The 144179-nt window shown below is 45.3% G+C and overlaps 1 protein-coding gene across 1 annotated transcript; it reads left to right on the top strand.

The window, feature by feature from the left end:
- The first annotated feature begins 30184 nt into the window (after nt 1-30184).
- Nucleotides 30185-112244, top strand: LOC115330116. The gene is made up of 2 exons (XM_040222076.1): nt 30185-31149; nt 111932-112244. Exons 1-2 carry the CDS (start codon nt 30185-30187, stop codon nt 112242-112244), a joined length of 1278 nt encoding a protein of 425 aa, XP_040078010.1.
- Nucleotides 112245-144179: the final 31935 nt, after the last annotated feature.

The following is a 144179-nucleotide window of genomic DNA, read 5'->3' as shown; positions in this document are numbered from 1 at the left end:
TCTCGCCCTAGCTAACTATCCGAACCTTCTAGGTCTAAGGTTATAGATGACGAGTGTAGTTGATAAGAAGTCGAGCGCGGTATTGCCGATTAATTCCCTCTCGCGACAGCCAGCTGTCACGACGACGCACCGTCGCTCGCTGCTGCCGGCGTCGACGCTCGCAGCTGCTCTTTGGACGTTTGTTCTTCGTTGTTCTTTTTTTATTTCTGGCACAAGTTAGCCGATTAAACCTTTATCTTCAGTTCAATATTCATCGTCTCGTCTCCTTCATTTGTGACATTTCAGGTGGAGGTTCCGGGTACAACCCCCACGGCGTACTCCTCTGAGGGCCCGTAGTACTAACGGGCTCCTCATCGAGAGAACACTTGAGGAGGAAGCCTACGCACGAGCAAGCCGCAGCAGTCAAGGGAAGTAAGGCACACCGACCCCAATGCCAAGGAAGTTAGATTTTATATTTTCAACCTTGTTGAGCAAGTGGAAAGTGTCGTTTCTACTCGCGAACCGAAGCCCGAGTAGCTGAGCATGATTTGTGATTTTTAGAGTGACCTGCAAAAGTCTTGCAGCGTACTTGGAACCTGAACTGACACAAGCTGTTGTGCTTCCAATAAAGAAAAACAAAATTCTACATGTGGTGGCCAACAAATGAAAATGTATGCTTTTTATACGCTTTATATGCCGTCTCATGCATTGGCTTCTACAGAGTATGCATCATTTATGTTGCCTTGCCCTTGCACACTCAAGTGTTACACTTTTTTTATAAAATCTAGCTCATAAACAAATTTTGTGTTAATATGATGTAAGCTTATATATAAAAACGGTTACCTCGTGTAATCGTTGTAATATAAAAAAAAATAAAAGAAAATTGTATTCTCGGTTTGGTGGTTACACCAATGACGCAAAAAAGAAATATATTTATCCGGGAACTCGAATTTACATCAAGAAATATCCGGAGGGTGTTCGGCGTAGTATATTTTGGAACGATAACCTGGGAAAAACAAACAATAGCTTTCTGGGAGCACAAAAATCCAGGTAAAACAAGCAAGAGATATTTAGAGGCGTTATTGTTTTGTGCTCGTCTTTTTTCCTTGGTTCCCATCAAAGCGGTTTACTTACGTATGAAGAGGATTCTATCAGATTTGGCACAGTCCCTGCATCATCCAGGCACGACCGTTGACAGCAGCTCGCCGTGTCGTGCCCTCGGTGATCACGCGTCCTGCAACGCTCGCTTAGCGATGCATGTGCCACGGCGCGACCCGTGTCGTAGATTTGCGGGGTTGCCTTTTTGTTTTGAAACGGAGAATATTCTAAACACAAAGAGAACTGTAAACAAGGAAAATGTTCGTACACAATTCGGCAGGCAAGTGTTCCAAAATGCGTCTTCGGCACTTCTGAACAAAACGAGGGGCACGCCAATCAACGGGTAACATAAAGAATGCTCAGGGAACGCGGGGTGACGATGCACCCGAGCGCCACGTTGGCGTTGCTGGAGGTTGGAAGGAAACAGAAGGAAGGTGGGCGCCTTCTGCGGGTAAACAAGCGCGCGAGGTGCTCAACGAACAGACGAACTTGCGAACTTGCATGTTGCATAACTTTGCCGACCGTGGCGGACGCGGACGTCGGGGCTGGCGTCCGCGTCCTCCACGGCCTTTTATTAATCGGCTTTTTGTGGGGTACCATATTTTTCAACAAGAGTGTGGAAGGCGGTTTGTGCCTGCGCAGTAGCTCTTTTTCGCGAAATCCAAAACGTCGCGCATGTGTCCACAGTTTAGTTACTCAACATCTTTCACCTGGGTGATAAGCGCTGGAAATGTCTATAAGAAAAATAATAGTGGATGAATTAACTAAAATGCTACGTCTACAAATATAAATATTGCTTTCTGCTCGCATATTTCAGTTGGATATTTGCAGTTCGTCATTCATATAAGCCAGATGAGTTGTAAAATTTTAGAACAAAAATAATCTTTGAGTTTTTAAGAGTAAAATTTCCAAAGATTCGGTAGTGGTAAAGCGAGTCTAAGACGGCGAAGGGTGCAGACGTCCGAAGAACACCGCCCTCAATGTAGAACCAGCATTCTATACTGCGCCGCCTTCAGAAACGGTGTTATTTTGGGGGTGTTTCCCTTTTCGCCCTCTGTCTCGCTTTGTCACTAACTCATCTCCCGAAATTTGCCACGAAACGTAAAGATACACTTTTTTTAAACAATTTTACATTTCAGCTGGTCGATATGAACGACGGGGTGTAAAAAATCTCCAATTGAAATATGTTAGCTGAAACAAAAAGGTAAAATGTAGGCAGTGACTTCTAGTTAATGAAATCACTAAATGTTTGGCTATTGGGCAGGGCATCGAATTATAGGGTGCGCTTTATCGAGCTTGTTTTCCCCAACAGCCAGGTGTTTATTAACACAGCACACAAAAAAATAGAACCTCGCCTAGCACAATTTGGGCACGAGCGCTTCGCTCTGATCAGTGCTTTCGTCACACGCGGAACGGTCTTTGAGTCGTCATCTTCAATTACCCTTATCAAAAACAAACAAAAAAATTAGGTGTGTTGTCCCCACAGCTGAAGCGTACCTCTAGGGGCATGACTGTTCAATCTACTCCCCAATACTGAAACCCTGACGTTCACCAAAGTCAAAACCTTTTTCTGGAGGAACAGTTTAAGTTTTCATTTCTAGTGTTGTTTTTTCTGAATATTTTTCGTCTTGAGAAACCACGCCCTATATAAGCAATATCGCTCGTTACATGGCCTTAGGAGGTTTGTGGCTAAGTGTGCTAACACTAAGAGGTCGAAATATGAAGAGCGAAAGCTTGCGCTGATATCCGAGGGACCCTGGTTAAAATCCCCACCTTTTCCAGTTCGGATCTGGATGAGAATTGTGCCGGAGTGCATTAGTGTATCACTACTGTTTGATTCACGTTAAAGCCCCTGGCTTGATACGGTACTGCCCTTAATCAATTTCTGATTTACAGAGAAGACATTCGACAGCACTTGGGGCTGACTTCAGAGTGGCCAAACATGCAGAAAACAAAATTTTACATGGGCTCCCCCCTCGCGAGAGAATTAGGTTGAAGACGCTGTTGGAGCTCTAGGTTGCAAAATATGGAGCCGAAAAAGGAACAACGTGACAGGTGTTTTGTCTTTTTCTGGTAAGCTTGGAGCGCTAATTGCGACAAAAGGTGGTTTCTTTATCTTTTCGGGTGATATGACGCCGGAGAGCAAGAGCTATGCTGGAATAAGCCGGTCGATGGCGGCGTTGCCTTGCCGATTCAGGTAGACCATAGGCAAGTGTCTGGCAGCTGTTGCGAGAACTTTGCACGAGCCATTGTAAGCAGGCAGAATTCAATGTCACACAGCGTCATGCCTCAGAAAGACATGCATAGTGCTGGCAAGATGTGGACTCATAGTCAGTTTATCTTTTTGGCGACATATATTATGGTGATTCGCGAACCTCAATCCTGTGGTAACGTAGACTTCTCACGTCATCGAAAGGGTCGGGCAGGAAGCTCGATGCCGAAGCACGGAAAAAGCACTGAGCAGGCGAAGTGGTCGGCCGTAATCAAACTCTGGCGAGCTTCAACCAAGGTCTAGTTTGAGTGCAGCTCTGATACCCTTCAGTGCAAGGGAAAGGCATTTGATTTATGGTGTTTTTCGATAATCAAAAGTGTATGTTATGGGCTGTGTATGAGAACGCTCGACGAGTCCTTTCGCGCTCATATGTTGTGATGTTGTTGAGATGTGCTGAAAGTCAAGCTGATTCAAGAGTGCTCCAAAAACTCTTGATTGAAATTGCCTACCCTTGCTCTTTTACTCCATATTATTTCAAGGCAACAAGCTTTTTTCTAGAAGCCTGCTTACCGATTTTAAACACTGTAAGTTATAGGTTGCTATACTTGATAGGCGAAACCGCTCTGTTCAGGAGACAAATTGGAGTGGACGCGAACTCCGTCTTACCTATATAAGAAGGGACCGCATGGATCGGCTTTTTCTGGAGGTATACTGGACATCCACCTATTTGTTCTGATCAGTGAGCCCCAATAAAGGACATATAGGGATTTTGAATCGCAAACCTGAGTTCCTAGCTAATGAGCTCACCCAAGTCAGATTAGGCCAAATGAAGCAGTGACAAGAGAACGTGCCTGCGCTGGCCCTTATTTCATTCAGTTTGGGTTCACCCCAGTTTTGTAAGAGCCTGTTCAGACCACTTCTACCGTGCCATGACAAAATGGCCGGGCTTTAGATGCACGACAGCGAACAGCAGTCTTTTATACGCATGCTGCCGAGACATTGCTCCAAGAATGATACAATGTGACAAACCCAATATTAGCTTCCTACGCGCTACCCGAATGAATGCGTCTGGAATAAAAAATAGACTTATTATATTCCTTCTAAACTCAAATGATATCCACGCGGGAAACGGAAAGGAAACTTGATCACCGTGAGAAGCAATCTGACTCCCAACTACCCTTACTTTTCCCATAAGGGAGTGCTCGCATTAACTGCCCGGATTCAGAACTGACTGTCCTCTCGAGTTTTAGAAAAGTTGCTTCTTCCATTGGCTGTCTAGGACTTATATCTCTAAGTATGCTGGCAAACTATATTTACATATACAGGATGTCCTTAAAGAATTACAGTATTTGCTTTTATTTCAAAAATAAACTACGCTTTACGGAACTCTTGTAATCTTCCCAAACGTAGTCCTACTTGTCCTTGCCAGATGAGAAAATATCAGAACTAACCGTTATCTTATTCAGAAGTTATAACCGATTTTCTTTTTAATTTTCAGTATCAAAATGGTGGCCCATGGACCTATTTTAATGCATGCTGCTTAATGACGCCAGTTACCGAGAACGGGCGACAACAAACCCGAATTTCCGATCTAAAATTTAAAAAAACGAAAGAAATCACTTCTAACTTTTGATTAAAACAACTGTTATTTTGCGATGCTTTGGCATCTTTTTCAGACGGCGTGTGCTACATTATGGCGGAGGATGACCTTTCGGTAATGCATAGTTTATTTTCGCAATAAAAAAACATTCCAGTTTTTGGGAATGCCCTGTATAGTAATAAGACATGCATTAGCAATAACATTCACTGTATAAATTTTTGAATCTTCAAGCTAGCGACAAGTGCCTTAAAACCGTTCCTTGAATAAAAAAGAACCACAAAATAACCCCACACGACAATCTGTGTTAATTCTTTCAAGAAATTTGAAACACTTTACGCACTGCTTTGTGGCCTGATTTGTCGGTGATTTTTTTGTCTTCTATTTATTACAATTCGCCATCTTGTTTTCGGTGCATTTTATGCGGAACCTTCAACTCTTCCAAAGGAAATGTACCTTAACGGTCAGTATGCTCTGAAACATTATTTTTTCTATTGGGTTTGACTCTGGTATCACATCCTTTTTTTCTAATATTAAAATACATTGATGTTTCAGTCGCAAATTACATACGTGAAAAGATACGCTTTATTGCAGAACTTCCCATTTTAGTACTGCACATTATTTTAATTGCAATGTTATTCATGAGCGGATTATAGTTTTCTTATGACGAGCAATTTTAATCAATTTTAAGTGCGAATACACTTGCACCTTATATCGGTAGCTTTTTGCACCTAAGCCTATCATACGCGTGGGCCTCGAGGGTCCAGTCCGCCAAAGACCCGACAGGACGATACCATTAAGAACAAGCCTGAGAGTTTCAACTGGACCCTCGTCTGCCTGTTCCCACGGTGGAGGCCCGATTTGTGCTAACCGAGAGTGCTTGATTATTTGTGTCCTTATCTTTCTCGATGTTCGTCGCTTACGTCATAGAACACCCATGCAACATATGTACTCACGTCAGACATGGAGGACAATATCTTCAACAAAAAAGCAGAGTCAAATTCTCTATGGAGAATCGTTCCGCACTTAAAGCCACACTGCTTAATATTTCAAGAATAAGGTACAAATCTCTGCGTTATCAATTGAAGTTCTATGATTGTTTAAGTTCATCGCCATGTTCGAACTTCCGGGGCGTTCAAAGTAGAATATTGTTACGGAGGTGCAGCTCAAGACGATGGCGGTCGCAGCCAAACATCAAAAATACAGTTTGGTTTTTGTAACCGTTTTGTTTTGTTTTGTTTTTTGTTTTGTTTTTTCTGCGGGCCGCAGATTACTGTAACATTTGGTAGAGGTAGGGCGAGCGCCGATACGGGCTGACTCAGTGGTGTTCAGACCTGGGCTCGGGAAGCCGCGTGAACGCTAAGCTGTTAAAAAAGATGCTGTAATGAACTGCGATATTTTCTATTATTGCAATATGGCATTGGGCTTCATATCTTAGCATGCCGGAGGCACCCTCTACGACATTTCACACCTTTCTGTCAGAACTAAACGCGACCAGGTCCTATTACCACTAACTGTACGTTACTGCTCTATTCAAGAAAAGTGATCTGGGTTACCAAATGCAGAATTAGCCCAAACTGTGCAAGGTGGTTCATAGTGTAATTGATATGAGTACTTATAACAAGTAAGGCGTAGTCCAACGTTAGGACTTGACACATAAATCGCTAGCTAGCAGCTGAGTTTCTGTAAATAGCGCCACGTATATAAAGATTGATGATGCTGTGACCCAACTCACAAACATAGGGGTAGCACAGCGAGTATCGTGGTATGAGCTTAACATCAAAATTCCAGAGCGCGGCAGCACCGATGTGAAGTGTTTCTTAGTTATAGTGGGACATTGCCAAGGCTTTAATGGCCAGTGTTTAAATGATCTTACTTGCACGCCATTGATTGGCATACTAGTTTTGGGTCACCTAGCAAGTGATATCATTTCAAACTTTCTAATTAAACGAGAAAAGCACGGATCCTTGGCACCCGTTCCGTCGAACTATACGTGTCACCATAGGATTCCCAATTAAATGGGAATGGACAGAATCCAAACCCAATAAACTGAGCGAAGAAAACGAATTGAGCGTTCGGTTGCTTTTGTGGCTGTAAGTGCTTTGATATGCACGTATTAAAGATTCAATGACGCGTTTTTCGATGCCAGCGTCAGAGGAACGCGCAATACAAGGCTAGCGTCTTTCATCCGAGCCACTTAATTTTTGTATGGAAGACCAAAATTTCGGGGAATCAGTCGCTAAAGTTCGAAAACAAAAAAAAAAGGAAAAGAAAACAGCCCATGTGTAGTGTCACGCAAACGAAAGTGAAGGACTTTCGTTCGCGAAAGTCCTTCACTTTCGTGAAGAACGAAAACGAACGTGTGAAGAACGAAAACGAAGTTCACGGGTGACCAAATAAGTCACCCGTGACCAAGCGACCGAGCAGGCCACGGAACGTCGGGAAATTTAAACCAGTTGGTAAGAGTACTTCCAGTTTCTTTTCTTAATACTCACCTAACCAGGCAGATTTTGCCGAAAAATTTTCAAAGTAAGGACGGGCACTAGACATGACACTCCCGATCACGGGCTGTGATAAAACGGATATTTCTCCGTCACGTTCAAACCTTATAAGTTGCTATATGAGCGTTCCTGTTTTATCTCCAACTTGCCTCTTTTGATGATCGAATTCCTCGTCACCTGCACCAGTGTGTACCTCAGCAGCAGAAAGAAAATGAGAAAACATCAGTACTACTGCAATCCAGGATACTATACTTTGTTTCAGCTTAAGTCCAGACGCAGCCAACTAATTAAGCAGCGTCAAAAGCGCAAGACACTAGGACTTTTCTGTTGATGATTTGTTCAGCGATGATAGAAGATGTACAAAAGCATGACGAACACCATGATGGTGCCCTTTTGACGCTGCTTGATCGGTCCCATCGGTTCGTAGCATCGGCGGCGTCTGAACTTAAGGTGACACGAAGTACAGCATGCATCCTAGGCTAGGTAAACTTTGGATGCTGTACATTCCGGCCCTATAGTCCAACTGGCAGGAAACAGAATTGCGCACATGATGTCAAAGTTCGCTTCCGAGGGATTCGCTTTTTCTCTTCGTACCGTGTTCAGCAGACGCGCGCAGACCCTTGTACCGATGGGAGTGGAATCCTTCTAAAGAAAGCGACGTTGTCGTGGCGTAAATCAGGCATGAACGAAAGGAGGGGAAGCGAAGAGAAATCACTCCGTATGTGACCTCTGTTTTGCCCTGGGCACGGCTTGGCGCGGTGCCGGCACGTTCTGTCTGCTTGCAAGACCGTCACGTGTGTCCCTTCTTATGCGACAACGCACAGACGTCGGCACACGCTCAACTTTCTGCTTACGAGGGCTACGCCATTAGAAGAAGCGCAGCGACGGCCGCCGAGTGTCGCCTGCGACTTCGTGCTCAAGCAGCGGAATTCCGGGTCATCGCTTCTGGGGGAAAGCATTCTCGTCCGCTTTCTCTGGCTTCGCATTGTTCTTGGTAGTAGTGGTGCGCGTCTATTTAGAGGCTCCTTTCGCGACGCCGCACACGGGACACAACGTACGGCTATAAGGGGAAATTACGGAGCGTCCTCCGGGCTTCATTTTCCGTCCATACTGCCCTCTTTTGTAGTTTATGATCATACGGCGAACTATGAGCCGTAGGTGCTGAGTGGCGCTTTCGTGCTGCACACAGTCCGGCACTGATTGGGAAACCAAAGCATGTTTAGTCTTCGAGAGCCAAGAACATACGCTGGATCCATAAATGGAGAGTCAACGAGAAATATCTGCTTCGATTGGCATGACGTGGCAGAACCACATAACAATGGTGCGCGCGAGATGTGGTTGAACAGACACTGTGAGCATTTTTTTGATTGGGATTGTAGCTTTCACTTCCGCGTTTATTCCGAATACAATAACTGTGGCAATCGGGGACTATCGCAACGGTTACCAGGCGATCTTCATCTCCCCCAGGCGATCTTCATCGCGGCTAAATCACCCGTGTCACGTTTCAAGCATCTCAGGCAGCACACCTATTTTAATTCTTCCTTCTTCCTTCGTACTATTGTAGGCTGGAACGATCTTTCCTCACTTACTGTAACCCAGACGGATCCCAACGCATTTCGCAACGCTCTTTGTTCTCATTTCTGTTAATCCCACTGTGCCGTTCTATTGTTTGTTTGTCTTGTGCTTTACTGGTTGCCATGTATCAATGTTTGCATCCCCTTATGCTCCCCATCTACACAGACTAATTTGTGTATTGCCGTTGCTCGTGGCGATGCCACGTTATTTTGCAGCACCCCATGTATTAGCATATCTCGTTGTTACTGTTTCATGCTCTCGTGTTATGTACCCCCTTCCTTATAAAATGCCCTCAACGAGGGCCTTTAAGGGAACTTGAATAAATAAATAATGATTTTGAGCTTTGAGGAATATTATGGCTGTACATGCCTGCACGCGCTCATTGAGAGTATTTTTTTGTCACTCAGTGCCTCCGATAACAAAGAAATATAACGTGAATAACTGCCGAATGGCAGTTACGCGAAGCCGCAGGCCTTTGTATTGTTGGATATTGACGCCTTCCTACGACACACCGCCTCACCTGGATCTACAGTATGTAATAAATACAAAGCTATTATTACTAAAGCTCCATTTGCACAAAAACAATCTAATTGAAAGACTAAATAAAATTGTAATTACACGCGAACAATCCATGATAACTTGCTCGCGCATGATCGGGTTTTAGTTCTTTGGTTAGCAGTTATATTTGCAGACGCTTCATGTGAAGATCGAATGTGGATGGGTTTGCTGTTTCTCGGAAATAAAAAAAAAATCTGCTCACCAAATTCGACCCTTTTTGAACGAGAGCCGATTAACGGCTCAATTGTTTGAAATATATGTGTGTACTTTTTTGGGTAATCATATATAATTTATGTATTAGCAAAACAAAACAAACAATCACCCAAAATTTACGTTTACCGTAAAGTACCGCGGAAGCGTCCACTTCATTTTACCGCCCAGTATTAACATTTCACAAACTTGGGAATTCTGAAAATTATACGTTAAGCGCCCGATATTATGGGACAAGCACCCATATCTAGATTGACCCAGTTTTCAATGAAAAAGGGGTGGGCGCTCCCCGGTATTTTACGGTAGCTCTTTTATTACAACCCGTCCTTGCACTTATATACAGAATAGATGGAATTCAATTTTGCTCCTACGGTCAAGTTAATTTACTTGTTTTGTGCAAACTTATAAGGAAACTGCGACCCAGAAAAATTTAATGTTATACAATTTTCGGCCGCACCCAAAGACGGGAATAAATATTTAGCTACTACACGATGTAAATTATGAGCTCGAGGAAATTTTGCAGGAACTGCTCGATATGGACATCAGAACCCATAGATGCAGACCCCTTAATTAAAATAACGCCCAGGACAACCACTTGGTCGGTCAATTGTATTTGCCCACAGAAATTATGAGATTCCCGTGAGGGAAATACAGTCCTGTATTTCCCTCAAGAATATTATAACTGAAGAATATTATGGATATAATCCTGATTATATCCATAATATTCTTCAGTGGTACTGTAAAAATCAGATCCTTGTAAACACCTCAAAAACTCAAATAATGTGCTTTAAAGACCCGAGAAAAAAATTATTAGCTGAATTATCCATTAAAATACACGAAACACATTTTTTATTAACTGTTCATGCACAGCAATAAAGTACGCCGAAAATGTCAAATGCCTTGGAATGCACGTAGCCAACCATCTTAAATGGAATATTCATGTTGAACAAGTGTGTAAAAAATTAATGGTACTGACGGCTCATATATTTCACATCCAAGATATAGTTCCGCATTCTGTACTTCGAATGATTTATAATTCTCTAGGAAAATCCGTAATATAGTATGGAATAACGGTTTATGGACACTGTGCTCAATATCTATAAACAAAAATAGAAACACTTCAAAAAATATTTAGAAAGATTTGTTACCGAAGTGGAGAAAGCAATTATAGAGGTATATATGGAAAGAATTGGGAGTACTATGCTTTAGTGATCAGATGAAATATGGTATAATAACAAGAAATCCTTTCAAAAGTTGTCATAAAAAGGAAATTATTAAGGAAAAAACGCTGCTTCCTAACAGGAAATATTCTGTACTATTGTTAAGCATGAAATATGGTGAGGCTGCAAGAGTGTATTATGTGCCGAAAATTTTTAAAGAATTACCCGAAGATCTGATTGGAAGCAAAAATCCGTGTCATTAAAAAAACTAACATAACGACTGATCAATGCGCAGTAAATTTACGCTCGCACCACCGCACGCGCCGCACGCGCACGCCTTCCCCTATAAAAAATTCGAAGTAAATAACTAAAATAAAGCGTTGACGAACGCGCGTGCAAAATGCCATTTGTTTTAAGCTTTCCCTTTAGAACAGTTACTGCTGCGGACGTCGGCACGTGCGGCGCGTGGAACACCATTCTCTGCATTCTCCTTGATGCTTGGGTAATTTTGCTATTGGCGACGTCTGTGATCGAAAGCGTCGCTTTGGTTGGCCTTCCACGTTTGGCCGAATGCTGGATATGACGTCAGCAAAGGGTTTCTCATCGACTGAAATAAGAGTAATGTAAGAACCTCAATTCTGACGGTGTTGGCAGTGTTGACTTCAGAGCTCAATGATTTCAAGCTTCCACCATACTAATTACAAACACCATCGAACTTGCTGTTCGCTAGGTAATGACGTCACGAGAGGGAACCATAAAAGGGCGCCACCAAAACATCTCGCCGCTATAGCTCTTTTTCATTTCTCTGGTCTAAATGCGGAGGCCGCGTATAGTCCGGACTCCCGAAGAGCAACGCGCCTGCGAAGAGCAACGACGGGAACGGCACCGAGAATGCAAGCGGCGGCGGCGGGTTCCGAACACGACCGATGAAGATCGTGCACAAAACGCAAAGAGCATGCGGCAAACCAGACAAGACGACGAACCTCGCGGGGCGGAGAACGCATAAAAAAGACGCAGGTACCATGCTGCTAAATTGGACAACTTTAATGGAGCAGACGCTGAATTCTGTGTCACGTCTGATTCGTGTGCTAAACAGCTTCGATGGTCATCCACTTACGCGGAGTGGAATGGCTAATGTTTGTTTTTGTCTCGTATTGATGTATCAATGTCACTTCAAATGGCGTTGATGCCTATGAAATGTTTTAAAGATTTCTAGCTGTCCTTAAAATTTGTTTTTGAAGCCATTTTTTAACTGACATTCAAGTAATCCCAACCGATATAGTTCTAAAATGACAATATAGAAATTGGAAAATAAAGAGGAACGAATTTCGGTTGAAATCCAAAGAAAGTTCAACCACTTTTTAGTGCACTCACAAAATTTTATTGCATCCGACAATGCTCCGGCGCTGCAAACGTGCAAATGTCAAGTACCATAAAGGCCAGCGGTAATGCATCTAATTTGCAGGGGCAGCTTCCATATCTGAAAGGAAAGGACAAAAAGGAGCCACCTCTCAGCCATACAGTTGATCAAATTTGAGGCGTCCTTTTACTTGAGTCGACTCCGGTTTTGATAGCGCAGAGAAATATATACCGGCTTTTGCCGATCTAACTTCGCCATCGTGTGACTCATGCCTCGCAGTTATTATGAAGCATGTTACAAATATTGTCATAAATTCGTCCTCAGACTCTAAATGGGCATTGTAATATATTTCTTTTGAGGAGCAACTATGTGCAATTTTCTTCCTAGCTGCGTATGATGTGCACATGCAAGGAGCAAAAGGTATGTAAAAAAAACAAGTAACTAGTTTCATAAGATCTAGCGCGAATCCTCAAAGGAAAGAAATCAGAAACTAGTTCAAGGAACTTCACTGCGAGTGATTGCCACTTTCTGTGGTCGTGTGAACCAATATATTTAAAATTAATATCAGCGTATTTCTAAGGCTCTAGAGGTTCTCGACTATGTGAACATTACTCGACACCCACTCGAGATTTCGAGCAGACGGCGTGTATTCATAATAGCATTGCAAAAAAAAAAAAAACGTAAAAAAAAGAACTTGAATAACATTTTATTTTACTTTGTCTTGGGATTCGTGCAATCCATGGCAACTACAATTTTTTATTTTTTTATTTTTTTTTTAATCTGCATTTGGCTTTTATAAAGAGCGCAGCAACAAACACGAGGTTTAGTAAATAGCCGGAGGACATAGGTTTCTAAACTTCTGTAGCCAAGTAAAATTGATTCTACGGTAAAAATTACTTGTGACAACTTACACCGGAGACGTGATTGTCGTCACCACCCAATAAAAAACTCCATGAATGATTCCACTAAGCTACATGAGACACTCATATTAAAATAGCGCAAGAGGACGGGACAAAAAGACGAAGAAGCACGCAGGACAAGCGCTAACTGGCAACTAAAGTTTCGTGAACTGCTTCGTCTTTTTGCCCCGTCTTTTTTGCGCTATTTTTAATAGGAATGTCCATTACCAACTTGCCCAGCAGACCAAGCTTCTACATGAGACTATCATCTTGTAAACGTAGCAGCCATGTATACACAAGCACTTAAAAAAACACAGCGGATGTAGCTACGGCGCAAGTAATCCCAGGGCTGGAGGCGACGCGGGTGAACCAAGAGGCGTGGGGACGCGCGAGGCAGAACTGAAGCCTTGTCAAGACCCCACGACACAGCTGTTTCTAAAGGGTTAAATTAACTTGGCGGCTGGCCAACACTGCACTTGCTACATTCTTCAAAAAGCTTCTTTCTTTTTTAATCGAATACTGAAGAGAGAGATACTTTATCAAAGGGATTATGTCAGCTTTGGTAATCTAGCAATGCAACTTGAAGATTGCACAAGAAGCGCTGGCCGTCCATCCATTCCAGCGCGAAATTGCATACAATTCAAATTTTAACTCGTGTCCCTTATCGCTTTGCGCAGCACTCAGTGCAGCAGACGATCCGCCTTTTTCGTCTGTGTTGGCAGTTGATGTGATGTCTTATTTTGTAATTTCCGCCTTCGGGAGGCACCTAAGAAGTAGATCCCGCTCTTTTCTAGCGTCAGTAAACGAATCACCGCCAAATATATTTTATCTGTCTTAGTAAGATTCAAATTAGAGTTTACTATGGCTTTCATAGTGACCAAAATTTAACCTCAGGAATCAAGCCGCATATGGCCGTGTGCTTCGTGCAGTTAGCAGCGTACGCGGCTGACACGCCGAGGTCCGGGGTTTTCTTTCGCCCAAGCCTGTTCTTGTTTCACCAAACGTTACTCTTCCTGAAGGTTGCAGTTTATGCTCGCCACTTATCGGGTGTTTCGCGGCAGGTCGCCCCGAAAAGCGGCCGCCGAAATGGAAATGGTGAAGCGGCAGACAACGAATGAAAGGAGGACCACATGACTGGCGCCCCGCTACGGCGAGACGCCGAAACACACTTCTCCCAAGCGAACCAGTGTGCTTCGGGTCCTCGCCGCTGAAAAAGCTGTGCGCTGACGTCCAGTTTCCCCGAGAAATGACTCTTTGAGACTCTGTGCTACCAGATCCTTGCGCTCCAAATCTGCGACCGGGCACTCTATGCCTCCGTCGTAGAACTTTTAGACTTTGTGAGTATAGAGGAGGCCATAAAAGAGCGCGATTTCTATTCCTGATTGACCAGACCCCCAACGGGATCCAAATCGAGCGTATCATGAACTGTTTGGCTGATTTTTCTCATGGTGGAGCTCAAGGAAGGCTATGGAAGGGAGATCATGATCTCGACAGGTGCTTATGTTTCTTTGCAGCGCGAGCTTCGAAAGCAGCAATCAAAGCCAGGAGCTTCTACCCATAGCCTTCGCTTCGGTCTAAAATAAACGAAAGATTCAACATCTAAGATGACCGCAATGTCGGTCTTTTCTGTCGTGAGGTTAAAATCGCGTATTACACATACTTTCTGGTCCGCGCGCCTCGTTTCACAGATTCGTCGGCAGTGTAAATACTCCAGTAGCCTGCTGCCTCCGGATATTCTCCCTTTTCTGGCAAACGCAGCATTCAGGATACTTGTCTTCTTTTATTTTAAAACAGATTTTCTCCCTATTAAGCATTTCTTTCCAGTTTTACATACATCTCTCATTTCAACATCTATTTGAACGCCAAAGCATTTCTCAAATGTAGGCACGGTAGTGCGCATCTCCGGTAACCAGCACATCTCTCTCTTCTGGAGCCCGAACAGTCCGTCATATTTTGGGGGTGAAATACGCGAGGCTGTAAATGAGGAGGGGTGGCGTCGGCGTCGCCCGCGGTTTCATCGCGTTCTGGCCCCGACGAGAAACGAAAAGTCGTGACTGGGAAGGCGGATACATCTTGGTGCCCAATTACGTCCCATTACCCAGAGGAGCGCCTGGGGAACCGTCGGCCGGCCCGAGGGAACCGGCGAGGCAGCAGCCGCGCACCGGGCCGCCCGACGGAAGCGCTGAATTCGGGGAGGCAACGAAGCAGATTAAAAGCACCCTTCCCGAGTCGCACTGCACACTCCGTATTTTCTCGACTACAGCCCACTATCGAGCGAGCCACCTGCCAATTCATGGCCGCATGGTGCGGTTATACCTAGCCCCGTTTATACCCGAACGGGATTACTGTATCCACCAAGCAACGACTGTCACCTTAGGAGTCTCTATCTCGTCCAGGTTTTAAAAAACATTCCAAGTGACTCAATTTATTGATTTCCTAAGCGCATTTAAACAATCGTCGCAATGACTAAGGCTAAAAGTAGCTCAGGTTACTTCAAGACCATTGGAATTGTTCGCTAGATCAGGTGACTGCTGCACCTCGTGGACTTCTCACGTAAGTACGTATGTTTTCAATAAAGATGATTCCCAGTTTTACTTGCAAAGTTCGCGTAACCCGTCGGAATCTTTTAAATTTCAATGTAGCTTCTGGACTAATCGAGAAATTTCTTAAAATGGGAAACAACTGCTTTGCAGCAAGCCATGGAAGATTGTTGTCGTCCTTAAAATAGTGAGCTTAATGATGTTATCGCATTAAAACATCATCGATCACACTATTTTCTTTAAATATCGTCCTGGGGGCAAAATAGCTCGATAGAGAACAGATAGTTATTTCTCAAGAAAATTATCGCATGGATTAGATTGAACCCTGGCCCGATTTGTCGTTGAAGTACCTTCAAGATCGCAAGACCTTTTGAATATACATAACTAACCCCCAAATATGATATGTTTATATCTTATTTTCATTAACTAAAAGAAAAGTATTATATTCTAATAAAATATAGTATTGTTATAATAATATGATGCAAACAAAACACAGGACTGCTCCATCTCCGATGTCACATTCCTCATAGTACTCCCCCGGACGAAAACGGCTGCCCCGGCCAGTGAACACGAAGACATAAAGAGCACACACTTAGGGAAACAGAGAGTAGAGAACAACGGACGGCTGCCAAAGACGAGGTTGAGGATGGGGATGGTGACGTTGAATTTCGGCCTCTTCCGCTGCATCCCAGATCTCTGCTCCAGCCACAGTCAAACGATGGCACGATTCGGGCTGGGGATTCATATCATGAAGCATGAGAATGCCGGGCCCGGGGACCGGGGCGAAGAAAAGTCGATCGGCTTCATCTGTATCGTCTCGTAAGTCATCTGAGCGAGGGTTGCGTGACAGTGGAAGCATGGGCTGGTGATCGGTCTGCTGCTGCGGATGACTTCAATAACAAGGATGAATGGCTGGATCATGACGGCGACGCTGTTCAATGGAGGATGTGAAAATGGTTCCGCCCCTCCACCATACTATTTCGATACTGTTGCTGTTATGTTTGGCCGCCCAGCCTTGTCTCTCGGGCAGCATGGCCATCTCGCTGGCGTCCAACCTTTCAAACGAACGACGTCCGAACCAGTCAGTCGGGGAAATAGAGCGGGAAAACTTAACAGGTTAATTCCGCAGCAAAATATCCGATTGAAGAAGACTGTCCCGTAATCGGACGGTCAGTTTGTAACCTTCTGAGGGAGAGGAGAATCGACCGTGGGCGGTGCAACTCCCGAAGGTGACCGGTGGCAGTCGAACCAGCGAAGCTCTCCCCAAAAGGATCTTAACGTCTGGGAAAGGCAAGATGACCATTATCCCACACATTCCTAATCCTATAATGAGGTGGAGAACAGTTCCAAGGTATGCAAATTGGCCGCTCGACGATCCCTGGACTGTTCCAGGCAGCCGGCGCCGTTTGATTCCCCTCCCGCCACCGTGACAGATTAGCACCGGAAGGACACCGAAACAGACATTGGCTACGTTTACATGGATGTGACTGCAGCGCATTGGATCCAGTTAACGAATTGAATCGGTCCATGTAAACGGCTCGGAACGGATGGGATCCGATCCGATCTGATCCGATTCACAGGGAACGGGTGGTTTGAGGTGGGCAATCGAATCGATATTCTCCATGTATACGCTAGCGGATTGAATCGAGTACTCAAGCGAGGGATCACGGGAACGTCGCGTTGCACGCCGCTAGGAAAACCGGAAACCTCGGAAACAATCGACAGGTCACAAGGTTTGCGTTGTGATCCTTGGACACGAGGAACCGCTACTGCTCGATCCGAATCCATGTAAACGCAGTGGTTAAAGTGGATACGATTCGCTAACTGGATCCGATGCGCTGCTGTCGCATCCATGAAACGTAGCCATTGTGGCACTCCTCCCCCTAGACGCCCGCCGCAGGTAGGTGTCAGAAGGGTTGACGGGTCAGAACTGCATCTCCACCGCCCGAAGTCGATCCTGAACTAGAGTCGGTCAGCAGCCACTTCGCTGAAGGTCGTCCAGTCGCTGACGCCCGGAGGGTGTCGCCGTCAACGATTCCTACGTTCGCCCTCGTCTTTGGTGGGCTCAGCAATGTGGGGCGATCGGGAATCGGTGCCAAAAACTTTAAACCACACAAGAGGTAAGTGCCGAGCTCGTCCCCCAGGACACACCAGCCATAATACCAAAACGTTCTTAACAAAAGCAAAACAAATATTCAAAATTGCTTTGGCTTGAAACTAAACGCAGAACAAAAGCAATAAACTCGGATTCCCGGGGAAAGAAACCCCAAAATACCTAGCATAAATACTGAACCAACACTCAAACAAACTAGGGTGCTCATTAAAACGTAATATCAGTACTTTACTGACATTCATGTCGATGCACAAACAGACTTTCCGCATAAGAGGGAAACCCATTACACCGATTTCATCAATCTAGGAGCAGCTGCTCATGCTGTCAGCGTTCGTATAAAGTTTAACCAGCTCGTACTTAATGTCACACGAATTTGTGGCAGCGCGCTTCCCCAGTGGAGGAGACGACCATTTTTGGGCGACATGTTCCTTTGCCAAGTGAGATGACATTAATATGGCAATTCGGGCCAGTTGGTACATGATCGTAGACAGGCGCCGAAAAATACAAGGAAAAGAAGAGACGTAAATAATGGCGCCATTCGTAAACACTCGCAACACTGGGCAAAGGACTGGGACTTGAAGTCAGACGGGGCCGCACCACCCCAGACATCACTTGGGGCAATAACCCTGACTTTGATGAGTCGCAGTTGGCGGCCAAAGGCCGATACATGTTGGAGCGATCACCTAGCCATTCGAATCGTCATCGAACATTCTGGAATGACTGCATCTCCTGACCGACGTCTGGTACATATCATAAACTGTGAAATTCTTCGAGCGCAACTTGCGTCCAGTACTGCCTCGACCCTTTACGGCGCCATTACTACGGCCTCAAGAGCCGCCACCACCAATAAGCGTATCCAGCTCGACGCCCCCACTCCAGATTTTCACGTTCGAAATCTTTTGACATGACGACTGCGAGCGGTGCACGATACCGAAGAGGACCGAGGAATACATTAACCCTGAGGGAACTCACCCACACCATGGTAGCTGCTCGCAATTATGCGATCAATCTCGACCAGCAGCGATGGCTTAGCTTCAGCGCGTCGCTTTCGGCAAAGACCTCGATCTAGCGGCTATGGGTGGTCAGTCGGTTCATGCTTGGACAAAAAAAAAGGGCTGCGTGGCCTCTCTCACGCTAGCTCTCCAGACGAACACTGCTGTCGAGGAGCTGGCCAGGGAGGTGGAGGAGACTTCCTTTCTCAACTTACTTTGTCCAACCCACCGCCGAACCGTGCCGACCCATAGGAACGGGTCATCATCAATCAGGCGATCCCTAATAATCTCCCCTTTACGAGCGGAAAATTCGAAGCGGCACTTCATCACGGCAAGCCTAACACAGCCCCAGGCCCCAATGTAATCAAAATTGCCATGCACAGTAACCTTCCCCAGAGAGCCAAAGTTCGGCTTCTCGAAGATATCAACAAAACGTAACACACCTGAAAATGCCGGACCGCTGGAAACGTTCCACTCTCATCCCGATCCTAAAACCGGGCAAAACCAAAACATCACTTACCAACTTCCGGCTCATCTCTCTCACCTCTTGTGTTCGCAACAGTGTGGGAACAGATGTTACTCTGTCGTCTCACCAGGTTCCTGGAAAAAACTGAGGCTTTGCAGTCTGCACAAGCGGGTTTCCAGACCGGCATGGGCACACAGGAACGCCTTCTCCTTCACTAAAGAGACGCGACGTTAAAGCCTACACCACGCAACAACACGGACCTCCAGACGGTGGTTGTTACCGACGACAAAAATGTGTTCTATAGCGTCTCCCACTGGGCGATCATCCAAGAGGCTCGAGCCCTGGGAAGCGACTGCAGGGATCTCAACTACATCAACACATTCCTCAAAAACCGCAAGTTTCCGGTCCGTATCGGGCACTACCTCGTGGAACCAGGCTAAACAAAGGAGGGTTCCCGCAAGGATCTGCCCTATCCCCCTCTTTTTCAATCAAGTCATGGCCCGCCTTCCCGACAACCAAGAGCAAGTTCCTGATATCAAATTCACAACTTACGCAGATGACATTTCCATCTGGACGGTGCGGGGCCACCTCCAACTCCAAAATCAAACTCTCCAGAGAGACCTGGACATCATTTCAACACATCTCCAAACCGTAGCCCTCACGGTCCCGCCGAAGAAAACAAGCTATGTGATTATTACCTCAAAGAGAGCACGAGAGGCGAGGTTTAAGAGCCAATCCCACCTGTCCTTCGCCAATCTTCGACCTAGACAGACGCTTCTAAAAAGTTTCGAACATTTACTAGTTTGCCTTTGTAATTGCCTGAAAGCCAATAGCCTACGCATATTCTGTATTTTGAAAGTGCTTGGCGCAAATGGTCGTGCTCCTTGTAAAAGCCTTAGAACGTGAACCCAGTCCCGATATCTACTGCTCAACATACCGTTGCGCGACCAGTTTTCCCCTACTTAGGGAAAAACTAGGCATTGTAGACCGTACCGTGCAGCTCTACACTACTAGCCGCAGAGTTTGCCGTCATGTTGAGCACAGATTGGGTTGGCGACCTCAATTCGCAGCGAATGTGATATACGAAAATTAGGCGCCTTACCGGATTTTTTACGGGTAGTTTATTTGCAGTAAAAATTATTTTACTGGATTATGGGACTATTTCACTTCCAGTAAAGGTGGAATTTACCGGAAATCACCGGATTTGCCGCGATTCACCGGAACTGTATGTATGTATTTCTGGCGGCAATTGGCTCTTTTTAACGAGCGTCTATAAAATAGGCATGCCAATAAAGAAGAAAAGAAAAAGATAAAGGTAATGGAAATAAAAGGAACTAGAAAGTCAGAGAAATGGATCGTAGTCACTCTGAAGTATCACGCGTTGACTTTCCACCATGCCTCGATCCTCCTCTTTGTGCACATCACATGTTTGTTCTCCTCCGTAAAACCGAGGGACTGCTCAATGCGGGTGCCGACATCTGTCGCTGGTACGATTCCCGGACATTCAAGGATCAAGTGTTAGGTAGTTTCTTCTACCTCACCACATGCACTGCACAGGTTTCGATCACGTTCCCATCGTACCGCTGCCTGTAGATGCGGGTGCGTAAGGCACCACTGCGGGCCTCGGCAAGGAGTCGGCTGCCCAGTGTGTTTCCACACCAGCGGACGGCAGCGATGTTGGTCTTGAAAGCCGCGTATAGGTGCGTGCTGGAATGTTCTTCCACGTCGGCTCTCCACCCATTTGTCTCGGCGGTGTTTATCTGTCCTCTCACCTCCGCAACCCAATCTTTCTTTTAGAGGGCTCGTCACTCATCGAGAAGGCGCCGTACTTTGTTCCGAGTCGATTGGTACGCCGCCTCCATGTCGTGTGTAGGTTCTTTAAATGAATGTGTATAAAAACCCTTCGTGCCCAGCGATCTCCGTCCATATGTCGCAGTCGGGCGCAATACTTCAGCTTGCTGCAGGCCTCCCATGCCTCAAACGAGGACCAGCCAAGGTCCCCTTGGACAAGTTGATTAGGCACTCTCCCGTGACATCCCAGCGCCTGGCGCCGATCCCTCTTTGCCGTCGCTCAAGGTATTCCCTAATCTCGCTTGGGGCGCATGTACCAGCATTGACGAAAGTGAGGCCTGGTACAGGGACAGCTTTCCACAGTTTTCGAATTATTAAATAACGGTCGCAGCTCCACAGGCTCTTTCGACGAAAAACACATTGCGCTTTCTCAGTGCCGATGTTTCGAGGTTCTGGTGGTGTTCTGCCAGATAATCTGCTGAAGTAGTTGGTGTCACCCTGAGGTATTTTTACTTGGTACTAACAGGGAGCGCAGCGTTCTGAATGAAAAGGGATTCAAGGCCCTCCATGTCTCCGGAGAAAAGAACAATTGCCGACTTTTTGGCATTGAACCGTGGTCGAAGTCGAGCCGCTACTGTTTCACAGGGGATCAGCAGCACATTCATGTCTGACAGGTTATCGGCCATAAGAACAATGTCATCTGCATAAGCAAGTCCAGGAAGCCGCCAACTGACAACGTCTCCATGTAGAGTGTGTTGCAGGGAAATGCCAACGCCCGTGCCTTCCAGGGCTCTCTCTATATCGGATGTGTAGCGCATGTAAACAACAGGTGACAGCGGGCAGCCCTGACGTAGTCCTCTCCACACCAGAACGTCATTAAAGGCGACACCGTTAAACGTTGTCATCACGTGATTGCCATCATATAGTTACTTTATTAAGCCTACCCAGGGTTCATGCATGTTGAGCTGTTGAAGTTGTCTTAGCATCAAAGAATGGGGGACACTGTCATATGCCTGAGTAACGTCTAGAAAGCAACATATGAGATTCCGCTTTTCCGCCCGCGAGATCTCTATGCACTTCGTCAGGATGAATACTTACCGGGGTATTGTTTTTTTCTTTCTCTTTTGACGTCAACGGAAGGCATTTAAGAAGAAGCCGGTGGACTGTGGGTGGTGTTTGTCTACCAGATGCTGGAGGATTCGGTAACAATTAAAACGCGGTTAGTCCATATAGGCCTGAAAGTTCCATGTCTTTATTTCACAGGGTCAATACCAGTGAAACAATTCGAACAGCTGTAGACAAAAGCAATCAGACCAAATAGGAACCGGCGAGTTCGTTGTCGCAAAAATATCTTTCAAGGTACTCAAAATGCAGCTGGGTAAATTCCTAGATGTACTGTGGTTCAACTAATAAAACTGAGCAGGTACAGACACACACTGTCAGTAGCACGTTTAGCGAAAACCACGAAAGCGCATCAACATCTGCCGCCGTTCAGAATAAATCATGGGCACAGTCACGGTCTCGTCACTGATGCCGTCGCCGCGGGTGCACCACGCGGACACATGCACACTGTCAGTAGCACGCTTACCGAAAACCACGAACGGGCGGAACGAACATCCGCCGTCGTTGAGAAATCACGGCCACAGTCACGGCGTCTCCGGCGTCTTTTTCGCTCACTGGATGCTTCTGAAGCCGGAGGGGCAAACAGGCGTAAGAAACAGGTCACTGAAAGATATTCTCTTTTTATCCGCACACCCAGCTGCTCTGGGAGATACAGGTCGCATACATGGAACGGGAAGCCTACATGAGCATCCGTTCGGGGCTGCTGCTCGTTGACGGACAAACAAACTGTTTTTTTTTTTTTCAAAACAGCAAAAATATTTTCTAACATTTTCTCCACGAACCCAATGCGAGGGAGAGAGCGTGAGTGGGACTCGTTCTTGGTGCGTTCTAGGCACCATAATTACACACCCAGTCCCCAGCTCGTCTCGGCTTCCCCCTCTCCTCGCGCCAGCTTCCAGTGAAGTTCGGTAAGCGAAGAAACGAGTCACTCGTTTTTGTTCACATTTCTAACAAAACTGGGTTGTCTGCGTAAGCGAAAGTGGCCGGTGACATTTCATCGCAATCTGGAAACCCGCTGCCGGTGAAGTTCCAGCGAAATTTGTTTGTCGGCAAATATTCCAGCAAATTCTGGTAAACTACGCTGGTTTCAGATGAAAACTGGTGAAACTTGACCAGTTTTCACCGGATGTCACTGCAAGTTTTTGCCGGATTTCTCAATAGGGGTATCATCTGGTAATAGCAGCACCAAGTCATCAAGGCCGACAGTTTCTGCCGCCGTCCCCGCTCCTCTGGTTCTTCGTTCGTCCGAGAGGGGGCGAACGTCTGGCCGGCGTTACGAATAAGAACACTAGGGGGGGGAGTGAGAGTTTCATAAAACGAGTTTAAACGCTGAATTATATCTGTCAAATTGTTACTGAAACTAATTAGAACCACATAAAATAATAACGAACAACCGTGTGTCGGCAGTGCTACCGCGCACAATAATTAAAAAGCGCAACAGGACAACGGACACAGAAGGAGACAGACACAGCGCTCCGTCCTTCTGTGTCCGTGGTCCTGTTGCGCTTTTTAATTATTAGGAATCACCAACTCGCCCAACTTTCTACCCTCTACCCGCGCACCTTCGCAAACTTTCCCCTAAAAGGATACTGCAACGATATTTCGGCGCTTATTTTTTTATCTATTTGTGTTCAAGGCAGCATTATCACATGAAACGCGCCAATTTATTGTTGAAAAAGACAAAAAAATGAATTTTAAACGAAAAAAATTAAAGCCGCTTACAACTCCCTGTAACGCCGAATTAGAGCGCAGCTCTTGAGGAGGAGGAGGGAAGGGCACTGGGGGGGGGTTAAACTAACCAGGGGGGGTCACGTTACCTTGGGGGTCACGTGACCCCCAATGCCGATGATGTCATCACTGACGTCACTGATGACGTCATCAGTGACGATGACGATGCGGGTACCAATGACGTCATTAGTGACGTCACTGATGACTTCACCAGTGATGATGACGATGACGATGCGAATGTCGGTGACGTCATCAGTGACGTCGCTGATGACGTCATCAGTGATGATGACGATGACGATGCGGATGCCGGTGACGACATCAGTGACGTCACTGATGACGTCATCAGTGATGATGACGATGACAATGCGGATGTCGGTGACGTCATCAGTGATGATGACGATGACGATGTGGATGCCGGTGACGTCATCAGTGATGATGACGATGACGATGTGGATGCCGGTGACGTCATCAGTGATGATGACGATGACGATGTGGATGCCGGTGACGTCATCAGTGATGATGACGATGACGATGCGGATGCCGGTGACGTCATCAGTGATGATGACGATGACGATGTGGATGCCGGTGACGTCATCAGTGATGATGACGATGACGATGTGGATGCCGGTGACGTCATCAGTGATGATGACGATGACGATGCGGATGCCGGTGACGTCATCAGTGATGATGACGATGACGATGCGGATGCCGGTGACGTCATCAGTGATGATGACGATGACGATGTGGATGCCGGTGACGTCATCAGTGATGATGACGATGACGATGTGGATGCCGGTGACGTCATCAGTGACGATGACGTCATCGGGGGGTCACGCGACATCGGCGGGGGTCACGTGACCTCGAGGAGGGGGCCACGTGACCTCAGGGGAGTCACGTGACTTCGGGGGGTCACGTGACCCCCCACGAGGTCACGTGACCTTGGTGGGGGGCTCGCGCGGTGCATTATGGGACATTTCCCATGATGCACCGCGCGGTTACGCCGACGGCGACGGCGACGGCGACGGCGACGCCGACGCCGACGGCGACGCCGCTCAAGCCGGAAACGGGCCCCTAAGAGCTGCGCTCTAATAAACGATTAGCAACGAGCACCTGGTGGATGTCGCTAACGCCTCGTTTGTTATGCCCATCCAGGAACCTTCACAGGCACTGTTGACAAAGCGCCGTTCACACGCTTGCAACCGAGTAGAACGCAGAGAGACAAGACCGGTTTTTAAGCCTCTTCAGACGCCTTAGGAACGGATGCGCTGCTGCTGAGCTATGTGTGTAGTGCTGGAGTGTGATATAAAAGAGAACACGTTCTGATAGGTACGTTTACAGCGGAGCTGATAGGACCTCGTTTCCCTTGTATCGTGTCCGTCAGAAAATAAATGATGACACCAAACTCTGGACATCTACCGCCATCTATAGGTGGCGGCGCAGGGTTGGGCAGTATTGCGATACAAATGTATCGCGATAGTATTTCAGAAATACAGTTCGTATCTGTATTTCTGTATCGCGATACATTTTTTATCAGTATCTGTATTCCTGTATCGAAATGCATTGGGAATGTTTCTTTTTATCGCGATACAATCAGGATGAAATGCATTTCATTACATTTCTTGAAAAATACTGCCCCCCCCCCCCCCCCCTCCAAAGAAAAAAAGTCCGAAAGCATTTTTTTTTTAGTTTTGAAAGTACCGGGGTCAAGGTGATACTGGGGCATTATTACTATGCTGACCAAGGTTCCTTTCGATTCTCCAAACTATTTTTCTATGCGTCCTCTTCTCTTTTCTAAGAAGTGTTGCGTAGTCGGAAACTCGAACCAGGTGGCGTGCCAGGAGTGGAGTCAGAGCATCGTCTGCCGCAGGTTCTTAGGTAGCGATTTCTTGACTCATCGTTTGCTGGCATCTAATACCCGCTGCTAACCGTCTTTCTTGCCTTAGCGTACACAGTACACCCAGCGGGAAAAGCGGAGTCACAGTCCGTTGCAGGGCAAGCCGGGCGGTTGTTGGGTTAAAATAGTAGGATGACTCACGCAGTGAAGTTCAACACATATTCGAATTCGTCTGCGGCTGCGCCCGTAATATTGGACGGCTCAATGGTACGTCATCAGCCGACGTGAACGTGACCCGCTGCTTTCGTGACCCAAGTCCCAGGAAGGAGGCCAGACGTGGCCTCGCGGTGCCGACCCAGACTTTGTACACCTGCGACTCGTCTCGAGCGCGCTGTTTCTCGGAGAGCTCGCACCTGTGCCGGCAATATCAGGTCGTAATCCACGAGGTCTCTGTTTAGCGGATGCTAGGCGGAACTTGAAGACTTCAATCCATGCGTCGGTAGCGGAGGGTCGGCAGGAAGGGCCTTCAGAAGAGGAATACCACCGTATCGTTTTTTCAACCGTAACAGAAGATGACATGTGTTCCAAGATGCCTCACGTGGTCCACTGTTCTCGAAAATTCCAAATTATACTGACAATGACACGTATTGTCCTTTCATACAGCAGCGTGGTAAACTTTCATATCTAAGGCCACACCTACAGATAAAGAATACCACTTCGTTCCACCGTGACGCCATGCGATCAATGTTGACAGGGGCATCCCTATTGGACAAGGGCGTTGTGACGTTTTGATGAGATTTAGGGTGACACCGAATTTCTTTAGAGGTCGAAGTCTTTTCGCATCCCTCATCAGACCGACAGGATGTCGGAGAAGGGACCGCGGTCGGTCCCAGATGGAACTTTTTTTGACTCATTGAAGACTCCTCGCCGTCCTAAACCACTACCTTCAAGGCATAGTGCCAAGCCTACGGGAATGTATTTCGGGATCAAAAACTTCCACTTCAAGTTTAATCTTAGTTGGCGTCTCAGACAAATTAAAAAAAAATGTACTGCAGTATCACTACTTCTGCATTTGTATTTCTGCCCTTCCTAAAATGTATTCCTCTATTTGTATTTCTAAATACTTTTTGCCGCTTTTTAAGATGTATTTCCGATACGTATCGCGATTCATTTTAACAGATCTATTTTAGTATCAGTATTTTAGCTACTATTTTAATGTATCCCAGTATTTGTATTTCCAAATACACTTTGAGTATTTCTGCCCAACCCTGGCGGCAGCAACCAGAGAACTGGCTTGCCAGTTGTCTGGTTGTCGCCGTTGCTCATACATAGCGGAAACCCTTCCAGACTTTATACTCTGGCTTGCCGACTTCCGGCCGGCCATTACTTCATTCCCACCATTGTACAGCTTCGGTGGTCTTCCTTCTTCACCAAAATAAAAAAAACAGCTAGTTTTTTCTGTTTTTGTTTTTTCACCGTACATTGAATCTGATGAGTTTAATTAGTGTCCTTGGAATTGAGGATTCAGCAGACAAGCTGGGTGAATGCAAACTATTAGTAATTGGTGACTTTAATGCACCAGGTGTGAGCTGGAAAACTCACAGTGTTGTTACAAGTAATTATTATCGTGCAAAGATGGGTGATCATCTTGTTGATTTTGCCTCTTTCATGGGCCTGAATCCGTTTAGCAGGGTAAAATATATTAAAGGCGCTATCCTTGACCTTTGTTTCTCAGACATTGATAACGTTTCTCTTACTAAGAGTGGATTTCCTTTGGTGCCGACAGACGAATATCGATCTGCACTTCAGGTGGCTATAACCTTGAATGTACCTGTCAGCCGTATGCCGGCTGCTAGTCTCACTTCTCTGGGCAAACTGCATTACTTCGATGCTGTTTGTGGGATTATATAACCACTTTTTTAAGTTCGACTTGTCCCCTATTCTGCAATCATCTGACGTCAATTATCAGGTTCTTCAATTCACCACAGCGGTGCAGGAGGGAATGGGTCACTACATTCTTCTAAAGAAACAAACTAATTCAAAATTTCAAAATTCAAAATCCTGCTTTTTAAAGTATTTAAACAAGTTGCTGAAGAAAAAAAACTTCTCTCACCGCAAATTTGAAGAAGACTGGTAGTCTCAGATGGGAGGCTGAGTTAATTCATTATAGACGCCTCTGCAAGCAACATCAGAGGATTGATCATAATTGGTATATGGGGAGTCCGGCTTGAGGATAAATGCAAGAAAACTCTACCGGCATGTTTGTCCTCGAGGCGGAAGATTGTTACATCCTGATATTAGGCTGAATAAGGAGCATGTGACCACATCCAGTGTATGCGATATATTCGCGCGTCATTTCAGTTCTGTATGTAAACGCAATGGAAGTGTGCACCAACAGCCGCCATTCCCTGCTGTCAACGCATCCATTTCCTCCCTGACTGGTGATGAGGGAATGGTTCAGGAAGGCATGTTCTCAGGCCACGACGGTGTTCCAGTAAGACTTGTAAAAGCATTTCACAAAATTTTCACACCCATCCTTTATAATATTCTCAACAACTCCTTAAGAGCAGAAGTGTTTTCTGACATGTGGAGGAAATCGGTCGTTGTCCCAGTCTACTAGTCTGGAAGTCGTGCCACTGCATCGAACTACAGGCCAGTTTCTCTGGTGACTACATTTTAAAAGCTTTTCAAAATGGTAGTCCACACAACATCGTCATTTCGTTTAAAAAAATGTATTAAGTTCCAACTAACACGGATATGTATCAGTACGCTTGACAACAACAAATTTTATTTCATTTATGTGCATTGCATCCAAAGCTGTATGCCACGGAGACCAGCTTAACGTAGTCTACTTTTATCTGAGTAAGGCTTTTGATGTGGTTGACCATGGCATTCTATCATCAGAACTTTGTGGTATCGGTGTCTGTGGATGGCTACACGACTAGTTTCAGAATTATTTGTCTATTAGAACATGTGTTGCTTGTGCGAACGGCGCGTGTTCCTTTACGTACGTGCATGACCACGTCTGGAATACCACAGGGATCACTTCTGGGCCCTCTTCTTTTTACTGTTTTTGTGAACGACGTGTGTACGCAGATTGTTAACTCTTCTTTTATGCAATATGCTGATGATAATAAGATATTCAAGGAGATTAAAACTACCTTATATCTACCACATATTGAAAGTTTCTACAAGAGAACATAAACTGATTTAGCGAATCGTGTTCACTGAACGGTCTTCTACTAAACAGCTCGAAAACCAAGGTCACTTCATTATGTCGCAAAACGCAGACTACGTGTTTTTCCTACAGTGTTCGCTCAGACATATTGTGCCGTGCTAGTGAAGTGCGGGACTTGGGAGTGCTTTTTGACTCCTCCTTGAGGTTTGGTAGCCATGTGGCTCGTATAAGTACCTGATCCTTGTGCGAGCTCTGTGTTCTCTGCCAAAGGACCAGAGTATTTAGAAACCTCGCAAGGTTTGTAACCCTGTACCCCTTTCTGAGAAGGTCCCAACTCTAACACGCATCTCCTGTGTGGAATGGTGGATGTAAAACTGCCCTCCTAAGTAAAACTGCCCTCCTAAGCGAGTGCAAAACGATTTTATATATAGAGTGTAACCCACTTATAACAATAATGAGAAGACCCGAAATTTTAATCGTTATAACCGATTATCGTTGTATCTGGACTAGAAACTGATCATTTCCAGTCAAGAAACTCTAGAAACTGATCGTTTTAAGCGGTAGAGCGTTATATGTGGGATCGCTGTAATTGGGTGGCGCTGTATTTATCGATATCGATATAAACATATCTATCCGAGTAACAGTGTATTGGACGTCCTATATATGAACAGCTTATATCACCGTCGAGAAAAGGCAGATCTGGCTTTCGTTTTCAAAGTCCTTCATTGCACGGCCGACTGTTCAGAGCTGCTCTCAGATATACCTTTACGAGTTCCTCGTACATCAACCCATTTGAGAACGTCTTTTTACTCTCCTCGGACGTTAAATACCCTGGACCCCATGTTTCGTATGTGTCGGACATATATTAGCATCGCAAGTCATCTTGATATTTTTTGTGTTTCTGAATTTGTCAGATATCTCAGAGTCTTGTACGAGTCGTGCTAAACCTGTCATCATTGTGCTTTTATTATATATTATTTAATAAGGTATATCCGTTTTCGTTGCAGTCTTCTACCCTGCGTTTGGACCCAGTGTTCCGTTCTTTGCTCGTTGTGTAAGTCGTATCTTTGTGTTAGCATGCGCGATATGTGTCATGTCTTTTACTCAATGCTTTGAGTTTTTTTTTTTTTTTCTGTCGTGTGTAAGTTTTGGTGTTACAGTACCAAGACTGCATAATCGTTCCTGGACACCTAATAAAAATTGGTTATGATTGATGATTCTTGTATATTATTATTATTATTATTATTATTATAGCTACTGTACTCAACATAATGAATTGTATCAAATGTGTTCGCGCTCTGCCGGCTGACGGAAGGTTTTTGACATGTGCATCTTGTCGGAATGGTTACCACCTTGGTAAACCCTGCTCCGGTGTAGCGGATGGCACTTTTGCGGGAATGGGTGCTGCTAGACGAGAAACATGGAAATGTCCCACTTGCCGGACCGGCGAGATCCGTACAGGCGAGATCCGAACAGTCTCAGGGACTGCTGGTAACTGCTCACTAGAGGATTCCGGCAACGCCGACGTGAGCAGACAGGAGCTTGTAGATTGCGCTTCTGTTACCAGTCAGCTGGCTTCGATCAGCGCTACGCTTAACCAGCTTCTTTCGTTGAAGGCTAGTGTTGATACCCTTCTGCCCCTTCCATCTAAAGTGGATCAGTTGCTGGCTCTAAGACCAGCCGTCGATGAACTGCGCAGCACGGTCGAAGGATTACAAATGACCGTTGGCTCTTTTAGCCTAAAATACGATTCCGTGCTCGCTATGGCAATGACCAATGAGGAAGCTGTGAAGGATTTACAACAGGAGGTGGACACAGTCAGGACAACAATGGAACATCAGGCTGACACAATTGAGCGACTGAGAGAAGAGCTCAATGATACGCACCAGTACAGTCGCCGTTGCAATATGGAGCTACACGGTCTTCCCTTTGTTCATGGCGAGGACCTGATGCAAATCATGAACGACCTATCTCAAAAGCTTGATGTTCCAACACCTCAGCCTTCGGACATCCTGGCAATTCATCGCCTTACAAAAAAACCTGACTCAGTTCCAACAGTTCTGATAAATTTCACCTCTGTCGCCATAAAGAACTCTTGGATGTCTGCACGAGGAAGGCTACGCAAACTGTGCCGGTCTGAAGATCAACCGAACTTATTCTTCAATGACAACCTTACACCAGCGAATAAAGAACTTTTTTGGCTGGCGAGAACTCAGGGCAAAAAACATGGATACCGGTTTGTTTGGACAAAGAATTCTAAGATTTACGCAAAGAAAGCCGAAGACTCGCCAGTCGTTCGCGTTAACACACAAAAGGATCTAGTGCAACTGGTCTAAAGTATGACCATTTGTGTGTCGGTTCCAAATTTTTATTCATTTAATCAACTGTTGGGACCTGTTTCTGATAACACTTTCACGATTATTCACGTAAATGTTAGAAGTTTGCGTAAGCACTGGGACGAGTTCCGTGCTCTAATAAGTAACTTAAACGGATCTATAGATGTTTTCGTTCTAACTGAAATTGGTATTTCATCTTTGCAAAGCAATCAATATATTTTAAATGGTTATAGGGAGTTCTTTCACACCCGTGACCATGGTAGAGGCGGGGGTATTGCAATATACATTAAAGATAAGTGGTTACCGGTGAGTCAGAACGTAAATTTGGCTCATGCTGAATCACTAGCTGTTCACATTTCTCTGCCTGGCTTCTCCATATTCTTGCTCGCGGTCTACAGGCCTCCTTCAGAAAACGTTACGCTTTTTCTTACTGAGCTAGATGTCGTGCTAGACAAGTTTCGCTCGGAAGGATAATTTTGCATGGTAGGCGATTTAAACATTGATACTCTTAAACCAAATAAATCGATAGTCTGCGATTATTTGACACTGCTGTCAGAATATGGCATTGAAAATACTATCACCCTACCCACTAGAGAAGAACTGCTGGCTGGACGGTTAGTAACTTCCTGCATTGATCACATAAATATTCGGGCCCCTGATATATCAGTAAAATCTGCCGTAATTACTCAAAAAATATCCGACCATTACTTCACAGGCTGTCGTCTAGATGTACCAGTAGGTGAAGAGCAGATATCAAGGCGCGATTCTTCGTATGTCTCAATTATAGATACAATTACATTTGATGCTTTGGTCTCTGCCTTTGACTGGAGTGAATTTCTAATGACCGTCGAACCCCACCAAGTTTACAGTGCCTTTGCTGCGATATTTCAATCATTTTATAGTACCTCAAGAAAAAATATCAAATTCAAGCAACGATCTGATAAGCCTTGGTTTAATACTGACATCATGACTGCAATCAAGGAAAAAGATGAGTCGTGGCTACGTTGCCGTCATGCCCCAAAAAACGTGGAACTAAGAACACAGTTTCGAAGCGCTCGAAACAAAGCCAATGCGATCATTAGGTCTGCTAAACGACGCTACTTTCAGAAAAAGTTTTATGAATTCCGATCGAATGCACGCGAAACATGGAAGCTGATTAACTCTTTTAGAGGACACGGAACGAAAAAATCTCTCCTTGACTTTCTTCAACAACACTTTGGTTCCGATCTTCAATCTGTTGTCAACGACTTCAACAAGCTTTTCGCTACTTCATCCGGCATTGCAAGAGATGATAACTTTATAGCTTTGAACTCGAGTTTTATTAATGGTATGTCTAAATCTGCGTTTCTTCCTCTTCTCACTATGGACACACTGCGATCAATTTTGTTTTCTTTAAAATGCAATAAGTCTCCTGGTATTGATGGCATTCGTATTATTGACCTCCGCCGCAACATTAGTCATATTCAATACGTGCTTCTCACCATAGTTAATGAGATTCTTGATTCTGGTGTAATTCCCAATGACTTAAAGACCGCTCTTGTTAAACCAATTTTTAAAGGAGGAGCTCCGGAAAAAAAAGAATGTTATCGCCCAATCTCCATCTTGCCTTGCATTGGCGAAATTTTAGAAAAGCATCTCTATATTGTGATGTCCGGCTTTATTGAAAAGTCAAACCTGCTCTCTCCAAACCAATATGGTTTTGTCACTGGGAAGGGCACCCAACCTCTGCTTGAAAATTTTTCTGACCTTTTACATCGAGCTTTTGAACAAAATTTATATTCATGTGCTATTTTTTTGGATATTGCAAAGGCCTTTGACACGGTTAGTCACAAAGTACTACTTTTTAAACTGCACAACTACGGCTTCCGTGGACCATTTTTTTCCTTACTTCAAAATTTCTTTCTTGATCGTACTCAAGTTGTATCTATGGGAAACTTTAAAAGTGATCGGGTCAGGCTAAAAGCTGGTGTGCCACAAGGGTCAATTTTGTCACCTTTGTTATTTAATCTTTTCGTTAATGACATCTCAACCAAGCTTACTAGTTGCAAAATTTACCAATATGCGGATGATACCTTACTTGTTTCTAGTCACGTCAATTACCACCAAGCTGTACGCGCGCTGCAACACGACGCCACGCGAGTAATGGATTGGTTCTTTGAGAATTTTATCACTGTTAACGCATCTAAAACTAGACTTGTGTGCTTCAGGAATCCGTTAAAGCAAGTGAATTTGGACGAATCTCTTGTTTTGCACAGATCCAACTGCCAAGATTGTACGTGTGCACCCCTAAAATACGTTGAGACCGTTAAGTACTTAGGCATATTTTTTTATTCAGATTTATCATGGACAACGCATTTATCGTATGTATCTGGAAAGCTTCGATCCGTCAGCTGCTTACTTTATAACAATAAGATATTTATGACATTTGCCGTAAGAAAATCAATTACATATGCTCTTGCTTATAGCATACTCAGATATGGAATCACATTATTTGGTAACTGCGCAGAAACTTGGAAAACAAAAATTGACAGAATTCTTAAAAGTTTGTTAAAAAGCGTTGGGTATCATTTCGATCTTCCATTAGATGCAGACATCTTCCAGGCTTTACAGTTGCCGAACTTTCGTTCACTCCATCTTCAATCTGTTGTGATCTCTCATTTTTGGTGTAATGATTTCAAGAATCCCCTTGTGTCTAGCAGGAATTTGCGTAGCTCAGAGCGTTTCATAACCCCCCGATGTTATACGAGATATGGTAAACGAGTCCGTTCCTACTATGTGCCATATATATTTAATAGACTCCCTGATTCCTTTTTTAAAGCTACCACTAAGAGAAAATTGAAAAAATTGTTGAACAATTTCTCAGTGTAATTCTGTTGTAGAGTTCTGTTCATTACTGCTCGTTGTGTGTGTGTGTGTGTTTTTAATTTTTCCACTGTTATTTTGACTGATTATTTGACTGAAATTACTGTCAGCTTTTTGCTCCCTATGTGTTCCTAGGACTTCTTTGCAATTTGTGTCATTTGACTTGTTGGGTTTTGTCCCTCAAGCCTCCACTGGCTTCGACAGACCCGTTACTTTATTCTGTATTGAAGATATGCGAAATAAAATTATTATTATTATTATTATTATTATTATTATTATTATAGAAACATCATTGCCGCATGTCAGGACGGCTTTATGCCGGGTCGGTCCACAGTAACCAACTTAACGTGTCTTATTAATATCGCTGTGCCCATTGGGAATAATAGTAATCAGCTTGATTTAGTTTATTTTGAAATTAGTAAAGCATTCGATTTAGTACACCATAATCTCCTCCTGAACAAATTACAACGGATGGGAGTGAAAGGATCAATGCTTGTTTGGTTTTCTTGTTGTCTACGAGGCCGCCAGAATAGAGTAAGAATTGAGGGTGTGTACTCTTCTTCATATCGCACCCCTTCTGGTGTCCCCCAAAGCTCGGCTCTCGGACCCCTTCTCCTCACACTGTTTGTCAATGATGTGCAGTAATGCCTATCCTACTTATTCATTCTTCAGCTTGCGGATGACATGAAGATATTTCGATAATGCCAGTCAGAGGAGGACAGCGACGTGCTGCTGGGAGATATAAACAGAATTGGAAACTGGTGCTCGGTCAATAATTTCATGCTCAATAGAACAAAACTGAAAGTTGTCACCTACAGTCGGAAAACTGGACAAATTATGTTCCCCTACGGAAATGAGTCTGAGAAAATCACGCGTACTGAATCAATTGGAGATCTAGGTGTTTACTTCAACTCAAATCTAAAGTTTCGTTCTCATGTCGAGAGAACATTTGTTACTGCTATGAGAACGCTAGGCGTCATCCACCGGATAACGAGTGAAGACTTGCAGCCTTTTGTATTTATCACACTCTTTAAATGTCTTTGCCGATCCCACTTGGAATATGCATCTGTAGCCTGGAACGGGTTGGCGATATCCATTGAAGCTTTAGTTGACCGCGTTCAGAAGAAATTCGCCTACATTCTTATCTACCGCTACTTGCAAAACGAGCCATACAATTATTCCAGTGTCTGTAGTTACTACAAGGTCGAACCTTTGTATAACAACAGGCTCTCGGCTGATATTTTGTTTCTCTTGAAATGTTTACACGTCAAGATTGATACTCCTGAGATTGTATCCTCTATTTCGTTGCGTGTGCACCACTACAGCACTGTGTCTAGTAGCGCATTTTATCCCCATGCGGCAAATATGTTGAACCCTGTCACCCGCACGCCACTGAAATATTGTCGCGAAGTGTTGCACGCGCGAGTGTTTAGTCTAGCTTTACCTTGTTTTTACCTTCTTCGGGGGTTCGTTCGTCTTTACGGCACGGCTCATGGCCTCTGCGGGGTCGGGGGACCCCAGATGGAGGCGAACGTGAACGCACGCTCTAACGCTACACTTTATTTACAGAACCCTGCGTTGGAAATGTTTTGTCTTGTGTATGTTCGCATTTGGGATCTCTACTTCGGGGGTGGTTTTGCTCTGGGTATGTATAACTTCTCTGTCTACGGATGTTATTTCTATTGTTTATGGTTCCTCTCTTGAGCTTCGCTGGAATGTGTTCGGTCTCATGTATGCGATGGTTTTTGGAATGTTCGTATTTGCTTTGGGCTTCGAGCCTTTTGATTTGAGCTAATAAAGCCCTCTTGATTGGTCATTAAAAAACTTTCCGATTGGTGGACTGAAGGACCCCAGAATGCTGCTGAACTCAATATAAGCGGCCACCGAAGGGCTGTAAGCGACCGGATGCCCGGATACCAAGCCTTGGACATCTCCCTTCCTTTGGAGGCCAACCTGCACGTCCGACCCCCTTCGGCTGTGGAGTCTTCCGCCCGCTAACGGGCAAACTTGGGACCCCTTACGGCTGTGGAGGAGTTGGGCTCGCCCGCCTTTGTGTGGATCTTTGTTTGGCGGGTTTGGCTGTGGTCGGGGCACTCACTGAAGGTGTGATCGAGGAGGACGGCAGGGGAAGTCGCCAGAGGTTGGGAGTATTTCCCCCAGCATTCATCGACGAAAGGTTCATAATTGTTACAAAAGAGTCTTTGTCTACATTCCATAAATAAACAGTTATTTGTTAAAACCAGTATCGTTCATTAACAGAGAAAAAAACCACATATATTCCCTTCGTTTCAATACAATGACTTCTAGACATATCCAACGACAGCATTTCAGGTCTTCGAGCGCCATTAACGTAATTGTAATGCAATTGATGGTGGTCTCGATATTACCTTTTTTTTTGCCACGGTTGTTCCTGGAGCGAATTGGTGAATGTTCCTGTGGACCCATTGGATGTGTATTTATCTGCATTATTGTCTGTCTTCACTTATTTTGTCTTATTGTCTTCGTGTCGCTTTTTATGCCTCTTCACGCCTTGATTTCCCTATCTTGTTTATTCTTTGTCTCAGTGTTTTACTCGTGTTTCAACAGAAAAACTGGTGGTAGCATCAAGTAACATTTTACCTGGATAAGAAAACATCAGACACGTAGCCAGCAGGGGGGGGGGGGGGGGGGCATTGGGTGTGGCTCCTTCCCGCCCCCCCCCCCCCCCCCTGAAATGTTCCTTTTTGCTGGGGCCCTCCTCTCCCCCTCCCTCTCATACAGTATTTTGTCATGGAAGGCCCCTCCTCCCCTCCCCCCCCCCCCCCCCCCCCCCCCCCCCCCCCCCGAAACAAAATCCTGGCTACGTGCCTCAATAGCATATATCTAATTTAGAATGCCCATACATAAATCTGAATTCTCCACATAAAGGGGGAAACTTATAGTTATACTCCGCGAGGAGTGTGACTTTTGTTACAACGGTTCTTTAGGTAAAACGGGTATAGTAAGTCGATCTGAATACATTGCCAACTTTAGAACACCAAATTTAAGAACAGAAGACGATATTCCAACAATCTTGTTTAGAATTCAACCTCCAATTCAATGTCACTCCACGTAAAACTGCCTTTTCGACATACACGGTGAGTAGTAAGTTAGTAATAAAGTTTTGCAAACCCAAAATTTCACTCTTAAGTCTTGAGTTACAATCCTCGGTGACGGAATCACATTAAACCAATCTCGTATGTTAAAATTTCCAGAACACGCACAAAATATTGTGAATATCAGCGGAACATGTCGTATTGAAAAAGACACGGGGAGCCCAAGCTGGCCTTGCCACTACGGTGCCCTTGTAGAGCACACCTCTACGCAAACTCTGCCACAGAATTCGGCATTTCTCGCGTTAGTTAAAAACAAATAGGGGGGCGCCAGTGTACAAATCTCCCTCAAAACACTCCCGGTTCCGAATTAGACGGCAGGTGTCGCAGTAGTTGCGAGATCAAATCTACGCGCTATTTTCGGGAAAGCGTCGCTTATGCCAGTCTTACACATAAATCACTTTTATGGTGTAAGAAAATAACGCTACGTAAAAATGAAAGAGATTGCCTTACCCGAAGTGTGCAAGGGCCACTCAATAGATGGCGCCACTGAGCTTGTTGTCAAACCAATAAGAAAGCGAATAGCCGAAGTGGGACTCTCAGGCGCATTGCGTAAGGGATACCGAGATGGGCATATTCACGCGGTGTTTTCATGGACCCAGTGTTGTAGCCGTTACCGAGAAATAGTAACGAAATACGTTACTTGTGTACTTGCAAAACAAAGGAACGCTCAATCGACTAACGTCAATTCAAAATAATAAAAAAATGAGTTACCGTAACCGTCACCGATAAAAAGTAACGCGCGTTAATTTTTCGTTACTTTTTGTTTATAAATTGACGGTAACGGCGTTTTATTGGCGACAGCGTTTTTCAACACTGGGGCAAAAGGCGTGGGTGTTGGGTTTTTTCTACAAAATGGGGAAACGACGGGCAACATTTTGGAGGTACGTGGAATGAGTGCAAAAATAATTACTTGGCGCCTATACTTCGTTTGAGCTTAAGTCCAGATGCAGGCGGTACTACGAGCTAATGGACCAACCGAAAAGCGTCAAAAGCGCTAGTAACTGGGCTTTCTGCTTTGTTTATGATCGATTCAGCGATGATAGAACACGCACAGAAACACGACGAACACCATGTCGCTGCCCCTTTGACGCTCTCGGATTGGTCCCATCAGCTCTGTAGCGTCGTCTGCACCTGGGCTGAAGCCAAAACGAAGTATAGAAACACAACAAAAATGTATGTGCACTACTTTTTTTTTCAGGTGGTGAAAAGAAGATGTAACGTGTAATCGGTAACGTAGTTACCCATTACACGGAACAAGTACCGTAAGTATGTTACTCCTCACTGTTTTGTAAACAGGGAGTTATAGGGAACCGTTTTTGCACGTCCGAAACGGTACGATAGGCCCTTGGGTATGAACTGCGCATGCGCTACAACAGAAGACTGTTGTAGCGCTTGCGGATGTGCAAAAACGGTTCCCTAAAACTTCCTAATGTAACGAGTTCGTTACTACGTTACCGAAAAAACGTTACGCCTTAGCGCTAACGCCGTGACGTTTAACGCGTTACCGCCAACACTGCGTGGACGCCACTTATGTGTTCACTCTGTCCCCGTATAGCCAAGATGGGACCCACGGGGTCGTTGCGCGTACACTCCAAGTTGGGCATGCCCACTCGGCGCCCCCCATAGAACCGACCTCCGCGCTACGTCTGCCCGTACTCGCAACTTCCGTGCCCTATACAGATGGCAGGCGCTAGTTCCAAGATGGCGGAAGAGGTGGGGATAGATTCCCTAGAATTTCCCGCCCTCCTTCTCACTGACGCTGGTCGGCCCGCTAATTTCTTTTTTTTTTTTTATTCGGCTACAAATACGAAGCCGTCGATGCAGGAGTATAGCACGGGTGACGGAGATGTGACGTGCGTTAAGAAAACGGACATGTCAACATTTCAAAGTTCCAAACTCGCAAAACAATACCAATTTTAACTCACTCGCTTTTTCCGTGAAAACTGAGCGGTGCGCGGACATGGTGATCAGAAGAACGCGATAACAGCATGCGGCCCCATAGCCCACAGTCCCTGTCACCGTCCCCGCCGCCGTACTCGCTCCTCTGGTTCTTCGTTCGTCCGCAAGAGGGCGAGCGACGTGCTGGAGTTCTCAATAGCCGCTTTGTGAATAGCCCACGCGGGGCCATTGGGGGGGGGCAGCCCAAGTTGGGCTTTGCCTACATGGGGAACCCGTGGAGCTTAATTCATGGGCACCCGTATAGTCGACATGGAATCCACGGGGGCATTGCCGGAGTAGCCCAAGTTAGACATGCCCAAGTGTAACCGAACTGGTACCTACCATGTAGTTTAATTGGGAGTGCATGCGTCGGCAGCCCGATTGGGCATGCCCTCGCTTCGCACGCATCTATGCTAACTTTGCCCTCGCCAAACAGAGGTGGGACCCACGGGGATTTTGCTATAGGGCAGCACGATTCGGGTATGCTTGCGTCGAGCCAACGTGGGACCCACACGGGTATAATGCAGGGGCTGTCCGAGCTCATTTTGCTCATGCAGGGCAAAATTGGGCCACACTTCATAAACTACATGGGCTGGTCATTCCTAGCCGCGCGTTTTTTTTTTTTTCTATGTTTCGAATATTTGTTTTTCCTACTGTCTTTTGTTTTTAGACTTTGCTGATTGCTCTCTAACTGTCAGAAAATTGTGTCTTCGTTCTCCGCAGTCTCATAGACACGTGAAAGCCTGAAATAATAATTGTTATTATCAATATTGGCCAATTAACTGCGCACACAGCTGCTTCGGTACGCTCGCGCCTGTTGGTATATCAATACAACCGGCCGTTCTTTTTTTCTTGGCTCGGCATGAGAAGGTGGAGGTTCGATGGTACAATAGCTAGAGCAAAATACACAAATATAGCATTAAAAGCTTCTTGCTATTTAAGATCCGGCGCTGCTAAGTTTGTTATACGTTTTCGTAACTTTTCAATCTTGGCGTGGTCATTATTACATCGTACACTTTTACGGGACGTTGTTTAAATGCGTTTCATGCGACTGATTATGTTATTTAAGAAGCGGGGCTGTTAAGTTTGTTATACGTTTTCGTAACTTTTCAATCTTGGCGGGGTCATTATTACATCGTGCACTTTTACGGGACGTTGCTCAAATGCGTTTCATGCGACAAATTATGCGACTCTTACTTCGCGTCGTCCCGGTCCCAGCCATAACCCCGACGGGAGCGCGTCCCTTCTCATCGAGGTTCCGGCGTATTTCCAGGCCCGCCGCGCATGTCGGAAATCAACGAAGACAGCTGGTTTCGATGCACCGCGAGATCCTGTGGCGCTGAGACGGATAATAAGTTAATAACATCCATTCGCAAACACAGGCGCACAGTTATCCGCCTAAATATATACAACGCACTAATGGACGTCCGCGATGGGCTTTGGAAACGACACGTTTGTTTTGTTTTCATTACCGCCGCGGCTCTTGTCGTGTTTTGTTTCCTCTCGAGTGGCTTCCCGATACCTGGCCGGCAGGGCTCAATTCTCGGGCACTCTTGGCGGCTGAAACGAATTCCCCCAACTCTTCTCTCGATACGTTTTCATTCTCGCCACTCGATGAGATGGCGGCGGAGAAAACCGCCAGCATCTAAGAACCTACCCCCCCCCCCCCCCCCCCCCTCCGCACACTAAACTTTTTTTTTCTTTCTTAGTGGGGAGAGAGGAAGGATGGTTGGTTGGCTCACTCTGCGCATGTGCGAGCGTGCAGTAGGCGGAGTCTCCTCGCGTCCTCATTGGAGGAGATGGTGCCGTCGATCTTGCCTTGTTCCCGCGCTCTTGTTTCTGTGTTGGTGCGGGTGCCATTCTTTTATTTCCGTTTTCCAGCCGGCGAGATTTCTTTTTCTCTTTCCGTCGTCGGGCGAGCCACCGCGACGAGCGGCGAGACTCCGCTTTGGCTGGCTCCTCGACACGGATCGGCGACGCCTGCCCGACGACTGGGCGCCGAAGTTTCGCTGCTTTTCGGGCAGGCGTGCGTCCGTAACGGACACATTGTAACTAGAGTCGCTGTATAATTTACCAGAGTAACGCATTCCTTTTCTTTTTTGTGTTTTGCCGACAATATACTCATTCTAGCCGATCATGTTTTGGCTAGGTGAGCACCATTGGACGGTAGCGATCACGTGACACAAGCACCGCTAGACTAACCTCCACCAGCGCTTCAAGCGGCTCTAATCGCCACCATCTTGGGTCCAGCTAACCGGACACTATTGCCTTCATACCCCCGTCGACGCGTGGACCCAAGATGGCGGCGCCATGGTTTCAGTTGCAGCGCCGCGCCGCGGTTCTAAAACGAACTTTCGGAGTTTCGTTACTCTGGGAACCCATACACTGACTCTAGTTGTAACTACACCGCATATACTTCGGCCGTAGGCTCGCATGTGTCAGAACAAAGCCTACGCGTTCATTTTCCGTCGGTGCACGGCGACTGGAAAACGTCGCGACCGATGAAAGCAGCCGAAGGACCGACGGGACGAAGATAACGTCTGCTAGGCTGACGAAATCGTTAAATGGCTGGTACACTTAGCTTCGTTCAAATACTAATTATACCTACAGTTTCTACTAGTGATGGGCCGAACTTTTGCCAAATCGAAAATTCTGCGCCGAATGTTGAGATTTGGCAAAGCCGAACTTTTCTAATGATTCATCAAAAATACATTGTTACCTGACTTAACGTTGATATTTAGTTTTTCTGGCGGAAAAAAAAAAAGGTTTTATGTGTTTTTTTCTGACATTAAATGCAGATATAATGCATATTGACGCAGTTTTGCCAAATATGGTGATATTGTACAAGATAATTGTATCAGTGTCGGTTTCGTGCGTTTACTGGCAACTTTAGTGACTTCTTGCAGAAATGGTGTAACAACGACGTTGGGTAGTAGCGAGTAGAGCACTGTATAGCTCCTTCGGAGCAGAGTAGCGCAATGTAGAACGCCATCTCTCGGCGACTAGCGGCGAACGCCCGGAGGTTCCAACTCCGGTCACAAACGCATGGGGAACGTGAGAAAATCGTTGTTTCTTTAATATTGTGGGAATGTACGGAACAATAGTTTTTGGGATAATAAAGGAACATTCTAGAATGATTTGCGCTAAGTTGTGTGTAATGTAAGAACGTAATTTTAAAAAAAAAAATTGCCTGAGCGGCATTCTGCAGCAGACGACGCCGCGACGTCACGGCGACGTCACACCTTTCACGTGGCCCGCTCCGGCCAACCCAAAAAGTCCATCTCCGCGCGTAAAAAATTCATCTGCTTCAAACGTCATAGCCTTGGAAATTGCCCGCTCAGAATTTCCACAATATCCGATATTAAGAAAACTTTGATAAAGTGTTTAGTGTTTGAGCAACTTCACGACAGACTAGTTTCGAAAAGTGTGAACTCTGCGTTTATTTTTTAATCAGCCATGTTGCGTTGATCTCCATGTGTTCTCCCATAGAGACAGCCGCCTCTTGGAACCCTGAGTACCACGTGACTCGCGCTGAACTGCTATGTCGGCCATCTTGTCGGTAAAGAACGCGGATCAAAAGATTGCGCTACTCTGCTCCATAGGAGCTATATAGTGCTCTAGTAGCAAGCGCAAACACAGTCGCGATTCCCGCTACGAGAGGTTCGGTTTTGGGGTCTCATCAGAGGAAGCCTGCAAGTGCGTGTCCATTGTTAAAATAAAGGCTATAACACTGCGCTCTTATATTCTCTGCGAGTCACCGTTTCGTGCGCCAAATTGAATGCAACGGCCGCTGAGCCTTCACCAGAAGAAATAGCAATAATATTGTAACTATGTATATATTTTTCGATTTCAGTCACTTGAGGTAAGCTTTGCATGAAAGTGTTCGTCCCATATTCGCAACGTCTCGTTTATAACCTTTAAAATGCCGGTTTATAGTGTTAGGACATACACGAAGGTTTAGGAAGATGGGAAGAGTTAGGTATGGTCGGATGTGCAACGTCGAGCATCATAATTTTGTGTTTAGTTTTATGCAGATAAATGAAAATCGCGAAATAACGCTAATTGAAAAAAAAAATATATATTATTTTGTTTTGGCACCAACTACTTGTGAGCCGAAAACAGGGTTGTTATAACTGAGAGGAGTGCTTTAAATGAATTGTCAGCCGTTGTCTCAAATACCTCGTTGCATCACCAAAAAGGTCAAATGAAGATCACGTTATCCAGAATGTACCGCATCTTTTATTACTTGCGCAATGGACTGCGTAAATTACTGTTCGATCTTCTGTTCTTGAGGCAGGAAATATTGACAACAACCCAACTCGCGAAGGCTCACGAACACACAGTTCGCGTGTTGCCTACTCCACATCTCGCCGTAACCGTTGGTTGTACTACACTGTACGACGGTAACCGCGCGACTGCACGGCGTCCATTTGCAATCCATGGCCCCGTCGCGTTCTCTCGCGTGCGCAGACGTTTGCCGAATTTTCGCCATATCTTTGTCGAACTTTCCTTGAAAAGTTCATCTGCCGAACTTTGCCGAATCTGAAGGTCGGCAGATTCAGTCCACCACTAGTTCCTATGGTGTTCGGCGTTTATTTTTACTTCGAAAATTTTACGCGTTACGTACTAAAGAGTTAATAAATATATAATAAAATAAATGTGTGATAAATTACACATTTAACAGCAGCCTTTTTGGCCACGAACAAAGTTACAAAAATAAGCATGATTTTTTTCGCCTGTTGCGTCATGCGATTTCGTGGCTCTTCCTAAACTGTGATAAGGGCTTCCAGTCAACGTTACTAAAACACTCAGTTGGGAAACTCGCCGTCGAAACCTGGGCCGCTGGCGTCCACCGAGACCGAGCTAAATGCGACAACAGCGCCACTCTTTTTCGTTTGTCTGTACTATGGTCACCTCGAGCTTTTTGAAAGCCTGTTTTTTGCGAAGAAAGGGTAAAAGCACAGGCGAGCTGGTGAAGAACTTCCATCGTAAACCGGAGACACGGAAAAATAAAAAAACGGACAAAACAAACGGAAAAGACTCTTTTTGTATGAAATTTATTGGAGTTTAGTACCAAATGATGGGCGCGTGATGTTTTTATCATCTTTAGTTCGCAAGGTTTTGCGGAACAATTAATATTGCTTTTATAAAACCATGCCTCAGCGGGCCTTTCAGGTAGCGCGTCCCGACCTAGGTGCATTTTAACTTCAGTAGTTCAGCGCGGCGCGTCCGCCGGGGAGACGGGGGTTTACCCCTGTCAAAGCCAAAAATAGAAGTCACGTGCAGTTTCTCGAGTGGCCGCTGCGGGAGAAATGGTGGCGTTGTGTTCGTCATTAGCTCGGTGCTCGGAGACAGATTGGGGCCATATTTTTAGGGCTGTCTCTATGGGAGTTTCCCAACTGAGTGTTTTAGTAACGTTGCTTCCAGTGCAAATCGTTCGATGTACTCTATGTACCGTATATAAGTCTGGACACCATGGGCTCCGGTTATATATATATATATATAGTGACGTGGACCAATAAAAGTCAGTCCTGCTGCTGGAGCCACACTGAGCGGTGATGTCTTGTCTCGTCTGATACACTCTATAGTCATAGTTCTTTATGTAACCCTGACTGAAGTTTCCGAAACCGGAGCGAAATACCGTGATCGCGGCTACATCACAATCAATGGGAGACCGCCCTTTGTGTCTATGCTCGCACAATAAAATAATGCATAGCAAATTGCTGGGCAGTAGTGGTGCACGTGAAACACCCTATTTTCTCGCTACTTCGGTGACGCTTGCTTTGCTCGTTCGGCGCCTTCGTTCCTGGCTGTTCTGAGTGTGTCGTAACGCGAGGCATGCACACTTGAAAGCAGTTCCTGAGACTAAAAATGTTAACGCTATTCGTGTTAAAAAAACAAAAAAACTAGAGAAATTATCGTCGAGCTTGCTGTGACGTCATGACTGACGTCATACCTGGCTCAATCAATCAGCATCGAGATTTTCCGCCCGTGAAGTATAATTAGCAGTACGCGCCACTGGAGTATTTAATGAAATAAACACCTATCTATACTCCGCGACAACTTTTCTTGGCAATGCAGTGGAAGGTACAGGCACGTGTTCCCTTTCCCATTTTGAGAGCTGAATAAAGCTGTGCGCGGGATCTCCTCGTCTCCTCTCCACTGCATTGCCAGAAAGTTGTCGCGGTGTATAACTCTTGAATAGGCCTAAGTCATACACCCCGAGTATATTCCACCGCGATCGACGCTTCCTTCCCACCATTGGCTTTGATCTGCGTCTCGAGGTCGAGGACAGCGTCATCCGCCGTCGCGACGGTCGTCCCGTCAGCGGAGCCTCCACGAAGGCGCTTTATAACATCTCCCGGTTTTTAAAGAGTCGAGAGAGGGCAGTTAAAACGTGGCGGTTGTAAAAAAGAAAAAAAGTGAGCCCTTTCCAACAGCACTCTGCTTCCTCTGGGACGCGCGTCCACACACACGGGTCCCCATACATTGCAGGAATGTCAAGTGTCGTCCATCGCGCAGAATGCTAACCGCCGGGCGGCAGCTTTCCCGCGCCCCTCGTCAGCCGTTTCGCCGCGGCGTCCTCCTGATGATAGCTTTCCCCCGTCCGTGCGCGAAGAACTGCGACGGGGTCGCCTTATCGGAGCCCGGCAGGGGAGGCGAAGCGCCCAAACGGCCTCGCGGACAACTTTTATGGCGTCTGACCGGCCACGAATAATAATGGCCAACCGTCTTGATCATTTCCAAGCTCCCTCCTCGCCGTCCGTCCGTTTTTCCTTCTCCTGTCGTCTCTGCCTTGCGGCGGACTCGATGCATCAGCTTCGCGTTAAGGCTCTCCGGAGACGCGTCCAGTTGGCACCGGGATGAGGCGTTCGACGCGTCCGTCTTCTTGGCGCTTGAGTACATGTTGCTGGGGTCGGCCTCTTGTTTATATATACTTTCTGACGGTGGTTGTGTTCGGGGGAATCGGAGGTACTTTATCGTGCCTAAATTTAATAAATAGACGTCCTACACATCACCCTCCACTTGTCGAGACTGCTCTGCTGAGGATCGCAATCCATTGCGTCCACTTAAGATATGCTCTTTTTTTATTATTAGAGAGTTAAGTTTTTTTTTTTTTTATTAAAGTATATTTGAACAAATTATTTGTTTACTCTGCTCTGATTTCTGTATTTTTAAATCACAGATTCGGGTACACATGTGGTCTTGCTGCTAATACTGTGTTTTCGTTGGTCTTCCTTTCGTTCATCTAACAGCGAGCAGTTTGACGGACGCTAAGTTGCGGTTGAACAGCGATTTCGTTTGCACATGCAAATATCTCCAGATGGTCTAAGTTAATACTCAGACACTCGCAGAAGCGTGCCTAATGTCCTCGCTAGTTTGGGTGGTACCTCTCAAAAGGATTTGGGTCGCCCGAATACGCAAAACATTAGTTTACATGCCCTCAATACATGACCCGCGCTCCGGTTAAGTGGCATTTCTCTTATATTCTACAGCATGAAGCAAAGGGATCGATGGCAGTTTGAAGGAACCGCATAAATTGGGTTCTGAAGGTTTCGATCTGACATTGTGCACAGAGCCCACACAAAAATGTCCTACGGTCGGCTATAGAAAATTCTTCGTATCGTCGGCTTTAGGTATTTTGCCCAAAAAGCTAAATATTTTCAATGGCTTTCTTTAGCATTTTTTATAGTCGCCTTAATGGGCCTCTTTAGCGTTGTCTAGGGCCCTTTCACTGTCCAGTTATAGCGCGTTTTAGCCTTTCTAAAGACTGGCTAAAGACTTCTATATGGCTTACCCTACGGCTCTCTTAAGCCGACATGCTATAGCTTTTTATTTGGTTGCTTTAGCCATCAGCAGCCTTTTACGTGCCCTGCTCAGGAAAGGTCTATGGGTCGTCCTATAGTTCTCTATAGCCAGGATGCTATAGCTTCCTGTGGCTTTTCCCTTGATGTCTTTAGCCATTTATATGTTCAGTTAAAGAGGGCTGTATGGGTTTTCATATGGCTCTCTTTAGCCAGCATATTCTAAAACCTTTTTTTTCAAGCTCCCCCGACTTTTGAATGTTACATGGTAAATACACATACATCTCCGAACACACTGAGTACACAGAATGCAAGCAGAAGTCCCCCCCCCCTCCCCCCCAACGCACGCACAAAACAGGAATAAAGTTAAAGCAAGCAGGCAGGCGAGCTGGTTGAGGATAGGCATAATTTCGAGTCTGTCCGTCCTTCTTTTTTTTTTTTTTTTTTTGTTCCCTCGCTTCTGGGTTCCTATGTCTACTTGTCCTGTAGCAAGTAACGCGACGAAAGTGGTCGTACTTGCCATGCCAGTGGTAAATCACTACCTCTAATTATCGCAGCAGCAAGGTTTCATCCACCATGAACAAGCGCGATCTCGACGCGGGCATATACGGCGTGATTTTTGAGAGACATACGCCGCGCTACGCGCCTCGCTCTTTTGTTGAACTAGTGTACCTCCGCTATTCTCCGCAACTCCGCTTTTCCTCCGCTAGCCCCGCGCATGGGCAGTAGTGGGATCGCTCTAGATGACGGCAACAAAGCCCTCAAGTTTCCTTTACCACCATTGAACATGTTCGCAGCGGCAGCGGCGTTTCAACCGCCGCTGCCGCCGGAAGCACGGAGGAGGACTGTTTAGACTCGGGGCCATACAATTTTCTATAGAAGGGTAAATACAATTTACTGGTTTCAGTCTTTAGGCACAATGCCATAGAATTTTCTATAGGCGAGTGAAGAACTTTTATTTTTTCCCAGACTCTAGACTCGGGGCCATAAAACTTTCTATAGGCGGGTAAAGAAAGTTTGTTTCTTCCCAGTCTTTAGGTTAAGGGCCAAAAAAATTTCTATAGGCGGGTAAAAAATAATATTATTTCCCAGTCTTTGGACACAGGGCCATAGATATTTCTATAGCTGGCTGTAGCTGTATTTATGAATTTCTATGGCCGATCATAGCAGGCTATCACCCCTATAGCCTGCTATGGTCGGTGATAGCCTGCCAGAGAATTTTCCATAGACGACTGTAGATCATTTTTGTATGGGAGGTGGCCGAAGAACGACGTTCATTAAGGGTGTAAACGTTTCCTTGAACACAGTAAACCCGAGTGAAAAGTTAGAAATGAAAAACTTGAAATCCCTACCAGCGGCTGCGGTGTACTAATCAAAGACGTCTCATTGGCACAACAGTCGATATATGTCGGCAGAGGTCCGCGTCGAGAGGTGGCGCTCGCCAGGGATGACACCCAATGACACCGAGTACCGAATTTTTCACTGTCAACGTCAGGGATGGTGCATTATTTGTCAATGGCGTTTTCTTTTTTGTTTTCTTTTTTTTTTTTTGGGGGGGGGAGGTATCGCTAAAAGGTATAGATGCTTAAGGAACGCCCTGCTAAAAGGAGCATTATTATTGGTTGGACTGCCACCTTGACAACTGCCTAAAATTGTAAAATTATTTCCCCCTGAGAATTACTGCGACAGTTCCGCCTGGATACCTTGGTTTCACCTGAAATCGCAGCGCAGCCGACGAGCTGATGCGATCGATCTATCTGTTTCGAAAACCAAATGTAAATGCTTTCGTCATCCTTTCGTGACTGTGCTGTCCTTATCTGACCCAACCAAGCGGAGTGAGTGGCGGTTATCTTACGTTTTTAGTGTGTATTTTTTTTTTCAAAAAGCGACTTTCTTTTTGCATTTTTATGACAAAGGCAGTGCTAACAAAGAATAAATTGTATTCTGCTTCGCAGTAATGTGGCAGAGAGAAAGGAACTTCTTTCCCATGTAATGAATTTAAGGCATGAACATCGTCGTGCGTAGTTGCCCTGAAAAAAAAAGTAATGCTAAATCTAGCAGACGACAGGGAGTGGAACGTGAAATTCGCACTTTTTGCGGTCGCACCCTCCAGTTTTGACCCTTATTTTTGGGAACTTTTCGTTTACTTTGGAGTTCTCTTCTCTCTCAACGCACTCGTACAATACCTTATAAATAAACGCCCGTAGTTGTGCATTTTCTTCCGCTTACGCACGCCGGACGCTAGCAAGCGCGTGGCCACAGATTGAACGACAGTGTTGCGCCAGCCTTTGGTTTTTTACTCCTCTTCCGCCAGGGAAGACAATAATTTAAGCCGAATGTTAATGGAGCATTAGTGGGACGGTGTTTCGCAATGAGAGTGTGAACGCTGAAACTGCTAGAAGCCTGTCATATTGCATTTTCTGTGTTAAAGCGACAGTTAGCTTCACATAGGAACCATTCTCTCTAAAGCAACAACAAAGTGAGGACAGGAGAAAGCCAACTTAGATTGAATGTAACGACCTAAAGAAAGCAGGTTAGTTGATGCTTTGTTCCTAACTACAGCGTCTTTTAATGCCGCGACTCTGTACATGCATCTTCATTGCAACGTTTGCTCGAGTAATTGTCGCTTTTTTTATATACATAAACTGACTGTTTAATTCCCCGAGGAGCACGCAGACAGTCAGTTAGTTGACTGAACCGACAAACTCAGCCCAGTTCCTCAGTGCACAATGATTACATTCTAGCACGAAAACTATATATGTGCAGAACGCAGGTTTTAACTTATCCAATGTTCAACCTCGTTAACTGCTAGGTATGTTTATGCAGGACGCCATAAAGTGCTGGATGTGCGCTCAGAGTGGAAGTGGACGCCCAATTCTGGCTCGTAAACAGTATTCGTAATAGACGTTGCTGAAAGTATAATGGCAAAGACGAACAAAACGACATAGTTTGTTTATTGTTTACACCTTCCTCGAGGAACATGTAACTGCAGTTTGAATTTTAGTTAGGGCTTCATTGTTTCGTCATGCTGTGACACCTCACGTATTAGTCTGGCCTTTCATTCATCACAACTGTATACCTGGTGATAAAAAAAAATTTAACCTTCTTGTTGTATATCTATAAGGAAGGAATGCTTAAGACGCAGGATTCTTTTCCTGTCCAAATACAATATTCTCAGCCGTTCAAAATGTTAGCCACTACGGTTTTAATGCGTGCCGAGATAATTCAATACCATGACGACTTTAGAGCACATCAGATGAACAGCGGCCGCTCCATGGATGCCGTCCCTAGTTTGCGTTTGCGGCAACACTCCATATGTGCTTTCACAACGCCGATGGTATCTGGGGTACATCGATGAGAGGCTACCTTGTGGCTGGGATGTTAGGCTCTTACTACCGTTCGTGCTTTCCAGCTAAGCAAGTGCGTCCTGAAACACAGATTGAACAAAAAGAAAAGCAAATTGGACCAAATAACTTGTACAAATAAATAATATAAAACGCTCAGAGATAGTCTTCCATTTATCGGCGACGTCACACCACAGCAGCGCGATTGAGCTCAAAGGAAAATTTACGGACGCGAGTCAAGCCCGTTATGAAGTCGTGGGATTTCCAATGGTCTCGCTGTAGAATGGTACTTTACTTTATCCTTAGCTTTGCGTTACCAGCGCACATGTTTTGTCTACATTAAACACTGAGAAAAGTTGGTGCGTTCCAAGGTTTGTCTTAAAGATCATTCGAGCGCGGCCAAAATGGTGCGCTGACCACGCAAATGAGATCAACTTCTATTCCGATATTTTCATCAAGATTAAAACTGTCGGCGAAAACTGCAAAAAAAAAAAAAAAAAAAACGATAGTGAAGCCGGAGTTCAACGTCGAGACAAAAGCGGCCTTCTATGCCAATAGCTATTTCGGCACGTGGTCGACTCTGTGCACATTCATATTTTTATTGAGACTTTTTTTTTTTTTTGCTCACTTTTGACTTGGCGGACGACGTGAGAACATAATACACGAATTTATGCACGCTCCCAGGAAGCATCCAATCTGCAACACACGAGGTTCACAATGTAAAGTTTACCCACCGACAACGTGTTTGTTCCACTTGACAGGTAAATCGGGCGACACGAAAGACACGGAACAAGGTACACCTGTGCAGCTCCACAATTCCCGATCCGCTATCGAAGTAGCAGGGACAACGCGGAGTATGTGTAAGCGAGAATAAAAGTAATCAAAATAGTGGAGAGAAAAGAAAATCACCCATTCAGGAGACACCGTCCATCGAAGTCAGTAGAAACCCCTCTCGGCATCGAAAGCACCCACAAGGAGTATACTTATGAATATCAAAAAGTCGATACTGGAACCATCATGCAGACGGCTGCTGGGAGGGGGTGGGGTGGAAAAGAGCCTTATTCCGATTAGCTTACATTTCCTTACATGCCTGATAGCTAAAACAAAAAAAAAGAAGTAACACTAAGAAATGGGGAAGAGGGAAAAGGCAGTAAAGGGGAGGGGCTGTACAGCGGACGACCGCTGCTTACGCTGATGTGCTCTGGCGCATGCTCCCATCCTGCCCAGACTCCGCTCAGCATCGTATGCCGGATCTCACGAAAATCCAAAGCGCCCATTTGCGAAGGAGAATCATTTGCAGGGTCATTTGAGGAGCCTTCTCTAAGGTTCGGCCTCGTTTCTGCGCAACACGTCTCCTCCTTTCAGACTGGATTTTTATTTTTTTATTTTTTTTTCCTCTCCGTGCCCTCTCATTTTATCCGTCGTGCTGACTCTGCCCGCAGTCTTTCTTGTTCACTGCGGGAGTCATTGTTCTGCGTCTCCTCTCTCACGCGTGCCATCACGGCCGTGAAAAACAATGGGTCCGTGAGATGCCCAGAACGACACCGTCGACCCGGACATCTTGAACTGGACCTTCTCCCTCTCAACTCCCCGAAACAAAAAAAAAATGAGCACTAAAAAAAGTTTGGGCTCATGGATCAGGAAAGCGGAAGGATAATCGTAATCGCGTGATAATAATAATACTAAAACATGGGGAGTAGCGAAACAAAGCTCTAGAGTGTCTCGATGATAGGTAAACCGGCGCCGCTGAGTCTGACCCAAGTTCTCATAGCTTGAAGCAATTGAACGTGAGCACATGGCGTGAGCTTTTGACATGTTAGAAGCTATTCTCTCTCGGTAGATCCTAAAGCTAAGATGACGTGCCGTAATTAATCTATCATTACTTTTGTGCGCTTTGCGAGCCTAGCGTAGTAAATAAAAATTTAAACATTCTTAGAATATTTTGGTTTCTATGTTTTGATTCGAAGCCTTACTATTTTTTTTTTCGGTGAAAGGCGTAGGTGTTTATTTTATACTTTAATACGCCCCTGAAAACAGTATTTTCCGCAACCTTCTTTTTATGAATAGTAGATAGGCACCGCACGTTACGAAGTTCGCGTCGCGTGAGGGGCCAATTGAGCTAACAGGCTGGCGAAGGGATCTCAGGCCGGCAACTTTGAATATTGGCTATCGACTCTGTAACCTCACAAGTGCTGCTCGCGGCTTCTGGGCGTAAAGCGATGGTGATTTCGGTTACGCATTAATGATTTTCCGAGGTACTAAGTGGATCTATATTTGTTGGTCAAGAATTCCCCCTGAGAGTTGCTGGACTTTGAGAATAAGGAAAAATGTTATTTCGAAGTTCGAAGTGGGATCTATTATCTCCAGATACTAAAATGTTACTCTTGAAGCGCGATGGTCGCGGAAGGTACGTGACAACTGCATTTTATTGGATATTTTTGCGCGCATAATACCTAATAAATGAATCGCAAATATTTATCACGCTGCGACCCACTAACCAACAAAACGTATAAGGGGCGGTTATTTGACCGATGTTGCTGAATCGGGGCACATTCTGTGACCCTGATTTATTAAGCCGTCAGCTGACGTCGCGACGTAGTGTAATTCCTTCTTTCAGTGTTATCACGCTTTCGCGTTTATCAGGCTTGGACGTGAGATCACCAAGCCCCATTACGGCATGTCATCATGGAAAGACATCACGTAATTTCATTATCTCACGTGACGTGCCACCAGAGTGTTAATTATGTCGTTTAACACCTGACACTGTGATGCAAAAAAAAAAAAAAGAAGAGTCTTTTAGTCGAAGGAACAGATATACAACGGAATGTTCTATGCCCGTTCCTTCGACTAAAAGTTTTCCTTTTCTGCACCGCCGTCTCAGGTGTTAAATGACATGATTAGCTGCCACGAGCTCACCTGCTCACTAGCAGTCTTTTCCCGTGAGGGTCGCGTAATGTAACCATTTATTGTGAAGTCACTCGGCGTCATTGCATCACATGACGCCACGGTGCAATCTGGCTTGATATGACGATGTCACGTCGCCTGACGTCACGTAACTTTGTAGTGCCAGCTGATTTCGTAGAAAACCTGCTTTACTATGTATTTCGAAAACAAGAGAGTGTGGAGGTGAGCTGGAGAACACTATTCACAGTGTCACACCTAAGGATGTGGTGCGAGTAAAAATTTGAAAATTGCAAGTCGAAGCAAAAGTTACGAGTAGGAGACCGTCTTCAGTGATGTCTTTTCCTACGACTTGGAAGTTTCTTAACTTTTCAAGCACCACGGTCCCTGATGTTACATTAAAATTATGCATTTTGATCCCCCTTTTGGATTTCGTCTTAACACAACCTGACATTCCGACGTCATCGAGGCTCTATGCCACGAACACAAAAGTCCTTAGCTCGGCCCTACAAATAGTATGTAGTTAAAACGCACGTGGCGGAAAAGAATGTTTTTCTTTATTAACTATTACGTATCTCTATAACATCTTTGAATTCAGGTAAAGCTCGAAAAACGTAGTAAACTTGTTACCGTGAAGCCATGTATCTAACCGCGTATTCCGCGGCTATAATATTGAATAATGATTATATTGTTATGACCGCAACAAAGAAAAAAAACAAAAAAAAAAAAAAACTTTATAAACCTCGTGAAAGCACGATCTTTTCTCTCTCCGATGTAAGTAAGATGAGATTTGCATAGACTTTGGTCGGTAACTAACTTTATCTATGTATGAATTGGTAACAATATGTGATGGGAGCGGAGCTGGATACTGCAAATATGCTTAAAACTTTGTCAAATAAAGAAAGAAACACAAACTGATCTTTTTTTGTTTTTCAGATATTACCATAAAAAAGGACGAAAAAAACAACAAAGGAACGTGCTCTTTACTGGTCTTTTCATGTATCGGGGGTCCAATGTGACATTGCAGATCATAAAATTGAATGCCGTATCACACAAAGTCATAGCTATTGTATATTGAGGTATGAGATAAATCACGGTTGAGAATGCTTCAAATTTTGAGTGTTCGATTGGAACTTTGTGCACCATTATCAATCTGTAAAATCTTGTTAATAAGAATAGCTTCGTACCCACTTATATTGTTTGTAAAGTGTAAGTCATATCTGAGGCTAAAGGGTTTCGCAATAGCACGAGTGAAGCGAGGGGTAGAGAAAACGATTTATAATAACTCCTGCGTTGTTGAGACAACCGATAGGTCTTTCCTCAGAAAAGCTGACGTGCAAGCATAAACAATGTAAAAAAAAGCCTGAAAATTGCATAGACCATACTTTAGACGTGAATTACCACTAATATGAACTGACGAGAGACAGTAAGGTATTTTTTATTGGTCCGTTGTCCTTTGGAAGACACCCCTAGCATTGATTTAATTTGGACCAGTCCTAACGCGCCTGCGATGAATATGCGCGCAATATTGAGGACAAAACTTATATTGAACATTTCACGTTACTTTTTCTTTTCTTAATTTTTGTCCTCACTCTAAGTTGTACCGAACTCCCCAACTCCCCGATATTAGGAACGTTCTTCGCACAATCTTTGAAGAAGACGGCGAGTCTGTCATTGATAGAGCCATTATAAAAATTGCTGGGCAATTCGCCCTGCAATTGTGTTACTACGTGAAATGGTATTGGCTCAGCGCTAAGAACCTCCAGGCATTTCTCCCCGAGCTGCGCTTCCAAGTGTCTCTACTCCTCTCCACTCTATTGACTTTCCCCGTCGAGTCGGCCTGTGTCCACAAAGTATGGCGATTGACGGGCTGCGGCCAGGCATGTGTCGAATTTCCCGCTAAAATTAGGGGGTCAACTGAATTTATCTGTATGTCACGTGACGTCCATTTCCCCGCTAAATCTAGCGAGGAAACCGAATTTCTAAATAGGTCACGTGACACGTGGTCACGTTACACGTAGTCACGTGGCTTCGATTTCTCCGCTAAATATAAAGGGTAACTAAATTTGTCTATAAGTCGGTTGACATGACGTCATGTCACATCATTTTCCCCGCTAAATTTAGCGAAGAAACAGAATTGGCGTTGTGATCAAGTGACGCCAAGTTTCACGTTTAATTTAGCAGGTAAACTGAATTTCTGTATAGGTCGCGTGACTCAAAGTCATGTGACCTCCTATTTTCCGCTGAATTGAACGGGGAAACTGAATTGGTGTTGAGGTCACGTGACGTCAATCTTGCCGCTAAACCTAGTGGTGAAACTTCAGTCACTGGCCGTCACGGGTCGCCCTTTTTGTAGGGCGCAATGAGGGGTGGCTGGTGCATCACTGAAACGCGTGGTAACCCTTTGATGCTCAGTGTTCGTCAAGAGCAACAACTCAAGAATGATTTAGTTTCTCACACGCAATGTCCACCCCAATACATTTGCGCGCTCGTTCACAATGGTGAGGATACCTGCACTTAGCAGGGAACAGTCGAATTGCATCTTCAAAACAGATCAGTTGTCCTTTAAAGCCAAAGCTGACCGGAATGTGAGGTATGATGACGTGCACCACTGACCTGGAAACTCTGAGAAGGAAAACAGGCGCAAATATTGCAAATCCACTAAGAAGTGTCTTTACTGTACAAAATGCAAAATGTACCTGTGCCTTCTCCCAGGTCATAACTGCTTTCGATCGCTGGGCGTAAAATAATTCTGCAAATGCCCAATGTCGCTCACAATCATCATTTTGAAAACATAATTACCCAAAAAGGTAATTTGTTTCTAAAACCAGATTTCTGTTATTCTGCATTTTGTAAAACCACGTCAGGAGTTCTAGGCCTCCTGTATTTCAAGTGAAGTTTTGGGCATGAAAAGTTTACCTTCATCTTAATCTGTAGTCCGGTGGAATGAGTGATTACTTAGGGCAACAATATAGGCGAGAAAATTTAATCGTTCGAGTTATACTGCGTCAATAAAACGCACAAAAGTGCCGATGTCGTCCTTGCTGTGACTGTGCCGCACACTGCTTATACAGCGTGACGTCGGTGCATTAAAACGGGGTCGTGTAAAGTGAAGGTCACAAACAGCCTCATATAATCAGTAGCTGGTTCGTCTAAATAGGTGTGATCATCTCGTGACAAAGGGTTCTGATGGACATCAGATTGGCAAGCGTTGACATTTGTACCCCGCCAAGCATAGCAACTTTGACCCCTCATTCTGCAATTCGACCGAAGCACAAATATGTACGAATGTCTGTTCCCACCGTCCTGAGAGCCATGCCCCTATGATGTTACACTGACGCTTACATGAGGAAAATCGAAGAGAGGGGGCGCCATGACGTACGCGCAAGGCAGACTGGACTCGGTGGCCTCCCCGAATCATCCGTGCATTCCCCGATATCGTGTAATCTGGCGGTCGACCGCGCGGTAATTTATACTCCGGGCAAAATGTCCGCTCGCGCTTTCAGCTCAAAGCTGAGGTTCACGGGCCTCGCTTTTTCCGCTTTCTTGCCGGCTCGTGTCCACGGCAATTTTTGCCGCGTTACGAGCCAAAATGCTCCTCCTGGGCTCGCTCGAGCGCATCCCGGAGCACTGTCCGATTTATGTCAGCTAATAACACCGTTAATCATTTTCGGCGCCTCTGATTGGCCGGTGAAAGGACTCCTCCATGACTGGAGAGAGAGGACTACGGGCTCTCGCCGTCCACCTCCGCTCTCTTGCTCCTGCTTCGGTAGAATTTCTGTCTTGAGCGGGTTAAGTGGCGTTTATTTCAGTTTTTGACCAAGATGGCCTTTATCGGACGGTTAATGATGCTAAGACTATGCATCAGGTGCTGCAGTAAACACTTGGCATTATCCATTTATAGTCAGTTCTTGAAGGTGGATGAAGGTGACTGGTTTTATTTATTTCATTTTCACCTCGCCGCGGCTGCTAATTTCGTATACAATTTACACTGCAAAAAAAAAAAAAAAAACCGTCAAGCTAGTTTTTGTTGTACGCACCCCCGAAACCGGCGTCATTAAATAGTTTAAGATATCTGTCATTGTTTTAAGTGCATAATGAAGAAACATCCCTCGAGATGGTTTCAAATTTCCCAGATACTTAAACTGGAGTGAAACAATATTGACAGTACGCATTACGCTTGTGATAGAGCAACCACAAAGAAGGCGAAATAATCATTGCTGGCGATAAGTTTACGTAATGTCTGTCCAACCAACTCTGTCACAGAGAATTGGAGGTATTAAATTGACGTGCATCCTGTGATGCATTAACAGAGGACACAAATTCTGCCCATTTAATCTATTACTCGTCCATAAGCTTATGACGGGCTTTACCTTCTCGCTATCCTGAACTCTGTTAATCCAAAAAGCCATGTTTTAAAATTCAAGTCTTTTGGTTTTTATCACATCCGGCTAGGCATAAAAGTAAAATGCACATGTATATAATGAATATAAAGTATAGTAGTTGAAATGCCTAATAAACGCCGGGCATGGCTCATTGTGTTCGCATTTCTTGCTTCGGGCGTCGAGTGTTTAGGAAACCACGGCATCAATGTTGTTATAATTCCTCGAACGTTTCATAAATAAATATTGAGAGGAATATAACACGCATCTTATAATTTTAAAGTATTCTTAGAAGGACGACTTAGGAGGACGACAAGAAACAGGACCGGACAATGGCAGAACGGTGAGATGGAGGCCGTGCTCCTTCGGGCGTTGGTCGTGAGCTCCACTTTGCTATCGTCGTCTCATTGAACATCCTCATAGTATCTTAAAATAGTTGTTGGCATCTTGCCATCCGGAGAAAGAGGCATCAAATTGGCCTGCCCTTCATCTTATTTTGTCATCAGCCATCGCGTTCAAACTTATGCGATAAAAACCAAAGAAAAAGTATAACAGTGCCCATTAAAATACACCGTGTCTGCATTGCTAAGGCTATGCGAATCCCAACAATAATGTTTCTTAAATGAATGCTTCAATATTGTTTCGCCAATATTTGAAATATTTATATCAGCCTCCACGTTAGGTCAACAAATATACGATCCCACTGTGTCTATCGAAATGCTTGCGAGAAAAAAGAAAAAACGGCGGGATTGGCGTGTAGGGGCAAGATGTCTGCCGTAAAGGGGTTGTTAAGTGTATGAAAACATGAAAAAAAACACTAAAGTTATGCATCTTTACGTGCGCACCACTTATGACCCACGGAAACGCTGCACTTCAAACTGTGCTGCGACTCATCAAGTACACGTAGCAGAGCGCGTTGGATTGCCTACAGTCCACAAAGAAAGGATAAAACACTGAAATATACGAGGGACAGACAGCGTTTTTCAACACGCAACGACATTTGTATGATTCCCATCACACTGCGAAGAGGCACTTTGGTCACAGAGAAAATTAAAGGAAGACGAAAATACCAGAGAAATACAATAGAAAAAGATAAAAGTAACCATAACTGAATTTAACTTCCTGAAAGGCAAGAAGAAAATCGGAGGACACTTTTTGTATGACAATTCTGGCGCTAGGCATTCCAACTCTGGTGTCGATAACGACAACGAGGGCTCTGAAATATTTGCTGTGGCATTCTTGGTCTTAAATGCTTCAATTATTTCTCGCTTATAGTTGTTCTTGTGTGAGCCAAGCACCGTAGCGTTTTCATAGCTAGGGGTGCGATCTTGGCAGGTGCGGGCGTACACAACACTTGGATGTTAAAAGTCGGATGACGCCTTGTTCACTTCGAGAAAGTGTTCCCTAAGTTGAACGTTCAGGCATCGTCCTGTCTGGCCGATGTATTGGCTGTCACAACTGAGCGGAATAGAATAAATTGACTTTTCTTGGCATTTAGCGTATTTGTTGTATATTTAAGTAGTATTTTCGTCTTCCCTTAATTTTCTCTGCGACCAAAGTGGTTCTTCGCGGTGTGATGGGCATCATATAAATGTCGTTGCTCGTTGAAAGAATTGTGAGTGTCTGTCCCTCGTATATTTTTAGTGTTTTTGTTCTTTCTGTATCAACTATCATCAGGTACAGAGAAAATCAAACTCAGTTGAAGCACACCCCTGCTCGTTTTCTTTCTTTTCTTTTTCTTTTTTTGAGGAGCGCGAGCGTAGCAGCAATCCGTACGACTGATTGAGCATTGCGGCGCCGGGACCATTGCAGCGTGCGCTGGCAACACAATAGCTATTAGAGCGCAGCTCTTAGGGGCCCGTTCCCGGCTTGAGCGGCGTCGCCGTCGCCGTCGCCGTCGGCGTAACCAAGGTCATCCTAAGGTCACTTGACCTCCAAGGTCATCCCAAGGTCACGTGACCCCAAGGTCACCCCAAGGTCACGTGACCCCAAGGTCACGTGACTCCTAAGGTCACGTGACTCTCCAAGGTCACGTGACCCCTCCCCCAGGGTCACGTGACCCCCAAGGTCACGTGACACCCAAAGTCACGTGGCTCCCCAAGTCACGTGACCCCCGGGGTCACGTGACCCCCGATGACGTCGTCAGTGACGTCACTGATGACGTCACCGGCATCCGCATCGTCAGCGTCATCATCAATGATGACGTCATCAGTGACGTCACCGGCATCAGCATCGTCATTGTCATCATCGCTGATGACGTCACCGGCATCCGCATCGTCATCGTCATCATCACCATCCGCATCGTCATCGTCATCATCGCTGATGACGTCATCAGTTACGTCACTGATGACGTCACATGCATCCGCATCGTCATCATCACTGATGACGTCACCGGCATCCGCATCGTCATCGTCATCATCACCATCCACATCGTCATCGTCATCATCGCTGATGACGTCATCAGTGACGTCACTGATGACGTCACCGGCATCCGCATCGTCATTGTCATCATCAATGATGACGTCATCAATGACGTCACTGATGACGTCACCGGCATCCGCATCGTCATCGTCATCATCACCATCCGCATCGTCATCATCGCTAATGACGTCATCAGTGACGTCACTGATGACGTCACCGGCATCCGCATTGTCATCGTCATCATCACTGATGACGTCACCGGCATCGTCATTGTCATCATCACTGATGACGTCATCAGTGACGTCACTGATGACGTCATCGGTATCCGCATCGTCATCGTTACTGATGACGTCATCGGCATCGTCATCGTCACGTGACCCCCTAGGTCACGTGACCCCCACCCAAGGTCACTTGACCCCCCCCCCCCAGTACCCTTCCCTCCTCCTCCTCAAGAGCTGCGCTCTAATTCGGCGTTACAGGGAGTTGTAAACGGCTTTCACTTTTTTAGCCTGTCTTTAAAAAACAAAACGTAACAAACACACGAAAAAAATTGTTTTGGGTTTTTTTGCGGGAGTTATTTAACGTGATACACCATTTCGGAGTTGTCGCGCTCCCTCTGTTGCCGAACAAAGTATATTTCCTCACTAGCAACTGTCGGGAGAAGGAAGCAAAATCGATTAATAGATAAAGAGTGAGGACACACGTCTAACCTTCCGTTCCTGTATAATACATGTATCCCGCAGTTGTAATAAATCTCTGTGTATCGTCAAACTTCCAACCGAGGACGACAATTACGTCAATACTGTAACACCCTCCGCTCACTAATAGAACCTTTCCCTGACCAATAGCGAGCGCTCGCAGCTTTAACACTCGGAGCATCTGGTCCAGGTGGTGAAGAGGCCGAGCGACGGCTCTCAGGTGCACACAATTCAGAAGACGGAGTCGCTCTACTCGCTGGAATTTCCGCCGTGCGGCCGCCGCCGTCGCTGCTACGACGCTGTTCTGGCTAATCTTTCTACCACCGCCACCTTCTGATTTTTCACTAGCCCCACATAAAGCAAGAAAGCTGTCGAGCAGAACGATCGCGCCTCATATTTACTGCCTTAGCTTACAAGACAATCGATCGACATACCCTTCCCGCGGAATAATAAGCATTTCCCGAAGTAAGAGTGACCTCTTACACATAATAATAATAATAATAATCTTTATTTGGACTTCTTGAGTCTCAGGTGGAGGGGCAAAAGGTAAACAGATTTACCTGACGAGGCCCCACCACCCTGTACATTGCTCAGCAGAGAATCAGAGCAGACTAGAAATGAACACAAGTAAAAACGACAATAAATCTTATCAAAAAATGTGTCACTGTGCGAAACGAAAAACGAAACAATCCTTCTACAAAAAAAAGAATTATTAAAGTACAAACTGGCAGGGGAGCAATGAGCTTTTAAGCGAATTAACACAAATAACGGTGATCAGAGCCGATTATACGCTGTTCAACCCAATGAATAACCAAAACGCAATTTCCTATTGCAAAATATAACGTTTCATGTTGCCTTTGAAGGCAATAAGGGAAGTAGCATTCCTCATTAATTCAAAAACACTTGGATGGTCGTTCAAAAGCTGTGGTATTCTATACACTAGAGCTTGGGAGCCATAATTCGTCCGTATTTTGGGCTTTGTGTATATTTCATTTCTTAAATTATATTGTGTTGTTTTAGGGTGGTAGATGTCACAAAAATCATTTTGGTCACTGCTGTATTCGCGGTATATTATCATCGCTAGCTTTAAAAGAAAGAGCTGATGGATATTTAAAATTCTATATTTGACAAAATATGGGGCTGAATGATCGGTATAGTGAAGGTTTTCGATGCAACGAACAGCTTTTTTTGGTAGGCCGAATAGTCTGTCTAGATTTGTTTTTGTTGTAGTTCCCCAAACTAGTAAGCAATAATGTAAATGAGATTGCACAAGACTGTAGTAGAGTTGGCACTTAAGCCAACAGGGAAGGAGATGTTTAAGTTTATACAAGATTCCAATAGATCTGGATACGCTAGAGCGAATATGATTGATGTGGTCTGTCCAGCTTAAGGTTTCTTCGAACCAGACACCTAAAAATTTTAGGGAGGACACTCTTTCTAATTCTGAGTTTCTAAATTGTACCGAGAAGTTACTACAGAGTTGCTTATGCACAGGCTTGAAAATAACATATTTTGTTTTGTTAATATTCAATTCTATTTGACTAGACTCTAGCCACAGCGCAAGTTCGCGTAACCAAATGTTTGATAAGCCTTCTATTACACTAAGATCCTTATCAGTAAAAAACACATTGGTGTCGTCTGCATAAAGTATAATATCTGGAGTTTGCGGAATGTTTACTATATCATTTATGTACAACAGAAAAAGTAATGGCCACAGAATTGACCCCTGAGGTACACCGTAATTTATTTTCATTAGTTGCGATTCATACTCATTGATTTTTACATATTGTGATCGTCGAGATAAATAGCTATGAATTAGGTTCCAAGTTATCCCCCTTATGCCATAGTGCGTCAGCTTTTTTAGAAGAATGTCATGTTTAATCGAATCAAATGCCTTGCGAAAATCCAAAAAAATTCCTACTGTATATAATTGATTTTCAAAACTATTAATTAGCTTATCTTTTATATATAGCAAGGCTTTTTCCGTAGATTTGTTTTTCTGGAAGCCATACTGTTGCTTTAGAATTATGTTATTTTTTTCAAGGTAACTAGAAAGCCTAACGTTGATTACCTGCTCTAGAATTTTTGAGAATAAAGGTAGCACAGAAATTGGCCTATAGTTATTTATATTATTGCGTGGACCACCTTTATGTATAATGCAAACTCTGGCAAGTTTCATTTTTTCCGGAAATATACCACTCAATAACGATGTGTTACAGATATGTTCTAGAGGGGAGCTTATGAAGTGCGTAATTGCCTTAATCGGAGCCGCTTTTATATCATCTGATCCGGCCGCTGTGTTATTACTTAAATTCTGGAGGAGCCTCGTTATCTCCGCCTCCGTCACAGGGCAGAGGAAAACTGAATTTGTAGTTGCAGCTGGCAACATATAAGGCTCAAAGCTACTACTTGATACGGATGTAGTGGGGCAGGCGCCGCAACTTAAGAAGTGAGCGTTAAACTTGTTAGCAAGGAAGGAATTCGAATATAAGATACCATCAATTACCAGTTCATTTGGAAGTATATTGTGGGGCTGGGAGGTAAGACACCTCACCGTGTTCCATACTTTTTTGGGATCATTATAAACGGACGCGAATTTATCGCCGTAATACTGCTTGCGTGCTTTCTTAATGTCTGCGTTTAGCTTATTCCTTATCTTTTTATATTCGCGTAACACTGACTCATCTCTTGTATTGATAAAAGTAGCATAAAGTTTATCTCGCCGTTTTATTCTTCTATACATATCATGAGTGATCCATGGTTTTCTTTTTTTGTGTTTTCTAACATTTCGCAAAGGAAACGCTTCGTCATAACATTCTTTAATCCCAGTTATGAAAATGTCGTAGCAAATACTTGGATCCCTTTGACTGTATAAGTCATCCCAATTAATCTTTGATACAAGGTCATAGAACTTGGTTATATTGGCAGCATTGATACTCCTACAAGTTGTGATAGCTACAGAGTGCTTTGTGTCTATTCGTTTTCGTTGAGAAGGAAGAATGCAAAACCCCTTACACATCTTGATTGCAACTCCGGCAATTTGAGGGGAATGTTTACACCTAGTAAACGCGATGTATCGCCTCGCCGACCTTCGGAACGCTCATAACAAAGCTTGTAGCATCATCGCATCTATCTGATATTCACGTAACTTTCTATCACTAAGTGCTGCTGGCGCAATTGTTTCGTGGCTGCCACGACGTCTCTAACGAAAATATAGAAACTGAAATTTTGCGAGCGACCACGAAACAAACTGCTTCAAAATAATCCAGTGAAAACAGCTTCTCTGCAACCCTCGATGAACTCCGCCACTTTTCCACGGATCAGTTGGAGCCGCCCAGAGAGCGCTCACCGGCTCCAGGTCTTCCAGTTGGCAGTTGCACATGCATGTTAGATCGCTCGCATCGCGCGAGGGGCAGAGAAATGCGCTCGGCAAGGGCGCGCCGAGTGTTAGGTATTTTCCAGGGAAATGGACTATGAGGTGGACTCGTCGCCACGTGACCAAGTGGTTCCGTTAAACTATGCCAGGCTAGCGTTCCGCGAAAAAAATGCATGGTGACGCGTTTCAATTTAGTATGATTCTGACTGTACGTTCGCTTCCATAACAAGTGGAGTAATATTTTGCTTTTCTCTCTAGAAGGGCGCTTGAAAGTTTGCAGGTCTGAATATGCGATACACTATAGTGAAATATAGCGCCCAATTGATTCAGACATAGGACGTGGCAATAAAGATCAGGTTTGTGAAACTTCTATGCACGTATGGAGATATGTCGCGACATTGTGCTGTGGTAGACTGTAGCCGTAGAGTGTCGATTCTCGAGAAATGCCATTCTGCCGATTTTAAGAAAGAACTCCTCAGAATAGACCGCCTTACTCGTGTGTCATAGGGAGGAAAACAAGTTATGGCTTGACCGGCTATCATCACCAAATATGTCTGCTCTTTTGCCTCGTTCCACCACAATAACAGCCACAGTTAGGACGCGGGGGAGAGGTATCGAAGCTAATAGCCGAAGCAGCCGTGGTCTTTGCGAGGTCGGAAATTTCACAAGAGCAAAGATATTCCAAAGGTGATACATTTCCTTTCATGGCCGCCTTGGGGGGCCTGGCCAAGGTTTTGAGCAAATGTATAAAAATTCCTCCAATATACAAGCATGCTCTTTTGTGAATGAATTATTTCTTATTACGTTATATGCATATCAAAATTGGTTCAGCATACTTCAATTTCTATTACAAACTGCATTAAAGCCAATCAGCGCCAAGCAGCTGGAATAATTCTAAAATACATTGCAACCATCCCAGCAAGCATAGTACTGTGGGTGAGTTCGGAGCTATACTGTGTGTTTGTATGTTTAAAACTGGAGCTTTCTGGCATAATATATTTTTCTTTCGCAGTATTAAATATGAACAGTTCTTCCGCACTCTTATAAAAAAAATAGAAGTGCAGTAAACAAGCCCGTGCAATGTTTTGAAGAGTTAAGAAATCTTACCATATACTTTTCGTTTATATGCGCCATAGTCGGCTATTGAGCAGGCTTAGCCGCGGTGCGATGTGCCACTGCATTTGTTTACAATTGAACTTTTGTTTTAATTGTCCTTCGACTATACACCTTTCCATAAAAAGACTCGACCCCAAAGAGAAGAGAATGTTCCCCGTACATGCTCACTGGGTTTGAGGTTGGTATCTCCCTGGCGTCCCTGCTTACCCTAACCGTGATATCGATCACGGGGCCTCCGACGAAAGCACCCCGTTTTTCTCTTCATGTATGCACGGCAGGAAGTGTCGTCTGCTACTTCCAGGGCAGAACCGGTTATAAAAGCAGAATCAATATCCTTCGACTGCTTTGGGCACGGCGACTCCATCCGTGTAATGCCGCTGAAAAGTCCGCGTATTCATTTTGTGCAGATAATGGGCAAGAACCTTTCCAATTCGTACAAAAGCATCAAAGTGTGTGTCTTTGAGTTGCCGTGCCCTCGGTTTTTACCGTAACTATGGCAATTTTCATGTGCTTGACATAATATGGTAAGCCTGTTGTTATTATGAAGCGGTGATGTTGAAACTCACCCGGGACTCACCCTTGAAGCTCTAATGGGACAAAATGAGGCCATTGTAATAAATGAAAAGAATATAAAAGACAAGACGGCAAGTTACTTAGTGATTGCAAAGGCTAACTCCTGTACGACATCAAATGTAGAATGAGTAGATGAATTATCATTTATGACACCTTCAGTAGAAGCCTGCCAGAAAAAGATCGTGCCTTCAAAAAGATTGTTCGTTTCCTTCTTGAGAAAGTGAACAATCTGGATAATGGAAGCAGACGTACCAACTTACTAGTTTATGGAATTAAGAATGAGGAAAGTTGAAAACAAGGACTGGCTGAATGCGTGTGTCAGAAGTTATGTTTTGAAGACATTCTCGGAGTTTAAATTTCTGGAATCGAAAGAGTATGCGGTCTAGGTTGCAAGACCACTAAGAAAACAAGAATATCTGTCTTGGAGCATCTCTGCAAAACAGATAAGAGTACAATCCTCAGTAATTGCAAACGCTTAAAAGATTCCGGATTAAGCATTTTCGAAGTCTTTTCGACATATGTACAGCATATAAGAAAACTATTTTGGGACAGCGTGAAGGAATTAAAAAATAAAATAGACAAAGTTGTTTTCTGGTTTGACAAAATTAAACTAAATCGGCAGGTGTTAATATGGGACGATTCTGCTATTGAAAAAGTTTCACTAAACCCCACTACAGATCAAAAACAAACCTCACAATCTGCGAGAGAAAATAAACCAAAATACCTTGAGCATAATTAATAAAAAAAAAACTAATTGGAAAGCATTGTTCTTGCTTTCAATCTAAATCTTTAGATGATAACTGAAACCTGGCTACGCGATCGTAAAAATTATTTCGAAATCGCCCCGTCAACGCATAAAATTCTCCGTAAGTATTGTCCTTGAAAGATGGAGGGATGCTATAATTATAAAAGGAGGCATTGAATTTTGTAGGCTGCGAACAGCTACCACCAAGGACGTATATATATTTTATGACACTATCATTTTAACCTTCTCTATTCTGGTGGGAGTGTTGTATATGCCACCATGTGCTGACATCGAGGTTTTTAATGACCTGTACGATTTTTTTTTGAATGCACAGGCAAAAGCATGTAAAAGAACAAAATCTCGGCAGGAGATTTTGATCTTCCAAGTATTGACTGGGAATAAAAAAACGTATTGTCAGGGTGCCGCCAATTACCTTTGGAAATACATTGCGTTTTCCAACATCCTGGTCCTGATGTTACATTGCAGTCTCATGCGAGTTACTGAAACTACCAGCTCACTTTTTGACAACTCATTTGTTTCCACTGATCTGCATAATGATGATAACCACTGTGAACTTGTAGACGGCATTTCAGATCACCGCTTAATTGTATTCGACTCTCCGAGTTTCGTTGCAAATCACTCATCTAAGACGGTAAGCTTCAGCTGCCACAGGAATACAGCTTCACGATGAAAAGAGAAAAATGCGTCTGTCTTCAAGGGAAGGTCGAGTACCTCGGGCAAGTTGTTTCCGCCAACGGCTTCACGCCTTCCACGAAAAAGGTATCGGCTATTTTAAATATGCCTGAGCCGAAGAAGATCAGCCAATTGAGATCTCTGCTAAGCATGGTGCAGCATTACATGAAGTTTCTTCTGCACCTGGCTTACAAATGCACGCCGCTAAACAAGCTACTGAGAAAAAACGCCACCTGTCAACAGAGCTTGGAGTTCGTAGATGTGTATTAAACATAAAACAACAACTAACGGCTAAGGAGGCCCTAGTCCACTTCAACCCTGCTTTGCCGATTTACCTCGTGGCAGACACACCGTCTGCAGGCGTGAGCGCTGTGATATACTAAAAGATCAACGGCAAGGAACGTCCGAGAGCACATTATTCTAATACACTGAATTCATCAGAATGTGCTGATGCACGAATAGACAGGGAAGCACTTGCCATTGCTCTTGAAGTTTGAAAGCTTAACCAGCATCTTTAGGGACGGAAGTGTACTTTACACTGACCACAAGCCTTTGAAAAGAATCTCTGGCCACATGAAACGTATCCATGTAACATTAGCGAAAGTACTCCAAAGTTGGGCACTCATTCTCGTGAACTGCAGCTACATCTCTGAGCACGTGCCAAAGGCAAAGTATGGGAACGCGGATGAACTCACGCGTTTAGCAGAAGGCCCCGACGAAGACCCCGAAAAAGAATGGCAAGCAGTTTTTTCCATATCCTGTTATCTATAACAAATCTTCGCACTTCACACCCAAAGTTTGTCGAAGCTAACGGTGAAGGCAAGAGACATCGCCATAGAAATAGAGTCAGACACTGTCCTCTCCTATGTACAGCGGTACATCAGTCAAGGCACGCCAGCAAATGTGACGGACGCAGACTTCACTCTGTTCCACAGACATAGATCGGAATTAACCATGCTGAATGGTTGCATTCATGATGATTCGCGAGCCGTAGTTCCTCGGAAGTTCCAGCACAAAGAAAGAAGACTGCTTCATGAAGGGCACGTGGTAAAAACAGAAATAAAGATGCTGACACAGTCCTATGTCTGGTGGCCATGTATCGACAGAGACATTGAGCGGACGAGGCAGCAATGCGAGCGTTGCAGCATCGTTTCCAACAACAAGCCTCAAGTTTCAGTTCATCGCTGGGAAGCTCCAAAACGACCAGGGCAGAGACTTCCCGCTGACATTCCAGAGTAAAATCAATAGATATATCTCATGCGTTCAGCAAATGGCTTGAGTTTATGGCGATAAGGTACACAAAAGCAGCCGATACCTTCGACGCTTTTTAGGAGATTGTTTCTCGTCATGGCCTGCCAGAACAACTTGTCACCAATAATCGGCGACCGTTCATCAGCTCGGAGTTCAAGGAATTCATGAACAGCAGCGGAATTGCTCATATATTCACCCGCCGTATCGCCTTAAGTAGAACGGACAGGTCGATAATTTTGCAACGACACTGAAGACTACTTTTCGACGTTCCACTGAAATAGATGGGAAGACAGCCATCCCAGATTTTTTGCTTAAGTACCGGATCACTCTCTACACGTCGACCCGAGAAGCTCTCTGTTAACGGCTCGTCAGCAGGCCCTACCAAAGGGTTCTAGACTTACTGAAGCCTCCCAAGATACGGTCACAAGCCAACACAGCTAAGGAAGTCGTGGGAACCACTACATTCATGGTCAAGCAGAAAGTACGGGTAAAGCATCCTCTCCACAAACAACACTGGATCGAGATGTTGTCACAATAAGTTTCGGCAACGTCATCTACGAAATGTCCGATGAATATAACAAAAACCGTCGAGTCCAGGCAGATCACCTGAAACTAAGGTTGACATCCGATGATCCCGACACTTCAATGTTCTTAAAGAGAAGATAGGGCACTTCTGCATTAGAGAAAAAAACACTTAAATTGCATTCATTTTACCTTTAGAATAACAGATATCACAATCATGTTTCAATGAGACGCGCCGGAGAGCCATAAGAGCAGTTTAAAGATAGGGCTGAAGCCCCGCCTCCCTAGCGTTGGGCAGCCTAAAGATCCGTAGATGACGTCACCTACAGCGACTGTCTTTCGCGTTTTCTCGGGTGTAACAGTACTTGCGCAGCAAATGGCTTGAATATTCAGGTTCACGGGGTAAAAATACACTAGAATTCACGTCTAATTAATTTTTTTCAAGAATCTCCGTAACTTCTCTTTAATAGATACGCCAGGGCGTTCTCAGCTTGCATGTCGGCAGGAGGCCACAGCCATGCAAGCTCCTGTGGGTTTCCTTTTGCAGCCTGATACAAGTAGGAGACATCCGACTCGCAGCCGCATCGAGCCTGAACGTTACAGGCTTTCCTAAGGGAGAAGGAAATGTGGTGACTGAAAAAGTCGATCGTTGTCTTCTTCGGCACGGCACGAGCTCGGACGTGATAGCTCGTGACTTCCATTCTCTCGACGAGCTAGAAACCTGGCAGCTGGTCATGTCTCTTCGACCTGCTGTCTAGGAATAAAACAGTAGCAGCCCCCTAGACTAGGGTCTATACTGCAAAGTGCTTTTACTATGTTTGGCCAAAGCGTGCTGCGACTGACAGCGGAGGAGTTGCGTTGCGGAAAGGCATGTTCAAGGAGGTTTGCCCGAGCCATTGTGCATTGTACAATGCTTTAATATTTGTTTTTTTTTTTTCTTTCAGAGGAATTGATGTGGAAGACGTGTGTGAGGAGATGGGTGATTTGGTGGAACGATTGTGCAAGATGTTGCATGTTTGCTGGAACCTTTTTTTTTCGGATGGCGGCGCCCGTGCCCGCGCCTGTGGTGGAAGAAGGGAAAGCACGTATGCGAGCTACCTGTAAAGGCGTGCGAAGCACACGAAAACAGAGTTTGGGCGACGGCAGTGGGGGGCGAGGGAGTGTCTCCACAACGCGACCACGTGGGGATTTTGCAACGGCGGCCGCCGGAGGAGTGCGGGAGTGGAGAGAGCGTCGCCCGCTGGAAGGACACGTAGGTATAGCAGGAAGAATGGGAAGGCGGAGAGGTGCTCTCACGTGATCGCGTAGGTTTTTGGAGCAGCGGCGGCCTAGAAAAGGGAGGGGGGGGAGTAAGAAAGAGCTCCCTAGTTGGTGTGTACATGAGGAACGACGGGGAGAGATGGAGAAGCGCGTCTCCTGTAGAGTGGGGTTTTGCGTTCGTACATGAGCCTTTTTGTCTGGGAAGGGGCACTAAGAGCTGCCGCACTAGTATAGTACACAACTCAGCTCTCATCCCTTTCGAGAAGTACATGCAATTCAATTTAAGCAGGCAAACAAGTAATAAGCATGCACACTTTATTGCAGTTCCCTACTGTAGGGCGAAATGCCTACGAGTTTTTTTGTTTCCACACCTACAATTCATGATTGGAACAGTTCCACAGAGAGTGATAGAAATGCATCTACAGTGGCATGATTTGCAACTGTGATTCAATAACCTTTTCCACTATGAATATATATATATATATCTATCTCTCTCTCTCTCTCTCTCTCTCTCTCTCTCTCTATATATATATATATATATATATATATATATATATATATATATATATATATATATATATATATATATATATATATATATATATATGTATATATCCTATGTTTTTTGATGCACTGCTTGCAGTGTTGTAAAACGTTTTGCTGTTTTGCTTTTCTTTTTTTTGCCTACACTTTTGTATGTATGCGATATTTCTAAATAAATAGAAAAATCGAGTGGGCTCCGGTTCAGCTATCTGCAGCCAACGTAGGCGCAACTTGAAACACTGCTAGCGGCCAAAACAAAATCACGTTTTTGTTTATTTATTTTTTTGCGTTTTAGGGTTTATATGCAATCTTGAGGCCATTGAGAAACTATTTTTGTCGAGTGCGCACGCGACAAAAATAATGCTACAGGAATGTTTATCTTATTTAACGCTAACTTTTTACGCAGCCGTCAGCTCAGCTGAATCCATCGACACAGTTCTGAACTGTCGAAATGCCTGACAACAGAAGATTGTCGAAAGGGATAAGTATGGGCCGCATACAGATAACGTGTTTGCCGATGTATCCGACAGGCGTTGAACACAAAGCCCAGCAAGTTTCAACATTCGATTTATTCAGGGTGTATAATTTATATAAACTCGAACAAATTAACAAAGGGGTCGAATGTTCAAGTGACTGCTGTCTTCACCCTATATGGTGTGTACATGAGGAACGACGGGGAGAGTGGACACTAACTATTTTCTGTTCATTAACTTTTTCATCATTGGTTTTATAGGTCACATTGCAAATGTAGTCTTGACGACAACTAATACAAAAGGGCGAACTAATCTAAAAAAATTCAAGAAATGTAATAGTGTTTTTTAATGTTAATTTTTTTTTTTAATTTTTACGTTTGTAGTTCGATTTAAAACTTCTACGCAAAAAAGCGTAGCAAGCTGTGGCCACAATGATGCTTAGGAAGGGTGGCATAGTCGTTTCAATCATGTCGTCACTATCTTGGCAGCCTGTCTTTGGTAAGTCTTTGGAGGATGCGCAAACGACCGTAGTGACGGCGTGACTGAAACGACTATATCGCTCTTCTGAGGGTCATGGTGGGAAGGGACTCTGGCGCATTTGGTTTGCGACTAATTTTAAAATCGGCCTACAAAGCGTAAACTTAGCACTTAAAACATAATTACTACCTAAATTACTATCGCAAAGACCACTACCTTTTATTTAATTATTTCAATTCGCGAGTGCTCTAATTATAATTGCTGTCAATACTTCAATTTCAACATGAGCCCCAAGACACACACAAAAAAGTCAATGAGTGCGTTTTTCTTAAATAGTCATCTTATCATGACGATTATTCCCTTATCTAAAATCCGACAAACCTGATAAATTCATTCTGGTGACGATACTCGCCTAACTGGCATTTCAGTTTTTAACATGTTTGGATTAAGTCAAACACCCTGCATAATGTAAGTACCACACAATGGCGCGTTATACAAACGGGGTTTATATTAAAAAAGGTATATATATATATATATATATATATATACCCTACTGAAAAAAAGTATATGAATCTATATAAGAACTGATATGAAATATCTAAAAACTGATATGCGACATATGAAACTGATATGAAATATCCAAAAACTGATATGCGATATAAGAACTGATATGAAATACCCAAAAACTGATATGCGACATATAAGAACTGATATGCAACATATGCCAACTGATATGAAATATCCAAAAACTGATATGCGATATAAGAACTGATATGAAATACCCAAAAACTGATATGTGACATATAAGAACTGATATGCAACATTTGCCAACTTATATGAATGTGTCCAATAAACATATAAGAAATAAATTCATATAAGTTTCTTTCAGTATACGACGTGCCGCGCGATAAAGCAAACACGTGACTTGGAACCGCAGTAGAGCGGCTTGATTTACTGGCTTTCAAATAATTAAGGCATGAGCGTTTACTTTTTATTAAGAGATTCGTCCCCTGAGCCGTTCTAAATACTCTCAGAGGTACGATCATTACTGAAAAAAAACCAACACGCTGAAAATATTATTTATTGCGTAGGTGGTCACCGAAAAACTCCGTACTTACAAAACGACCTGTATAAAAGGCGGAAACGCAGAGCTCCGAAGTAGTTATTGGGTGTGCTGTTGTATTCATGTTCGTTGTGCCGTGTATGTGTATGCACTCAATATATATGTTCAACTGATGCTAGTGGTATGCGTAATGTATCTACATGGTGGCGTGAGTAAATAAATATATTTTTGCAGCACATGAATTGGGCGGTACCTAGCGCCACCTAGCCTCGTGTAACTGATATGCGGCATAGGAAACTGATATGAAATAATAAGTTCTGATATGAAAAAGGTGTCCAATAAACATATCAGAAAAAAAATTCATATAATTTTTTTCAGTAGGGTATATATATATATATATATATATATATATATAAAATAACACAGCACATTTAGTGATCTATATCGTCCTAATTCACTTCACGACCATTGGATGGACTCCAAGATAAACCCGCTGCGGCAAACGTTTGCAGGGATCTTGCTTGTTGCACACAAAAAACAAAAGTGGTCAATAGGACTAATCTGCCTCGTACCCAGAGCCGATGACCTATTTTTGGTAAAGGTCGATGACTTCTTAGGAATTATCTCTGAGAAAAGTATTTCTCATTGTTCACGAAGCCGCGCATCGTGGGCCGATCTACGTTGTTCCCTTTGCACGAAATTCCACAGAGTGCCGAGCAGAAAGGCATGGATAGAAAGCACTCAGGCTACGAGTGCTGGTTGTTACACTAGAAGTTAGCGGAAAAGGGATGCATAGTACGAATAAAACAAATAAATTTACAAACTTCCTGCAAGCTTAGAAAGCACGAAATGCATAACACAGGTGAGAGCTTCGCTTGCCAGATTTCAGCATCCCAGAAAGTTGGCGGACACTTTCCAGCCCCTAGGGGTCGCGAGAGCTCCATGGCGACGACAGGTTTTCGGGAAGGTGATATCCACTCGTGGAAATGAAACCTGATTTCAAAGTTACGGTGTTAGAGAAGAATTAGATAAATGACGTGCTTCCCTAGTCTTTTATGTAATTCTTGTTTAAGACCAGGATATCCGCCCAGTTCACATTCTTTTTGAGTATAGAATTTTAGTCTGTATTTGCTGGGCGATTGAAGTGGTGTTGCTATTTGCTCGATTTAGGATGTCTGCAATTAGTAGTATGTAACGCTTACGTAGGACTGGACGGAGTAATCTCGATTTCTCCCACTTCTCGACATCAAAGTGACTCCACTGAAGTTGTATTGGACGTCTTAGACACTGGCTCAGGAGAACACAACTCTCAAGGAGGGCGGGAAATACCCTCGGTCGTTCATCGTACCTGGGTTAATTCCTCAACACATCAGCCAGGCTTAGCGGGAGCACGTAATCGCCTTCGGGACAATCCGCAGGTGTTGGCGCGTTTCGAGCGGATGACTTCTCGTCTGGCTCAGAAAAAGAATTAAGCCGGCCTTAGTTTGATCCGCGGAGCGCCAACGGAAATCCCACTCCGCTAAGCCGCCTTAACGGCTTTCTATTGATTCGGGGCCGTGCCCATTGGGGATGCATTAGCCCCTGGATTACTGACATTCCCCTTTCCGGAGTCGGCCCCCCGCGAGAGCCTTAGGCTTCATTCTCCATTTTATATGCCCTCCAGCACCGAAAACATTCGTCACTCCCACTGCACTAATAGGATGCGACAGCTCACTTGATTGACGAGTTTGTTGATGGTCCCTGCAATCTGTCTTTTATTTTTCTGTACATGAGAAATAGATAATTTTTTTACTTTGGGTAAACATGTTCACTACCGTTCAGATGCGAACATATTATGCGAGTTCAGCTGACACCGTGACTTTCCTTGGGATACCTATACTTTATTCGCGAACGTGAAATAAGAAAAAAAAATGAATACAGAGCACTAGTTTTCTGAGTTCTTAAAACTTACATTAAAAAATAATTTATATAAAAATGCACTAACGCCAACATAAACGCAGCCCTGGTTTATTATCGTAATAACTGTTTGACAATTTCATTCACCGCATCTTTAATGTCTAAACAAGTGTGCCTAATCCGCTATCTTTAAGGTCTTGTTTGATGTCGAATGGGAACGAAATTGACCGACTAGCTGTTTCTTTTCAAAACTATGAATTTTTCCTGCTGCAGATGTCATGTACACTGTTAAGTAAAATCGAAGTATTACTTATTTTTTATTTCAAATTTATATATTTCGAATATTTTTTTCTTAGCATACCGGCAGCAGCAAGGCAAGGGCATGCGGGGTCGAAATTTGCCCGCTATGAATAACAACAACACTTAAAAAAAAAGGGTCTACTTTTACTTTTGCAAATTATAACATTTTAAGGATTTTCTCTTCTAACAAATATTTTTGAAGGTCGACATAAATTAATGTAACCCGCTAACTTACTTGGACAGTCTCGGTATTTTGGCCCTAAACTGCAAAACAAGTGCCAGAGTTAGGCTTCTCTGTCTTGTTTTGTTTTCATCTGGCAATTTCGGGCCGCAATTCATGAGCAAGTGCTAGAATCCGGCTTCACTTCTGGACGTCTGGTTGTCGTGTGGCTTCTTTGATTAACTCATGGCACGTCGGCAATCATGTCAGGAACTAGAAAAAGAACTGACTTGTTTATTGGTCGAGTTAAGGTCATAAAACGTACATTGACGATAACTAACGCTTTGGGGAAAAACCTTATGCCACCAAAGCAAGGGCCCTAGAATCGGCAAACTTGGTCCAAGTTCGGCCTTTCTCGTGGGCGTTGCCAGGGGACTGGCAGCTTAGTATTAATATGAAAAGCGGTCCTTAATAACATAAGCGTGCTAACAATAAGTGTTACAGTTTGACTGTAAGATTGGCTGGCGTTTGTTTAATAAAATTACCGAACATAAGTTACACCTCAGTCGGGCCTAAACTTGAATTTGCAAGTTGGGAAGGCATGTAAGTAGCATCCTATTTGAGCAGGGTTCCAGATTTATACAACACATAGTTTACTTATGCGGTGCGACAAGATTCCCATTTTTCTGATTGCGCTCTGTCTATAAAAAGCAAAGGGTACATTCTGAAAAGCAATCTAAAATAGCAGAAAAACTTCGGCAACCTATCAAGTTTATATTGCCGCGCGCCAACTAGGCAGCGCGGCCGTAGCCTAACGGTTATCGCGCTTTCCTCCCACGCGAGGGTTCGATTCCTGGCCGCGGCTACGCATTTTTGTTTACACTGTAATGTGATGTTCTAGTAAATTCGAGAACCGTCTAGCTGATTCGAGGTTGGAATGTTCTACGCGTCGAGCCTTCTACATCGAGTGCTCCAGAAGCCAACGCGTGTACAAAAGCGGCTCCGCCTGGCAAGCAGGAGTCAATTTCGCCCCAGCGCTCGACTCTGCTGTCTCGCCGACTTCGACGCCCGCGACGCTCTGTATTATCTTTTGTACCCTTTTGTTTTTGGCACAAGTTCGCCACATTAAACGTTTATTTCTTCCTTTTTATTTCCTGTTATTTGGTCACCACCCGTGACATTTTGGCGGAGGTGCTGGGTGGTAAAAGTCCGTATTCCGGGTGCAGCCCTTGGGTGCGGCGACTTGATCGAGTCTCGATCTGGTCTTCGTTGGGTCCTCGGGAGTTTGGGGTTGGACTTGTACTGCGGGAACTCGGAGGGCTGCGCTGCACGGACATGCGGTACCCCGCACCTCCACCAGAATGTCACGGGTGGTGACCAAAAAAACAGGAAATAAAAAGGAAGAAATAAACGTTTAATGTGGCGAACTTGTGCCAAAAATAGAAGGGTACAAAAGATAATAACTGAGCGTCGCGGGCGTCGAAGTCGGCGAGACAGCAGAGTCGAGCGGTGGGGCGAAACTGACTCCTGCTTGCCAGGAGGAGCCGCTTTTGTACACGCGTTGGCTTCTGGAGCATTCGATGTAGAAGGCTCGACGCGTAGAACATTCCAACCTCGAATCAGCTAGACGGTTCTCGAATTTACTAGAACATCACAATACAGTGTAAACAAAAATGTGTAGCCGCGGCCAGGAATCGAACCCTGGCCATTCGCGTGGGAGGAAAGCGCGATAACCGTTAAGCTACGGCCTTTTTTTTTTTTTTTTTCTTTATTCAGCCGTTAGGCTACGGCCGCGCCGCCTACTTGGCGCGCGGCACTATGTCATAAATGTTATATTGCATTCCAAATCTAAACTTTAAGTTGTGAGTCCTACAGAAATATGAGCACGGGAAGCCTTCTAAAGTGAAACAATTTTTATGTTATTATTCAAACAGTATAATCACCCTCGGTGGCATGACAAGCACGCTTGAATGGTTTACCGTGCAAGCATGTGTCATAAAACATAGAGTTATTACAATGTACGCTAGAGGTTCAAATGGCGCTAGTGTACTGACGCGAATTGAAGCAGACAGCAACCAGTCGAAAATTGACTTCCGGTAATGCATTTCTATGGGCAAAAGTGAGTGCATTTTCTCCCTGCGCTCGATCATAAGGGAAAACATCCCATATAATTCGCACGTGTTAGATATCCTGTAACATTTCTCAGTCAGGCCGACTAAATAATTGGTCATTTACGGCGTTTTTCTTTCAAATTCATCGCATTAAAAACGGTGCTAAAACGGCTTCGTACGTGTATTTATGTGCACTGTCGGACAGTGTTAGCGCGAACACCACGTCGGCGCTTTTCAGTATGCGGGATATACGTGCCGAACGAACGAAGGACATCTGGAAATTAAGAAAGACGGCAAGAACTACGCAGTAACACTGGATCAGTAGCTACCCGTGCATGTACGATCGAAATAGATGGAAGGCCACCTAATCTATTCCGGTTTTAAACAAGTACTGCTTTATTCTTTCTGCTCTGATCGAGGATGTTAGTTCTACGTTCAAAATATCACCCGCGCGCTCGAAATCTTTGAGAACAAGTGTCCGATAAAAGCTGCCCGGCAGAGAAAATAAACCGAAGAGACACCTTTCATAGCCCACGGACTTTATTCTCTACGTTTTGAATGTTTTATCCGATCATGTACGACGGGGTCATTTTCATATAGTGACAGGACTGGCATATTAGCAATATATAAGCGTCACCGGAATGCTGGCGAGCCTTGAACACACTCAATATTCCTTTCGATTGTAAATTTTGCTTTGAATCGTCACTTGTTTTACACACCTGCTGCGGAACGCTCGTTTGGGACTGAAATGTAGCGAAGTTAAACATCGTTTACTGATGAAGAAAAATGCGCTAACTAAATTAATGACAGTTTTACAATGTTAATCAAGGTACGTACTATTCGGAACGACCCAAATTACCAAAGGGTTCCGTGCTATTTTCGGCGAAGAGACAAAATGCACGCACGTTTTCCCATAGGAGCACCGGAAACGTAGACTGGTTGCTGCATGCTTCAATTTGCGTCACGCACATAGACACTAGCGCCAGTTAAACCTCTAGCGTACATTATAATAAATCTATGTCATAAAAGAAATAAGAGCGTCAAAAATATTAAAGCAAGCATTTTTTACGATACTTCTTGACTTCCTAAAGCACAAGATTCCAATTAACCGGCGAAGAAAAAAAATTGCAATTAAAGCATCACCGAAATAATCTTAAGGTTAATCTATGAACTGCCCAGTCCCGATATACGTTAGGTCAGGGCGGAGGGGGACGGAAAGTCTCGTGAAGGTCGCTAACCTTCATCAGTTGTTGTTGTAGGCGTTTAAGTGAAATTGGGTGGGAGTAAAAGAGTACCCCTGCGGCCGATGCTGCCGGTGTCGTGGTTCACGTCGTTTGCTAGAGTTGCAGAGTCTACTGTGTTTAAGTAGAAGATTATTTAGCCAGAAATTTATAATATTAGCCTCTTGACATCCGCGGCCCTCACCAAGAAAATTGAAGCGGGTGAACCCACACTACCGAGAAAAGCATTTAATAACGGGAACATTGCTGTGTTCCTCGGTTACACTCGTTTAATACAGTCACGGCAGATATATTAGAATAGTTTGTTTCGCTTGTTTCAGTTGTCCTGCCAAGCATGCAGTTTGCGGATCGTAACTAGAAGAGGCGCTCTCTCCTCATCGGAACATAGTTGAACTGTTCAGACTCCGAAAAACTTACGCACACTATGGCACAGCAAAGGGAAACATTGGCTGGAGAGGCACTCAATAGCACGGTAATTTCTGATATCGCGCTAACTTTTCTTCATACTAAATATTTATATTACTGCTAAAGCTTGAAGTTAAAAAAAATGCACAGAATCTACGATTTCACAGCCCACAGTAGCAGTATTGTGTTATCTGGGCTGAACTTTATTGTTTTGTTGAATTCCCACGCTGATGAACCGATACACCCATTTTAAAGAAAAAAAAAACCGCATCTCCACGTGGTGAATGATGTTGATTTGGGCGAAGCTCTGGTGGTACTTGTCTGCGTAGACGCTGAGCCGCAGCATGCCGAGCCTTTCGTTCGTTTTCATCCATGTCACGCTGCGGTCAAATGCTCAAATGCGTATATTAGCGCCGAGATATTTCGGTGGCGCCCTCTAATGGTTTCCATCCGTGACGTCACGACTTGTATTTGCCTCGCCGTGACGTCACCAGTTGTTACTCTGGCTACTTACCACCAGGTGCAACGACGAGTCCGATGGTGTGTTTAAAAAGCACAGCGGAAGCTAGGAACCATCGCAACCGGAACTAACACCGTCAAAGTTGACAATCTGACAATGCTCATATGCCCATGGTCTGGCCAATCATGGAAAGCTGACCGCAGCGACGCTTTTGGTCGCGCACATCGCTAATAACCACGTTTCATATCACACATTCTCTTTCTGACATGGATGAAAACGAACGAAAGGCTCGGCATGCTGCGGCTCACCGTCTACGCAGACAAGCACCACCAGAGCTTCGCCCCAATCAACATCATTCACCACGTGGAGATGCGGTTGTTTGTTTCTTTTTGCCCTACTCGAGCACGGGAGCACGAGCACCCGACGCCGGACATCGGACGGACATCCGGACATGGCTAGCCCCTAAGGAGCTTCGCCCCTAAAAATATTTAACATGACTATTCCAGTTCAGCCGGAGACAGGCATCAGTCGTGGTGATCCATGCTTTCCAACGTCTGCCTAGAGCAGACCACGAACCCACAAAAGCGATTATTTAAATTTAGGCCGCACGCTGGCAACACGATTCGATCTTCACTGAAGCACCGAACAGTAACGCACCTTTTTCGCTAGAACTGTTTTCCCACAAATAGTCTGCGACAAAATAAAAGCTAGAAACTACGCCATCTCGCGCGCGAACTTGGAGAGCATATGGGTGACCGTTCTTCTATCCCCGCTTTGATGATGATGATAGCGCGACAGTAGCGCCACCTCTAGGTCGATCTCGAGGCCAATAGTTCGGTATATATATTTTTTTCAATACTCGATTGTAAACACTTTCACCATAGTCGACTATTGATAGTATGCTATCGAGTTTCACGGTAGTCGACTGTAGATTATATACTCTCAATAGTCTTACGATAGTCAACTCTCGATAGTTTTCTGTTGTTGTTTATTGCCCAGAGAGGGGCCTGCAGGCTTAAGGGGAGGGGTAGAAAAAAGCGGAGAGTCCGACGGCATGGACGAAATCTAGAAGGCTACGGGCGCAGGCGTTGGAGGACCTCCCGGTCCGGTAGGCCTCCGGGTTGTTCCACCGTATCCCCAACTGGAGGACGTAGTGCTCCCGCTCCGCCCGCATTCCCGGGCAGGTCCAGATGAAATGGCGGACATCTACCTGATCCGCCGGAGCCGAGCAGTAAGAGCAAGCGAGAGGGATGCAATTCCGGTCACCTTGAAAGGATGAGAGGGCTGCCTGAGTGATCGCGCATCCAGTGCGAATGCGGCGGTGCAGCACCTCCTGGAGACGGGCAGACCAGGGGAAACCCGGACAGTGCACGGTGGTATCAGGGTTCGCGCGTGCTTGTCCTGATTCTGGTTTTGGTGGCCAGGAGTGTCGCCACGGGGTCCATAGAGAGCCTGTGACACTGCAAAACTTCTGACAGGGCCGCCTTTTTGGCCACCTCGTGAGCAGCAATGTTGCCCTCTGCAGGGCGGTGTCCCTGCACCCAGTCAATGACAACCGTGCCCGTAAAGTGGTTCGTATAGTCTTTGGATCTTGTGAACAGTGGTCATGGCCTGTTTGACTTGTCTCAGATGCTTAATAGCTTGAGTGTAGTCGGTGAAAATGGTCACAAGACCATTGGAAAGATCCTTAGAGGCTGCCAAAAGGGCATCATAGATGGCTTGGAGCTCAAGCAGCAGAGGGGAATGGGTCCGATGCAGCAGACTTCTGGTCGTCGAGGTGCGGATGGGTGAGACTGACGAGTGCAGTAGCTCTCTTGCCTTACAGTAAGGTAGTAAGGCAAGAGAACCTGAACGGAGGTAGTCGCTGTACCTTCTCCAGAGACGCCGTATCCTGATATTCGGTAACAAATAGTTGGTGCTTGGCAGCCCGAGCATTCATGCGCTGATCACAGAGTTGTCGCATGTGAGCATGTTCTTGTAGCAGCTTAATAGGCGTATTAAGCCGGAGGCCCGTGATGCTTCGCATCGCTGCTCGGTTGACAGTTTACAGCGAGTTCCATTATGTCTCTGTTAGGTTCTGATATTGTGCCTGATAGAGGATTCTGGTTGTAGGATGGCTTTCACGAGGTACGTGGCAATCGCAAAACAGGCCCCTCCCAGTCTCTGGGACATGCGGTTCTTAAGGGGGAGTATTGTGTGTGCAGACGTCTTGGTGGATATCAGCCACCCTTTGGCGCTGCCGTTCTTGTGCATATGGAGACGAAGGGCTCTCATGGTTTTAACTTTGGGGAGGATTTGAGGCCCCAACTTCAGGTCGAAGTCGTTCGTGACCAGCCTCTTGTGGGCAGCATCACTGCAGACACGCATGTAATGAGACTAAGATGGGAATAAATCCAGACCAAGGGATTGGGTGTAACGGCGGTGAGTGTTCAGTCCTTGTTGAAGTATATCCTGATGTTGAGTGTGGTCCAGACGGGTAACCTATAGCGTCACATCTTCAGCGTATTTAAGAAAATTGAGGTGCTCGTGTTGTACCAGCTGCCATGCGAGTGGGATGAATGCAATGTTAAAGAGTATGGGCGCAAGGGCAGACCTTCGACGTACCCCGCAGTTGGACGTAAAAGGAACGTAATCTTCCCCTGCCACTCGCTTCTAGAAGGCACGGTTAGTCAAGAAGTTGTGGACGGCCTTAGTGACTTCATGTAGGAATCGTAAGTCGACCATGGCGTCTAAGATGGCTTCATGATGAATGTTGTCGTAGGCCTTAGATATATCTGTCGCTACAGTAGTACGGATTCATTGGATGGTTCCTGGCAGCTTTGTGATGTCTTGCGCCAGCGGGTGTAGGCCGTCCTCTGCATCCACCAGCTGTCGATATCTAATTTGAGATTTGTGGTATAGTCCTTTCGTCTCAAGCCACCACTTAATGAGTGTGGGAAGGATACGCTCGTATATTTTGCATACAGTAGGCGAGAGTGATATGGTGCGTACAGCTGTGAGATCTTTAGCTTCTTTTCCCACCTTGGGATCGGAACAAGGATATAATGTTTAAAGTCTGATGGGATCTCCCCATCAGCCCATACTTCATCCAGGACCCCTAAGAGGTTGTCCACCGGTGACCCTTTGAGATTCTTGAACACTTCATAAGTAGTGCGCTCATGCCCCGTGGTGAATTTCTTAGTTGCGCCCTTGGCATAGGTGAGTCAGGCCAGTGCCTCTTGTATAAGTTACACTATGCGTGTCAGCTCCGAGCACTGGCAAGCGGAAGGGAGAGGGAAAATGGTACGTGTGGTTGCCGTGCGGTGGCGCCACCTAGGCGTACAAGCCTGCCGTGTAGTGAAGCCAACCATCTCTTCCGTAGGAGGTTCAATGATGTCGCCCCAGCAGCACCGACAGTTGGAAATCCAAATGTTTTTGACTGACAGCTCGGGACCAGCTCGCCGTTTTCCAACGGAATATGACTTCTTATTTTCCTACCTTTCACCCCCGCAGGAACCCGGCGCCAACTATTCCTATGCGCGTGATTGAGCATGACCGCCAAAGCCCCAAACTGACGCCAAAGCAGACGGTCAGGCTGTCAAGCTTTCTCCGCGTTCGCTCTGCAAAAGCGAAGCCTGGCCGTGCTTGTTTCGTAGTTTCGTATTTTGTCTCAGCAAAACTCGTTTGAATCAGGGCGGTCACATCCAGAACAGTGTTCCAGATGTTGTTAAAAACATATGTAAGATATATCTTCAATAATATTGTATATAGAACATGCTAAAAAAATATTAAAAAAACAACGTCCGCCGGGTGGCGCCACCTACCCGTACGTGCGTGTTGTGAGGTGAAGCATCGGGCCTGGACACCTCTTGGAGAGAAGCTGACAGGCATAGTGTAACTTATATAGGAGGCACTGGTCAGGCCTTTACCCTTTGCGGTGTTATGCCACAGTCATCCACAGCGTAGGAAGCCGGGCATGTTGTTGTGGGACTACCATGTTGTGGGAAGAAAGCCTGAGCCGCATGTTTGGCGAAATTCTCGTTGGATAATGCCATAGCCAGTTTTATGTTGCTCGATTTTGGAATGGCGCCCTTATTGGTTTCCATGGCGTGATACGTGCGCCAGAGTTTTTTGGAGGAGGAGGACGAGGAGCCAAATGATTCACACCAGTTTCTCCACCGCTCTTTCCTTAGTTGGGATCGATAGTTTTTAAAATACTCGACCACTGAGAGTATACGATTGATAGTATTACTGATAGTTTTTTCGGTAGTCGACTATCGGTAGCACTATTGATAGTTAAATTTGGCTTCCGTAGTATCGAGGGTTATATCGAACGTTTTGCACCTCTTGTCAGCAAACTATATGAGTAGTTTTTAGATGGCTATTCAGATTAGCTTTATCACGTTACTGGGCAGAAACAGAGCAATTTGACAGAACCTGAAACAAGAAGTGTACTTCTTTTTTCTTGTCTTTTGACAAATTGCGCTGTTCCCACCCTGTAGAATAATCAACCAACTCTCCCAACGTTCTGCATTGTAATCATAATCCTTAAAGGAACTAATATTATAACAAGTTAGCGTCATCGGCTAAGTTCTTTATGGTTATCATAAGACTGAAGCCTCTACAAATATCCTTTAAAAATAAGAAAAATAGCACTGAACACTGTATAATGACGGGTAGCATTGGAAGTATGTTCTTTACTTCTTGAGATGACCAAACCGCTCTCATCCTGACCGTAAGAGAATGAAAAGACACAAAACAATTAAACATCCACACTGCTGGTGTATGTTTCATTTTGTGTATTTTTATTATTTACTGTTCAGCTGTTAATTCCTAAAATTACGAACCAACCTCCTCAACTTCAACCCGTAACAACGCTGTCATCCTGATAGGGGTACTTTCAACCAAGTTATAATAGGGTTGTTTTTTAAAGTATGACTAAACATACAGTTACTTTAGGGACGATACGCAATAAAACGCCATACCAAAATCTAAAATCACGAGATCCGTCCGCTCTCAATATCCGCATTAATGATCAAGACATCAAAAACTGATTATATCTGAGTGATTTTTAACATCCCTCTCTAAACCAGTCTGCAGGTTTGCTACGACGCCACACGCAATTCAGACCCAACAAACGAGAAATCTCTGCGATGCACCGGGAATGCCCGACGCCGTCCGCGGGCGTCCCAGCTGGCGGCAAAAACGTCGCAGCTCTACCGGAGAGGGTTTGTCGAGTAGCACAGAGACGACTTGGTACCTGCGGGAGGAGCGGACAAAAATTTGCTCTCAGGTAGATTGGCACGTGACAATCAAATAATTTAATGCATTATATTTTAATAAATTTAATTAACATCTAAATTGATATTGATTGTAACTCAGAATGTTATCGTTTTAACTAGTACATTTGTCAAATGCATAGCTAGTATTTGTTCTACTTTTTGCGGCATGTAATGTTGGGAAAATGTTGTAAAACCAAGTCTGACTTTTTTTATCGTCCTCTCTAAACCGAAATCCCATTTTGGTATCTTGAATCTCGCAGTAATATTAATTTACTTGGTGATAGATTATACATAATCCAGAGGTAACGAAAACAGACCTCTGCACGGTTTATTAGACACATGTTAGAAATGTCGATGATCCAAGTGATTCCGTGAGGACGACGTTACAGACGAATCCCAAACAAGTAGGACAACGTGAAAAGTCTAAATGAATTGTGAATGAAATTAAGAGAGGGATAACAGTAGTAACTCTGAAGGAATGTACTTAGACACCATTTGGTGTAGTGCTGAAAATAATATTTGGCAATAGCGATTGCATAGATGACATGAATCACCACCGAATAAAAAGGAAGCAGTCGCGGTGCAACCAAACACCAGTCAATAGTGGTTCTTAATTCGAACATCGAAGGTGTCACAGTGTTTGGAAAGACACGAGTATAGATAGGCTTTCATTGGCGACGGTTGTGAATTGGTATGGCGCGAGCTCTTTTAAAGAACAAAAACGCCGTCTTTGCTCTGGCTCGCAATGCTCGTCGCCACCAGAACGACCAGCCTGAGGTGAAAGTTTTCAAAAAGTAAAAATAATTAATCATATTGCGGAAATCATAATCAGCAGGACGCTGCACCACCTTTTTAAGTGGCACGTAATGGTGGTTACCTGTGACGAGCTCTACTGCTCCATAGTTTTCCTGCAAGTACCTTATGGTGGTTTTTCCCATGTCATATATTTAGAAGAAATCGCGTCTTTTAGAGCGCAGCTCTTAGGTGCCAGTTTCCGCCTTGAGCGTCGTCGTCGTCGGCATAACCGAGCAGTGCATTATAGGAAACGTCCCATAATGCTACGCGCGGGTATCACACGTGACCCCCGCGTTGCATTATGGGACATTGCCCATAATGACGTCATACGTGACGTCACGAGTGACGTTACGAAGGTCCTGCGCGTTAGATTATGGGAAACGTCCCGTGATGCAACGTGTGGGTCTCACTCGTGACCCGCGCGTTGCATTATCCGACGTTTCCCATAATGACGTCACACGTAACGTCACGAGGGTCACGTGCGTAGCATTATGGGAAGCGTCTCATGATGCAACGCGCGGGTCTGACTCGAGAACCGCGCGTTGCATTATGGGACATTTTCTATAATGACGTCACCCGTGACGTCATAAGTGACATCACGGGGGTCGCGCGCGTTGCATTATGGGAAACGCCCCATGATGCAAAGCTCGGGTCTCACTCGTGACCCCCGCGTTCCATTGTGGGACTTCCCATAATGACGTCACACGTGACGTCACGAGTGATGTCACGAGGGTCGCGCGCGTTGAATTATGGGAAACGTCTCAGGAGGCAACGCGCGGGCCACTCGTGATCCGCACGTGCGGGCCACTCGTGATCCGCACGTTGCATCAAGGGACGTTTCCCATAATGACGGCACGCGTGACGTCACGGTCATTCGTGAAGGTCACGAGGGAGCTATGCCTCCTCCTCCGTTCCCTCCTCTTTTCGTCTTCAAGAGCTGCGCTGTAACTCGGCATTAAAAGGAATTGTAAACGTCTAAATTTGTTTTATTTTTCTTAGGTTTGTTAATAAGCGACTGCTTATTTTCCCCACCAGCTACCGCCCTTGCCTTGCAAACCTCGTAACGCTTTATTCCCTCGTCACTCTAAGCTGCTACTGCACCAGACGTTGTTTGTGTATCGATTGACCTGCTGTATTACGCTTAGTCGCAGCACACGCGTCAGACAATTTTTCTTTAAGAATTGCTGAAGGAGAACGGGCATCACAAGGCGCGGCGCCCTGATCACGGGCCCCAAAGGCAGCCGAGGACGACAGAAAGTCACTGCAGGAAACGAGACGGAGCGAGTAAAAGTAAAGCGGAGCAGCTCGGTGGGGGAAAGGCAATGAGTCGGAAACTCGAAAAATGCGACACTTCCTCCCCAAAGCACACAAACGGGAAAGAGCGATGGTCGGAGACCAAGAGATGCATCAAGGCGGGACGGAAAGGACCCGCGGAAGGAGACACACAGAAGAGACCCTAATCTATTGCCGGAAAGCGAACATCGACTTGTGACAGAACGGCCAGACACGGAGGCGGCGACAGGACCCCGAGGAGACTATTGTGAGCGGAGATCGTCTGGCTTGCAGCAAACTTTGGGGATATTTTGTGGACCGAGTCGTGATGAATAGATGGGCAAAGTGACACACTAGCTTAGGTATGCCGGTATGAGTAGTTGATTTACGAAAGATGGATGCGTCAATATGAGTAGACTGGGCAAACAACCAAACTTTTTGTTCGTTGTTTCTTGGCAAAATGCGTAAGAAGTTTTGCGTCTCGTGTACAAAGATTCTATTGAAGAGGAAAGTGATTGCGTGTGCGGAATTTTAATATCGCGTGCCTGGCCGAGTGGACAGCGCGCGGCAATATTCAAGAGGTATATGGAGCTCGTTCTTTTTTTATTCATTATTCGTTTAAAACGGAATGCCTCGCTCTAGGGTGCCGAAGCTGTTTAAAATCGCACAGATTATATATAATTCCTCCGTGCAAGTAAGGTTTATGAGCAGTAACACATCACAAAGCTGAAGGCCAATCAAGTGAAGCAGATAATATTCACGTTAAAAATGGCAATCAATGCCACGATCAACGTCTAGAGCGTGACGTTTAGTTCCCTAGCCGCTTTTTGATCTCTTACGCGCTAGTAATCCTGCAGTTCGCCACTTACTTTCATGTTACTTTTCGTAGCACTACTGAAGAATAAGTAATGAAAATTGTTTGTGCACCAAATCAGTTTTTTAGGAATGAAGTGTTTGTATTCTTAACACGGTATGACTATCTGTTAATGTTAAACGAAATAAGAGGATGCATGTTCTAGCCCCTTACCGCTATAATCAGCTCCATCAAGCTTTTTGGTAACTTTCGCTGTCTTGGGACTGAGACGCGTAGCCGACAATGAAGAAATTACTCGTCTAACTCGAGTTATCAACACGTCAAATTTTATATTCTTATTAATGCGAAATGCGTTAACTATCTAATGGAGCGGAACCCGCAGCTTCTATAATCGTAAAAAAAAAAAGAAAAAAGCGCGAAAGAAACACTTCTTTTCCGATTGGCTGAGCAAAACGGCTCCTAGATAGCCATTGGCGGTCGCTTCACGAGAGCGCGAGCTCGGCCGCCGCTCTCCTGTCCGGCGTTGCTGGAGGGGGTGCTGCGGTTGTTTTACGAGAGCGTGCGCTCGGCAACTTCGGCAGTAGCGAAACGTGGCCGTCCACGCCAGTACACCGCAGACGAACTAAGGCTGTGGAAGAACAGCAGTCATGCTTTCGTGTTCACAACGCATGAAAAGTGCTTAGGCGTCCTCGGAATTTTGTATTAAATTTCGGACATTCGAGGAAAGTTAGCACGACGGTATGACATCCGAGGATATCATTCAAAATTTCAAGATTAAACGGGGTCAGCACGCGCCTAGTTACAATAAAACGCCAGCAAACCATAAAATTAAAGCAAGAGGACAACAGGGACACCGAAAGACCACTGACTCTTGAAGAAAAAAAAAAGTCATTCCGTCTGATGAAGACATCAAATTCATCTTAGCCTTACATACTTGACACGCGCAGGTAGGTGTCTAGTGCTCCCGACACCTAAAAATATATACAAAACATGTAGTTTATTATTTAATTTTAAAAAGGAATTAGAATGTTTATTTTCTCAAATTTTAAGAAACACGCGGCCGACAACCTAATTGAGGTCCAAGTGACCGTTATCTAGCAGAATCAGTAGAATGTTATGGTGCGCAAGCGTTAAAATTGTCCGGTCGATCAAGCTTGCCACTTAGCATAAAAATCACCCTACCAAAGCAAACGCATGGACGAATGGACGTCTGAAATGCCAGCTGTAAACGCCCTTTTGTAGAACGATGTATACACCACTAGGTCAGACGTGTGACCGCCACAATGCCTGCTAATTTTGTTTAGCACGCCCATATTCAAGCCTACTAAGGTTATAATTAATGTGCACCTGCATGTTAGGCAGACATAAAACAGCGGTCGAGACGCCAAGTTTTTAACAATGACCAAAAGAAACATTCCTTATACATATATGTCGGCTTGGTACCTCGAGAAGAGAGCAAAATACATACAAAATTCACTGACCTCTTTAATAGCAGCCGCAAACGTTTATTTCGCAGAGAGGTGTTTGTGGTGCACAAGGGGATTTAGCTTGCGGGTTTCCCTTTTAGACAATGTCCGATCAGGCCCCGCCTCGACCACCAAGAAGAAGATATCATAACGCAAGATACGAAGGATCTGCTGTCTCACAGTTGGGCGATCTGGAGGAAGCGCCTTGTTCATTCACAGTTCCGTAGGGCACCATTCTCGAGCTCACCGCCCAAGCTGTGCCCCGTGCCATCCTCGTCTTCTTCTCCTTTGGCCCCCGCTGGCCCTTGTCCCGAGCCCTCGCGGACGCGATCCTCACACTTCCCCCTTCCATATATGGACCTAGGGGGTGGGGAGGGCTTGAGGACGCTTTGGTGGGGAAGTCGCCGGGCTCTGACAGGAGCTCGTCCTCGACGGTCACTGGAGCAGCGACGGGCGTGGAGCAGAAAGACGTCGACAGGGTGTGTGTGGCGATGGCTGCAGTGCATTGGATCGCCTTGATGGCAGGGACGTAGCCCCGAGGAGGACGAATCAAACCCTGGGGCTCGGGTACAAGCAGGTAACATCATTTTCTCAAATATTTGTGTTCTATTTCGACCGCTAGCGTCACATTCTCTCCAAGTTTGCGCTTTCTGCGATGCATAGATATTCACTCAGGACGAAAAACATGATTCTCTTTCCACCCTGTATATTCTTTGAACCGCATTGCTAAATAATCGAGTACAGAGGTCTCTAGGTTGTGCCGGAGTTAGTGTTGTCGTCCTACGTGTATGTAAGGGGTATCCCCAGAAACATTTCATATTTTTCTCTTTGTATTTTCCCGCGGAAATGAACAACGCATCACCGAGCACTCAATAATCGCCCAAATGTAGGCATACTGGTCCGAGCCTGATGCCGAAATTTGAGAACTAGCCGTTATTATATTCAAAAGTTATAACCAATTTTTAAAAATTTTAATGGGAAAATGGAGGCGGCTGAACCTGTCATAATACATGAATCTCAATTGCGCCGGTTACCAAAAACTTGCAAAAACGAGACTCATTTTCTTATTGAAATTTTCAGAAAATTGCCTATAACTTTTGTCTGAGATAATGGTTAGTTCTGAATCCTTAGCATTTTATTCGGACCGCTAGCGCTACATTTGGACGGAGAATGAGCGTCCAACTATGCGTAGTTCATTTTTGGGGTTATAGATACACTTTAATATTTTGGGACACGCTTCAGATACTATACGCCTGCCATGTGGCATGTATAATACGTCGAAAAAGGACAGGGCTGGATACCAATGCCTACATTTAAACAACGGGGGCTGTAGAGGAGTGATCTCTACAAATCTCTCCGTGAGTACATGCATTAGAATTTTTTTTTAATTTATGCATATTTTGATTTGACCAGAGTCTGCACTTTCTAGCAGAGTATGTTTAGTTATATTAATGTTTTTAAAATGTGAGTGTGAACTATCTGAATATTTCACTTCTTATCTTACAGTATTATTGGCAACCTCCTCTTCGATTCATTCTTCTCTCCCGCAAGTACTCACCTTGAACCTTGCGCGAGTCAAAGAGGCGTTTTTGTTGATTTAGGTTCGTTCTGAGACATTTGAAGTTATTTGAGACAATACGTAATAAATACAAGTTTGTTCTTGTGAGTATATTCCGGGTTTACGAGCAAAGTCGGTGAGTACTTGTCTTGGTATGTGCGAAATTTGGTGAACGTTCGTCCTTTGAGCGTTTTTCCAATGAGCCTCTGTTTGGGGAACTTTAGTATGATCACCTATTGTTTGAGATAGTTTCGGGGATAACTACTAGACCGAACCCTCCCTTCTGCGTTTTTGAAATCATCCCAGATATAGACTGGAGCGTTTGTTGTGAGCTTACCAGATGACAGATATACTCAGACTCCTTGCTCACTGTTTGCCAGCTGTCCCAAAGAAGCTTCCCCATTCAACTCATCTAAAATTAAAAGCCTTGTAGAGATATGTTCGTTGTTGCGACTGTACGTTGGGAGACACCATTTGGTTTTTCCGGGCGATCGATGCGCTCCATGTTTATCCTCGTTGCTAGTGGGATTTAAAATATTTTTCTGCAGAATTTTGCTTAGCGAGCACACTTAGATTCCTTTAAGCTTGCGCATTGCAAGTTCCTTTTACGCTCCACGTTTTTAATGTCATAAATCTTACTCCAAACTCTGACGATGCATTTGAAGGTCTTCAGTTATACGCCTTCGCTCGACGCAACTCTAACATTTAATTGAGCCAATTTGTTTGTCTAAACCGGTCCTACGCTTCATAAGTGTTTCAATGTTCTTGTTAATTTTAAGCCATAGCTTCTGATCAACATGTGGAGAGTTTCCCTCGGCTTAACACAAAGCAAGCAGATTAACAATGCATACGATTGTAAACCCCGAGACTGGGCTGGAAAAAACTCTTACTGTAAGAGAACAAAGATAAAAGCGGACAGACTCAAAGTTAGACGCAAAATTTATTTTGTGCACGCCTTTCTGAGCCGTCCTCGATACAGAAAAAAAAATACTTTGATTTACTACTTCATAAAGAAACCCTCACAATAATTAGTAACTATGGGAAATTGTTGTCATCTCCTTACCAAGCGGCTTGAAAGCAAGTCCAAAAGTAATTTTAACTATAAAGTTAAAAAAAAAATCTTTCTCTCTGTTTATGTGGGTGCACTGTTATACTATTGGAACTTTCTTTGAATGTTCGCGAGGTCTTGGGTGGTTATAAAAAGCTTCTTTATTATTTATTGTTTTGTCTGTGTAGTAGTGGGCTCTCTATTGAGACGTCTACAGTTTGTTGTGTTTTGTTTTGTATGTGTGTGTTTCAGAGCGCAGCTCTTAGGCGCTTTTTTCCGACTTGAGTGCCGTCGCCGTCGGCGTAACCTCGCGCTGCTTATGGGACGTTTCCCATAATGACGTCACACGTGACGTCACGTGTTATCTCACGAGGGTAACGAGTGACGTCTTGAGGGTCACTAAGGTTATGAAAGTCACTCGTACGTAAATGTCACGATGAAGGTCACGACCTTCACGAGGCTTTCACGAGTGACGCCACGAGGGTCACTAGGGTCACGAGTGACGTCACGAGGGAGGAGGGAGAAAGGGAGGGGGAGGAGGAGGAGAAGAGGAGGGGGAAGAGGAGAGGGTGCGGTGGAAAAGGAGGGTGGAGAAGGAGGCAGCTGAATGATGGGGCAAATCGATATCTTGAATACCAGTTGCACACAAAGCACTAGTAACTTATTGTACAGAAAATACTAATATCAAGTGATACATAAAGTCCCTAACAAAGGGTGCCATGTTGGTGCAGGGAAAGATCGTACCAAATGAAAAACAAAACACATAAAACGAATGAAAACCCGAAGGTTACGTCTGAAGGCCTTTTTGATCTGGTGGATGACCGCATTCTAATATTCAAGCTGTCTAACGCGTCATCTAATCAGTATTTTGGCATGAGGTGTTTAAAGTTCAAATACACTTGAGAACTGAATACGTTTCTTTGAATATTGCCTTTTTTTTACTTGTGTGACATCCTCAGTATGCCATATCATAATTTAAACACTTCTGTTTAAAAACAAAATCAATGTATAACTTGCACACATCAATGCCAACAACTTTGTCGTTTTATATTACCTCTGTGTTGCATTATAATAGGTAGAACATTGATGCCATTCAAACAGTGTTTGGGTCCTTTATAAATATTGAGCACCTTTATTTACACCTGTAGCAATATTCATGTCCACCGCCATCAGGACCTACTGCTGTACTGATTGCTTTTACCCGGCTTTGACCGATTGTTTGTAGGCATGGTTTCAAGCTATTTGACTAGCATGTCTACCTGCACTTGTCTTCCATGCTTGCAGACAAACGCCTTCATTAAAAAAATATTGAAGTTCATAGTGTTTACCGATGCTCGGCGAGCTGCCCGTGGACTGCAGAAGTGAACGGATTTTGAGAGGTAGTGGCTATAAGTAAGTAATATGCGTTTTCCATATTTGTTTTGTTTTTTATTCATAAAACAAATGATATGCCCGATGATATCATGCCCTCAAGTCATCCACGTTTTATTGGAATTCAGAATAGCTACAGTGATAGCAAGTGATGGTCGTCAATTTGGTACGAAGAAATGGGCACTAAAGATCATTTGGCCTTTGAAAACGCACTGGAGGATGTTATTGTGCTCAAAACATGTCACAAAAATGCCGAGAAAAACACTAGCTCCGGAATGGATTTGAAAAAATTAACCCTACACCAATAAAATGAATTAATCATCTGTTAGATCTTTTGACTGTGAAGAAGTACTTATGTGTCAGGCCCAAAAGCCCTCCATGAATCACTGTTCCCTACCGGAATTAGTATATACACGCACTACTCAGTGTCGTATTTATGATGAAAAATGTACATTGTCATCAATTGTCCTTTACACTGGAATCTAACACAATAAAAAAAAAAATCACCACCGGCTTGCACCATGATGCAGCCTCTGTAACACCACTGCTGACCATGCACTCTGAAATTTACAATAGGGTGTTAAGAGGACGACTTGTCCTGAAATGCGAAAATTCAGGCTAGAAATTCGTGTAACAAAGGTCCACATATAAAAAGGTATGTGAGGGAATCTGCTTTAATTTAACAAGAAAGGTCACAGCTGGTTGAATCTCCTGGAATGTATTTCAACAAACTCTTCTTTTGCAACAAGAAGTCCTTGATATCCACATCCTGCGTCACCAGATTTAGATTACTACTCGTCAGTTTCACCGAGACAAAATAGGTGCAGGTCCTTGCCACCCTACAGCTCAACGTTTTCAGCATATTGAGACATGAGAGACGCATGCAAACTTTTGCCAAAAAAGGCTATTTGGGCTAGTTAGTTTAAGTTCATTCAAATGAAGCGCCTCAGCAATAAGGGGACAGGGAAAGCAATACAGCACAGCGTGCAACTTACAACAAAATGTTTTAATAAAAACACAATTTTTTGTACAAAGAATCGCACTCCCTGCATTGGAAGAATTTCTTATTGGCAATGTGCACTGATGACGCACTTTCTTCTCTTGCCAATTTGACATCTTCGTCTTTTTATTTCTAAGTTTCCCAATATCTTTCGTTCTCTGCAGATTTGGTGGGCACGGAAATCTGTTACAAAAACCGGCAGGATTACCCGAAGGAGAATTTCTGATTGATAAAGCGTGTTCGCGTCCCCTATCGTTAATGCAACGCCCTGTCTGTCCCACGTACGGTTTTCCTCATGTCATTGGTATTTCGTAGATGACTAATGTAATACAGTCAGCGTATAACTTTGTAGAGTATTTCTTTTATCATGGCACTTTCACTTCTTTCCTGTTAATAATTTTCGAGCAGAGCCTTGATAGTCTGTGCAGAGCAGAGAAAACAAGAGGTACCTCAAAGAATGCTGCAACCCTTTTGCACAGATTGCCTCACAGCGCAAGAGTTGCAGTGCAGTTTAAGGTGACTGTTTTTTTTTTTTTCGCTCCGTAGAAATTATTAGGGCTGTGCTGAAATATAAATAAAAAACAAAGAAAGAGGTGAAAGCACCATGTGGAAAAGCTCACTACAAGGTTCGTTGACTATTCCATGTAAGTGGTTTACGAGATGCCAATGACATGCAGAAAGGGTAAATAGGGGCAGACGGGGCATCGCATTAAAGATAGGGCGTGCGAACACGCTTTGTCGATCAGAAAGTTTTCCTTAGGCAATTTAGCTGTTCCCTTTAACAGGTGCCCGTGCGCATCAAATCTGCAGAGAACAAAAATTCTTGGGATACTTAAAAACAAAAGGGAGAGCTATTCAAAGCGTACAAAATAAAGTTGCACAGAGAGTAAATCTGCGTAAGTGCACCGTCGGTGCACATTAACGATAAGGAATTCGCCTTTTTATGCGGGGAGGGAGATTCTGTTTATACAGAATTGTGTTTTCAATAAAAGCTTCAGTTGTAACTAGCGCTCTGTACTGTCTCGTCTTTCTTGTCCCTGTCTTTGTCAGGAGCTTTCCCGAGAATAAATTTTGCCATATCGCTGAGAATGAGAGCCACCTATTCTCGCGTAATGATCTCTTAACAATTTCAAATCCTGCGGAGACTGCAACAGAATAAAACTAGAGGCCTACACTCCAAAACTAGCAAGTATTAAAAACTTATATCACCAAATGCATGCTGAATTCTGACCACAAGCATGGAACGATGCTCCCGGAGCATCTAATATCCTTCTGCCTAAGTGGCATGGCGTCATATGCAAGCCTTCCCTTCTACATAAGACAACAAAGACTCACTGTTTATCTGTTATTAAAATTACTTCAGATTCAGACACATCAGTTCAACAGTAGCAAACCAGTGGTGATGCAACTTTGAAAGGTCGATGTGTGTTGATATATGTGCAGATAATGTTTCTTACGTGGTATTTTATTACCTCTATTGATAAACGTTTCTGGTCACCTTGGGGATGATTTCCCGCGGTTACCTATAACGTATTGGGGAAAATTTGGGACACCCTACTAAAGGAGTGCGGGGTCGGGTTTTGCACAAGCTCTGTGGTAACTGACTTTATCATCTTGCACATTTTTTCTTAGGACGCCTGGTCATGACAATGCTCAGCCTGGTGACATACGCCAACAAATTAGGTGCAAGTCATGTCAAAAATAATCAAAGAAAGATTAATGCTTGCCTTTCTAACGAATCAGAGCAGCTGCTCAGTCAGTATCACTGTGAGGAGCAGTGTCGGTCTTCCCTCTATGCGAAATGCCTCTATTGAAGCCACAAACTGCAAAAAAAGCAAAAGAAACAATGTGCTTGCAATTTTTTAACCCCGAATAAAACAAACATTCCGCTGCATACTGCGTAATAACTTGCCGTTTTTGCCATTTTTGCCGTTTTTGCTCTCACTTTACTCGAAACCTTTCTTCTAGCACTCTCTACTGAGCCCCACGACTGTCGGTAAACAAGGCAAAAAGTGAGAATGCATGAAAACAACAACACAACCTAAATAAAATTGAAAAAAAAAATCTGGCGCTGCAATTGTGGTTTTATCTATACTCGGGACACCAATGAAGCTGAGGTAAGTTGCACGCTGTTCAAGCAAACAAACCGTCAGTCTTTCATAGCCTGACCCCACTTTTCTCAAATGGGTATGGGCTGAAATGCAATCATGTAGGGAAAAATTATCACACGACTGTGCTAACAGACATGTAGTCTCTACCGTCCTTTCAGCCTAGAAGTGAACGGATTATAGCTATTTCCATCACTGGAATTACCTCATCGGCGGATTCAGGGCGCCGACGCATGCGGCGCCATAAGGAGGGTTCTATTTGGTTGGTTTAGGTTTCAGCGCAGTCACTGGTGTGTTGTGTGTTCAGTCGTTTTCGCTTGAATTCCTGATACAAATGCGTCCCTTGAGGTACCAAACCAATGATGCAGTGGTACTAGGTCACTTTGAGGACTACTAACAATGGGGTTAAGAAGCTAAATTGTGGACGTTTTTACAAAAAACCTTCATCTGGTCATGTTTGTCGTTCGGCCAGGTTCAGCGGAGAAACAACTGAACTGGTGCAGAAGGAGGGTTACCATTCTCTAGAGTCGTACTGGCCGTACCTGCTGGCTTTAGTTTAAAAAGAAAATGAACTATTCAACTATATTTTGCATCGATGTGCAGTGGAAAACCTGATTAGCAACGCGTTGAACCACGGAGAACAAATGAACTCGCAAGTTTAGTGCCGACTATGCGATTTTCGAGAACACCCATGTTTACTCAACATCACCAACTGGTAATTTCCTGCTCGGTCTAGAATGGACCGTCGAAACATCTCTTGAATACTTAATTTTTGATCGAAACCGCCTGGAGACAATATCACTTGTTTTTACATAATGCAAAACAGTACGCCCCCCCCCCCCCCCCCCCCCCGCCTTTATAACGTGCGGATTGGAAAATGAATCAATATTGTCTCCACCTGTTCTCAGTAAAAACAATAAGTTCTAAGGATGTGTTTCGACGGTCCGTCTTAGGCAAAATAAGACAGTATTCACTAGGGCTGGGCAATTAATCGATTAACCTTCCGATTAATCGATTAAGGCTTTAATCGCGATCAAGGTCTTTAACCGGTTAATCGGTTTTTTTAATTGGTACCCAAAAACAAGTCAACTGGACGCACGCATGGCTCTATCCTGGACGACCTGCCCGAACTATAGGGGTAACTCACGCCCCGCCCTTCTCTTAAGGAAAACGCTGCTTGGCGTGTATCCAGTCGTTCTGTCCCGAGCGGTTTTCCGTGCCCAGCCAGGTGCTATGAGTAAGGTTCAATTCTCGCGCTCGCGAAGCGTCACGTGTCCGAGGATATACATTACAGTTCTGTTGAGGTCGGACGAACAAGCCGGGCCCGCAATTGATCCTCGCCCGACCACGAAACTTTACGTGTTGAGGATCCATTACACATCCTGCCCAGGCAAGACAAACAAGCAGAAAAACGAGCTGGGACGATAACAACGCCATGGTTACTTGTTCCAGTACTCGGCCCGTAAAAATGGACGAGTTCACCAGTATGAGAGACAATCTCGCTGGAAAATTTTGGTTTAAAGTAAACTCCAGCGGTAATGTTTTTAAGTCAAAGGAAGTCGACAGCATCATCTGCAAAAAGCCGTTTTCGTACAGTGGAAGCGTAAGTTCACTTCAGTATCGCTTACGAGCGAAACACCCATATAGCTGTAGCAAGGACCATCCGCCAAAACACAGACAACAATCAACGCCTTCTCATCGAGGCCCCTTTCTCTGAAAAAAGAAGAAAGCATCGTTCAAGCCCTGACTTCTTGTTTTCCTGTCGGAGAATGTGGACAAACCTCTTTGTCTTTGGAGCTGGAGCAAAAATATGTGAGTCTTTGAATCGTTGAACTACATGTATCTTCAATTCTAAATGTCCTTTGCGCCATGTAACAGAGAATAAAATAAGTCTTCAAAGGCAAGACGAGTTGTTTGCATTATTTTTAATAGATTATTTATAAAAATTAACGTAGCCGATTAATCGATTAATTAATCGATTAAAGGGTTGCGATTAATCGGGTTAAAATTTTTAATCGACGCCCAGCCCTAGTATTCACCTATCGGCACCGCTAAGTATTCACGTTTCATAATGTGGAAATTGGGTAATGAAATTTGTGTTATACGAACATATTCAGGATATGAGACACCTGATAAACCCGTCAAGTTAAGTCTGACATGCGCTTCTAAATATTTAAACCTAAATTTAAAGGTGAAAGAGAAAAGACCTTTAGCAAGCTTAGCGGAAGTAGAATGCCAGGCACCATGTCATGGATCTGTGTAGACATATTTTTCCTTTAAAGATACGCTCTTCCTACTTTCAGCGGCGTCAAAGGTAAAATCGGCGTTGACAACGCTGAACTCGGGTGATTTCCATGCAGTCGGCTTTTTGTTGACGTCCCATATTGAGTGGCTCAGGTGCTTACAAGCTGCCCTACACTTCTTTTTCCCGCTTTGTGTCTAAATGAAGTAAGTGAATTGAATATGTTCAGAAAATTATTAATGCGCTTGAGTGATCGCAGACGTGGGACAAAGCACAATGCATATCTTTAAATTAATATATAAGCCGATTGAGCGAGTGTTTATACAGCAGAAACAATTCGATCATTAAATCAAGAACAACTGTTTTTTGTTTTTTATGAATGCAGAGAATGATGTTTTTGATAAGCATACATACTAACTACCTTCGTTAACCATATTTCCCACCTTCTTTAAGGTAATAATTGCAAGATCATAAATATATATTGCACAATTCTTATTACAAATCTTCCGCCACTATCACCGAGTAAACCTCCGTTGTCATTGTAGTTGACCTTTCAATTCTCGTGCTCTCCTGCACCTACATAATCAATGTGTGCCAGTGCTAACGCTGTCTCCTGCGCCTCCTCTAGCCACCTCACACGGAGGTACGCGGAGCGTGCAGCTATACCGTGTTGCATGTTATACCGTGCTGCGGTCCATAGTAAGCAGGTTCGCTAATTAGATCGCGGTACACTGGAAATGCCATCCATTATGGCAGAAAATTTAGAAACTCTCCCCTGCCGGTAGGCGCTCAGATGTTCTACCGGATCTCCTCCGACGTAACCCGCTCGCATTTACGCTGGCGCGAGCGGTATGCATACTTCACTTCCGTATGCTTGGTTGAGCGAGTCTGTGCGTCGACGTGGATAACTCTTTGAGGTCACGACCTCCAGAAGCTCCGTAGTCCTAACGAGTCAAACGAGGTTGCTCGGAGCGTCTGCAAAAGCTTAAAGCTAAATGGAATGCCAAGGATATCATAAAATTAAATTAAGTGTACTCTTATGTATGCGCTGCGTATGATAATGTGCTATATCTTTGCAGAAGCAGCCGTTTCCGCTCAAAACACAAACGTAAATAGTTGATCGTATATATACACGGCGAACCCAGAGTAACAGTCTGAATTGTATCTGTCGACCATAAATTTTCAAATGGAGTATGTCCCCGTGTAAACATCAGTAGTGGTAAGCATACCTCGGCAAACCTCACTCATGAGGGCCCTCACTCACCCTCACTCACCCTCATCTTCACAGGTGAGGTGAGGGTGAGTGAGTTTCTGAACCAGGAAAATTCGTGAGTGTGAGGGTGAGTGAGGGCCGTGAGGGCTGTGAGGGCGGTGAGGGCCGTGAGGGCTGTGAGGGCGGTGAGGGCCGTGAGGGCGGTGAGGGCCGTGAGGGCCGTTAGGGCCGTGAGGGCCATGAGGGCCATGAGGGCGGTGAGGGCGGTGAGGGCGGTGAGGGCGGTGAGGGCGGTGAGGGCGGTGAGGCGTATGAGGGCTATGAGTGCGCGAGGGGCGTGAGGGCGGTGAGTGGCGTGAGGGCCATGAGTGCGTGAGTGGTGTGAGGGCGGTGAGTGCGTGAGGGGTGTGAGGGCCATGAGTGCGTGAGGGGAGTGGCATGAGAGGCGTGAGGGCCATGAGGGCGGTGAGTACATGAGGTGGTGTGAGGGCCATGAGTGCGTGAGGGCGGTGAGTGCGTGAGGGCGGTGAGTGCGTGAGGCCCCCTTCAGATCGAGCATCTTTCTCAGCAATTTTGGTGGTAAAGGCGGGTTGTTCTCTAGCTTTCCCTAGATCGACATGAATTGCTGAGGTCGGGTCCGGCTCGAAATAAGCAAGTAACTCGGAGCAATTCGAATGCGTTTGAAGCGGCTGCATCCAATCAGGGACGCAAAATTTTCACGTGATAGCACGTGCCGGTGATGATGACACCGAAAGACTTGGTTCTGGTTTGAAATCGATAGTTTTTTTTGGAAATAAACTGTTTCAGAAAGGTGCATTAGTATTCTTAACGAGATTTAAATGCATAAAAACACGCTTATAACGCGTAATTGCGTCTAAATAGTGCAAGAAAAATAACATTTTATGATGACGATGGCAAATTGCAGCAATTGGTTGCTGCGTGTGATCGCGGGCGGCCCGTGTTGCTGGTGTTGCGACGTAAAGTTAATGGGCGAAATTGCCCCATCTGAAGCTGGCCTGAGTGGCGTGAGGGCGGTGAGTGGCGTGAGGCGTGAGGGGTACGTGTGAGGGCCGCAAGGGCGGTGAGGCGCCTGAGGGCGGTGAGTGGCGTGAGGGCGGTGAGTGGCGTGAGGGCGGTGAGTGGCGTGAAGGCGGTGAGTAGCGTGAGGGTCGTGAGGGCGGTGAGGGCCGTGAGGGCGGTGAGGGCTATGAGTGCGTGAGGGCCGTGAGGGCGGTGAGGGCGGTGAGGGCCGTGAGGGCCGTGAGGGCCGTGAAGGCGGTGAGGGCCGTGAGGGCCGTGAGGGCGGTGAGGGCCGTGATGGCGGTGAGTGGCGTGAGGGCGGTGAGTGGCGTGAGGGCGGTGAGTGGCGTGAGGGCGGTGAGTGGCGTGAGGGCCATGAGTGAGTGAGGGGCGTGAGGGCCGTGAGGGCGGTGAGGGCCGTGAGGGCCGTGAGGGCAGTGAGGGCGTGAGGGCCGTGAGGTTCAGTGAGGGTGAGTGAAGGGCTGAAGGTGAGTGTGACTGTGAGGGTGAGAGTGAGTGAGGGGCTGAAGGTGAGTGTAGCTGTGAGGGTGAGGGTGAGTGAGGGGCTTAGGTGAGTGGGGCTGTGAGGGTGAGGGTGAGTGAGGGCGACCTAAAATGCCGACCTCTGGTGGTAAGCGATAAAAATTGAATGAAAATTTGCCTTGTAAAATGTGGGGTGTATGAAATGCCGTACAACTTTGAACGCGAACGTGGCGTATTTTCGGCACCACTCCCTTCGATGTCAAATTCATGAGCCTCATGAGTACGCTAGCGGAGGCGAGGAATTGATTCCACAAGGACGGTACCCTCCGGACTATATAAGGACGTGTAAGCTTTTTGTGTTCTAATAAAGCCGGAATTTTTCCAAGTGTGCACTGCATGGTACATTTTTACGTGAAGATGGTGCACCGGGTACGGACTATCCATATAAGAAAAAAACTTTTTGGATTCAGACGAAACTCGCCGAAGTGCATACCCATAGCTCACGCATAACGTCACGCTATGAAAGGTCAGGTCCCCCTCCGCACGTGCCACGCTGGTGGTTGACTGACTTCAACCCATTCGAATGTGCGCTCTAAGTGGAAGTGTGCAGCTAGCCGCCCGTACGCGCGAACACATGCATCATATACTTTCAATGCGGTCTGGCTTTCGACATGTGAACTTGGCACAACGTACCAAGCTCACTATGCCGGTGTTCAGCCAATACGTGCAGAATTCACCAACATCAATGCTAGCGCAATACAAGCAAAAAGCAATCGACATACCACCGACGCGAGATATTGACGCGATGGACTGTCATATATACAAAACAAGTTTAATAGCGCGGTTCAAGGCGTGTAAATCACTAGTATTTTACAATTATTTGACAAGCGGCTCTAGGATCCGCGACTGAAATGATTTCAAAGCAGAAATTTTTTTCCGATTTCGCGAAGCGCTAGTAAACAACGCAAGGCTTACCTTGGCGCGTTTCGTAGTTGTAGGATTCATGAATAAGAAGCGTGATGGAAAATGTGCGGCTTAATCATTGATGTCAGTTCGGTTCAGTTTTCTCTTCCATCGTGCCTTCTTTTTCTTGGACGGCTGCTCTGTCGATGGAAACGCCAATGAAACAATGGCCGCGATAGTCAGTTCGTTAAACCGCCGTATTCTTTTATCTTAGAGCGATCTCTACAGAAGCACGCGGCGCGCTTACCATGGTTCAAGCTGACGCATGTGCAGGCCATGTGTACACCGGGTGCAGATTGCAGTCCGGAGAATATAGTAGCCTTTATATCCGCTTTCCACACTACACTGCGCGCCACCGGGACTCCTTTTCTTTTCGACCACATCCCCTCTCCCTGTCTACCTTATTCCCCAGCCGCAGGACAGGGAATATCTCCGACGTGGGAGAGATGGGGAATCCGGGTTGGACGTGCGTCCCGAACTCGACAGTCCGTAGGAAGCTACAAGCCCGCAAAACGGGTCGTGCGTCATATTTCGCCATATACGATCACCCACCCTCTAAAACCCAACCACAGAGTGCCAGATCAGGCGTGAAAGATAGGCGGACGCGAAAGAAGTCCGAAAACAAACAAAGCCTATGTGGCATCTAAGGCTTTCAAGAGGGTATTATGCTAAAAGCGCAAGGTCACAGCACATTCACTGTACTTGGTTAGTATATAGCTAATGGTCGCACAAGCGCAGAAAGATGGCTAACACCATGACATCGCGCTTTTGACGCTGCCTGATTGGCCCTATCGGCGTGTAGCATCGTCTGCGCGCACGGATTTGAAGGGGCTCTGTAAGGGGACTAAGAAAACTGAATGCTGCTTCGAATGGGGTTCCTATCAGTGTCCAACACGAGCGTTCAGTGAAGATATAGATCAAGAGTGTCGGATAATCACGACGTAGCATTCTAAAGGTAGGACTGGCTGAATAGATGCACGACCCCTTCTGATCCTTTCATGCGTTCCTAACTGAATGTTAATTCCCACAATTAGGAAGATCAGGCATGGCTGTTGCAGGCTCTTGTATTTCCGGTTCTCTTTTGGTTGACATCAATGACATTAACAATATAATAACATCTTGAACTCATTCAAGGTTTTGAGGCTATTATTTCCAAAATACATTAAATTTCTTTTTTAATACATTTGTATTGTGTTGCTGGAGTCCCACACAACAGTTCAAACAAACGCAATGCAAATTTAAAAAAAAAATGGACAGAAACGCTTTACCGGGCACCTTTAAGGTTAAACGAAGGGATATCGGTGGCCGAGTGCTCGGGCTGGAGAACCCAGAGATCCTGGGCTCAATCCCCACCCCTGCCCGTTTCGATCTGAATGAGCATCGTACCGTCGTGCGGTCGTGTACCACTACTGTGTGGTGCACGTTAAAGACCCCAGGGAAGCGGTTGTACTGCAATGGCTAAATTTCTCATCTACAATGAGTGAATCGTCGCATCTTTGAAATGGCTTACCAACTACACGCTGTCTAAATATCCCCACCACCCCAATTATTATTAGGGTGAAACAAAGTGCAGTTCAAGGACTGTCACGTTCGTGGTTACCGCTCGGTGGACGCAATATTGTTACTATCTTTTTTGCTGACAGTTGCATGAACTTGAAGAAAATCCAAGACTTAATTTGCGTACGTCATTCCCATCATTCGCGTCTTTCGGCATTGATCATAGTGTAGCTCTAACCATGCGAAAAGCTTCCCCAAATCGTGACTTTGACCGCACAGATGGTGCATCGATACCGATCAAAGGAATCGAAAAAAGCGTTATCGAGCAACACGACGCTGTTACCATGGAAGGCGCATTGTGCAAAGTAGAGTAGTATTAGGCAACTGCAATAAGAGTAGTTTAAAACAGTCTAAGAGGGGAATGGCTCTAATAGGCTAAACGAACTTGACGTTGATAACATTTTAGAATATTTGTGAGAAATGACAAGCATGCCAATTAGCTGTAACTGGTGTAGATTTTTCTGACCGGTGGCCACAGCGGCAATGCGATCTCCGTTAGTTGTCGAGAGTTATGATGAATAACAGCACAAAAATACAGGGACAACAAGAGCAAAGAGGACAAAGGACAAACTAGCCCAATTGTCTATTCAATGATGTTGTCGGAAGTTCCACGGCTGAACTGGCTGTTAAATACGGCAAAAAATCGATGTCGGCCAGTAACCGGAACTTTCACGACGATACTGGGCATAAAGTACCGAAATAAACCGATGTCTGCCAGTAGCCGGAACTTTCACAGCGCAACTGGCCAGAAAGTAAAAGAAACTGATGTCGGCCATTGGCCGGAAATTTCATGACGAGATTGGCCACAAAGTGCAAGAAACTGATGTCGTCCGGAACTTTTAGGGCGAGAATGGCCAGACAGTACAGAATAAAAAAAAAAAAAATGTCAGCCAGTCGCCGGAACTTTTATGGCGAGACTGACCATTGAGGCCAGCGAAGCCCCAATGCCTGCCGGGGCCAGTTTCTCATTGGTGCCACTGGCCCGGGTTCTGCCATGCAGTTCCCGGTACTGGTCGACGTAGGCCCAGTACAGGGTGACATGCTGTGCTAGCTGGTCCATGAGCTGGTAGAAGCTTGCCATGACGATTATAACCCTAAACTTAAAAAAAAAGACTTTTTTTTTTTTTTTTTTTTTTTTACATTAGAGGACAAAGTAGTAGGGACTCAAGTTGCCTGTCCCCATTATGTTTATGTTTCAATGTAAATTGCTCTTCCTCCTTCTGCCCCAGCCTCGAGTAAAGGTCATCGGGATAACGTAGTTAGCTTGTCTTCTATTCAATACAATATATTAAATGGAACCGTAACATTTATGTGTATTGTTGATGACTTGGATTACAAGTAGCTCCTGCGATATACACTGTATTGTTACATTTGCAAGAAGACGGACGCGTCCCAGAATCCAATTGGGGTGTAAGTTTTTTTAATGTGTCCAGTGTCTTTTTCCTTTGAATCGTTATGTCAATTGGCTGCCGCACGCAAGATAATGCTGGTCGTTGTTTTGTAGCATCAGTTTTACAAGATGCTTCCTTTTAACTCGAACAGGTTTAATTCTTTTGAATAGAAGGTGGGAGTTAGACGAGTTCTGTTTGTACCATGCATCTTTCAGGCTCGTCCAACTTTAGATAAAGGAATCATTGTCACGGTAAGCTGTCTAATTGATTCTCATCCAGGGTGTAAGGTAGACAGGTGGGGAAACGGCCCATAGAGCCCTACCGCAGCGCCGTGACCGGATTGTGTACTCGTCTGCTTGCGGGTACCCCCAATTTGCGACAGATGGCGCTGCGGCGAGAGGAAAAAAATGGGAATCGAATTTGCAGGGAACTTTATGGGAGAGTGCGCAAAATAAACCGAGAGCACGACATTCCTGCATTGAAAATCCACGAGAAATCATCTCCGTCAGTTTAGGCGGTCGCCACCGGTCACCCACCCGGAGTGAGAGTTCGCGGTGCACCACATAGATGATGCCACAGAAAAAAAGAAACCCGAGGGGGACACAATCCGGTCGCTCATTTGGCTCTCGTTTCCCCACCTGTCTACCTTACACCCTGTTCTCATCTGTGACTTACCTTTTTAATTTACTGTTTTAGGGATAACGTTGAAATTACAGTAATGACAGAAATGACATTTCGAAGCCAACCAATTAAAAACAAAATTGAGGAAAGTGATGTTTTTGTTTAGTTATTATTCGATAAAGTTTCGCGGTTTCTTTGCCCGAATTAAAAATCCACTCGGAATGGTGACGTCATCGTTTCAGTCTTTTCATTACTATCTCGGCAGCGCGTCTTCGGTGAGTGTCCCGACGACAGATGCGAGGACGTCACTGAAACGACACGTCACTCCTCCAAGCGTCATCGTGGGCAAGGCTTACTGTTCTTTTCTTTTTTTTCGCGTGGAATTTTTAAATCGCGCGAGATAGAAACGCGGAAAGTCAGCGAAAAATATCCCCAAAAAAGAATTATTCCTTTGGCAATTAATTTAAAATTGGTATGGGCTCTAGCCTTCATTACCATCAATACTGCAATTCCAACATGACCCTTAAAACCAACAATTAATTAGTCAATAAAAATTTATTTAATAGTCATCTTAGCATGATGGTTAATCCCTTTAACCAATGCCCGCCGAGCCTGACAAATAAATGTTAAAACGGAACTTGCCTAACACCCTCACCCCCCCCCCCCCCCCCCATTTATAAAAAAATATGTTCGAATTTGAATTAATCATTCTGTAGACTTGGTTAATGTTTCCTTAAGTATTTTTATGTTCAATGTTGACGTTTTCTTTGTAATTTTTTTTCAGCTGCAAGATTTTTAATAACCCCAGCAGAGGTGAACCGTATAAATCAATCAATTAAACAATAAGAAAAGATGTCGTTTAAGCAATGTCAATTGCCCGAGGAACTGACAGCCATAATCCAGGCGCCATTTTATATTGGAGAGAGGTCACGCGCTATTAGTGCCGTACACGGATATTGCAGAGAATAAATACTCGAATATAAATATTAAGTGGAGAGGAATAATTGATCTCGACATCTACTAATCACTTCAGTCACACTTCTGCTCTCACGACAGTCTATACCTTTTCTTTTGTAAGTTCATTATTCGGGATTCAGATGCTATTCCGCAATTGTTTTTTTTTTTTAATAATAGGTTAACTGAACGATGGTTTAAGCTCAAATTTCGACTGTTCACCGATGGCTGTGAATTGCACTTCGCCAAAACCGTGACACAAAAGCCTATTGTCACCATAATAAGACCGCCAGTACCGCCAAATTGTCTCTCCTGAACCGGCTACAATCGCCATTCCTAACCGAAAACAAAGAGGTTGTAAAAACAGAACTCCACAGAAAAGCAGTGGCAAACGAAGCGGAATACAGGCCCCAAAATGAAAGCGCGAACGGAGCTATAACAGCGACGGAGCAAAAGCGAAACAATGAGTCTCGGCGCGATGCTCTCCGCCCTTGTGTATATGTGGATAGAGATTCGGGGGTGCGCGAGGTCCGCGAGATAAAAAAAAAAAGAATACATATACAGGGAAGCTCCATTTCTGCAGCAGGACGGCTCCGTTCCTCTGTCAACAGCCGGGGTGCCCCAGAATAAATAAAGAGCCGGGAAACAAGGATCTGAGAAACACCAACGGCACAGCCTTGGCCAGAATCAACGGTCCTCCTGCGGAGCCTACTTCTGGACCCATTGATTTTTCCATTAGAGCCACGCACTCCGTCGTCGTAGTCGCCGGGTCTGTGCGAACGCTTGTCGGTCGACTCATGGTACCCATCCTGCCGTGGGCTTTCTTCCTCCGTCTGTGTGTCCATGTTGGTGGGCTTGTGTGCGCGAGTGTGACAGACGTATAACAAGCGCGCGAGTCTGTTCTGAAAGTGATTCGTTTTCTTCTGATGCCTTATTCAGGAGGTCGGGGATAGGGCCGACGACGAACCGGCCTTACTTATTGGTAGAAGCATTAGGAGGGTTTTTTTGTATTTGGATCCTCAAAATCTGATTGTTCTATCTTCTGGTACACTTTGGAGGCACATTTAGAAACTACTCAAAATTAAATATAAAAAAAAAAAAAAACATTAAAGTGACCACTAAGACCTCGGACTCCAATCTCCGAAAAAGAGTGCGCGAAAGGAACGAAAGCGAGCAGGCGTGGGGGAAAGCTGTGCTGTTTGCGTGGTTGATGTCCAAATTAAAAGCCAAAGCGTTCCACGGACTTTTCACGTTTCTTAAAGTAGCGCTCGTTTTTTTCTTTATTTTTTTTTTCTTTCGCGGCATGTGCTGTATCCTGTTTGAACGATCCTCCAGTCTTCAAGGCTTTTCTCATATAAAAAGAGGCATGTGCTAAAATTTGTTGTTTTCGAAATTATTGATGCTATGGAAAGTTTTACCTGGGGCAATATGTACAAACCACTGACTTCGGGTATTTTGTTAGTTAGGGATTAAGAGACAAATTCTAGTAAACTTGACAGGTATATTGTGGCGCCGTGCGACTGCAATGCTTTACAGCATTTCGATGGGAATGTAATTATTTTATGATTGCAGACAGTTTCATTAAATTTATTCGAGAAATAGTGGCAAAAAATAACTAAACTGTCAATCAGTCTCCAACAGCTCTCTGTACGGTGTATTCAAATAATGACGGTCATAGGGGCGTTATGCCTGTATTATGTTTTCGATTACTTTTTAATTTTATGTTAGTTGCCATAACGTGTCTATAACACGGAATGAACCTTACTTTAACTAGAAACTTTCTTGTTTTTGTAAAAACAAAATACAAAAAGAGTCTGAGAGACGGTGGAACTACATTTTTTCCAATGCGCGTAGAGGCGACTTGAAAGACCACATGAATACAAAATAAAACATTGTACAACGTACTTATTTTTACGCGTGATGCACGCCAAGTGACCAGCTAGAAGTATCTAAAATTAGTTTGTTTAAGGTTGTCGTTCAATTGATATATAATGACAAACTTGGCCTCTTGCACAAAACTTTTATATTTAGCCATCCTTCGGCAATTTTTTAATACTTTCTAAGTCAAGTTTTAGGCTGAAGATTTTTGTGCAAATTATTTCATGCACTTTTTTAACAAAAGGTTAGTGCCCATCTGTTGTGAGTGTATTTTGCTTTGCGCCCTCAAGTCTTCAAAATATAGAAAACAAATTATGGTTCTCGTTATTTTTTAATTTCAGTTCATGAACCTTTCGAAACAGATGATTCAGGATCCCTATTAATATATTGCATTATATTGTCCTGAAATGGAGAAGAAAAACGTTTTGTCAGATCTATGTAGCGGTTGAAATTATCATTGGAGGCCTTGTACCTCATCGACTAGTGGTGCTCGAGCACCGCACCCACAGTGGCTGTACTTGATCGCAAAATCTCCCAAATAGCATAAAGCATTATACAAAAAAAAAGACTGCGAATTATATTTATTAGTGATATGTCTGTATATGTATCTGAAAACTAAACCATGCGACGCATTCGGTTCTTGGGGCGTTCTGCATGGTTGATTGTGTTGCGCTGCGCTGCTTTTCCTGGGTAGTAAACGAATGAAAATGGCCTGTTGACAAAACAATTCGATTCATTTATCTGGACATCATTGTACTACGTTTCGAATTTCGATGAATCGGCTACACTCCAGGCCCGTTCACACTCCTGCGACCGAGTAAGACCTAGAGAGATTCGACCGGTTTTTGAGCCTCTTGTGATCTCTTAGGACCAGCTCCGCTGCATCGCATCCGGTCCTAAGAATTCGCAAAAGGCTTAAAAACCGGTCTGGTCTCTCTCGGTCGTACTCGGTCGCAAGAGTGTGAACGACGCTCCCCACGATATTGGATTGACTTGTATAGCTCGTAGCGTCGTCTGCAATTCATGTTAAGTTAAAATGGAGCATATAAAAACAAACGCATTAGGAATCTCATGCCCCAACTCATGGCGGACGTGCAAAGTTAAAAACAATATCAGTTTGCGTCTAAACAAAATAGACGAAAAAGTGGAAAGCTAGGTAGCGTCATTCAACCAGCGTTGCGGCGTCCCGCAAGTGATGCCTCTGGTGTTTGTAACGACACTGACTATCGGATAATGTTTGCACAGCGCAGCGCCACACTCTCTGCATGGTCTAAAAATATGTTCAAGGTATGAGCCGCACCTTCTTATTCCATCAATGATCCGCATAGTTTTAAATGATCCTATAAGGTAATATAGACGACAAAAAGTTTTAAAAAATGTTTATAACAATCGCCTGAACGTTTTTTTTTTACTTCTGTGTTGGTTACATGCTTCCATGCCAATATCTGAATGTTTGCTGACAATCTCTCAAGCCGCCATGTTTCAGAGTTTTCATCAACATAAGTCACGTAAGGACCATTATTATTTAGGAGAATCAACCGGTACCTTGACGTTGTCTCTAAAAAATTATGAACTTCTAATTTAAAGTTTCAGAAGGGCGTACCCAAATTTGGGCATGTCCAAAAGATGGCAAAGAGGGCATGCGCCAAGCCCAAAACGCGGTTTGGGCTTCGCGCATGCTCACTGGCGACGACGCTATATTTATTTATTTATTTTTTTTATTCGCAAAGCTTTCGGGTATTCTATTCTAAAAATTCATCATGTTATTACTTAAGTATTTACTATCAAACATTATGACACCGGCGGTGCACGTAAATGCGAGTAACAACCTAGCCTTTTATGATCAATGACATTTTGTGCCTCGAAGTTAGTGTTTTTTTATGCAAACACATTTTTCCGATTTGTTCTTATTATAACTTTGGCTATGCCGTATTAATTCACCGTCAGGTGAATTAATAATATTGACCATTTAGACACTGTTCAACATCATCTGAAATCATTGAACACGTGTTGTTTTGGGGGATATCAACCTCCAGATGCGTTGCGTGAACGTTGCCCGTTGTGCAGTGGCGTTTCAAACACTAGATGCATCACTTGCACGAATGCGTGACGCTTGTCCAATGATTCTACCTAGCTTTCCATTTCATCGTCCCTTATTCTTTTATATATTTTTATTATTAAATTATTTATTAAGTTTCTGCAATATCACTAACTTTACCAAGTCCTACAACAGTAGGATTAGTCCATGAGCGCAGTCTACCAAAGTAGCGATGCGAGGTTAATATTGACTTATAATCGTCCATGGAGCCTCAACTCAGCTTGCGTCTTCTGTAACCAAGGCCAAAACGCTTTCTGCTCCAAGTGTCTTTATAACCTTCTAAACCTCTTTTTTGATGTATTATCATTGTGTCTGTGATCTTCCGTCTCTGCATTTCTGTACGAGGTAAGCTTTGACGTGGCCACCACGAAAATCAGAGTACATTTGTCCAGTACGTTCCGAACGGCCTTTTGTCAGTGCTCCGCCGCTGATAAAAGGTTGTCCCAGCGTTCGCGCGGGGGCTCTTGCAATCGCGGCGCGGGCGATAACGGTCAATAAATGTCAACGTGTTCTTAAACCACTGAATTGTATCGTCTTTTGAGACGGGTAGCAGCAAGAGAAGTTCTACAACACCTGTCACCACTGTAAGGTTGGGCGACGCCGCGGAGTGTTTCGTTTTGTTCATTTTGTTAGCGGCCGCCCGTCCGCAGCTGGAGCGCCTCGGGGCGAGCCGTGTTGGTCGCCCCTCCGGGGTGGTCACTGGGCGCGGGGAGTGTTTTCTTTTGTTTGTATTTGCGGAGGCGTCTGCCACTTGGCGAATCCTCCGCGGCCGGTCGGGTTTCGACCGAGGGGTCCGCTGCGATTCCGAGAAGACGGCGACCACCACCGATGTTAGGGGGCTCTCCCCTCGGGTTCGTTAGGAGCCTGCGCGCCTTGGTGCGATGAAGGTTGGGCAGCCCCCGGGTGGTCGCTGTGCGCGAGAAGTGTCATCTTTTTGTTTGTTTACGAAGGCGGCTGCTGCCGGGCGCAGCCCCGTGGCTGATCGGGTTTCGACTAAGGGGCTCCCTGTGGCGCCACGAGGACGTGGACGACGACCACTGTCGGAGTTACGGGGCTGTCACCTCGGGTCCGTTGGAAACTTGACGAATGGGCCTGTTTGCGCCCTGTCGGACATTGGACGGGTGGCAGCACGTGACTCCGAGGGGTTTCAAACCTATTGGCCGATCCCTTCCCGAGGGCGAGGAAGACCGAGGTTTTAAAAGCTCGTGTCGGGGCGGGAAGGGGGGATTTTTGCCTGCTTGGGAACGACTGTAAAGAAGTTCGACGGAGATGCAAACTTCCCCTACTTGTACATAAAACTGTACAGAGTTTGTAATGTAAATAAATGTCTTGAACTCGTAACCCCCAAAAGCCTCCATCGTCCACCAAACTACCAAGCCGCCAGCCAAGAAGAACAACGACGAAACTTTACTGGCGCAGCCGACAGGGCTGGCGGAAGAGTATCGGCGTACCTCTCGGGCAAGAGGACAGCGAAGGGATCGTGCGCCTGAACCTTCAAGGAAGGGGCGCAACACGTCTCCGAACCGGGACCCAGCTGGAACAAGCTCCTGAAGACGGCGGCAGACCTCAGCACCTGAACCGTCAAGGGGTGCAAGGAAGTGAGCGCCTGCCGACGTTGGAGCAGAGCACTGGGACTCTTCGACGGAAACAGCCGCAACACGTCTCCGGACCGGGACCCTGTTGGAACAAGCTCCTGAAGACGGCGGCAGACCTCAGCGCACCTGAACCGTAAAGGGGTGCAAGCAAGTGAGCGCCTGCCGACGTTGGAGCAGAACGGAAACAGGCTAGCCCCGACTGGGTGAGTGGGATTTCTTGCGTGTTCCCAGGGGTTGACGTGGCTCCGGTACAGCGTTGAGTGGTTTATGGTGGTCGTAACGAGAGGCATGGCTGAGAAGTCGGCGGATGAGTCGGGGACGGGGGACAATGATCGGGCCGAGGTTGAGCTACAGAAAGCGGGAAACTCGGGCGAGTCCGATGCGGTTGCGATGCGGCGACTCGAGTTGGAGCACGCGCGCGAGTTGCTCAGACTCGAGTCGGAAGAGCGCATCGCTATGCGCCGGATTGAGGTAGATGGAAAGACGACTCGACCGGAGTCAAGCTCTGGGTCGGACTCCAGCGAGGGTTGTCGTATGGACCCGTTCTCACAGGGTGCCAAGGTGCTGAAAGGCCGTAAGCTGCCTTGCGACGCGGACGTGCCAGTTTGGTTTGAGGAGGTCGAAAAAATATTCTCGACGTTCGGGGTGCCCCAAAACAACCGGGTGCATCTGATTATGCCTGCACTGTCGGAGAGGGTGAGGTACCTTTTCGCTAGCCTGAGCGCAGAGGAGGTCGCCGACTACGAAAGGGTGAAAGCGGCCGTCCTAGAGGAGCTGAGACTGACGCCGGGGGAATACCTCCGGCGCTTCGAAACCGCGTCCAAAAGAAAAGACGAAGGGTGGACCCAATTCGCGTCAAGGGTGAGGGGTTATTTTACTTATTACCTTGACGCGAGAGGGGCCGACACTAAGCAAGACCTAGTCGAACTGATGGTCGCGGATCGGGTAAAAAACGGTCTGAGCAGGGACAGCCTGAAGTATGTGATTCTGCGCGAAGGCGAGGGATGGATGAAGGCACACGAGATCGCCAAAATTCTCCAGACGTTCGAGGAGGCTGAGGGGAAGGGCCGCCTCGCGAAGGTGGTAGATGCTAGCGGGGATAACGGCGCGGCGCCGGTTGCAAGGGCTGGCAGGGGTGGCCGCCCACTCCGATGCTACGAGTGCCAAAAAGAGGGGCACTTGGCAAGGGACTGTCCGACTCGGAAATCAAAGCTGGGAGCCCACCCTGGGGCCCACTCGAAGGTATCGCGGATCCAGTCGATAGTAGTGGGAGAAGACGAGCCGGGACCAGATAACTCGGGGTTATTGGTGGCAAAGCTTGCGACTGGGCCACCGCGGTCCGCCTGTACTTCCAGCTTGCAACGTGTCGAGATCGTTTGCGCTGGCGTCCCGACAAGCGCGATCCTCGATACGGGATGTGAGATAACCGTTATCCGGGAAGGATTGTTGCCGACAAGTGCAGGGGATCCGTCGGGATCCATACGCTTGATTTCAGCCTTTGGACAGGCAATAACGGCCAAGCTCGCTCGTTTGCCACTGCAGCTCCGCCACGACGGCACGGTCGTGGACGGCGCGCAGATAAACATCGTGTGCGCGTTGACCGACGAGCTTGCCCCTGGAGTGGACTGTCTTTTGACGGGAGAGGACTGGGCGCTACTTTCGGGAGGCGCCGGTCTCTCTTCTGAGTCTCAGCGGGAAACTTCGGGGGAGTCAAGTGTCGGCAGAGAGAGTGGCGGGGAACACGACGAGGACGAAGTTCTCGCGGGCGCCGTAACGGACGAAAGGGGAGAGGAAGCTAAGGATCCCGATATAGACCGAGATGAGCCAAGCGAGGCTGTTAAATTCCGCGATTCACAAAAAAATGACGCGGGGTTAAGAAAGGCGTGGGAGGACGCGAGCCAGGGCAAGGGAGGGATGTTCGTATCGGGCGAGCTCCTGTATCACTGGGACACAATTGCTGGCTCGAAGGTCAGGCAATTGGTCCTTCCCAGCGAGAGGCGACAGGAGGTGATGCGCCTCGCGCACGAGTCGTTCTGGGGCGGGCATCTGGGCGCAAAGAAAACGAAGCTCCGTATCAAGTACAGCTTCTATTGGCCTGGCTTAGAGAGGGACGTAGCTAAGCACTGCGAGTCGTGCCACGGGTGCCAGATCCGATCGGATAGGAGGCGCAAGGATAGGGTGCCGATTACGCCCCTCACGCGTCCCGAGCATCCCTTCCAGGCTGTGAACGTGGACATAATCGGGCCTCTCGACGTACCCTCATCGAGGGGTCACAGGTATGCTCTTTGCATGGTGGACCTTTGTACTCGGTGGCCCGAAGTCGTCTGCCTTCGTTCACTAACTGCGAAGGCCACGTGCGAGGCCCTCCTAGACGTGTTCAGTCGTACGGGGGTGCCCCAGACCGTGTGCTGCGATCAGGGTACGAACTTTACCGCGAAGCTAACGCAGCAGATGCTCGAAAGACTGGGTTGCTCCCCGAGGTTTTCCACGCCAGAACACCCGGAGAGCAACGGAGCCGTGGAGAGATGGAACCGCGTTTTTAAGAATATGTTGTTTCATGTCATCCAACGCGACCCTAAGAACTGGGATAAACTTGTGCCTTTCGTTCTCTGGGCTTACCGAGAGGTGCCGCACGACACTACCGGGGTGTCTCCCTTCCGTATGCTTTACGGTAGAGACCCTAGTGGGCCACTGGCTATACTGCAGCAAACGTGGACGGGTGAGGTGACTGTTCCCAGTACTCTTCGCGAAGAACCCGCGAAGTACTTACAACAGTTGCGAGAGCAGCTGGAAGTAGCGGCGGAGATGGCCAGTTTGAGCAGCAGTATTCAGCAGAGCGATTACACGGACAGGTACAACCGTAACGCGCGGGAGAAGTCCTTCCAGGTGGGAGGCAAGGTTTTGCTGTTCGATTGCAACCGAACAGGTAAGATGGCGCCGAGGTGGACCGGGCCTTTGACCGTTATCGGGACAGAGAGGCAGAACTCCTACCGGTTAGAGGGGCCCGACCGAAAGATTTCAATAGCGCACGCAAACCGACTTCGGCCCTACTATGCCCGAGCAGGGCACGTGGGAGTGGTATTCCACGAAGACGAAGACTTTGGCGAGGTCGAGTACGCCCCTCGGGGAGATTCGGACGGCACAGGAGAGCTCCCCGTGTCAAAACTGGAACACCTCGACGCAGAGTTAAGGAACCAGATCTTAAACGTGTTCGCTGAGCATCGCGAAGTATTCGGCGGGGCACACGGGAGAGCCACGGTGGGCCAGCACAAGATTGAGCTAGAGGAGGGGCATAAACCCAAGGCGGGGCACCCGTACCGGATTCCCGAGCTACTCAAAGAGGAGGTTAGCCGGCAAATTCGCGAACTGCTCGAGCTGGGCTTAATTTACCCTGTCGAAAGCGCGTTTGCGCACCCAATCGTGTGCGTCGCCAAGAAAGACGGCACGGTGCGCTTATGTGTTGATTATCGGCGGCTGAATGCCGCCACGCTCCCCGACGCGTTCCCAATGACAAACCCGAGAGAGTTGATCTTTAGAGTCGGGGGCGCGAAGTTCATCACCGTGATCGATTTGCGCCGCGGATATTGGCAGGTGCCCATGGCTCGCGAGAGCGAACATTTAACGGCCTTCGTGACGCACGAAGGGCAATACGCGTGGAAGGTGATGCCGTTCGGCCTGAAGAACGCCGCGGCCACCTTTCAACGGATGATAAACCGCTTGTTATTCAGGCACCAGGCGTACGCCTCCGCTTACCTGGATGACATAGCAATATTTTCCAGTTCCTGGGAGGAACATCTCGAGCACGTGGATGTGGTGTTGCAGCTGCTTAAGCAGGCAGGCTTAAAGGCTAGCGTTGAGAAGTGCCAGGTTGCTCAGGCGCATATAAAGTACTTGGGACACGTAGTGGGGTCGGGTTCCCACGGATCCGATCCGGACAAGCTCGCGGCGATAGAGGGGCTAGCTGCGCCGCGGACCAAGAAGGAGTTGAGGAGCGTGTTGGGGCTTATGGGGTATTATCGGGAGTATGTACGCGACTTTGCCGAGGTGGCGACTCCACTTACCGCGCTCACAAGGCGAGGGGTGCCCAACCTGATACCGTGGCCCAGCGAAGCAGAGGAGGCATTCCAAAAATTAAAGTCGGCACTCTGTGGTGCCGTGGCCCTCTGCACGCCCGAACCGAATCAACCCTACTGGCTTTTTACCGACGCGTCCGCAACAGCTGCCGGCGCTTGCCTGGCACAGATGAGAGGGGACGGCGTAGAAAAGCCCATCGCCTTTGCGAGCCATCGCTTCACGCCGACCCAGATGCGCTGGTCGACAATCGAACGCGAGGCGTTTGCCATAATCTGGGCTCTGAAGAAGTTCGATTACTGGTTATTTGGGGCGCGGATAAACGTCGTTTCGGATCATAACCCCCTGACCTACCTCACCGCGAGCACACCACACGGGGCTAAACTGGCGAGGTGGGCTCTGGCGCTGCAGCGTTATGACGTTGTGGTCACCCACCGTAAAGGGGTAAACAACGGGAACGCGGACGCCCTGTCGCGACTCCGAAATAACAGTTGGAGTGATGTGTAGCGCGGAGCCACGTTGCCCTTGGGAGCAGGTGAATGTTCCCGCTCGCCCAGGTGGGCACCGCAGACCGGGGCCGCAGGGTGCCGGCCGAACTGTGTACAGCGCCTAGGGAAATGACCGAACTCACCGGCGGCGCAGTGGCGGTTTCGTCGTGCGAGACTGGCGTGGTGTCTAATCGTGATCGTTTCTTTTTGTTTGTTTTGTGTCCCCATAGAAAGGTTATCATGAGCATATAAGTGAAGCATGTCCCTTTGCTGAACCGGCAAAGCGTCACCGGTCGTCGAATTTTGTGTACTGTTGTCGGTCTATACGCCGTACAACAGTCTTTGCGTTGGAGGTGTAAGGTTGGGCGACGCCGCGGAGTGTTTCGTTTTGTTCATTTTGTTAGCGGCCGCCCGTCCGCAGCTGGAGCGCCTCGGGGCGAGCCGTGTTGGTCGCCCCTCCGGGGTGGTCACTGGGCGCGGGGAGTGTTTTCTTTTGTTTGTATTTGCGGAGGCGTCTGCCACTTGGCGAATCCTCCGCGGCCGGTCGGGTTTCGACCGAGGGGTCCGCTGCGATTCCGAGAAGACGGCGACCACCACCGATGTTAGGGGGCTCTGCCCTCGGGTTCGTTAGGAGCCTGCGCGCCTTGGTGCGATGAAGGTTGGGCAGCCCCCGGGTGGTCGCTGTGCGCGAGAAGTGTCATCTTTTTGTTTGTTTACGAAGGCGGCTGCTGCCGGGCGCAGCCCCGTGGCTGATCGGGTTTCGACTAAGGGGCTCCCTGTAGCGCCACGAGGACGTGGACGACGACCACTGTCGGAGTTACGGGGCTGTCACCTCGGGTCCGTTGGAAACTTGACGAATGGGCCTGTTTGCGCCCTGTCGGACATTGGACGGGTGGCAGCACGTGACTCCGAGGGGTTTCAAACCTATTGGCCGATCCCTTCCCGAGGGCGAGGAAGACCGAGGTTTTAAAAGCTCGTGTCGGGGCGGGAAGGGGGGATTTTTGCCTGCTTGGGAACGACTGTAAAGAAGTTCGACGGAGATGCAAACTTCCCCTACTTGTACATAAAACTGTACAGAGTTTGTAATGTAAATAAATGTCTTGAACTCGTAACCCCCAAAAGCCTCCATCGTCCACCAAACTACCAAGCCGCCAGCCAAGAAGAACAACGACGAAACTTTACTACCACTCTGCATACTCAGCCTTCCAGAATGGTTCCCCTAACGAGTGCCTGAAAGGCAGTGCGAATGAGGGGCCTGAGAAGTTCGAAAGCTCCTCGCCAGTAACTGTTCTCGGTAATCGATAAAGCCACGAGCATATATTGCTCGCGCCAGTACCTCATCAAGCTTGCTTCGGCACTCCGGTGTCATTCTGACTACAAAGTCTTGGATAGAAATACACTGCTTGGCCTGACTGTGAGCTTCTCTTCGAGGGCTCGCACTTTCGTTTTCTGGGGGTGAGAGCTCTGGTCGCAGAACTTGTGGAGGGACGTATCTCAGACTCTGTCCTTTTCAACTTCTATTATAGTGCTGATATAATTTCCAGAGGGCATCCCAGTCATCTTGCAATGTGAAGCCGAAAGTGGATGGCACTTGTAAATTCTACTAGACACAACAAACTCTACACAAAGCTGTCCTTTTGCAGCCGTTGAGTAGGTTAAAGTTCGCCCAAACATTTAATAAGAGCCTCACCGCTGTGCTCAGCAAAACGTTTGAACAGGATCACAGTGATTGCCGCTCCCGAAAACTATAGCCTATGGCATTCACACGCGATTTCCCAAAGCTAAAGCGACCTACCGATATATTGAAGTGGATTATTTCCGATTTTCCCATGACGTCGGTGTTTCTCCTAAAAATGGATATTCTTAAAATATAATTATTATAAAAATAAAAATTATAACTTGAACTTTCCTCTTGAAGTTGCCATATGAATAGTCAAGAATCTGCTAAATCGACAAAATTATGTGTTAACGCTAAGAATTATATATATTAGTACACCTATAATGATTGGTGAAAAACACTAGCATTTGTTAATATTTATTGCTATATTTCTTATGATTGCTGAAATGTTTGTGATGAGAAGTTTTTGTCAGTGTCCCCGAATCTGACGGGAAAACCTTTTTGTTTTTTCGTCGTTTATACCGTTTTTCAAAAATTCTTCGTTTTTGTTATTCTTCGTGCCGGCCCCGTGCGACCAGCCCGTTACGTGGATCTAGTAACGAAAATCCATGTTCATGCGAGACAAAGTCAGGTGACATTACAGAGGCCAGGTATATTGATGCAGGGCGCTCATCCCGTGCCGATCTAGGCCTCCGGTGGGAGTCTAGTCCGAAGGGAAGGGAGCTATTCAGATATTTCCCGTAATCCCGGGACTATCTTGTTGAAACCGTCTAAAACCGAATTGGGGACGTACGTTTACCACCCCTGCATACATAACTTAGCGGTAGCCGTTACGGTGTACAATTTACCGGCTCGCGAAGTGGGACACCCTCCCGTTGGCAGAAGCTCTGCAAATTTTCGCTTGTACCCCTAAGCCCACACGAGACGCATCATAGTAACGACGCTTCAAGGTCGCGGCTTCCTCCGAATGTTGCCGAACGTTTCTCGGCTTTGGCCGTCATGTGTTTGGAGGCCTATCTCACATCCCCGGCGATGCAAGCAACACTTAGGCTGGCTAAGGGCGAGCAATAAATTGGCCGGGGATATGCGCCCGGCTCCGTCCTTTCCAATTAAAGGACACGCGCTCGAGGACTTGGGAGAGCGCTCGAGCAGCGGGGGCCTCTCGTTTTCTTCGGGGAACCCGGCGGCCCGGGTACCGGAAAGATCGGGTCAAAGAAACCCTGGCCGGCCCTCATCGAGGCCTGGCAGGGCTCCGGCGGAAGTTCTCCTAATTGGGGAAGCCAGGGCTTACGCTGCCCAGGCGTTACACGCGTGGTTATGCAGAGCTCAAAGCTCTTTTCTTTTTTTTTCTTTTTTTTAATAAGCCTTCTCGAGACACGAGGGATAATTTTGAACGGAATACACGCCTTTGGTAATGATGAGGGAGCGGTTTTAAGCCGTGTTGGGGTATTACTGTTGCTTTCGCTGAAACACTGCCATGTATTCGATAAGAACTGTATCAAAAGTAACCAAAGTAAAATGGGCCGTGAAGACTGGAGGAAGTAATGACAAGCAATTGGTGAGAAGAAGTCGTTTGTAGTGGGCATTATCGAACGACGTTTAAATGATAGTTTAAAGCCATTGAATTAAAAATAAAAAATATAACGAGAAGCAACGACATGATAACTTTGGTGCTAAAGTGTGTTAACAAGACAAGCTAAGCGTATAGCTTCGAATAGACAAATTCCACAGTTACAGAATGAGTTGACTGGAATTGACCCGTTTTTGTTTTATATAATGGAAAATGCCAGCTTTTTATATATAACAGTCAGGACTACAGTATTTCTAAGACTAACTAAAGCCATATTAATGAGGCAGGTTTTATATTAACACGACCAAACTCGTAATAGGGATATTCGATGGCCCAAGTCATAGCACAGTCAAGACTTTGGCTTAAAAATTCATCTCAAACATTTCATAAAGAACAATTATAAAGTGATACCTGGTGGTATAATTTTATCCTGAATCTTGCTCGCAAATTCTCCCTTCGTTTACAACCTATTTAGGTGTTTTTTTTTTTAACTGATCATACATTCTGGAATTTTAAACATTTCAAGATATTTTAAAAGAAAACGTTTACTTTTAAGACTGTACTGAGCTAGTCGGTTCATGATAATTTAGCTTCTGGGTTTTTTTTTTTTTTTTTTTTTGCATGATCACACACTTCACATCTTGAGCAGCTTTGCCACAAATACAGGTTAGTGTATGAACTGAATCAATTGAAACTATGACGCAAAACAACAATCAGTCTGTAGCTTAAAACACAAGCTATGCAATTTTTTTTTTTTTGGGGGGGGGGGGGGGAGGGGGGAGGCGAGTTTGTGAAATGATTCTAATCTTCATTCAAACATGCCAAAAATTCTAAAATTGTAAGATTACTGAGATTAATTTCTTTACAAAGAGCACTTTTTGCTTTTTTCTAACTTTTTGCGTCGGTCGCCTCTGACGTCAACATTCACTGAAAATATATATTTATTGACGTGTTTGGTTGTATTTTTGAAAGAACGTCATTAAGAGGCCTTTTTGCTCCAAACTAGTAGACAGCCTAAGAGGTTCAGTTATTTACCGTCCTTTTTTACAAAAAAAATATTTATACTTTTTTTACCTTTTGTTATAGGGTAGGCTTATAAGATATCAACTCACACTATATTAATATTGATTGACCCTGTTTTGTTATGTTCTTGTGACAACCAATTACATAGGCTTCCTTTTGACGTGACAATGGTATGTTGTAGCTTTATTGGCAACGTACTTGGTGGGCTCAAGAAAGCGAGATGTTGCAAAAAACTGCTTTACCATAATTTAATCTCTATTATATCTTTCCCACAATATCGGGTGAAAACCAAAGCCTCACTTCTAGCTAAACTAAAGCACAGAGCCTGATTTAGGTGGCGTTTAAAACGGATCGTACACCGAACCAACCTTCAGGGTTTCAACTCTGGCAGGAGATTTTTTTATTTATTTGAGTACTCTTTGAAGCTTCAGGTAACAACAAGAAATACATAAAATCTAGTGAATATTAAGAAATACGTCACCAACGCAGCAAGTTAGCATGTGTCTCATGGTGATGCGCCCATTATCGAGCACTAGATTGATAATTGAGTGTCAACTTGCAGTATGATAACCCGTTTTCTAATATAAACGACATCAAATTTCAATTTTATTTTCTAATCGGCTAGAAACAAAAATCATTCATCTCAGTGGCCCCGGACAAACTTGCTTGCATCCCAGAGGAAGATCCGCATGAATTTTGAAGGGCCAGATAAAACTGCACACAATAAGCACCAGGCATTAAAACACATCATAGCTCAGCAGGAATTGAAATCCATTTGGAAGTATACTGTTTGTGAAGATAAACAGGTCAAAATTAATATTTAGCCTGTTTAAAATTTTTAATATTTTTTTTACTTTAATATTTTTAAGATTTTTTGTTTTTTATAAAATGATGCAGCCTTTTTTTCCCGGCGGGGGTTGAATGTTTCATCACGGTTACGTACGTGATCAAAAAAACGTTCCCTAGACATATTTTGGTACAAGTGCATTTAGTATCTAGCAAACAATTAATTTTTTTTTTATTTCACCATAGTTGTTATTATTGACTGGAACGTTTGGCATGACCCAGCCCACGAGCGAGGCGAGGCGGTGGCTTCGCGCCTCTGCAACGTAGGGGCAGGCCTGTTGGATAATCCTAAATCTAGAAACGCGTCCAAAAGGAGCTTTCTGGAAACATACAAAATCTCAAAGCCGGAAAGCTTTATTCCGTGAATCCAGAAAGTTGCAAACGGTTGCCAGAACTGGATATTTAAAGAATATATATATATATATATATATATATATATATATATAAGCATACATATGTTTGTACGATTAATTTTACATTCGAACTACATTATAAATGTAGTTCGAAGAGGTTCAAAACAACATTGATTTATAGGAGTAGTAAAAATATCTGGAACGATGTTCCACTATATTCACGTACGCAGTCCTCGTGATGTATATAAGTAAACTTTCCTATAATACTGGAAACGAATCCCATTTCCTTTCTGTGAGTGGCGTCTGCCCACATGGCATGACACCCTTTCCACCAAGTGTCTTTCACGCGACCTCACGGTCGACTGCAGCGTCCCGAGCGGGCGATAGCAGTTCGAACATCCTTCTGCCAGCAGTCCGAAGGAGGCCGCCACTAATTGCTGCGTGTGGCGGCTCAACTGCGGCCCAAGTGCCACTCTCGCGTGATCCTCAGTCGCCAAAAAGCGTGCGTGATCGAAAGAGAGCGACCCCGGTACCCTGCGCCGCCAAATGGAACTGTCTCACGCGACTTCAGCGCGTCGTCGCATTGCACTCCCGGAGGCTGCCTCGCGTGGCCACGGCTCGCAGGAACGCACGATAACTTTGGTCTTCCTACTTTTAATCAGTCGTAACCCACCGTCGAAGGCTCGAGTTGAAATTGGCGCTTTAAGGGTTCATTTCGGAGGATCGGGGAGTGGAGTAATTAACATTCGCGGAATCGATTTCAAACGAAACCCGATGGGGGGAAGGCACAAGTTCGGTGTCTCATTGCGTTCTTCCAGAAACGTGATTTATATTTCTGAGCGACCCTCTGCAGGGAGTAAAATAATAAAGAATATCGTGAACGCCTCAAGGTAGAAACCGAATATATCTCACAGGTCCCCTCACCCCCCCCCCCCCCCCCTAAAAAAAGAAAAAACAAATTCCGAAAAAAAAAAAACTTTTTTTCTTGTTATTATCCGTGCTTTTATGTGCATTTTTTCGTGTTTTATTCGGTTAATCATCAACTAAGATCTATCTATACCAGGATGAACACAAGCCCGAAGCAGTGGTCTACTAGGCAAATCGAAATGTTCATCTTTCACCCGAGTACTTCATACCTCAGGTAGGTACGTTCTATTGCAAGAAAATCATAATGCAACGGGAAAAACAAATCAAGTTTTTTCATTAACCTAGACATATCAAACCGTTTTGTTTCTACTATGGCAGGGATCACTCAATAAAATCTGGTGAATTAAACTGTACTTTAAATTTATACTAATTTTTTTTATTCCGCATTTTCCTCAATGATTGTGACAAGTTGATTAGTCAATCTCTCACATTTAAAAACGTCTAGTGATTTAAAACTCTCTTTTATGGCTACAGCGATTTAAGTCCAAATTATTTTTATGTAAAATAAATAAATTTGGCTTCTTTGATTTATTTTAATGGTGATTTTCTTCCACCGTGGTATGCATGGAGCGTCCCCAGGTGGGCTAACTCACGATCCGTAGGACTCTTCGCTTTTAACGACTCGCAACCGGGGTTCTAGTTAATTGGGAATGGGCACATTTACATTGTGCTCCATTATAAATTGTAAATTCTGTTAAACAGGTATTCAGCTTGTAAGTGGTAGTGCTGCCTTAATTTAGCACATAATGTTTCGCCTTACGATGAAACGAAGTGGCCGCTTCGATTTACCTGAGCCAATCCAATGTTGTCCGAGTGCCGCGCAACCTTCGTGAGGAGCACAGTGACACGGGGAGCGTATAGTCACGTGCTATGTACACAGCGCTTCATTGGCTAGAATGACTTGCAGCGTATTCTGCAGCTTATCGTGAGATGAAAGTGAGCATACTGGCTAGCGTGCTGAGTAAGTGAAATGAAAAACCAGCGGACAGTTTAGACACAGACAACAGGGCAGTTTGTGCGCCGAGAATACCTGATTAGGGTGGAAGCAATGGCGAGTTTAGAGCGACGGCACATTAGCACCAGATGTTGGAAGGCGCCGGGATGAAGTCGGACCGAGTGGTCGCCTCACGCCTCCGATTGTGTGCGCATGGGTGAGTGTCGAGAGCACCCAAACACCTAAGGATTTCTTGTTTCAATCGGCGACGCTGGAGGCGCACCACCTCCTCCAGTGTCCAGACCCACGTTTGCACCCTCAACCGTTTTTTTTTCTACAGTTCATGTATTCTCGCTTTTTGGTTACTTTATGGCTTTATTATAACTTATAACGAGTTTGGCCCACACATTTGCTTTCTAGAGATGTTATGGGCATGAGCACTTGTGAGCTCGCAGTATTTTATTGTTGAATTGGTGGACAACGCCTAGTTTCTTCACGGTCGACTACCCCTTTACTTTGCCCCGCTCGGAGAAATTTGATTCTAAGCACAGGCTCGAGCCTACGGCAAGCCTCTTTGGAACCGCCATGAGTTCGGCAGGCTAGGATACCATCAGGATTCTGGCGGCTAGGGCGACGTGCACAAAAAGATGCTTTCAGTTAAGGGTTAATTATAGACTTGAGCGTGTTGGTAATCTACATTGAATTAAAACGAAAGAAACACACAAGAGGTTTCTTTCGTTTTAATTCAGTTAAGGGTCGCGAGATATGTTGATGAAACGAACCTGAGCCCGTCTTGGTGAAAGAAACTGACATTATGACATCGTAGTGCCGACGAAACAATCTGCCGATGAAGCAACGTTCAACGAACTGATTGCCTCTGGTTCGGGGCACGTCATGATCACGAGGGTTTACTATTCAAAAATGCTGGCATGTACACGAGTGCCGATACAACCAAAGCTCTGCCCAAACCTGGATTCTCAGCTTACTACTTTTGATACTTTGAAGTGTAGCGAGCCCAGCCGAAGCACGACAGAAGGCAAGGAACGCAGACTGCTGCGAGAAACAACTTGGCGACGTCCCTGTTGTCAGGCCGATCCTTCCTGCGGACCGAAGATTACGCGTACGCGAAAGCCAGAGACCCGTTTACCAGCTGGGATTGACTCTAAACAATAACTCATGAAATGTTACACCTAGGCAGGACGGACATACTAAAAAGATGATGGTACACAGCTTCCATTGGTGTTCCCTTGACTGACTTACTGAAATCATGCACTACTGACGATTTCTCTTATATAGTTATTCAAATAAACCAGAATAGTCTTGGGGATGAAGGCGCTCCTACTTCACTCCTGACACGTTGCCTGGTTCGACCCTCCGACTACGCTATAAAACCAGAGGCAGAGCTTCTGCATATTCAATACTGTCACAAACTAAATAAATAAAATATATCAGCTTTATTGTTTATTGTTCAGAAAGGTCGCAATAAAATAGCAATGTGGAAATTTAAAAAGAGCATTCCAAGAGAGATTCATGGAAACCTCGAATTTTTGTTTATTTATAAATACGCATCTAAGTAAAGTAATCTGAAGGGACGTTTAACGTAACAATTAAAATAATCAACTACATTATACGAAAGCCATTAATAACGGAAATTATTACATGTAAAGCTGATTAATTGGTAATTGTACTTCATCACATCTTAGTGAAAAACCAGAGACTGAGGAACTCACAGACGACGACAAGGAAGAGAAGGATAACGTCTCAAACGCAGCTAAACCTTAATTAGGCACCGGAGTTGCAGTTTTCTATAGCAAAGCCAGCCAACAACGTACTTCAGTATTTAAACCTCCAGCTCAGATTGGTCCCCGGGTTATGTTGGTCGTATGGCAAAGTAAAGGCTAAACCAGTACTTCCCTTTGATAGTTACCATTCAAAGCATGTCAAGGCAGGATTGGTTCGAAACATGATTAACAACGCGGTTCAAAAGTCATGTTGGCACTTCATTATGACGCCAATTCAAGTTGTGTTTTCCCGGCTTTATTTTATTTTATTATAATTTATTTCCAGGCAGCTTTCGTACATTGTTGCAAAAGACAAACAAATTAGGAAAATGCTTGAGCAGAAAACGTTTGCAGTCGTACCGTTCTTCCATAAATTTTTTCACAATTTAAAATCGGTCGGTGATATGTTTGGTTTAGGCATGGCGTAAACCAAACAAGCTAGCTGTGCATATAGCTGGACACAATGCTGCCACATGGAGCAGTGTTCGTCTAATGTTCTCAGGGGCTCGGGATGCGTTCGAGGTAGCAGTGGCCGAGTGTTTAGCGCGGTGCATTCCTCGGTCCACCTCGTAAAAATGAGGGCCCAAATTGGTGGTTAATAAGAATTGAATTGAAATATATAAATATATAGATATATATATTTTTGTATATCAACATAATCATCAAATATTCCGCAATACCCTACCCCAAAACCCAATATAACATTTCGCTGTATGGCTAATGGAGCAATATATCTTATTGGCTTCTATCTGGATTTTAGGTTTCCAATAGAGTTCCAGTTGTATTTCTTGTTCCATAATTCAAATAGCGAAAAGGCATCTTGGGTTTTGGGATCGGCATGTTCTTTTTTTTTTTCTTTTTCTTAATACAGAACGAGTTAGACTATTTTAAAGACATGTTTCCTGTCCTTGGGTGGTTATGTATACGAAGTTGTAAGGTCCGGGGACGAATTTCCTTTGGGTAATGATGGGTTGTGGAAAGTGTCTTTTTCTGTCTCCCTGCAAGTCCCGTGTTGTGTGCACCTCCCTTTGTCCAATAAAAAATCAGCCGTGTTTGAGACTTCTGTGTTTGTGTCATCCTTTACAAAACCCATTTCAGTTAAATTCACCACACTTAACCAGGATCGGCTTGTCGTCACCCTCATTTTTTTTCTTCTCTTCGATAATCCAATTATTTGTATCTAAGGTACTGCCCTTCCTCGGCTCTGCCTGATGCATCTGGAGAACTTTCTGGATCATGACATATTGAGGCAAGCCGAATAATTGCTACTTGATTTTTCTTTGTGCATTTGACAGGAGAGAGTCATCATTCATTAAGCCGTCAATTCAGGCTCAGGTGTCAATGACCTCATCCACGAAACCTGCACAGCACTCTAAGAAGAGCTGAAGGAGGCCTTCTTAAAGACTCCAAAGACCGAAGAGGAGTGGCTAGATGTGATCAGCGGTTTCGCCCAGAAATGGCAATTTCCGAACTGTGCCGGCGCACTCGACGGCAAGCACGTTTGAATATGGAATCCACCAAAGTCTGGGTCTGTCTACTTTAATTATAAAAATACCCACAGTATCGTGCTCTTCACTGTGGTAGATGCAAACTGCAAGTTCAATCTACACCGACGTCGGTGCCCCGGGATCGCAAGGAGACGCCGGCATCTGGCAGAAAATCCCGTTACAATGAGCACTGGCAAGCAAGAGAATCCATCTGCCAGAGCTGGTGAAGGTGGCGAGCTCACCAGACAAGTTTCTGCCCCCAGTTTTTGTCGGTGATGATGCATTTCCTATTACAAAAAATCTCATGAAACCGTTTGGTGGCACGAACCTAACGGAAGAACAGTTGGTACTCAATTACAGGTAAGTTTTCGTGGTACGTCAGGTAGAGGCGATTATACGGATGCAAGTTAAAAGTCGTTTATTCAATCAAAGCAGTTTCACACACACTTGTTGCATAAAAACACTTCATGTGTTTTTATACATGAAGTATTCTAACCGGCCAGTCTACCCGTCCCTTCCTGGATACGGTGCACAACTCAGAAAATGGCTTTGCAGTATTTCTGCTACAGATCAGGAATCCCAAGAGATGTTCGCCACAGTACTTAACTAGTCTGTTTCCAACAGCTTGCAAAAAAAGAGCACTGGCAGCACTATAATGACTGGAAATCAAGTTTGCTCGTCTTGCATTTAACTTCAACAAGAAACCTGCAGTTTTTTTTGTTTTGTTTTTTTGTAATGCACGAACTACTGGTTATTCCATTTCGACACATCGATCGAAAACCTGAATACAGAACAAGAACCACTCGTCTGTGAACCTCATGTCATTACTTGCCTGATTTTTCTACAGTATGCCGAAATGGAAGATATTGGGACAATATATTGCGATCATCTGTACTGACTTACCTTTCAGGCCACCGTCCTCCAAATCCAACGACTCGACCGACTGAGGACTGGCAGAATGCTTCATTCTAGCCAAAATGACACTTCCCGTGAACGCCCATAGCCTGTGACAGGCTAAGAAATCGGCAGATGCTGTGCCTCGAGTGCGAGCTGTGTGCCTTTGATAGTATACTTCGTCGCACACACAGCCGAAACCTGGGGGTTGGCAACGAGTGCATGCTGGAGACCGAGCATCTTGTGGGTTCCTACCTTCTTTTTGATTATAGGGAGAAGTTTCGACAAAAATAGTCGTTGCTACGTGCCGGCAATGTCCAAAAAGTGGCGTTCTTAAGTTATAATTTTACATCTTTGTCGCTGCCAGTCTCTTGGTTTTAGTTAGAATAGAAACGTCTGCTGCTTACTAATCTGCTTCTTGACCTTGTTGGCGCGCTCGATACTTGCCTGTTCCTTTCCAGGTTGTCCGAAGCTAGACGTGTTGTAGAAAACACATTCGGAATCCTAGCCAACCGTTTCAGGTGTTGACCGACAGTCATAAATACCATTCCCGAAAGGGCCACAGCCATCGTCAATGCTGCATGCGTCCTGCACAGCTTTCTCAGCAAGGACGTGCTGCCCCACCAAGCATCAAGGGCAGATGTAGAGAATGAACTTCGAGGTCGCCCAACGTTTTTCAGCTTCCCTGCATCGCGTGGACGTGCTAGCACATTTGGCGCTGCAGTGAGAGAGGACATGTGTAGACATGGCAGCGAGAGGCCGCCTGTGTTGAGTTAGACAAACCCTGCACACACAGACCGAAGAAATGAGTGCGTACAAAAAAGTAAGTAAATAGTTAACTTCAACTTTGATTCGTCCCGATATTTTACTATTACGCTATTTCAGCCTGGCAGCGAACCAACTTTAATGTGTTCATTGGTCGCATGAGTGATGCAGCAGCCTTCGCAAAATGTGCTGAGGCATCATCTGCACCAGAAGGCTGTTGAACAGCATTTGCTATTTCTTCAAGGGCAGCTGTTCTCACAGCCCAATCGTTAGCTGAGGGTTGCGAGCTTCGAGCTTTTTTTGACATGCTACTACTGCTGGCCGTACTCAGAGCGGCAGGGGACGGCTGTGGCGAATCCTCGATGTTGGCGTCCGCGACGGCATCCTGGACTGCGCTTTGCTCAGCGTTTTGCTGAAATTAAAAGTTGCATGCAAAATAATTTTATCTATGCACAGGGCGAGTTATGCCAGCCTTTATGGACTCCAAGAAGGTTGACGTGCCCTGTCCTTCAGAGAAGGAAACAAACACCAGTAATATCAAAACTATTTAATTTACAAGTTGATCAAGAACTAACGGCATTTTTATGTTAAAGCATGTGTTTTATATTGTCTTTATTCATATAGGGGTACGGTACCTTATGACAGCTAAAATGCCCTCCATGTGCCCAATATAATTGAGCAAAGTATTCGATGTTCCCGCTTGCATCCCTAGGTTTATGTACTCATTTCGTGAATAAACGTGTGCCACAGTAATTCACACTGACAGTGAGTAAAGTGCTTATGTGTGCACAGAGTGACTAAAAAATTCATAAAGGCTTGTAACTATGGAAAAATGATAAAAAGCTGGTATTTGTACTGCAATGGCTAAATTGCACTATCACAGCGGAGATATCGGACACCGCTTGGCGCAGTCCAATTTCCTGCTGTCAAATCTTGCACGCAAAAAAATACTGAGATCGATGCTGCACATCTTGTGTTATTGTTTCTGTTGTCACTATGGTGGCGTAACCGTAACCAGCCTATTGTGAAAATTAAGAAAAGCAGGAAGAGATCATGCTCTTTTTCCACTTCAGCGTGTGAACAGAGGACAGGAGGTGAATCGCTCCTTGCCTTCTCTCCAGCTTTCTATTGCTAACGTGAAAAAAGTGGGAGGAGCTCGTTCAGCTTTTCTTAACCTGCAAAATGGTATAGTCGCTCAAAACAAGAATCTACACAACAGATAGCAGCGTATCGCAATAACCTCTGGAATGCAGCAAACCTCTGGAATAAGGCAGCTACAACATTTACCACCTCTGGCTCTGCCCCCTCGAAAGCCTCGCTGGAGGTCCTCGTCCCTGTCAACCTGGCAGCATCTAGGAAGTTCAGGCAGTGGAAGGACTTCCATTTGCCTTTGTACGATTCGCTGGAAGCTTGGCCGCTTTTCGATGACTCCATTTTTTTTTCTCCGTACGGTAGGCCCTCATTTTGTTATTGAAGAATGTCTTCAGCGTATCTGTAACATAAACCATATTTTACTCTTCAAGGGCTGCGGGAAATGCAGGGCACGATCACTAGTGGAAGCAATCTTGTTGTTTTTTTTTTACACTTTCAGGTAAACAAACTATGCAGGGTTCAATACCATTGAACATCAATGTATGCAGCAGTACCGATCCCCCACCGTAACAAAACTTCAAATATATATACAACAAACGCCACACACTGCGCCATCTCCGCAATAAGATTTCGTCAGCCGGCTTGCTAAGAATAGCTTTCTCTTCGCAGTCTAGCAGAGAGAACAATCAAACCTGTGCTTCCTTCCAGAATTTCTTTGGGGAGCCGCTATTTTAAGCAACCGAGCCATCTCGAAGCAAGAGATCTAGTCTCCCTACAGTCGACCCGTAACACTGCAGGCACAGTAATGGGAAACGCGGCAAACAGTTTAAAGGAGGTGTACCGGGTGGCGCGAGTACTGCCCAAACTTTTTCGTGGAGGCTCGGACAGAATAAGGAATGGAGTACATTAGGGAGTTTTCGTAGATCGTTTTCGCCGTCCCGCAAGGCCTTCCGCAACCCGCTACGATAGCGGGAACTCCACAGTCAAGGCTATCGGCGCGCAGGCGCAGTACCAACTTCTTCGTTGCGGAACGCTTAAGTGCGATCCAAACCAACGCGTCTTTTTGCGGCTGTAGGTCGTGCGCGACCCGGATGTGACGTATTTCGTGACGTTTTTGCTGTTTCCGGCACGCTTTCTGAGTCAGAACCGTGCGGTTTGGTTTGGACGGTGCCAACTTCGGGCGAGCGCGCACGCAGTCACGAGCGCCCTCTGGCGGTGAAATGACGACCAATCGAAATGCAGCTTTGGTCCCGAGCGAGTGTCCAATAAAAATTAATCTGTGGGATCGTTGCGCCGGTTGCGCCGTCGGCGCCGTCGCGGCGTCTTCATTCCTTTCCTGTCGTGATGGCGTTTCGTGAGGATCCCACGTACGAAGCTGGGATTGCTGAGCTAATGAACCTTTGTGTGGTAAGGCAGTACGTCAGCAATGCAAGAACCGTCAACACGACTCGCTGACTGCTTTTGCGGCTGCATGTGAGCAGTACTTGAGTATCAGCAAGAAGCAGCGAAGGGCACTCTGCACGCTGCTGAGGTCTAGAAAGACGCTCGGCGATCTCCTCCGAGACGTTCTCCCGTTTCGGGTTGTCTTTGTCGTCGCGCCGAAGCTTCCCGTACAACCAATGGTACAGCCAAGGGTAGTTCTGGACGAACTCGAGCAACTGAAAGCACTTGCTTCGGTCATCAAAGACGGCATCGTCTGCGGCCTTCTGCGCAGCCCGTTCTTGCCTCTGCGCGTCCGCAGCAGCCTTCTTTTCGGTCACCTTCTTCACGTCGGAAACAGGAGGAAGTTCATAGATGCAGCAATACGGGCCATACCGCCATACTCGCAGGCAGCTGCGAAAATAATCTTCTTCGGCTGCGCCAGGACGGTGAAGATACGCGGAGCATGCCCTCCACCGATTGGCCGGGAGTTAGGAGCGCCTCACTACGTCACAGCGCGCTTCCGTGCGCGTTCAGAAAGAAGTTGAAATCATCCAACTTTTTTATGCGCGCCCGGAAGGAGCGCAGAACCGGCGCGACGTCACGAAATACCTCACATCCGGGGCGCGCACGACCTACTGCCGGAAAAAGAAGCGTTGGTTTGGATCGCGCTTTAGCGGAGGCGGCAGCGCGGTCTACGAAAACTCCCTATTATAGTCATAATGCATACCCGGGACGTACGGGGCCGCATTCAGGGTAGCGGTCCTCCATCTCGTTGGCATTTTGTCGCCACAACGTGCCTTTCAAAGGGTTGTTGGCGTAATCGCTCATCGTCATGTCCCAAAGCGCTGGGAAATGCTTCAAAAGCGAAAGGAAAAACACATTTGCTTCATCGCTTAATTTTGAGCCGCACGAAGGGCCAGGGACAGCAAAGACAGCGTACGGTTCGTCAGCCATCTTTACCGTGCAAACCAGAAAAGTTTCATTGTTGCCAAACTCGACTACATTTTTGAAGCCAAGGAATTCGAGATCCTTCGCCAAAAGTCCGCGAGTGAAAAAGGCTGACGTGTCGGTCACATGGTATACGGTCCGCGAAAGAAAATCGCGATTCGGTCCGTCGTGTGAATCGGCCATAAAAGGGCGATATGGGCATGCAGTCAGTGAGATTGTGTATCAGGGGGTACTGTTTGCGGGATAAAAGATTTATTAAGGGCACTTTCGTAGGTTATTATAAAGAGCATTTATGTTACCATGCGCCCCCCCCCCGCCCCCCCCCCCCCCCCCAAAAAAAAAATGGTTCCCAGAAGTTTTATTTGCCTTTATTGCTGAGATTCGTAGGCTATTTAAAAGAAAAGTTACAACAGCCCATCACGTTACCGGAATTTGAAAATGAGAATGGTAATTTGAAGCCAGGCAAAGCTCCACGACCAGACAGTTTGGGCGCTCAGTTTTAAAAAGCGTTTAAGGACCGACTTGCTTTTTTTGCGCTGCGTATTTATTGATGCATACACACTAAAAGCTTTACCCTCGTCGTTTTTGTGCTCGATTTTATACTCGAAAGTGAGGACGTCTCAAAACTTTGTTTTGTTGGATATCGTACCGTCCGATCACTATAACTTACGGTAGGCAACAACGTACTGAAGAAAGTTTTAGCGGAAAGTTTGCAGAGTGTTATAAACATGATTATCGGTCCACACCAGACGTATGGAATAAAAGGGAGGAACATTGTAACGAATGTGCATGTCACCCGGAGCATTCTGGTGTGTTTTGACTCCTTTGTGCGGAGAGTTGCCATGTTACAGGCCGACCTAGAGAAAACATGCGACCGCCCTGTCACGCGATAATATTTTATCTATAATAGAACATGTTAACCTGGGGTCTCTCTTGTGCGGCAGTGCACGCATGACGTACTAACACTGCGTCATTAGTTTTTTTCCAAACAAGTGTGCACTCGAGCGTATTCGCTTTTCTCTCTTCGGTGCGTCACGGCTGTCCACTATCGCCTTTTGTTTTAGAACGCAGCTCTTAGGTGCCCGTTTCCGGTTTGAGCGGCGTGCCGTCGCCTGCGGCGTAACCGCGCGGTGCATTATCGGAAATGTGCCATAATGCACCGCGCGGGACCCTTGTGACGTCACCCGTGACGTCACGAGTGTCCCGCGTAGTGCGTTACGGGACATTTCCTATGATGCAACGCGCGGGGAGGAGAAGGAGGAGTGGACGAGAAGAAGGGGGAGGAGGAAGAGGGGGAGGAGGAAAGGATGGGGAGGACGACAAGGGGGAAGGGAGAAGGAGAATATATGGGGAGGGGGGAGGAGGAGGAGGGGGAGGAGGGAGAAGGGAGAAGGGTGGGGAAGAGCGGAGGGGGAGGGATGAGGAGAAGAGGAGGAAGGGGGAGTTGGGGAGGAGAGGAGAGGAGGGGAGGAGCTTGAAGGATGAGGGGATAGAGGAGGTGAAGGGGGAGGAGGAGGGGGGATAGGACGAGGAGGAGGAAAGCAGGGAGGAGCAGTTGCATGGAGGAGTAGGAGGAGGGAGGAGGGGTATAGCCTCCCCTAAGTACCCTTCCCTCCTCCTCCTCAAGAGCTGCGCTCTAATTCGGCGTTACAGGGTGTTGCAAACGTCTTTCATTTTTTTTTTCTAGCCGCTTTGTCTAAGCATTATTTAGAGTAGTTTTATTCGTGGGTTTAAGTTGGAAGCGAAAAAGGTGCGTATTTTAGCGTACGTGAATGACGTGACAATTTTTTGCGTAGATTTCAGGGGTTTCTAAAAAGCCGTCGAGCCAAAATGCTGCCCCTGAAGTCAAGTCGCTCTTTGGAGGCTTTGTCCCGTCTGTAGGCCACGGAAAAAGGATTTGTAAAATACTTCAAGTTGAATGGCATAGGCAGACAAGGCACTACAAGAACTGCCTTTACGTACAGCTCTGCGAAAACGTACCTCACCTCGTTGGAAGAAGCAGATGGCGTGAGCTCAGAGCCTTGGCCGATGAGACGACAGAGTACCTATAAATATTCACTCTAAGGCATCTCAGGCTTAACACACCGAAGATAGAAAGACCTTCGAACAACCCAGTCCACGGGATTGGCGACATTCATCATCCAGACACAGTGCAGAGAGTCCTCAGCCTCGGCCCCAAGCTTGCGGTCGAGCCACGAATGTCGGCACCGGAACGACTATCACATCTAAGGCAAGTATCAAGACGCGCCCCGGAAGCTGATACCGAGCGTGCACTGCAGAAAAAGTGGACATCCTGTTTCAGTGCCAACCCCCCGTTACGCCTCTCCCTATCAAGAGAGTAGACAGAAAGAAAGAAAGAAAGAAAAGAAAAGAAAATTCCCTATCACCTATGCCAGCCAAAAAAGAAGGTGGCTTGATCATCATGCCGAGAGATACATATGAAAAAAGGCTTTAACTGCGATTGAATACGTTTTCCACGACCACATGAATATCTACTTGAGTAGGGTTAAATGGGACGCAAGGCAATTTTGCCAGTCGCTTGAGTTAAAAAAAGCTTTGCTCGGCTATAGATAGCAGCAAAAGCTTATCCCTGAAAAATATTCTTTAGTAGAAAAACTCATAAACCTGACTCCCCTCAGAGTAATTTTATCGGAGATGGGAGCTTGGCAAAAGTCGGTAGCATTATTCATACAAGACAGACTGTATTTATTGACTATTTACGACCCTTACCTGATCCGGAGTTCGTACAAAGTCTTGAGCGTCCTAGATGAGTATCAAGATCAGGATCTCAAGGTGTTTTCTATAGACATCAAGGACCTTTATTATGCCTTTCCCCGGGAAAGTCTCTTAAGGTGTATTGAAGAACAGATCGATGCCTTTGGTGCCGTTTCCTTTCAGACAGCGTCGGGTCTTTCCCAAAGTAAGTTTTTGAACTTGGTCACCATTTATCTTAAGTCCAGCTTCACTAACTGAGAGGGACGTATATATCTTCAAAAGAGAGTTATATGTATAGGATCTAGCATCGCCCCAGTCTTCAGTGACCTCTATTTAGCACATTATGACGGGATTTTACAGGGAACGCTAGATATGCCAAAAGTAGTGAAGGTGTGTAGGTATGTGGATGATTTCTTAATCTTGCTAGGCACAGACCACAACAGCTTTAATACCTTAGTGACCGATGTTATTGCCAGTTTTAGAAATAGTATGGAATAGTTAGAAATCACTAATGAATTCCCGGATGCTGGATCAATAAGATTCCTAGATCTTAGACTAGAAGTGTTAGCTCGACATGTATGCTGCTCTTATAAGCCTAGAGGGAAAAGCCGGTCCTTTCATTCCACTCAGCATACTTCAAACTAGTGAAGAACGGCGTCGTGAGGACGTGTCTAAATAACTCTATCACCAAATCTTGCATACACACAATTCAAAAGAGCTTCAATGGGAAAGTCGCAAGGTCCGCAGAATACCCTGATTCGTTATTGACGTCGGTGGTTGAAAGGCTCCCTAAAGAGATTAAGCAAGGTGATGGTGTGAATGAAAATCCCAGGGACAAGCCAAGAAGACCGGTGATACATGCATAAGTTCTCTCATAGCCTTAAGAGGGCAGCGAACAGAGTTAACATAGATGTAGTCTTTTCAGCCCCAAAAAAGCTCTACAGCATGTGTAAAAAGGTGAATTTGGCTTCAAATAACACCGTAAGTTGCACCAAGAAGCACAAAACGAAATTTGTTTCCTGTGTAGAAGGTGAAATTTATTCCTTCCCACTTTCTTGTGGAGTAGTGTACATAGAACAGACTGGTCGCTGTCTGAATGACCGCGCCTTCGTGAGCATGCCAACAACGTTCTCAACGCCAACTCTAGACGTTTGGGACGACACTGTAAGTGCTGTGGGTGTTCGGACCTTTTGAGCAACTGCATTGTGCTCGGAAGGGGCCCCAATGAGCTCACCAGGGAAATTATCGAGACAGCAGGTATCGAAGGACACATTGAAAAGTGTGTCAGCAAGCCATCTTTAACTCTCTCAGAGAGGGAGCTTGAGTATTTGACCAGAAGGTCTCTTAGGCACCAGCAGTGATAATTCTTTATGGTTCTTTATTTTTTATATTAATTATTTTTTTTAAATTTACTGTTTTTTTCATTATCTTTTTTTTTATTTTTGTAATTGCCTTTGATGTCATCTCGTTGTTAGAACAGAAACCGAGGGGGTTAGTCTTTGTGCACAGAGAAAGGCGATACAAACCATGAGTTGTGAGTCAGCGCCGTGTGTGTGTATATTTTTTTAGCGTGTCTCTGTCTATGAGTGTTTCTCTTGTGGTGCGCTGTAACGGTAATCAACATGAACTGCCAACTCGCCCAGTTAGCAGTCTTACCAGTTCCATCTACATTTGGAGCAGCGGTGTTAAGGTGGCCTTTGTTCATTCTTTTTTTATAAACCGGAAGTTGTCTGGGCCGTCAAAGACTGAAGCACTACCTGATGGCGTTTGCTATAAAAATGATCTTTAGTGCAGTGTGAAATCGTTGGAGATGATACCAGAGCTTCGCTGGACAACCCCCGTCACAGAGCGAATTGAAGCCCAACTTTTCTTGTTCGATCTTGTCAATTCATCTACCTACAACTCTCCTGGTCATGCGCATTCTGCTTGTGTTACAGAGCAGAATTTCATGGGGGAGGGGGCTGCGCTAAAGTGACTTAATACTTCTTTTACAAGTAACGACAACCAATGCAAATGAGAGAGCACATTCCGCTGGAACGAAAAGGCGGCATTCGGTTCAAACCTCTGCTGTGCGCCGTCATTCGCTTTCTAGAACCTGCACCATCATGCAGTCGCCGCTTCAAAAAATGTCGCTACTTGTAGGAACTCTTATCTAGGGGCTTTAGGCTGAGCTAGTGAAACCAATGATATAGCGTATAAATTATTTGCCCATAAGCCGGCATGAAAATACTGCACAAAAAAAAAAGATAACGCCAGCGCACAGACAAGAACACATCCCCCCCCCCCCCCCCCCCCCCCCGTCTATGTGAGATAAGTGCTTGTTACTGTTTCCTTGTTTTTGAGGCATGCATAGACATACCTTTTTTACAGCGACCGCTATTAGAAGTTAGAGGGAAGCTCCCCAAAAGGAATGCGGTGCGCAAGTTCGTCTGCTTGCTGTGAAGGGGTTGTGGTGACGTCAGAACGCCGGACTCTGATTTGCTCTTATTGAAGGATTGTCGGTAGACCTCAAGGGCAGCTTCCTTCGAGGTCTACCTATTATCCTTAGAGCCAATCAGATGCCGGCGTTCTGACGTCATCAAAAACTGTGCAAAATGAGCGGACGAACTTGCGCTGCGCACTGCAAGGGCATCATTCGCGAAAATTTCCGGTGACGTAATCAGTTACGTCCTCAATCACATGATCGCTCCGCGCGTGCTCCTGCCGGGGCCGGGCTGATAAGAAAAGTAAAATCTCCGGCCTTCGAGCAGAATTCGAACTTGCGCCGTACGAATGAAAGTAATCGTTTCCACTTTGTCCACCGCTACACCTATGGAGCTGCAGACATGACAACGCCTCCACGTCTTGTGCGCCTTAAGCGTGCAGGCGCAGACAGGGCAAAACGAAAGGCAACAAGGGTTTTCTGAAAACCGGGGGTTCAAAAGTCACGCCCTGTCGTCCCAATAGAAACTAGAAAACAGGGATTGTGCCCCTCCCCTCCTCTGTCCCTTAAGCAAGCGTCATCACTCGCCGATTAACGCAACCCCGCCTATCTTGCGTCAGCTTCGACACCAGCGCGTCTCTCGCTAGCGACGCGCTCCTCTCGCAACGCGAGGGTCGCTAGCACGCGGCGTCACCGAGACGGACACCTCAGCTATTAGTGCTTTGGATCGACTCTCGTCCAACTTGTGTGTGTTTGACACTTGGGGCCGGGTCAGAGATCCGCTAATAATGACATCATTCGCAGACTTTTTCTTCTAGGTGGTGTTGGTCGACCTCACCTTGACAGTGTCTCTAGGAAGTGTTGGCTGTGGGAAAACCACCTAGGCCTTGAGCCTTTCCCTCCCAAACGTCAATAATAGTGGATTCACTGGGTGCAGCCTCGGTTGCGCCCGCATCCTTGCCAGAAGATCTTGCAGCGTATCACAGCAAGCGCGACGCAAACAGGCGGCAACGCCAAGACAGACGCGTGTGCCGCTTTGTGGTGATTTTGGTGCTGCTTCAGAGTATTTATCGCATGGAGCGGGTCGGGGACAATGATAACTTTTGGCGCAGGCCATGCCCTCTAGTCGGTACTGGCAGTAATGGACACCTCGTTGTGCCGGAGCATAAACCTCCTACGTTGCCCCGGGGGTCGTTGCAAAAAAATTGGCTTGTTATAGGACATGTTTTGAGTTTGTACAAATTTGAGCATCATAAACTGTCACACGTGTAGAAGCGTGTCTGCTCCGCTGCAGAATGCGATAACAAAGAAAATACAAAGAATCAACAAAGATGATAACGCTCTCGAAGCATAGGTCGAGTCTAAGACGGTAAAAGCATCAGCCAAAAACCGCCGCTTCTCGTGTTCCAAAAACCAAAGCAAAAAAACGATGGGACGCTAGATGTTTTGACGTCAGCGCTCAGAGATAAAAGTACGCGTATCCTAGTGGTGGTGGCATGAATCTGGCAATTTCAATCGTCTTCCGGTGTTGAAAATTTAGCCGATTTTGAATTCCGAAAGGTGCTTTTCCGTTGTTCGGCACTAGAAACAAAAGAAAAAAAAGTTCAGCAATTTTGTTGCCAGCAGTACGATGCCTAATTAGGTGAGCTTGTACTAACCAAAGTGAGGGCGCCATAGTTTGTTCAAAGTTTAGCGCAGGAGGCCTATGCACATGACCATCCGAGCAGATGACGAACTTGCACGCCGCATGGCTAGACAAGAAAAGTTGTTAGCGGGTCCGAAAAAACGTACCCTTCTTTTACGTCCCTGAGTCAATGCGACGTAAAAGACAAGGCGTACGCCACCGCCCCCCCCCCCCCCCCCGACAGTAGTAGATTCACCCTTACAAAAATCTGTAGTTACATTCTTTTGAATTTCTGTTGAAAATTTTCTGGAATCGTATTGAATTTCTTGCTAAACTTTTTTTAATGTTTTTTTATACTCTATTTGGACACTTATCTAACTCCTAGTTAAAATTGGCCGCTTAATTTTTTTAGAATTCCTTCTTGCATACATTTTGTTGACTTCCTTTTGACGGAACCGCAAATTAACGTGAAAAAAATGACACTCAATTTTTTTTAATATATATTTGAGTTGGATTAGGAAACAGTGTTCCTTTGGTACATGCACATCCCACATATGAGCATTCAAAACAAACACAAACATGAGGAAGCACTCAACGCAAGAATCTCAGTCCCGTTAACTGCTCCAGAGCCTTATATAGCCTACATATTGAAAGAAATCATTTGGCCGGTGACCACCTCAGCACTTACTAAGGTTCCAAGTGTCCGATCTCCTTCTCGAAACTCTGTCAAGGGGAAGACAGTGTTTCGAAGTTCGTGGACTCTATCTCTTACAAAAAAGCATTGGCACAGCTAACAATAATTCCACTTAGTCGCTAAAACAACATCCACAAAAACGGTTCCTAGAACAAATGTTACCGTTTCTCTGCATAGCACCACTCAAGACAAAGCCAGTCAAGGCGGTTGCTACACTTTAAAATAGTTATTTTGCTTTACTTTACTAGTTCACTAGTTGAATAGGGTCAATAAAGTCACGATAGTCACTTACAAAGTGAGAACGGCAGGGCGTGTTTTTTGAACGCCTGGCCTCCAGCACGCCCCAGCCCCATGCCTTCCGTCGTGCGTTGACTGCGCGCTCGAGCTCAAGGGGCGCGAAACATCGAAGCGTTGTCAAGGATAGAAGGCTCGCGCTGAAGGCAGGAGAACTGAAGCTCCTCCCTACGGTTCTCAACTTGTAAGAGACTATTGAGAAACTAAGTGAGTTTTGACATTTAGTCAAGATGTACCGTGTTCAATAAATAGTCAACAGAAAGTCTGTAGCGTATTAACACTGGCTACAGAAAGTCAACTGAATATTTTCAACACGAAGCAAACAGAACATCTGCAGTATTTTTGATGACACGTTCAACAAGAAGTCAGCAGAAAAAGATCAACTTAGAGTTAATAGAAAGTGAACAGCATTTCTTTTGACTCAAGCAGAAGAAAATCATCAAAATGTTTCAACACAATATCAACAAACATTCTGTAGACCATGTCAACAGGAAGTGAAAGTCAAAAGAAAATAATCAGAGTGAACAAGAAGTCAACACATTTTCAATAAAAAGTCAAAAATATTTTTATAGGGGTTTGTAGAACCATATATCCATCGCCGTCATGCCGGACCCCGCGCATGTCCACAGAACATATAAAATAATAAAATAATTATTTTTCTCTTTTCTATAAAATAATATAAAAAAGTAATACATGATGATTGAAAACCTGAGACTGTGCTTTGAAAAACGGAAACTTGTGAAGTAGAAAGAAAAAGGGACAGACGTCTTAAACTCAGCTAAAAACTTTATTGTTATATACCTCCCCCGGACGTCGAACGTCGCCAACACCACAACGGTTGATCACTGAACTACAAACAATAGACTGGAATGACAACACACCGAACCGCAAACAATACACAAAAAAAAAGCGTTATACAAACAGAAACACAAGGTCGTCACCACCACACCCGGAAGGGCTTCGACGCGGACAATGTAACACCAGCACTTGTAAACAGAAAAATACCTTCTCTAACTAACCCCCCTTTCCCCTGAACTGAACCATGAATCACACACAGTCGCCAACAATGCCCCCCCATTACGACCCCGAACCCAACAATGCAAGCAACTCTGCAAAGCAGCCCCCTCTTCTTTTACGTTCACTCCAAACGAGGTCTTTACAGTCGAAGTAACTTTTTTTTACTCACGTCCAATTTGCAGTGACTCTCGGCTAATGCAATTTCTCGATGTTTTTATGCGAACAGTTTCTCGCACAACACGTCCCATCTCCTCACGCTCTTTTTGTGTACGAGTCGATTTCTGTCTCTTACCAGTTTGCTGTACATGCATTACACTCCTGGAGATGCCTCGCTAGTTCAGAGTTTGAAGCGCTAATCCGCATAATCCGTTTATGTTCTGTCAACGTATCGTTAATGCACCTTGCAGTCTGACCAACATATTTAAAGCCGCATTCCAAAGGATTGTCATACACTACTCCACTGACACATGGAACAGATCTGTCGCGATACATTTCTTTATATACTTTTTCTCCTGCCTCAAAAGGAGTCAGTTTAGCTAATTTGAAATCACATTTCGAAACGGTGTAACCGCAAATCTTTCTGCACATGTCTTCAAGTTATGCGAAATGGGGTGAAAATATGAAATAGCAGCCCGTCGGTTCTTGACACTCCGCTTATCTTGCTTGTCTTCGGTCTGAAGAGCAAGCTGCCGTTTCATGAAGGATTCTTAATAGCCGTCCCTCACAGGCTTCCCATTGTCTTTTTAAAGACTGATCCATGTAATGAATGCATGACCTCTGTAGAGTGTTCTGGGTCAGAGACTTCACTACCCCTGCCATTACAATTTTGAATGACAACTCTGCTTCGATAGGACGGGTTTTGGCGCCTGTTTCCCATATTCCCAACACAGCCCACTGCCCACATGAATGCGTAAATCCAAAAATTGAATAACATTCTCCTCGGTTTTTCCAAAGTGAAACGCAGCTCCGGTGCCGCTGAACTTATTATATTATGTAGAGAATCCGAAAGGTTATTTTGAAAAGTGCACACAATTATATCGTCTACATATCTTCGAATAAAACTTACATCTGGGGGCAACCCTCTCATCTCAACCACAACCTTGTCTAGGGTGTTGAGATAAAACTCGGCCAAAAGCGGCGCGACTGACGAGCCTATACAGACACTGTCAGACACCCTCCTGCCGTACGTAGATCCGTTCATCATACTCAATAATTGTTGGCGGTAGGTATCGGTCCAGAACTATGAGAAAACCATCTACCGGCACTCCCGACTCTGAGTGAAATTTGACTAAATTTAGCTCTAACACTACCTTCACCGCCGACACCGGTGTTTTTTTTTTTTTGTTTTCAAGAGAATAATATAGATCCTTTATCTCCATTGAGAAAATTAAACACTTTCTATCGTGATTGCTATTCATGACATCAATAAGTGGTCTTGAATTTCTTAAGGATAGAGAATGATCCAAGGAGACTAGCCCTAGCCCACGTTGGAGAAAAGATGAGACGATCTTCTGCCAAGTGACAATTTCAATTATAACAACTCGGAGAGGCATGTCAACCTAGAGGTCTTTTAAAAAAAATTTCAAACATAGAGTCGTCTTGGATGGGGCCACGATGCTTTTCACTACGCTTTTCTTTTCCTCATCTTTTAGTACGTTACGAACATCTCTCCTTAACTTTCCTAAGTTTCCTTTCCATTCCCCGAACAACGATCCCAAAGCATCGTCTGTCTTTCTCCGGAATACCTGCTCCGGGATGACAGGAAACTGTCCGGACTTATCCGTTTGAAGGAGTTTCAAAGACTTTGATTCCAGCTCCTTCTTCACCATGTATGAAATTCCTCCTCTCCGACGGGTATGCGTCCCCCCATAACCTTTCCTAATCTCCCTACAGTTTGATCGACAAAGGAAACTCTTTTATCATGATTCACATACCGTGCAACGGTCTGGACCGCGGAAAGCACATCCAGTCTGGAAGGCTTTTTCTTTCTGTCCCTTTTTCTTTCTACTTCTTGAGTTTCCAATTTTAAAACCACATTCTCAGGTTTTCAATCATCATGTATAACCTAAACCAGCTCGCCTGCACTTTAATCGTTTTTTCAAAGAAATAATGTCAGTAAGTTTTCCTTTTAGAAAATAACCTGCAAAAAAAAAAACGTAGCTAGAACTTCTTTTTAATTTGTTTTTATAAATAAGTCTCCAAAACAAAATCTATTGTTTTTACCTTTGATTTTTTAGAAAATAACCGACAGAAAAACGTTCTTACCACTTTTTTTTTATTTTTTTGTAAATAAGTCTACAAAATAATTTAGTATCTTTTCTTTTGAAAGTTTATTGACAATAATCACAATGAGGTGCGTTTAAAAAGGAATTCACTAGGATCCCTGAAACTCAATAAGAATTCTAAACAAATTAAAAAGAATGTTGAGACCTCTTTTTGTAAGTGCACACAGCACCGCCTAGCTTGCGTCTGCATCGCCGTCACCGCGTAGTGTAGCGTCTCACAGAGAGCTCAAAGCTAGTGCATGAAGACCCCCAAGACGGACGCGTCTTGGTGGTCTTCATTTTAAAGACTAATGACGGGGCACATTTGCCTGCTCACTGCAGAAACTGTAAGTGTGAGCCACGTTTTTCTGACACTGTAATTTTGGGCGGAAGTAAGGGACAAAAACCACGTGAGCTGCTGGAAGCCTTCTTTATCAAAAAGAAAGGCGACCTATGGGTGAGCGATACCTCGATAAGTTTGTATATTGCTGAGAAACGCTTCTTTGATAAGTTTCTGTGACGAGCGTGTGATAGTGACACGACGCATCCGTGGACGCATAGAAGTTGACGATATATTCCTATGTTTTCTAAAGGTTTCCTAAATACAGTTGTAAGTTGCGCTTGTGTTTTGTTTCTCTCCCTTGTGTCCGTCTTTTTTGCGCAAAACCATGTATCCAAACGTTCAGCAACTGGCCCAACAACAAACTATTTTAACTATTTTGCGTCTACCGCTACTCAGTGGCTCTTGTCGAACGTCAGTGTGTTTGCCGCTTGGCGCGGGTCGGTGTTCTACTAAAGATGACGTTATGAGCAGGACTTGTTT

Source organism: Ixodes scapularis, unplaced genomic scaffold (assembly GCF_016920785.2).
Source record: "Ixodes scapularis isolate PalLabHiFi unplaced genomic scaffold, ASM1692078v2 PGA_scaffold1__304_contigs__length_218370807, whole genome shotgun sequence".
Taxonomy (NCBI): domain Eukaryota; kingdom Metazoa; phylum Arthropoda; class Arachnida; order Ixodida; family Ixodidae; genus Ixodes; species Ixodes scapularis.
This window is presented reverse-complemented; position numbering and strand designations above follow the sequence as displayed.

Coding starts and splice junctions, on each gene's coding strand:
- LOC115330116 (XM_040222076.1), top strand. CDS start 30,185: ATGAATTGTATCAAATGTGTTCGCGCTCTGCCGGCTGACGGAAGGTTT. Junction 31,150..111,931: donor GGCAAAAAACATGGATACCG/GTTTGTTTGGAC, acceptor TTACTGGCGCAG/CCGACAGGGCTGGCGGAAGA.